We start from the raw sequence: 144,179 nt of genomic DNA, 5'->3' as shown, positions 1-144,179 counted from the left end.
ATAAGATTAAATTGATTGCATTAGCGTTTTGAGTTAGAATTTATACCCTAGAGATTGTAGGAGCAATCTCTTTGACAGTACTTATGGTCATAAAGCGGGTGTAGAGAATATATGATCTATATTGATGTACAAATCCTTCTATAATTATGTAAATTGAGATTAAATGAGTATAAATAATAAGTTGTGTAAATTTCTTATTAGTTATTAAGGAAATAGTTATATTTGACATAAGTTGTGCTAGCGTTAATCATGACTTAAGGATAAGTCAGAATTTAAATGAGATAATCTATACGACAATTTGTTAAGTAGATGATACAATCAATGAGGTGATCTGATATGAGATTTTTGTCGAAGCATAACAAATTAAAATGTTAATACTTAAAATTTGAGGGTGATAACTGAGATGTAATTGATAGTTATTGGGGGTATTGAGTTACTTGTGATAAGTTCGTTAATTGATAACGTGATAATCGTGAACATGAGGGATATTGTTCGAATATTAAGGTATTTAATAATACTTTTATTATATTTGATAGTTTGATGATGTTGTAATATGCATATGAGAAAATAGCTATTAATTGCACTTGATAATTTGTGAATGTGATAATATGAGTACGAGGTAACCGATTAGATAATTAAATAGTAAGTTGTTTAGATGGACTTGTGATAACAGAGTCCCAGTGAGTGAATAATTTGTGCTCCATTATGGAAATAAAAATATTTGTGAGTATGTGAATGAATTGAATAAGTAAGTCTTGGTTCGATGTAATTGAATGATTAAGTAATTGAGTCAAATCGTAACTTGTTTCAAATAAAATAAAATACATAAACAAATAAAAAATAACGTAAGTTTCTTGATATAATGGGTTTCCCATGAGCTTGTCCATGGTATTTTGTTGGCCCATGAGTGTTACGTGCCGTTTTAACCGACCAAACTAAATAACGAATGACAAATGTATGTATGAGTAGTTAAAGTATCACGTGCATCACCACGCGTGATAATGCTCCAACCAAATATCATAAATATAATAATTGTGAAAATGAATAGTTGGCGTGTTCATGGCGTCCCATGGATTTTTCACCCGACCAGACATTTAAAAAGGTAATAAAATAATAACCATAAAACACAATGAAAAAAAAATGTAACCGTTAACTGATTACGGTAAACACTTAAAAGGTAAAAACAAACCTTTGGAAATCCTAAACGAAATTCCCGTTAACGAAAACAATCAACAAAAATTTAAATGTGAATATATATCTTGGGAATGAGGCATTGCATCAGAGTTATAAATATATTTTGAGAATGAGACACGGTCTCATAGTAATAAAAATAATTTGAGAGTGAATCATAGCTTTGGTGCTGTGCGTGTGCATGACAAATAAGATAGACAATTAATTAAACAGTGAAATAAGTACCCAATCTAGCAAGTCAAATATGTAAGCTGTAAACAATCAAATAGAACAAATCAGGTAAACAAATAAGCACGTATGGGACTCCTAAGCATGTTACTAAGGCACCGCTAACGACCTATCTTAAACCTTCGGCTTTGATACCAATCTGTCACACCCCAACCTATGGCGAAAATGTCAGGGCGTGAACTGATTGTCACAGCTCACAAGGTTACTATCTTGAAACATTATAAGTTTCAATATCTATTTAATAATTTCAAATAAAACAATTACAGTTAAGTACACGAAATTACAACAATGATTAATTAAGTTTGTATCCTAAAAAACATCTCTACGTGATCTTCATCTTGCTAAACAACAAAGCTGATAACCTGCAAATGCGAATAAAATATATTTTTGTCAACAACACATGTTGAGTGAGTAAAACACCAGTTTAAGACAAAACAGTAATAGTATATAAAATATAAAGAAAGATGCAAATTGTTCCTGTGAGATAAACAGTTAAACCATAGCACATACACAAACAATTATGGGGGTTGTCTTATATTATTTGTTTATAATATTTATTTATTGTTTGAATTATATTTTTTTATCATATGAAAGTTAATATTATACTTATGGTTTGATGATAAATTGTTTCACAAATAAATGAGATGTTATAACCTGGTTTAATAGATATATGAGTTTGATGAGACCTAAGACCCGTTAATTTTTTTACTACAAAGTTGGTTTTTTAATTATAAATAATATATATCATTTTTTAAATAAATCATATATTAATTTTTAGTATATCCCTACTTTATAGGATTTTTATATCAAATAATTTGTGAGATTAGTTTTTAATTTAATGAGATATTATAACCCGTTTAAGAAATATCTGGGTTTGATGAGACCTATACCCGTGAATTCGGGTCAAATGCATGAGAAACCTCCATTTAAAAATCAAGCAAATCTGGAGACTCAAAAAAAAGGGGGAGCGACTACATCATGACACGTAGGATTTTTATGTTTTCGTTTATATATATTATAGATAAAGAAAGATACAAACTGTTCATGTGAGATAAACAGTTAAACCATAGCATATACACAAACAATCAACCATAAAGAAAGGGCTAAACCGCTGCCATACGAATGGGCACTGGTTACCAAAAATGAGGTGTCGGTGAAACCATTATCAATGCGTCGGACGCCGACCACTACGACGGTCGTATGATCATACTAGACTGAGAATATGTTGGACCTCTCCGAATGCGGTTCAAATAAAGCAAGTAAGCAAATAGCAAGTTAGGCATAAACTGATATACACACAAGGATTAAATAGTTGCGATTTTGAATACTAGATAATAGATAAATATGATACGATACGCATATGTCCCCAAAAAGGTTAAAAATAAGTAAAAAGGGGAGTGATTACTCACCTGATCGGATGAACAAATACAAATGAGGATGTGAGAAGGATGAACCCCCTTCGGGATTTACCGTCAAGGATTCCTAATTAAACAATATAATATTATGAGTTATTTATAAATAATAAAATACAAATAATGAATTTAGGATTTTGAGGTAATTTAAAATATGTTTGGAATTATAATATTTATTGGTTGGGTGAATAAAGTCGAGAAACATTACTTTTGTTATTCATAAAATACCATTAACTGAGCGTAATAATTATATGTTCGAATTTATAAATACTTAGTTTAATTAATTAAGTATGAGTCGAGATATATTAATAAATGTTTGCCTAATTTTAATATATGACATAAATTTGTTTAAATAAATATATTGCAAAATATATTTATAATTATTTAAAATAAATAGTTATATGTATCTAGACATAATATCATCAAATAATCTATTTTGAAACCTTTAACGACAATTGACGGTGTGAATGTATTTAGCCACTTTAAATATCTTTATATATATATGATAAATATACATTCAACGAGTGTGTAAAGACGTTCCAGGACCAAAAACGTGAATTAATGAGTGTCGGTTGAATATTTTATATTAGTTAAAATGAATTAATGGATCTTTAAACACCTAAATAAAAAAAAGAAACAAAACTGGGCTGGCCAGGGCTCGAACCTGCGCCCCTGGCCGGCTCAGTCCAGAAACACACACCATGCAACCATCTAGGCTAAGATGTTAGTTAGTTAACAACTGAGTACAAAAATTTATATAGACAAACAAGTTAAACCCAAACTGGTTATGAACCCTAACTCTGAAATTTCGTTAACTGGTTAAAGATTGGTTAAATTAACGTTAGGGTTAATGAATTAGAGAATGAAACGAACTTGTAGCATAACTCAATTACCAGATTCCGATACTTATTGAAGATGAACGACGAATAGTTGCCGACGGCCAGAAAACGCACGAGCAGCAAGGATAAGTTGAAAATTATAGGAATTAATGTTAAGGGTTTATTTCGCAAGGTCACGAGGAAGATGCCTCCAAGGTTAATTAAACTTTTATCATGTCTAAAAGGTATAGTATTCGTATAGTTTAGACGGGTTTTCGTAATGTGTTAAACCATATCAATTAGATCTGTTTTCCATAATCGTTTTGTCGGTAAAGCTGTTTATGGTAAGAAGAATCACATGCACGATTTTGATTTTGATTAATAACGAAAATTAAGGCTCAAGAAATCAGTTTTGGGTATATGGGTTGCGGTTACGGGTCAAATATGGGTTAATGGGTATGGGTTAATGAGTTATATGGGACATAATACACATAAATTGCAGATCAGTCCCTGAGGTTATAGAGTGGATATATAACGAGGTTAAAGTTTAGTTTAGAGTCGAAAATGTACAAAGATCAAAGTTAAAGGAATATAAATAATACATATAATTAAATAATATAATATATTAAATGATTGATTTACCTAAAACGACAACGGTTCGGGTGTTAGACATAATTAATTTAACATGAAAAGATCCGAGTTGTTACATATTCCTTACTGGAATATTATGAATGGATCCCGCTTTACCGATCCAGACGTTTGTGCGGCGTTCATTAACCACTGTGTTCCGCCGGCGGAGCGGATCCATCAGCGTGATCGCTCTCGTCATGAAATTCATATGGGTTATTCCTCATCCTTAGCTAATACTTTGGCTTGTGGACAGGAAATTTTGCACGAATGGCGAATGATGGGCGGGAAGTTGGGAGAAATGACCCTTTCCGCCGAGGAGGCTAAGAAAAAAGGTAATGAACATCGTGCAGTAGCCAATACAGCAAAATGGAAACTATCCGATGCTAAGATCGCTCTCAGAAATTAGAACGATCGGCACACAGCTGCTGCACGTCAATTGGAGGAAGCCTGTAAGAGGCAGAACTCCATTCTTCAAGCTGCTCGTGATGATACCCAAAGAAAAAAAGAGGACCTGGCTAAGGACTTGAGGCCAATTCAGCTTTAGAAAACCAAGTGACCCGCCAAGGTGCCAAAATCCAAGATATTGAAGAGGAATTGAAGCTGTAAAAGGAGCGAGCTGAACTTAAAGATAAGAGTGTTGCTGAGATGCAAGCTGCCTGTGACTCTCTTCTGCAAGCACGCGATGAAGCGGAAGCCCGTTCAGTTGAGTATCTCAATGATAAACAATAAATAGCTGACGGGTTCCATGAACTTCAAGAACGAGCGGAGCGAGCAGAAAGTGAACGACGATGGCTGCTGGGCAGGGTCTGAACACGGTACGTTATCCCAGTCCTCCGCTTGCCATATTGTTTTCTCTGTCGATTGTTTAATAGGTTTTTCTTTTTGTGACAGGTTATTAAACATATCAAGGAGAGGCCTGAACTGACGGATAGTCTTGCCTTTTTGCTTAACGCGTCTTCTCAATCCGGCCGCGTGACAAGATTTAATGAAGGGATGATGTATGCTCAATCTGGTCGTCCTGTTGAAGAACATCCACTTCACGGGCTTGACGCTGCTCAGGAATATGATATTGGTATCAATGAATACGATAATTTATCATTTCCTTTGAAAGAGAAGCTCCCGGAGTTTGCTGCGGCAGGTGATGACGTGCAATAGTTGAAGGAGTTTTTGGAGGAAGATTCAGAAGATACCCCGCCTACACCTCCGGAAGACGCTTCCGCTCAATAACCTTAGATTAGGCTTTAGGCTTTGTAATTTTATTCCATATTTTGTAATTATCTAGTCATTAATGAAATGAAATCTTTTGACTTTCTTTGAATCTTATGAAATCCATGTATGTTATCTCGTGAGATATTTTTGTTTTATCCATTTTTGAATTCTATGCAAGTGGTGTGAAAGCAATGACGTGGCGGAAAGAGAAACGTCGCAAGACAACTGATAGGACGTGTATGACATCCTTTGATAGTCTACTTTTGCTTTTTCGTCTTTCCCTCCTGTCGTGTCAGTCTTCAATTGGGTCGCTTTTTCTCTCTCCACTGGCATCCAATTGGTCGCATTAATTGAGATGTGTATAAATAGATTGGATCCCACCTCTATTCATTCTTATCTCTTATTTCTTCTCCTTTTTCTCTCTTCAATAGCAGATATGAGACTCCTCAATTCGACTTATAATCTACAGATCCAAGTTTTTTGGAAGGCTCAAGCATACTTCTCTTTCTAGATGGCGGGCGATAAGAAGAGTGCTCCTGCTATTCATGAAGTTGTTGTTAACCTCAAGGAGAAAGATTTCAACGACGTTGTAAATGTTTATGGCCTGGCCCCGGAGTGGGAACCTGAACGTCCAGCGAACGGTGCTATTGCCACTAGCCCGCCGGCCAAGAAAATGGCTATTTATGTCGATCACTTCACCACAGGGAACTTCCGGTTTCCTGTGACGAAGTTCATTAAATCGGTATTGACAACGTACGGAGTCCATCTATCCCATATCCATCCTTTTGGGATGTTAAGAGTTCGACACTTCGAACTCTGTTGTCAAGCTCGCATTCTGGATCCATCCGTCGGCATGTTCGCGGTTTTTTACAAGATGACCTACCGTGGCGGATAGTACAGTTGGGCCACAACCGGGAAAGCGGTTATTGGCACTGAATGGATCCGCAGTCTCCATGAATGGAAGCCAAAATTTTTCTGGATCCGAGAAGACGTCATCCCCTTTGCAATGACCTATCGCAAATCGGATGACGGGATGCCGGTGGTTGCCACCACAACACATGGGTGAATTTCCCTGGTTCACGACGTTGACCAGTACGCCTACTCCCATGCGCGCGATACATGAGAATGCGATGGTGGGTGCCAGGATGAGCCGTCTATGGTCATTTCCAAATTTGGAACCGTATTATGAGAAACCAAACAAGAGTAAGTTTGTTATTACTTTTCGTTTTTAAGATTCCTCTGGAGTTCTGACTTCTATTCTTATTTATGCAGGTGAGGGCTCCGTTTTCAGTACGTTTCTAGACCGCGATGAAGGTCTTATGGTACGTTGATATAATGCTAAATGTTTATGTTTCCCTTGTATATTTTAATTAATATTTTAATAGTTTTTATTCGTTTTTAGTCGAGATTTGTATACTACTAAACACTTTTATGTTTCGTAGGTTCCAGGAGTTGATTGTGATCAAAAAGGGCAAAAAAACGAGTCGAAACGGAGATCCGGAACGTGTCAGAAAGGAGTCAGAATAGGGAACCGGTCAGACTCCGGTCTGACCGGGCCCCTTGGTAGAGCACGCCGCGCCGCGCGACCGGGGAGGCCAAAGCCCGTCGCATGGCGTCTAGGGACTGCAGTTGGATTTTTTATTTCGTTTTTGCTACATGTTGGGCCTTGTTTTGGGTATTTAAACATCTTTAACTTAAACCTGAAGATAACCTGAAGCCACCAGACGAAATTGGGAGTTCTTGGAGCTATCTTTCGAGTTTAGTGGTGATTTTGAAGGCAAGGAGACAGCTGGTGAAGAGCTACACATTTACGTTTGAAGTTTTACGGGTTTTATCATCTTTGATTCTTCGTTCTTTAGATTTTCACCATGTTTTCAGTTTTAATTGTTTTGTTTGATTTAGACTATATGATGCTAGGCTAAATTCCATAAACTATCTAGGTTGAGATGAACCTTAGTTCGGTTTGATTTTGCTTGGATTTCGTTTCGTTATGGATTTTATGTTCTAAGTAAACGGTTGAGTTTGATTTAATTGATGTGTTTGATTTATTGGTTTTGTTTACTTGAATTTATTGTTTCACATTGTCCTTGTTGATTGTTTCATAGGATAGGGTTTTTTTAGGTCATTTACTGTGTGTTCTTGACTAGTTTGTGATTAATATCGATTAAAATCATAGAAACAATAAAATCAATTAAACAGATAAAAGTGAGCTTCTAGTCTAAAAAGTTGTAAGGTGATAGGCTATTGATAGATCTTTGCTTGTCGGGATTGCTAGATTTAGTTCTTCGTAAGGAGTCCGTCTATGTTTTATTGTCAGCTTAGTCTACTAAATTAGTTGAGTCTACTTTCCTATCTTTGAATTCCGCGATGTAAGGTAGGGTTTCATCATAAAATATACTTAGACATAAGCTATTAAATAACCGTAAGGAAGTTTAATTAATAAACTGGTGAGTCTTAAACCTTGTTAGAAATCCATAGGCGTCTTCTTGAAGTTCAAGGGCTCTGTTCGGATTTTCTGTCAATGGTCTATTTCATGATCCCAGTTCTATAACTTGAGTTTTCCATTTATTTAAAAACCGTAACTTTGGGGATTCTGGCCTGGGTAGTTATTTTTATCATCTGAATTAATCTAAGTTTTCTTAATTGTTTATTAGTTTAAAGTAATTGAGTTTAAGTTTAATTAATTAATTAATTAGTTTAAAGTAATGATTATGTTTTATTATTATTTTATTAATTAGGGTTTGTTTTAATTAGTTTAATAATTAGTTAATTAAAGTAATCGTTAGTCAATTTTTATTAAGTTTTAATTATTAGTATTAAATTCCCCCTCAAATATTATTAATAAATAGTCGTGTCTTGTAGTTAAGTCTTGTTTGCTAATTTCGTAATTAAAGAGTCGTTGGTTCGATATCCGGACTTACTTAGATGTACTAGAGTCGATCGATTCACTTGACAGTTAGTAGTTTAAGGGTCTAGAGTATCATCCAGGATTCTACGCCAGTCTGAATTACCGAAACTTGATTCTACGGAATGGACGGGTGATCAACGACTTTGACACAAATATCCTTAGCGAAGTGTTCAAAATTTGTTGAAGCCAACTTGCTAAGGGCATCCACTGACTTGTTCTCGCTCCTCTTGATGTGAATAACTTTGAAAGAGAAAAATTGAAGAGTCAAGTCCTTTGCTTGCGATAGGTATGAAGCCATGACGTCATTGTTTGCTTCATAAGTTCCATTAATCTGTCCCGCAAACAGCATAGAATCCACCCGTGCCTCAAAATGCTTCACCCCAAGCTTCTTGGCAATCCTCAAGCCTGCCAGAAAAGCTTCATATTTCGCCTTGTTGTTAGTACCTTTAAAATCTAACTTTATAGCGTATGTGAACACATGGCCCTCAGGATTGACTAGCTTGAGGCCTACGCGAGATCCCTCGCTGCTTGAAGCTCCATCCATAAACAATGACCAAATTTATACCTGTTCAGGAGGTGCTTGGTGTTGTTGCTTAATCAAACATTCTTTTTCTTTGTGCTGCGGAACTTCAGTGACGAAGTCCGCCAATACCTGCCCTTTTAATTACTGGTCTGGGTTTATATTCGATCGCGTGTTCACCCAGCTCGATGGCCCACTTTGCCAATCGTCCAGACAATTTTGGCTTGCTTAATACGTTCTTGAGCTTGTACCCAGTTAGCACATTGATGGGGTGACCTTGAAAATACCTGCGGAGACGTCGAGCGGCTTAAACTAGTGCCAAAACTAGTTTTTCAAGCATTGAATATCTGGTCTCCGGATCTGACAACGTCCTACTGATATAATAAATTGGTGTCTGCACGTTTTTTCTATCTGTCAATAGCACAGCCCCAATGGCAATATCAGACGCTGATAGGTATAATGTCAAAGGTTCTCCCGCATAAGGTGCTGTTAAAGTAGGTAACTCCATTAGGCATTTCTTGACCTCCAGGAATGCTTGTTCAGCTTCCGCAGTCCACTTGAATTGTGCCTTCTTGAGGCAATTTCTCAAAGTTGAAACAAATGGGTAAGATTTAGCTGCATGGTTCGCTGGAAACCGGTTTAGTGCAACTAATCTCCTGTTGAGTGTTTGAACCTCTTTGAGGGAAGAAGGAGAAGGCATGCGGGCTACTGCTTGAACCTTATCCGGATTAGCTTTAAAACCTGCGCCTGTGACGATTACGCCGAGAAATTTTCCTTCCACCATTCTAAAAGAACATTTAGCTGGATTCAGCTTCATGTTGATGCTTCTCAAAGTTTCAAAGGTTTCTTCAATGTCTCTCAACATCTGATCTTCTTCAATGTTTTTTATCACAGATCATCCATGTATACTTCAAGATTTCGACTAATCTGATTCTTGAAAGCCTGATCCATCAGTCGCTGATATGTGGCACCCGCGTTTTTCAGTCTAAAGAGCATCATTTTGGAGCAAAACGTCCCTTGGTCTGTGTGGAACGCTGTCTTGTCCTCATCACCCGCCGCCACGCGGATTTGGTGATAGCCTTTGTTGGCATTGAGAAAACACTTAAACTTGAATGGAGCCACAACGTATACTTTGAGGTCAATTTCTGGTAACGGATAACAGTCTTTTGGGCATGCTTTGTTCAGATCTTTAAAATCTATACACATCCGCCATGTTCCATTACTTTTCGGAACAATGACTGGATTAGCTACCCAAGTTTGGTATTTGATTTCACGAATAATTCCAGCATGAAGAAGATCTTGCACTTGTTCCTTCATAGCTTTCTTCTGTCCTGGGCCCATTTTTCGCTTCTTCTGAAAAATCGGTGTAAACATCGGGTTTACCCTTAATTTGTGTTCCGCAATACTCCGCAGTACACCGGTCATGTCCGTAGGTTGCCAAGCGAAGATGTCCATATTCTTGGTCAACAACTGGTTTAGAAAGTTCTCACTATCTCTGAAATAGCAGGTCCAATCACAACTGTCTGATTAGGGAAATTTTTGTTTAATACAAATTTTTCCGGCTCAGTCCTCTGAGTTTGCTTTGGGACTTTGCTGGGCTTTGAACTTTCCATTGTGAAGAAGTGTCAATTAACATGAATGATTGCTACACCAGTGCGGGTTGGGACCCCTACCGCACCGTGAGCTGTGAACGGGTGGGCACTAAAGTCACCGATTGCTTCCCGCCCCAAAATGATGTCATGTTTAGATGTTGTCGGTAGGACCAAAAACTCAACTTCTTCGGTTCTTGAATGCACTCCGCCGCTGAGAGTAACCGGAAAGGATATCACCCCTCGCGGGTGTATGACCTCCCCTCCAAATCCCGAAACAAGTGCATGAATTGGTTTTAACCTTTCCTTATCTTCCTCATCCAGATGCTCGAAGCACTGTTCGTACATAATGTCAGATGTACTACCAGTGTCAAAGAAAACATACTGGGATCGATAGTGACCAAAAAGGGCGGTGATAATTAAAGGGTTCTTGTTACACAGTCCGCCCTTGACTCGAGGAAAAATCAAAGTATCGTTCTTCCATTCCTCTTCCAGGAACTCTCTCCTCTTTCCTCCAACCCTATGCCCACCTTAAATCATGTGGACGTTCAAATATTTAACCTGGTTTTTGGACAGGACCTGGTTGTCACGTGTGGGAGCCTTACCAGTCCCTGGCTTTGTGCCCTTGACCAAATGTTCAAGTTTGCCAAACTTCACAGCTGCTTCAATTTCGTTTTTCAAGGCTACACACTCGTTCGTGTTGTGCCCAATGTCGTTGTGAAATGAGCAATGTTTTTTGGCATCAAGGAAAGATCTCCTTGTGAGTGGTTGGGGCTTTCTGAAGTTCACATTCTCAGTAGTGAGAATTTCTGAGGGAGTTTTCAATAATTGGGTCCAACTGTTGGAGGACCGCGCTGAAGAATTCTGCTTATTCTTATTGCCAATCAGAGATCTGACATCAAACTGTTTTGATGGTTCCGCCGACGGTTGGAGTCTTGACCAAATCGTTCCTTTCGCTTGTTTGTTTGGCCGTGGGGTCTGGAATTCAACCTTGAGGTCTTCTGAATCCTTGCGAACAGTTTTGCTGCGGTCATGATATCATTCCAAGACGTCGGCATTCCGTCTCTGCCCGCCAGAGTCCAAATTAACTCATCATTCTTCACATTTTTGCGGAAAGCTCCCCGCAACATTTCTGCGCTTACGCCACCGATATTGAGACTTTCATTGTTAAAGCAGGTAATGAAATCCTCAATGGATTCATTGTTTCGCCTAACTACATCTAATATCTCAGACGGATCACGAGTGTGGTTCCGCTGTTAACTGAAATGTTGGGAGAATTTAGCAACAAAGTCATCCCAACTTTTAATTTGTCCGTCCTGTATCAAACCATTCACGTGCTGCACCAGTGAATGTTAAAGCGAACATGTGGCACCAATATGGAAGAGTCCAACCACTGGCTCCCCCCACGGCCACAGAGTCTAACAAATGTTGGGATCTTTGCATTGACCGGAAACGGAGCTATTGCAATTCGTGCAATGAATTTTGACTTTTCAGCAAATGCAACTAGGCGGTAAGGCTTCGAGAAGTCTACCTCAGCATTACTGTGGTACTCCGCCTGACGGACTACCGCTCGCGGGTAACTCGCTCCTCCTCGTAGGTGGAGTCTGATGTCACCACTATAGTAACTGACGTCCCCTGGGTGGTACGTCGAATCATGACTTTCATATTCCTCCACATAAGCAGGTACACGCATAACCCTGCGAGGACGTTCCCGCATTTCCCAAACCTCCGCCGGGTCTATTTCTGTCTGAACACTCTTACGGATCTGGCTCCTCCTCGCTGTTGGGGGAGGAGACAGAGACCTCCTGGAGATTCATCATAAGTCAGAGTTAGAGCATAGAGTCGCTCTTCACGCACCTCGCGCTCGTACTCAGCTGCAATACTCTCTTGTTGAATAAGGAGCCACTCATCCGGAGATAAGAGTACCCTAGATCTGGAACTATGGCGATGAGTTCTCGCCGGTTCAGAATCACCAGAATCTTCATCCAGACCCAATTATGAGTTTATCTGTGCCCAAAATATAACCTACATGTTTAAAAGATCAGTTTCGAATTATGATTCCATTGTAAAATACTTTTTCAGGGACGAAAAAGGTTTAAGTGTGGGGATATTTGATGTGGTCTAAATTATATACAATTATTATATATATTCCCTACACTTTTTAATACTTTTGAGCTAGTTTTTCCTATAGTATTAGTCGCAAGTAAGTTGTATTTTAATATTAATGTTTTTAAGAGATAACGAGTTAAATTAGAGTACTTTTTCTAAACTTGAGACCAAACACGTAAACAACTTTTATGCATATTAATTTTCATTAATAGATAAACCATCTTTTACTAATTTGTGCACTAAATGTTGAAATTCAACGTTTACATGTTGATTCCCTCAAGTCCTCTTAAAGATTTAAAATATTACTAATTTAATTTCATTTTTTTGTTTGGGCAGCACCAGATGATCGATTTAGAGTGAATTGGGCCCTGCATATAATTCAAATCATCCCATTAGTGGGGTGGCCATTTTGTAAAACGAATAGCATGTGGGCTATAAAGAAATTGTATTGGCATGGGTAGGTGGGCAAATTTGAAGGCTCATATTATAAAAGGAACAAAAACCTACAAGTAAAGGGGTGTCGGCAGGAGGGAGACACAAGTCAGGGGACCACCCTTGTTGGTGGTTTCTCGAAATAAAACAAAAAGAAGAAAAAAAAATCAAGAAAGCAAGCTGCAAAGCTCGTCAACAAAGTCTCACGACCAAGAACTGAAAAAGGGATTTAATAAGCAAGCAGGTAGGCAGGTCAATTAATTTAAGCTCACAGGAGGTAATTAAGTTTCGTTTGTTTTGGTCTTTTGCAGGTTTGGGTAGTGATTGCACAGGAGTGAGTTACCCTAGATTCCTTTAGATTCTTACATATCCAAGTTATAACCGAATTCAATAAGAATACCCCTTTACGCCTTAGGGTATATTGTGATTAGAGAGACCGGGAGGTGATTTAGTCTTTGGGTACCTTAGAATAGTTAGGTTAGGTGAGACCGGGAGGTGATCCGAACCATTAAACCGTTGAGCTTTACATGATATTTAGGGTTCTTAGGTATTGTTGGTGAGACCGGGAGGTGATCTAGCGTACTTTAGTTATTCCTTAAGTTTCATATTTTTAGAAGCTGGTTACCAATCATAAATCTAATTCCGAGAGTTTACGAGTTGACTAGTAGAATTCCTTACCTAGGTAGTTATTTCCCATATTTGAGTTCTAAACCGATTTGTCAGTGTCTAGTTTTAGAGTAACTATTATTTAGTTTATATTTAATAATTAAAAAAGACAAAAATCAATTAAATCTATTTATTTAAGTTACTAGTTAGAGTCTAGTTTAAGCGTCGCTAGTGTCATGTGGGTTCGACATCCGGACTTCATTAGGCTTTACTACAGTCGATATGTACACTTGCCTGTCTAGTGGTCTAACATTAGGAGAGTCTAGATTTATAAATTTAAAACTAGAGTGTCTAGGTTAAGTTTTTTAATAGACCGTTTCGCACATAACGTGTTAAGCTATGATAGGACGGGTTAATTTCTGGCCATGTGCACGTTTATAACAACCTGGCTAGGTGTCTTTCCTTCATTGGTTAATGAGTCGCGTATTCTCCAAGTAATAATCGTGGTAGTTCTTCTAGAATGTAGTCGGTTAATTATAGCTGTCCTGATGGCATTGCCTCGGACCTGGTCTTTTCAACGGGTGAATGTGTCACCGTGCGGATGACGTCTGAGGGTGTCTGGATGCTTTCACGTAAGATATAAGGATATTCTTGCCATATAGAGTTATGCGGGTGATCCATGTGTCCCGCGGGTGTACCGTAGGAAGCTTCCTGTTGACCTGCGGATGATACTTAAGGGTATTTGGGTCTTTTTGGTACCTTGCCTCTATACCAATAAATGTGGGCTATACGACTCGTATAGACCTATACAAGCCATATAGAGTTGTTCAAACACCAAGGGGGTGGTGTTTAAATATAGCATCCTTTTTTTTTCTATAACTATTTTTTTCTTTTCACCTTGCGACTCATCTCTCAAGTGAGACTAGAATCCACAATCATTTGGTTGTAAGACATACATACACCTTTGTCACTAGACCAAGCTAGTGGTTGTTCAATACGTAGAACACAATTGTTGGACTATAAAATTCTATTTTTTTAAACTAAAACAAAGGTAAGTGTTAAAATACAAAGGATTGTAACAATGATAAAAATGAGAATTATTTGTGGTCTTTAGATAATGAGATAAAATACCCTTTAAAAAATAATAAAAAAATACCACTCAAAATATAATAAAAAACACTAAAAAAAGCTAAAGTGTATCCCCGTTGTCTTTGTTCAAAAAAACAACCCGAGAATTATCGATTTAGCTTTATAAGGTTTTTTTTATATCTGATGAAGTCATGTGAAATACTAATGATCAAATAACACAAATATTACACCATAAGATTAGATGAATTGTCACAAATTTTTCTCTCTAACTTTTATTTTTTTGACATTGAGGATAAGCTATTCTTGAAGTTAAATAAAAACCAATCTCCCTTCATTTATTTACATTAACATCTAACAACAACGAAAAAACCCAATATTATATTTTTTAAAAATAATAGGTTAATTGAAATTAGTTTGAATCTACACATGTTTAAAACTTGGTTAACCAAATTAGTCGGTCCATTTTTTTAATTCAAATATGTTATAACTAAAACTGACAAGTTATAAAAATGTAAATGTTGAAACACCGATTACAGGGGTTATAAGGTTAGTTTTTAATCATAACTAAACTTAGCCATGTTCACCCAACATGTATATTGAAGTCATTGTCCGTGTCACACCATTATAAGTTGGCACCATTATAAATTGGAAACTTGGAATTGATAAACATAAGGTTATATATTAAGTTTGTGATTTTGTGATATATTTATATGTTAAATGAGATCATGTGTATCTTTCTATGAAACATGAAATGTAATGTTTAAATACAAAGATAAGTTGTCGTTTAAAGAAAAAAAGTACAAAGATAAAAGAATAAATATGTTAGACAAAGAAGACACCAGTACGATTTAATTGCACTCTTAAAAGAAACCAATTATTCCAATCGAGTGTTGAAAGCTTGCCATGATTAATAAACTAGAAGAAACCGAAACCAAACCAAAACCTTAATCCTATCCACAACTATGTATGGAGTGAGAGGTTTTTCATTGTATATGAGAGTATTTATAGCACGCCAAAGACACCAAAACGTAAGATGAAGAGCATGCAAAACCTTTTTCTTGGATATGGTAGAGGCTGAGAAATGGACCGGAATGAGCGAGCCTCGAAGCCCAAAAAAGCATCTCGATTGTTGGAAGCTTACATCATTGATGCAGTCGGGATTAAAAAAAGGGAAAATTCCCAAAATAAGCTTTTATGAAAACGTTTTTCAGGTTTTAGGTGCCATTTGCAAGAAATTCCCAAAATAGGTATTATAATCTAGTCGTGACGAGTAGTTTGTATAACCAATTAAAACTTGACACGTGTCTTTAAACTAACCGTAACGAGCATATTTACTAACCATTTACTCGTCACGACTAAATAAGTTTTATGCCTCGTAATCAACTCCCACGAGTAATTCATAAGTTTTTTAGTCGCGACGAGTAGATTGTAAGGTTAAACTAGTCGCGGCGAGTTAATTACTAATAAACTACTCGTGTAGGGAATGTAAACCAGGTAAACTAGTCGTCGCGACTAAGAGCATTCTCATCCAACCCCTCATATTATGTGAGGGGGTGTTTTTATAATATAGAGAGTGATTTAAGGTGTTGTGAGTGAAAATTTTTTATATTTTAGAAAACGTAGTGATTTTTCTGTATATTTGAAAAGCTACTGTTCACCCCTATAATTTTTTAATATATTTTGAAAGCGGTTTGAGTGAAGGAAAGAGAAATGGTAATGATAAATGTATAAAAAAATATTATTTAATTGAAAAGGTGAGAGAAAATGTAGTGTGTTTTAGTGTAATTTTGGATTTAGGGATAGGGGGTTGGATGTGAATGCTCTAAAGGACTTATAAATTACTCGTGGGTGTTGATTACGAGGTATGAAACTTATTTAGTCGTAACGAGGAAATTATTAGTGAACCTGCTCGTTACAGTTAGTTTAAGGGCACGTGACAAGTTTTAACTAGTTCTACAAACTACTCGTGTGTAATCATAAACTACTCGTTACGACTAGTTTGTAATACCTATTTTGTGAATTTCTTGCAAATGACACATAAAACCTGAAAAAGGTTTTCATAAACGCTTATTTTGGGAATTTTCTCTAAAAAATAGGTAATTTTGCAATTTAGAAGAAGGTGATTACAACTTTCTTTGCACTGCCCATAAATCGAGCATAGTTCAAAGCAATGGGAAAAACTCTATCCAAAGGGACTTTAGATGGGATATTGTATGACAGAACACACCATGCAAAAAAGTATTTTTAGAGACATAGTTCCAAGTGAAAGTGGAGTCACAAGGAGCCGAGGAGGAATAGCGACATTTTCTATAGCTTGTTCAAAGAGGAAGAAGCAAAGTTGGCAGAATCGACTATAGCCGACTAAGGTTGAGCGAGAACAAATCCAAGTTATAACTTCAACGAAACATATGCTTTTATGCACCCGTGTAATACTAGAATGAAGTGGGTCACCTAAGTGTGACTATGAATAGTCGAAATAGCTTTATGAGGTTCATTTGGGTTGTGAATTTATCGCGTTGTTTGGGTTATGGATTTATCGGGTCGGGTTGGGTTATAACATCAATTTAATAATAAACCATTGTAATCTTGCGTATGATATTTTCTATCCGTTATCTAGGTTATAACATCAATTTAATTATAAACCATTGTAATATTTCGTATGATATTTTCTACCCGTTATTTAAATTAAAAAAAATGATATATCATTAATTGAAGGAATAATTACGGAATCAAAACGCTATTTTCTACTAACCAAAATGTTCAAGTAATGTTTCAAATGATATGATAGACAAATAAACACAAATAAAATCTCATTAAAAACTAGATTTTATTTTATATTTTTCTTTGTGAAATAATAATTATATGTTGGACCCACCAATTATTTATTGTATTTATTTTAAAATGCACAATTGCACACTGTATTAAGTTAATTGTGTTTATAATATATTATATAACTACTATACCGAGGTGTTTAAAATAATCCGAATTATTTAAATATCTGTGTTGAGTCCACGGGGAAATTCAACTTTTTGATATTATTATAAGTTTCAGAAAGGTGTGTAAAATTGTTAAAAAACACATACGAGCTTCATTAATTTGTTGATTCTAACAACCGACTATACTCATGTATATTTTTACTAGCTTTTGAACCCGTGTATTACACGAGATTTGTCAAATAATAAAAATAAAAATATCCATTATCTAAAAGAAATGAACAGAATTATAGGTCAAAAAAACGATAAAATATATAGTATAAACAATAAGAAGTCTAAAATCACAAATATACAAATTTGGTTTTTTTATATGCAACATTTGCGAAAATAATATTGACCAATTATCCGTGAATAACTATGATAGATGAGATGAGAGATTAGAAATTTAAGAGAGAAATTATAACCTATTTCTCAAAACTGTTTTTTCCATGACCCATGGTCTCATGGATATGTAGGATAAATAAGATGAAAAATTAGAGAATTGGAAATGAAGTTATATCTCATTTGCCAAAATTATTTTGGCTCATGACCAATGAGATGATAAATTAGGGAATTAGAAAGGAAATTATAACTCATTTGTCAATATGGTTTTGCTCCATAACCCATGGATAGCTAGGATGAATGAGAAGAAAGATTAGGCCTAGAATAAATGTGGGATTGTCACATCATCCTCACTATTTTCTTTTATTAGTATAGTTAGATTAGATAGTTAGAATGGATAATTACATTTTCCCGATCATAACCCCCTCAATAGCATAATTACTTGGCCAAAATTTCAATGTGATCCTTCTTAATTTAGGTGAATATGCAATTAAGAAGATTTGAAGGGATGGATATGTTATTGAATTTTTTGACTAGAAAAACATATATACTTAATTAATTTAATATATATATATATATATTAAATTACAACATTCTTATGGTGCTTTAGAGGTTGTAATCTTGGTTCCTTTTGCTGTACACTGTGCTTTCCTATTTGTACTCTTGGTTGTTTATGTTACTTGAGTACGTGTTTTGTGACGGCCCAGTCTGTTTATGGACGTGTTCTTTTCCACTTCTTCTTCATCTATGGCCGGCCACGTATCTCAGATGACTTGATGCTTTTGGCAATCATGAATATTTATTATTGGTCACGAGCAACCAGCGGCAGCGGTTATGTAAATTTAGGGTTTTCGTTTTTTACAGGCATGGCCACAGTATTTGAAGACGAGGATATCAACTAAATTTAGGTTATGTAATTGTTTGAACAGAGATTTGGTTTGGATTCCTATCTCTAAATCGAGGTAGGGTTTATAGAACATGAGCTCTTTGAATATAATTTCTTCCTTTCGTTGATTCAGTGTTTATTTAGATATTTCTTCATACATAATATACAATTTCAAACTTCGTATAACTATTTAATCTTACTAATTCCATGTTTGAAGGAGATTCAGGACTGCAATTGCTACATTTCACCTTTGGATTTCTTGCTTCTGAACCATTTTTTTCTTAATGGTTTGGTTTGTTGTTATAAATTCATGTTGTTGGCAAAAGAATAAGTCGGATACTTTGCACAACTTTTGCTGATTTTGCTAGAGGTGGGTGGCTCACCAGGAATTGTTATCCTCAAATTGAGTTTTTTTTCTCTATGGCGGCCTATCTTTGTTGTTAGATTTGAGGTTTGTTTTTGTCTTTGTAATAGTTACTTTCAAAAAAAAAATTATTATCCTTAAATTTGGTTGATTTTGGAGCTTAATTTGATTGAGAGTTTCTCTCTATGGTAGTTTAGTCATTAATTTCTACACTCTCTCTCTGCTGCATATGTTTCTGGTTGGATTTGAGGTTTTTTTTCCTGTATAGCAGCAGCAAAAATAGCCTTTTAATGGGGTCACATGTTTGCAGGACATCTTGAATTCATTAAAGATTCTAATAATAAACATGAAGACAACGTAGTTCTGCTCCTTTTGAAACGGAGACTTTCACTGAACTCGAGTTTGGTAACTTAACTCCAAATCATTTAAGATGGGCAAGAGGCTTGATTTATTGATGTCGAAGCTAATTTTATGACTATCAAGTGTTTACTGATAAAGAAAAAAAATGTCTTCAAAGAGTAATTGTGTTGACTTTGAGTTGCCACTTAATTTTTACGAGTTTAACTCAGCCGCACAGATGGTGGTTTTGCTTAAATCTAGACTGATTTTGTCCTTTGCAGCTGTCCATTTGATATAATCCTAGATGGTTTTCTCATTGTAACTATATGGTTATCTTTATAGGTTTATTCATTGTAAAATTCTTTTATTTTTGTTGATATGTAGGTTCTTGGCATGATGAATGGGTATTAAAGTGTGGTGGTAATTTATACAGTTAACACTTTATGTGGCAACTATATTGATATATAAAATTAGCACTTTGTGTGGCAAATATATGGATATACAAAGTTAGCACGTCAAAAACAGTTTTCAAACAACGCTAACTTTCGTTTACGGGAGTAATCGACGTTTGGTTTGGTTTCACTTATCGCCTACTAAAAGTAAGGTTTACTATTTTATTTATGGATTTTATTTCTTTTAATTTGTGTTTCTAATTATAGTTGTTGAAGCTTACTAATGCTATTATTTCTTTGTACATTATGATAACAGCTATGATGATTGGTTTAAGGGGACAACACTCATCAGATTGTCGCGTGGAAAGGTTCGAACAATTTCTTTCTTTCTCTTAGTCGTCGATGATGGTGGCCAACTACTTGGCATCTCAACTTTGGTTACAGCCATGACGCCGTTGGGACGTGCTCTGTTGGCGAGACGTGCTTCGTTGGCGATGGCAGTGATGAATTGTAGCCTTTTTGTTTCGCAATAACTATGACGATAAATCTCTCTGTTTTAGTTGAAGGTTTTAGTCAGCAGTGACGGTGGCTTGCTAGCATCTTTGGTTGCAGCAGTGTCAACACTGGCCTATGCTTCATCCTCAACGTGAATGAGGAATTGTGTATTTAAGGCCCTTTGTTTTGTAATTAATATTATATAATATGTAGATCTAATTAAGCCAATTGGTCTTTTTTTGTTATCTCATAGTTTTGTCAATATGGTTTTTTTTTCATAGTTTCGCCTGTCGTAACACTCGAGACTGAAACTTTTATTCACAAACCCGCGCAACGCGCGGGTTGTGAAACCTAGTTTTTAATTATTTACCAACGGTTCCTTTAAACCTTTACCAAAGGATATTCCCTTGAATTCCGTATGTATTCTTGAACCTTTACCAACAAAGACAAACGCTACTAGAAAACAAGTCATCTTTTCACAAAAATTCCCTACGACAAGTAATTCCAACAAAAAAATTAAGCTCCAACTTTGCTACAGTATTATCTAATAAAAATTATGTTAAGTCAAAATAGTTTTTGTAGGAAAGTTGTAGGAAGTTTACAACGACATGTTTTTGTAGCAATTTTGTAAGAAAATTTGTTGGAAAACGGTTGAAAACAATTTTCAAGCATGTGTTTTTCCAACTTAACTTTTCTAACTTTTTTGTTAGAAAACTGTTAGAAACTGAATTTTCTAACAAAATTCCTACGAATTCAGTTGTAGAAAAAATATCTTTTTCTAGTAGTGAAATATTCCTAACGTAATCTTAACCTCAGATTAGCGACATCAATCGACAAAGCTTCCCACAACAACGACCAAAGTCAGGCTTGACTCGTCAGTAATCTGTATGTTGTAGCTTTATCTGGGATACGATGTACATCGACAGTCAGTGACTACCGGTAGATTTTTAACAACTTTTTTTTTCTATATATTAGATATTTATAGGAACCCGATCATGTGGTATTTAGCAATGTATATCGTTAGTAACTAGTCATCCGTGAATTATATCTTTGTAGTGTCGCTCCAAAGTTAAAAGTTATTACCCGATCTAACAAAAAATATGACCTAGTCCTAGTCGGTGGATTTGGTTCTCCGCAAAGTGATGTAATACAATGTTTGAAAAAATCTTCTTTGAATATATCGTTATTAATCGCTCAATATTGTTATGTTTGTTCTCTTCTTATTTCTACTTTGATCTTTATCTTGTACATATGTATTATTACTTGATATTTCTTTTTTTGTTAGAAATATTTTTGATCGAGTCAATTAATAAGCTTTTGATTATTTAATAATCAACAGGTGAATAATTAAACTATATATACAAGACATGTCAAAGCAGGCCCTTTCAATCCATCACAACAACCCAAATCCTTTAAGACTTGACAAGCACCTACGTGTAACAAGTTGAATTATATTAATGCACTACATGTCACCCGGCTCGTTTCGTGACATGTCTTTTGCAACATGTATTTTCTTTTTGGCTGTTCGTATAAATAAAGTATTACATGTTCACCAAAGAACACAAGTACTTGTTTATTTAAGGGTCATTTCATGCCTGTCTACTTCAAGTTTAATGTTGTTGACTCCATAATTGCATATGCGAAACAATAGTCCAAGACTAAACCAAGATTCCTGTGGGATTTTTACCAATCACCGCTAACTACAAAGCATAAAGCTTTTATTGTGAGAAGATCAATAAAAAGTTCATGAGTTCCATAGGTAATTTGTCGGTTATACCTTTTCGGAAAACATAATGTGGGGTAATGCACTTAACGACACATATTTACCTAGGGATACCGTCGGGAGTTTGAATAATGAATTACCAACATGGATTAGTGGATGTTACCATGACAATATCAACAATGGAATGCTCACCGATAGATCACCGACGAAGTGTAGCGACTGATATATATATATATATATATATATATATATATATATATATAAACAAAATGTGGTAGTTTTTTCACCACTTACTACAAAACATAAAATCATCCGTTGTTGATACTTGCTTTCTAGTTTTCCCAGCAGGACTTAAAAAAAAAACATTTATCGGCTTCAAATGATGACCTCTTTGACCAAAACAAACATGCCGGCCGTCACTCCACTCATGTCCCATTTCTATCAAGAAACTATAAAGAAACACCATGTTTATCGACAAAACTATAAACCTCATAACTATTAATTATATACACCAATCAGTGAGTGCAAAAATGGTATCTATGGTGCATAAAAAGTTTCCCTCCAAAGACAAAACTGGCCAGCTCTTTAAGGGCCAAAAGAATATCAATGATCTTATTATTTAATAACCCCATAATTTCGAATCCTAAACTTAGAAAATTTAACGGAAGACTTTTGGGTTTTTGGCATATAGTTGTGTTGCGACTTGCGAGCCTCATGTAGTGTCCTCGGTTGTCTTAAAAGATAGTAAAATATATTTGTAATGTATAATTCTTCTTATTGTACTTCAATCATTTCCACTTCAAGACATACACATGAGTTTTAATTTGTTGTAAAAACGCTCATATTCTTATAACGTAGCGGCTTTATCCTCCCATGTTACACATGGCCGGCCTAGATATACGCTGGATAAGCGAAGAACCGAAACGGCTAAGCACAAACTGAATACATATGCTCGTCAAGCATTTAACTGGCATGTCATACTTTGCTAAATAAATAATTGTTATTAAATTTTCACACCATGAGGCAAAGTCTCTAAGATTTATTTAGTTTTAAGATATAAGTTATCTTTAAACGCTATAATAATTATTTTGATTAAATTTGGCCTAATTATAAAGTGTCTTACTTTTGTTTTCACTAAAAATTAATTGATATACAATAGAAGTATGCGGGTTTTTCCAAATTACAAACATTAAAGAATTCGAGTCTACAAAACTTAAAATAAGTAAAGAGTGGGTGCCATTTTTACGCGTCATATATACAATATTCATCAACCTATTTCCAGACAAACTGTACATGTTAATTAATAATTATAATATTCATAAACTGCCTGTCCGGGAATCTTAGCTTTGTTTATAAAAGGGTTTGTTTGGTTATTGGGCTTGTACGGAAAAACAAGAACTAGAACCAGGTCAACAAGAACACAACGTGCGGTTTTGGAATTCATTTGTTTTGTGGTGTCATGGGAAGACAACCTTGTTGTGATCGAGCTGGATTGAAAAGAGGGCCATGGACGATGGATGAAGACCGAAAGCTTATGAATTTTATCATCAACAATGGCATCCAGTGTTGGCGAATGGTTCCTAAGCTTGCAGGTTTTTTATTTTTGTTGTTAATGTTCTTTTTATAGTATAAAACAATGTATGACGCGAACCCAAATATGACATGAACCGGAAAATCATGTTAGACACGCAGACTTGACACAACGCGATTTTTACAGGTCGACAAGAACGTGACCATTTTAAAGTGTATTCGAAACTTGCAATTTGAAACAAAACTAAAATACAAATATATTATAAAATAACCGTGTTTAATTTCTAAAACCCAATATTCAATTATCTTCGTCATATTAGTTTTGGCATAAAAGTATATTGTCTAAAACTTAAAAACTTAAACAGGTCAACCCATGATCCCACCAAGTCGACCCAAACACGACTATTTAGCTAAACATGTTCACGACTGCTACACAAAACTCACCCTAACCCATTAAGACTAAATCATAACATTTGAATTTCGTGTTATTTTTGTGTCGTGTTTCGTTATTCCCACCCCTATAAGTTACATGGTTGGAAAGTGGGTCAAACCTTTTCGTTTTTGTATGAATTTTGGATTATGAATTTTCATTTTTCATGAAGGTTTGCTAAGATGCGGAAAAAGTTGTAGATTGAGATGGATAAATTATTTGAGGCCTGATCTCAAAAGAGGCACATTATCAGAAGCCGAAGAGGATCAGATTATTGAACTTCATGCTCGTCTTGGTAACAGGTAAGTGGCTAGCTAGCTAGTTGATTATATTTGTTTTTGTGGTGTTATCTTTGTATGAAATTAAACATTAGTTGATTTATTAACATGTAGATGGTCTAAGATAGCCTCATATTTTCCTGGGCGTACGGATAACGAAATCAAGAATCACTGGAATACTCGAATCAAGAAAAAGCTAAAGCTTCTTGGAGTAGACCCAAATACCAAAAACCATGTTATGGAAGAGAAGAAACATCTCGGAGTCAGTAATGAGCAATGCAGCAATACTGTGTCAACTAATGAAAGTGAAAATGCCAAAGTGGATTGTGCAAAGATAGATGAGCTCAAACTTGAAAATGAAATGAACACCAAGAAACATTACGATAGCGTGTGCAATATCTTCGACGTTGATTCGTGTACGAATAATAGCCAAGAAAAATCATCGCCGAATTCAAAAAGTGATTCTAATTCACTTTCTTTTGAACATTCAAGTTTAATCAACCCCAACTCTTCCCTTGGAGAATCCTCTTTTGTTGAAGAAAATTATTCTTTACAACAATGGGTAGATGGTGTAGATTCATTGTTGTTATGGGATTGTTTCAATCAACAAGATGACCTGTTTTTCATTTAAAAAACAATTAGTTGTAAATGTTACCTTTTTTCATCCCCTTATGTTGTGTGCTAGCTAGCTCATTATTATTCAAGATAACTTAATTGAAAGACAAAAGGATGGCGGTTAATACTTAATTGTGTTACCAACTAGGTATTCAAGTTTTGTAGCAAACAAGTAGAATGGAATTCTCTAATAGATTATAATCTCTTCTTATATATGGTGTATTTCTTTGTTACGTATCAAAGCTAAAATAACACATACAAATGCGTGTTTATTTTGTTTTCTCGGTTCTCGCTTATAATTGGTTGTCTATATTGAACGACGTCACTATATACATGAAGGGCCTACTTGGTCATGATTGTTTACTGTTTACTAGTACAAAAATTATATGTTATTTTATTTATCTATAAAAGCCGAGTGATAGGCATATTTCAAACAATGAATCCTATAAGAAAGTTAACTGACAATTTTGATTTAGTGGCAGCCATGTATTTCAACACAAGGTCTTCTGACCATTCTTTTTGTTAAGTTTATGTTAGTTGGTATAGCAGATAAATATATTTATTTAAAATGATGTTATTTAGTTGTATCGAAACGAATCAAATTAACTCATTCATTCATATTTTTATACAAAGTAAATTGCGATTTTAGTCTAATACTTTCAGTTTTTTTATTTTCGTCCATGTAGTTTCATTTAACTTGCAATTAAACCCAAGCTCACTAACTCCGTTAAGTCTGGTCATTAAATCCATAAACGTACCTCTTATGTGAGGGGCAATTTTGTCATTTTTCTCTCCAAATAAACCTCAACCTTAATATGCAAGCCCCCTTCACATGAGGGGCTGCGCGTTGGGGTGTATTTGGGGAAAAAAAGGCAAAACTGCCCCTCACGTGAAGAACGCGTTGATTGGTTTAACGACCAGACTTAATAGGCTTAGCGAGGTTGGGTTTAATTGAAAGTTAAATGGAACTACGTGAACGAAAATCACAAATTTAAAACTATTAGACTAAAACCGCGGATTTAAACAAACTATAGCGACAAAAACCTCAGTTCACTCATTTATATATAGAAAGAGATTAAATAATGGTTGTTTCGTTATTTTAATTGGTATGCATAAGAAAATATTATTGAAAGCTCTCGTACCTACATGACGTGACCTTTTTAGTCATTTAATTAAACCACCAAAATCACATAGTATCCAGAGTATCGCTCTCCTAAACGTAGTTTTAGGTACATTCCGGTAGAGGTGTACAAATCGGGTATTAAAAAAATCCGGGTTCGGATATAGAACGGGGTTCGGGTATGATCGGGTACTAGCAATACTTGGGTCGGGTTCGGGTCCGGGTATTGCCTCTAAAAACCATACCCTATGTATCGGTTTTGGGTTTAGAACCAGATATTCTAAAACCGGGTATTTGAATACCCTATTTCCGGTTATTGAAAAAACCATATTTTCGGGTATAGATTGGAATTTTTTAGGGGTTGCACTTTTGGGAGTATTTTTCGGGTAATTTCGGGTATAGATCAGGTATTTGAAAAACCAAGTTTCGGGTGTCGGAAAAACCCGGTTTCGGGTATGGAACCATTTCGGGTATTAATGGGTACAAATCGGGTCCGGTTCGGGTACGGGTTTTGGTACTAAAATGCATACCCTATCCGTACCCTACGGGTAGGGTCGGGTATAATAAAATCCGATTCCGGATTTTTTTTTCAGGTTCGGGTTTTTTGTGTGCCTCAGCATTCCGGCGTGAATGAAAAGTGCCTTCTCAAGTCAGTCCGGGGTGACCCATTAAAAACAAGCCCATGAATCTCATTCCATTCTCCACAAAAGTTGGCGGAATGAAGGACCTGGAAGAAATAAAAAACATGTATGGCGTATGGATATTGAGGGGAGCCAGACGAATCTTCAGCACAACAGCCGGAGGAGACTCTCCTCGACTGATCAGATTTGCTCTCCATCCTCCAAACCATGTATTATTAAATCACCTTCACTTGTATTTCTCTTCTTTTCTTATTTTATTCATTTCTCATTTCTTAATTAGGTTGAGGTTGAATTTGCAAATGGAAGCCTGTACAAGCTGCCGGCTGAATATCTGAGAGTCTTCAGCCCTGCTGTTGATAGTAAGATCAGATCAATTTCTGGTCAAAAGGTAACTGGTGTAGTTTTGACTTAAGAGACCTCCAACGCAACTCATTTCGCTCGAGCTTGGCTCGCTTATTATTTATTAATTAATTTCTATATACATTTTAAGAAAAATCTTAACAAGTCAAAGCGCGCCGCTGTACAATGTGAAGATAATATATAAAAGTCCAAAAGATGTAAACTTAAAATGCAGAAGGTTAGTTAAGGCTTGACGAGCCTAAATGAGCTTCCCACACAAGGCTCGAGTTTGGGGCTTGAAAACTAAACGAGCTTTATATGAGCTCAGCTTGTTTCGAGCTTTTTATCTATTGAGTAGCTCACGAGCGGTTGGGCTCGTATGCACCCCTCTCAACTTAATATTTTTAGGTTTACATTAGGTTCTGAAACAGGGTCGAATCTTTTTGAACCAGGTCATTTATGGACGCCGTTATGTAGTGATCATGTCTGCAGAACCCGTAGGAAATTACGGGGTAAGGTAGTTTATTTGTGGTTTAATGGTATTTTTATTGATAACTGCTACAATTGCTAGATTGAATGATTTTGTTTCTGGTGTGGTTAACTTAGGTTGCTTTTTGATGACTTGCATAAAACCGGGATATATACATGGGACTATTTCTATTACCTTGGAAGCAACAAATTCACGCTTATGAGAAGTTACATCGACACGTTGAGGAAGCATGGACTTAGTCGTGACCCTCGTGTCAGAAAATAAGGTGATTTTCTTTGCAGATTCTCGTGAACGATATGTTCATAGCACGATGGTTTCGACCCATTTATTTGTGAACAAGATGATTTTGTATCTTTAACGGGTCAATAAGCTAAATAAAACTAGTTTTGAGCTGCTCAAATTGTATTTTAATTTGTTTGACTGAAATGTGTTGTTATTTTGTAATTTGAAAGTTAATTTTTATTAACATAGAACAGTTAATGAAAACATCAGTTTTCATAATTAAGTGTAGGGTGACCCTAGTAAGGTCTGTGATGACAAAAGTACCAATTGTTAATGTTCAATGAATTGATCAAAATAGTCTGTCAATTAATCATGCACACCAAGTGTTTGCTTAAATGACTAAGTGATATTCTGGTTTATAAACGTCATTCTCATTGGTAATGAACTATGCAATTTGTTGATTTTTAGCATGACTGTTTTATCGCTTGGAAACTTCAGTCAATATTTATTGCTTCTAATCCATCGCTAATCATCGCCAAAGAATGAAAAAGATGCAGACAAACATAACATCTTCAAATCAGTTATGCCAAACATTCAAGTAGCATGTAAGATTCATCAATCAAGTACATCATGCCATCTTTAAAAAAACAAGAAAGAAAAGGCTCGAGTTCGGCAAACAGAAATTGTTTTTCCCAGCACACAACATAAGTCTTAACCATATTAAGTTATATATTAGATTAGACTAACTAATATGAAGGTAGAGGGGATGCCAGTTAACCTCAAGCCAAAAACCATCCTCCCCACTACCACAACCCCCACGCACCATTATGAAGCCCACCTTCTCCTTTACCTCAGCCAAAAACCAGCCTCCCCACCACCACACACACCATTCTGAAGCCCGCCTTCTCGCCAACCGGGTGGCGCTCAACATCACCAAAAAGGTGGGGCCTGCTCCCTTGTAACCAATTATCTTTTATTGTTTGTGTTTTTGTTTTTGTTTTTTTCTAATATATTGGTTGACTAACCCTCTCCGTAAAACCAGGGGCGTAGCCACTAACACCGCAGGGGTGTCCCCCGTCCCATGTGAAACTTTTTGTAGTGTTAATATGCCGAAAAATTCCCGACCGACCCCTGTAAAATTTTGGCACCGACCCCTATGAAACTTTGAAGCCGTACCCTGTATGATTTCGAGACTACCCCATGAGATTTTGAGACTAACTCTAACAAAAAATACAATGACAATTTTATAAATATAATTATATAAACGTTATATAAACAATTTTTTCTGTTAAATTTGAATTTAATATTAACAAGTCCATTAGTCTAATATCCAATCCAATTTTTAAACCCAAAACCTAATTCAAACCCTACTCAATTTTTAGTCCAAAACCCAAAATCTCATTCTAACTTCTAAAATTTATTTTTTTGACCGCCTCTACTGCCTCACTTCGTTCTTTCGATGGATGATGACTACATTAACATACTAACGCCAAGAAAAAAAACAAACATGAAAATCGCCAATATTATGAGTATGATTGCTTCAATGCGGTTCTAGATTTGCAAATCTAAGAGTTTGGGGATCGTTTTAACGAGGTAACATCCGATTTACTTGTTTCGTTGAGTTGTTTGACTCCTTGTGATAATTTTCGGGCATTCTCTATTCCAAAAATATTACTATTGGTCGAGTTGTACCCATATGATTTTGATGAAAGTGATAAAAAAGACTCCCGGTTGAACTCGCGACATACATCGATAATTTGAAAGGAGATAAACGATTTAAAAACTTGAATGGTTTAGCAAGTCTTGTTCAATTGATGGTTCAAACAAAGAAACACCATTCCTTTGCATTGGTGTATCGTTTATTAAAGCTGGCTCTCGTATTACCCGTCGCAACCTGTAAGGCCCCGTTACCGGTAGCCCTACTTTCGTGTTGGATTTACTCATAAACGCAGTTCTAAATATCAGAGTTAATTAAAACATTCGCGGAATATAAAAGCTTTCATAACAAAACACATCTTGTCTTAAAACATCATCTTGTCTTTCAAAATAACCGAAACATTAAACTTAAACGTCTTGAGTCTTCCGATGCCAGCCTCTTATTCAGTGCCACGTGTCTCCTCAAGCGAGCTGCCTCATCCTACTCACCTGCGTGCATACTAAAATTCAGCTACGCTGAGTGAGTTCTAGTTAATCATACATTATACAATATACACAAACTTATATTCTTTCATTCATACTTTCATACTTTCTTTTGTATTAACTTGCTTTCATATCTTACGTTATAAAGAGCATTACGCCCTACATTCCTCGAGTATTATTAGGGCTCGGTACCCTCCTTCCTCGAGTATTATTAGGGCTCGGTACCCTCCTTCCTCGAGTATTAGGGCTCGGTACCCTCCTTCCTCGAGTATTATTAGGGCTCGGTACCCTCCTTCCTCGAGTATTATTAGGGCTCGGTACCCTCTTTCCTCGAATATTAGTAGGGTTCGGTACCCTCTTTCCTCGAATATTAGTAGGGTTCGGTTCCATAGTTCTCGAATATTAGTAGGGTTCGATTCCCTCTTCGTTACCATACAACCATACATCATACCTCGAGTATTATTAGGGCCCGGTACCCTCTTCGTAACCATACAACCATCCTTTTCTTCTTTTATTAACTTTATCACATTCATACACATAAGCATACATATCATACTTACCTTATACGTAGCGTTACAACCTGAAAGTACGTGCAATATCCGAAGATCGTTCACGTACCATCAGACAATCATTCATACATTTCACATTATTCACATAAGGCATACACTTATCTCTTAGGATAAGCGTATTAACAAACATATTGAGTATGCACACATACCCGAAAACATAACACATAAATGGGGCTAGAAACTCACCTGAATCCTGTTACGCTCTCCGTTAATCGTTATTCCCTTCTTGAGCTGTGCACGGCTAACTGTATAATATTTACATGTATCAATTAACTACTACTACTCATGTTGTATTTCTATCTTTATATAACCCACAACGAACGGGGTCCGGGGGCAGCGCCCCTGGCAGCGGGGTCTAGGGGCGGCAGCCCCTAGCAGGGTCCAAGCGAACTTAGTGTTAAGCAAACTTAACATTAAGCGAAGTTAAGCATTGAGCGAACTTATCACCAGGCGAAGTTAAGGCTCGGCGAACTTAGCTTTAGGCGAAGTTACAGTTAGGCGAACTTGGCTTAGGCAAACTTGCTTGCAAGCGAAGTTAAGCTTGCAGGCGAAGTTAAGCTTGCAGGCGAAGTTAAGCTTTACAGGCGAAGTTAAGCTTTGCAGGCGAAGTTATTCAGTTCAGCTACGGGTTTGGTTTTTATCAAGCATTTTGGCGATTTTAATACCCTTGTTATGGTTCGACATCTACGGTTTATCTTAAACGAACCGTACATGTTTATGGGTTTATTAGGTTCGTCATAGCATCAAGTTCGCTACTTTACGCTTCGTTTAGATCCGATCTATTATCGTTTCAAGTTTCAAGGCTAAACGTTCAATAAAACGTAAACTTTAAAGGTCAAGAACATACCTTTTGTGCTCGTTCGATCTTGGTTAGCTTGTTTGGGAACTCTAGATCTCGTGTAATAAAGATCTAATACCAACTAACGTTTAATCTCTCTCGGATCTTGCTCGTTTCTCTCTCTCGGCCGCCGGCCGTATGTTGTGGTGTATGTGTGTGTGTTTTGAATGTATAGAGAATAAGATGGAAATGAATGATAGTTTAGGGTTTAAGGGTGCTTTAAGGAGGTATTTATACCCCTTAAGGCTCATGGACCTAAGGCCCATTACCCTTAATCCATTAATTAAATCCAAGTCCATGATCTTTTCCATATTAGACGTTAGTGAAAATTATTAAACGCACGACAATTTAACGCAACTTTCTTTATTTATTAGAATATTTAGGATGTTACACAACCGCAACCGTTGAAAGAGCATTTTCGGCGATGAAGTATGTGAAGTCCGATTTGCGTAATCGAATGTGTTATGAAAATTTAAGCGACAAATGTATTTGTTACATTGAGAAAGACTTGCTTGTCAATGTTAAAGTAGATGATGTAATGGTTAGATTTCAAAAAATGGAAACTCGTAGAGAACAACTTTAATATATTTGTTTTCTAATATTTTGTTTGGTAATCTCTTTTTTTATATATATGTCCCGATTCGACCCGACAGTTGTATTAGTGCCGACCATAAAAATTCCCGACCCCTGTGAGAAAATTTTCTGGATCCGCCACTGCGTAAAACTTGGTTTTTTTGGCTGGTTAGTTAGCGTCTCTCCGCGTATGTGGCAGTGAGTGATGCTTTAACTAATATTTCCACAACACTTCGTCTTAGAAGTCAAGTAAAAAGAACCTTAATTGTCTCGATAGCGTTGTTGCAGCGGTGATACTCAGTTGGTTATGGTGGGGTGGCGACCAGTGGCGACATGGCCTATAAGGCGATAAAGAGTGTGTGGCAGGGTAGGCAGCCGACGAATGTGTCTCGTCATCAATGGTGGAGCGACTGGTTGGTAGTGGTAGTAGTGTGTATTCTAATTCTTTTGTAACCCAAATTCATTATGCATTCATCTTTTGATAACTTAACTTGCGTAAAATTTCATATCAATATCATTTTAACAAAATTTAATTCCAAATTTAGTTGGTTCAAATCCCAATTCTATTTTACACTATTCAATTTCTTAAATTCGCAATTTTGTTTTCAAGAACCAAACAAATCTTTATTAGTAAATAGATCTTGGTTGACAAGGATATCCTATATCTCCTTTTTTGTTCTGATGGTTATGGTCACTTATGGAAGTTCTTTCTAATATGGTGGAGAAGGCAGTGAAGGAAGGTATTTTGGTGGGTTTCCGAACTCCGAATAAGTGGCCGATGGTGTCTCACCTTCTTTATGTGGATGATGCCATAATAATAGGAGAATGGTCTAAAAGGAATTTGAAAAACGTGAACATAATTCTAGGATGTTTTCATATGTGCTCAGGCCTAAAAATAAATTTTTAAAAAATTAAACCTTTATGGTAGTATTGGAGCGAAATTAGATGAGATGGTTGGGGTCCTTAGTTGCAAACCTGGGAGGATGCCTTTTGTTCACTTAGGCATTTGTGTGGGAGCCTACATGAATAAAATTCATAACTGGAACGGAATTCTGGATATTTTTGAAAAAGGCTTGTGGTTTGGAAAGGCCATTCCTTGTCTATATGAGGTAGGGTCGTTTTAATAAAAATATGTGTTAGAAAGTTTACCGGTATATTATTTGTCCATCTTTAAGGTGCCAGTTAAGGTGGTGGAGAACTTTGAAAAGATTATGAAGAGATTCTTATGGGAAGGATTTATGGGGAGGATCGAATGATGTTCGTAAAATTCATTGGGTGGCTTGGGAGAGGGTGACTCTCCCTAAAGATAAGGGTGGTTTAGGCATCTCAAGGCTCAAGGATGTTAATAATTATTTGTCGGCGAAGTGGGGTTGGAGATATAAAATGGAAGAGGGGGGACTATGGAAAATGGTTGTAGAATCTATACATAACCAAATAAAGGGCAAAGAAGTTGTCCCAAGGAACAAAGGGATATTTAGTGTTTGGTGTAATATTGCCAAAGCTACAAATAAGTTAAATTGGGAAGGTAACATGTTGTGGATTTGATTAAAGGGAGGTAAGGAGATGGTCAAAAGATGGGCTTTTGGACTGACAATTGGGTTGACAGTATGTGTCTAAAAGAGAGATGTCCAAATCTTTACAAGTTGTAAAAGGAAAAAAGATGTAAGGTGAAAGATAGATTTTGGAGATTGGGTGGTAGCTGTGGTTAGGCGTGGAACTAGTATCGAAGCCCAAATACTATACAAGAATTGACTGAGTGGGAGAAGTATTTTCATTTTATGAATGTTTCTATGTGGAATGAAGGGTCGGACTCATGGGTTTGGCTAGGTGATAAAGGGGGCAAGTTCTCAGTTTGTTCGGTTAAAGGTTTAATAACAATAAATAAAATTATGGGTAATAATTATGTTATGAAGTGGAGTAAATGGGTTCCGGAGAAGTGCAACATTCATGATTTACTAAGAGAGCGTTGGAACGAAGCAATTTTAAAGGTCTCCGACAATATTTGCGCTTTGTGTGAGGTGGAAGGTGAGTCGGCAGACCATATAACAACGGGTTGTGGCGATGCGGCGCTTGTTTGGGAACACATTAGTCGTTGGTGGAAAGTGCCCCCTATTTATGGTTTCTCGGTTAGAGACCTCTTAGAGCTTCACAAGTCCATCAAGTTTGGAGATGTAGAGAAACACGTGCTTCATGGGATCATCGTTATTGCTTGTTGGAGTATTTGGAAAGCGATAAATGATAAGGTGTTTGAAGGAATCGAAGTTATTGTGGAAGACATTATTGGAGACATAAAATCACTTGGCTTTTTTTGGTTCAAGAATATGTCTAAGTAGATCTATAAGTTGGTCGAATTGGTGCAATTTTGTTTTCATGTAATTGTGTTTTCTCTTTTTGGCAGCTTCCGGGTTGTGTAGGTAGCTTGGTGGTGGTGTTGTTAGTGTTTTGCTTGTTTATATAAGTTAGCTTTACTAACGAGGTTGTTCTACGCCTTGCATGAGAATTTGCAGCGCTGGAGAGTTTGGTATATTTCATAGAACATAAAATAATGTTTTTAATATGAAAACTAATCAAATAAAAGTTACAAACATAAAATTACAAGTTACCACTTTCAATACAAAAAGTTTGAAATAATAAAAAATGAATGTGTATTACAAAATCAAAAAGTTTGATTACACAAAAGTTGACTTGTGTATGCTTAAAAATAAAGTCGTGGCATATCTAAAATGACATCGACACGCATTTTAATTGCTTAATATTGGATAACATTACCGCTTTCAATACAAAAAGTTTGAAATAAAAAAAAATGAATGTGTATTACAAAATCAAAAAGTTTGATTACACAAAAGTTGACTTGTGTATGCTTAAAAATAAAGTCGTGGCATATCTAAAATGACATCGACAGCATTTTAATTGCTTAATATTGGATAACAACTGTCACACTCGGCCATAGGGGGACTGTTTCACCCGAGTGTACAACCACGAAGCATACTAGTCTTGCTACTTAGATTGACCGTAGTTTTACGTATGCCTAAAAACTGAGTCTCTTTACTAGCCATGTTATAGCCTTTCATCCGTAACACGTGTATAAACTTGGATCCAACTATAGGTGCACTTATGGCCTAAATGTTATGTCGTTAGATTACCTTTATGAATCAAATGTTTTGAAAACCATTCAAGCCATGAGTATGAGTTTTGATTTTTTTAAAATCATATGTAAAGTGCTTAACGCCTTCACGTTAGTTTTAGAGTCAATGTACACACTTTTTTATGATCAAAATGTCTTTACTGTTTTATGTTGTGCATGTTATCTCGAACATGTAGTTACGAGAATATCTTTGTATGAATATCTAGATCAACTGATCTAGCTTTAAACCTTTAGTCTAATTTGTAGCTTTAAACATTGATAAAACATTTCTTGTGATATAAAAGTCATTTTTATTTAAAAATGCTTACTTTAGTTCGCATGACGTTTGGTGGGGCATGTTTTGGCCTAATAAGTTCGAACACTCTCATCAAGCTCTCCAGGAAAGTAAACGGGTCCCGTGGTTGATTGGGATTTATATTGTAACATCCCGGCCTCTTGTACCGCCAATATTGTACGCTCTGCCCACGAAGAGCTCACGGATAACACCCCGGCCTCTCGTACCACCAATATTGTCCGCTCTGCCCACGAAGAGCTCACGGATTTGTTTTTGGTTGCCCAAAACGCGTTGGTGATGTTAAGAGGCAGGACATTACTTATGAACCAAGGATCTCTCTTGTCCACGGCCGTTGTGGGATAGCCTAAGAGTGGGACGATGTTGTGTTTGCCAAGGATGTTACAAACAACCCCCCTATGGACTCATCGTCCTCGATGAGGCGTGTCCCATCATCCCGAACGGCACAGGAGTGGCTCTGATACCACATGTAACACCCCGGCCTCTCGTACCACCAATATTGTCCGCTCTGCCAACGAAGAGCTCACGGATTTGTTTTTGGTTTCCCAAAACGCGTTGGTGATGTTAAGAGGCAGGACATTACTTATGAACCAAGGATCTCTCTTGTACACGGCCGATGTGGGATAGCCTAAGAGTGGGACGATGTTATGTTTGCCAAGGATGTTACATATATGACTTACTTTCCTTAGACAAGAAACTCGACTACCGGTACCACATTTGTATATAAATCAGAGTTACGGGTTATTAGCGGAAGACTTTATAAAACATGTGGATTAAAAGTTAAATATTTACATTACAAAAGACGAGACGAGAGTCTCGTTTGGATTTACTTGTTTATAAGATTAATAAAATCATCATATTTTAATATTCAACAAAATATCCGAGCCATCGGATTCTTGAGCCTTCGTCCTTCAAGCTCTATTCTTGGTTACCTGCAAAATGTTATAAAAGTACGTCAGCAAACATTTGCTGGTGAATATGCTGACGCAAAAATATTTTCTTTTACTTTGTTACCCCTCGAGGGTTACGCAAGCCTCGGCCCATCTTGGCTTAGGAAAAACAAAGTTAAAACAACATCATTATAAACTCGAGTCTCTACACTAGGTCACCCCAGCAAAACACCGCAGCGTTTCGACGTACTTAGGTACCATAAATATACACAAGGTCATTCTCACTCGAACATACTTTGGTTCGGCCCATCGTGGTTGGAGGTCGTGACCAGACGTGGTGCGATGTGCCCTCCGCATTTAACCACATATGTAAAGATCCAGACAAACGTATACTACAGCCTGAGGGCTAGGCTTTTACTCTTATTTATAATGTTTTTAGAGACACGTGGCCTCATGTAAAGTTTTACACATAACACGTTTATTTATTTGAAAACAAGTTTGTAAAAGTGGGGCGTATTCACCTTTGATCGGGATCGGTTTCCAACACCGTCCTTGCGTTCTCTTTCTTGCTATCTCGCACCTATAGTACGAGTATAACCATTTGTTAGTCGGATATACAATCCGGCTTAAGACCTTTAGTCTTTATTTTACCTCGATGAACCTTTAGTCTATTTCTCAATTACTTGAAAACCTTTAGTTTAAAAGTATTGTTATAAACCTTTAGTTTATTATAAAACCCGACGTTTCTTCTTCTCTAAGAAACGTATTCTTTTTCTTTTATTATTTAATAATACTCTTTATTACTTAAATAATATTCATAACAAAGAATTATATATTTACACACATGTATAAATATATTTATATCTCTTTTCTTTTATTTTCTTTGTTATATCATTTATTCTCGAGGTATAGTATGATTTCGACTTAGGGCATAAGCCTTTAATATAATATTATATTATATTCATTTGACATTACGCCTAACCTTGTTGGCGTTTTGAACTTCCTAAGGATTCGAGCAGCACTTCCACGCCACTTGATCAACCCTTCTTACGTCAACGATCTTTTGTCGGCACGCTTCTCGAGGCACAAACACTTCACGGTATGTACTCCAAAATGGTCGTCGGGACGTCGGTACGGGATCACCTTCTTGATATACACGTTGTCGGGAAATGGCATGCTTATCGAGGTAGGGTACGGAAAACGAGGATTTGGGCACGTTTATCGAGATGGATCGTAGGCACGATTTTTTGAGGTGTAGTGAGAGAGTAGAGATAAGATTTTATGTGAAATTTTGGTGTGAATTTGTGAAGACCCGAGGCTACTATTTATAGGCATTTTCTGGGATCTCATCGCGGTACGCGATGGGTCCCTGTGCTGGCCTATCGCGTAGCGCGATATAGGCCGTCTGTGTCCCACGTAGACCTGTCACGTGGTGACACGTGGCAGGCGTTACGCCGCGTGGCGACACATGGCGGACTTGTTGCCACGTGGCGGCAGATACTGCCACCGTGTGCCGCGTGGCACACGTGTCAGACCACGTCATCGCGGTACGCGATGACGTTGGTTCAACAGCGATCGCGTATCGCTGTTGACCCTTCTAGAAGCTTTGACCAAACCCCTTCGCGTATCGCGATGGGCTGATCTTGTCCCCATTGCTTGGCGCGATAGGACGAAAAAAAAGTTGACATTTTTTTGGCCCGAAATTTCCGTGATGTTACATCCTCCCCACCTTGAAATAAATCTCGTCCTCGAGATTGCTTCATGAGAATAAGTGGGGGTATTTCCTTCTCATTTCGGACGCGAGTTCCCAAGTATACTCGGGTCCTCGTCGGGAATCCCATTTTACTTTCACGATTTTCAAGGTTCGTCTTTTAAGTTTCTTAAATTTTGAATCTTCGATTTGGATTGGTCGTTCTACGAATTTTAAGTTTTCGTTGATCTCAACATCTTTGAATGGCATCGAGAGAGATTCATCGGCTAAACATTTACGCAGATTCGAGATACGGAATACATCGTGTATCTCTTGCATTTCCTCGGGCAGTCGCAATCGGTATGTGATGGTACCAATTCGTTCTAGTACCTCAAAGGGTCCAACGAATCGAGGAATTAACTTTCCTTTCTTGCCGAATCAGACTACACCTTTCAACGTGAGACTTTCAAAAGTACTTTGTCACCGACATTGAACTCTAACAGTTTACTACGGACATCGGCGTAACTCTTTTGACGATCACGTGCCATTTTAAGTCGTTCACGGATTTGAATAACTTTTTCGGTAGTTTCTTGAACTATCTCGGGTCCAGATAATTGATTATCTCCAGTTTCAGACCAACACACGGGCGTTCTACACTTTCGACCATATAACGCCTCAAATGGTGCGGCTTGAATACTTCCATGATAACTATTGTTATACAAAAATTCCATTAGGGGTAAGTGGTCGTCCCAACTTCCACCTAAGTTTATCACACAAGCTCGGAGCATATATTCCAACGTTTGAATTGTCCTTTCGCTTTGCCCATCAGTTTGTGGGTGATAGGCAGTGCTAAGGTTTAACTTTGTGCCGAGTGCTTGTTGGAAGCTATTCTAGAAATGAGACGTGAAACGACTGTCTCGATCGGAAATTATGGACAGTGGTACTCCATGTAAAGCCACAATGTTGTTAACATAGATACGAGCTAGTTTGTCCATTGAGTATGACTCAATGATGGGTATGAAGTGTGCAGACTTTGTCAATCGATCCACAATTACCCAGATTGCATTGTGTTGTCGAGTCGTTTTTGGGAGTTTGGAAATGAAATCCATAGTAATTAACTCCCACTTCCATACGGGAAGTTCGGGTTGCTGAAGCAATCCCGAAGGCTTTTGGTGTTCAGCCTTGACTTTCAAACACGTCAAACATTTCGCAACATGCGAGCGACATCCCTTTTCATACCATTCCACCAATAGTTTGCTTTAAGATTATGGTACTTTTTGTCGCTCCAGGGATGCATCATGTATTTCGACTTATGAGCTTCGTTCAAGATTTTCTCACGCAATCCTCCAACAATGTACCCAAATTCGGTTTCCCATTCTAAGAATACCATCATCACCTTTGACTAACGAGTAAATGGTGCCATTGCGTTTTTCATCAGAGATTTGGTTTTCGTTGATCGCTTGAGTTTGAGCGGATTTGATTGGTCAACAAGATCGATTTGAAGTTCTAGCCTTAACGCTCAGACTCTTTTGGCCTTTTCATGTTCTTTACGACTTAAGGCATAAGCCACAACGTTGGCTTTACCTTCATGATAAACTATTTCGCAGTCATAGTCGTTGAGAGTCTCCATCCAGCGTCGTTGGCGCATGTTGAGCTCCTTTTGATCAAAGATATGTTTTAAGCTCTTATGATCAGTGTACACGGTAAATCTTACTCCATAGAGATAGTGCCTCCAGATCTTAAGTGCAAAGATTATGGCGCCTAACTCTAGATCGTGAGTTGTGTAGTTCTTTTCGTGCACTTTAAGTTGACGAGAGGCGTAAGCGATTACCTTCTTTCGTTGCATTAATACACATCCCAAGCCGGAATGAGACGCATCGCAAAAGACAACGAAGTCTTCAATACCTTCTTGCAAGGCTAGTATAGGAGCTTGGGTAAGCTTTTGTTTAAGTATGTCGAACGCCTCCTGTTTCTTTGTTCCCCATTCAGATTTGATATTCTTTCGAGTTAAGGAAGTGAGGGGGACAGCGATTCGAGAAAATTTTTCGATAAACCTTCGATAGTAACCGGCCAATCCCTAGAAGCTTCGAATCTCGGTTGGCGACTTTGGGATCTCCCACTTAGAGATGGCTTCAATCTTAGCGGGGTCTACTTGAATACCATTGACGTTGATGGTATGACCAAGAAATTGCACCTCGTGCAACCAGAATTCGCATTTCGAGAACTTGGCGTACAATTTCTCGGTCCTAAGAATTTCAAGTAACGTTCGAAGGTGATTTTTCATGATCGGCCTTAGACTTAGAATAAATTAGTATGTCATCGATGAATACGATCACAAATTTATCTAAGTAAGGCTTACAAATACGATTCATCATGTCCATGAACGCAGCCGGCGTATTAGTAAGTTTGAATGGCATAACGGTGAACTCATAATGGTCGTACCTTGTTTGAAACGCGGTTTTAGGAATATCATCGGATTGAACCTTGAGTTGGTGATAGCCAGAACGAAGATCAATTTTGGAAAAGAAGCTAGCACCTTGCAGTTGGTCGAACAGATCATCAATTCGAGGAAGTGGATATCGGTTCTTGATTGTAACTTTGTTGAGAGCTCGGTAGTCAATGCACATTCGCATGGATCCATCCTTCTTCTTGACAAAAAGTATCGGCGCTCCCCATGGTGATGAACTTGGTCGTATAAAACCCTTCTCGAGGAGTTCGTCCAATTGTTTCTTCAGTTCTTTCATCTCGGTTGGCGCGAGTCGATACGGAGATTTGGCGATCGGAGTAGTTTCAGGAATAAGATCGATCCTAAATTCTACTTCACGATCGGGAGGAATGCCAGGAAGTTCATCGGGAAAGACATCAACAAAGTCGGAAACTACAGGAACGTCTTTGATTTCTTTGGGTTTTGATTCTTCGGTGACGTAGGCCATGAATGCTAAGCATCCTTGATTCAAACATTTGTTAGCCCTTATCATGGAGGTTAGGCTAACTTGGCCAGCGTCCTTATCCCCTTCGGTTCGTATGGTACGTTTATCCGGGGATTGGAGTTCAATGGTCTTGCTATTGCAAAGGATACGGGCATGATTGTCAGATAACCAATCCATACCCAACACAACATCAAAACTAGCAAGAGTCATAGGTAGCAATTGAATAGGTGAAACGTAACCGGCTAATAAGATTTTTCCGTTTTCTAGAGCTTTGGAGATTTTAATAATTTTGCCATTAGCGGTCTCGACACTTAGAGTTTTGTTAAGTTTGATTAAAGGTTCGTTTAGTTGACTACAAAATTTATAATCTATAAAACTTAAATTGGCTCCTGAATCAAACAAGACTCTAGCATAGGCATTGTTAACAAGGAACGTACCGGTAATGGTTTCTGGCATGTCGGCCGCTTTCTTAGTATCCAAGACGAAGACTCTTGTGTTGCCCTTCTTGGGCTCGTTCTTTTGACTGCTACTACCCGCACCACCAGTCGCGGGCTTATTTTTGGGGCATTCGAAGCTAAGATGTCCCATTTCCTTGCAATTGTAGCAAGTCATCTTCTTTTTCCAACAATCGGCCATGGCGTGGCCGGGTTTGTGACACGATTCACAAAGTCATGGAGTTAGGTGGCATCGACCCCTATGGTATTTCTTACAAACCTTGCATTGTGGGATGCCGGGGTTGAAGCCAGACCTTCGTTGGTCGACTCCTTTACCCTTGAAACGGGTATTTCCTTCCTTCTTCGGGTCTTGCGTTGTTGCGACCTTCTTGTCCTCTTCTTTATTGTGGATCATTCCGCCCATCAAGTACCCAGCCAACTCCATCGCGGAGTCAGCGGTTTGTGGTAAGTGTGACCTCACCATGTCACGAATCTCTCGTGGTAGTCCCCATATATAGCGTGTAACTTTGCTGGACTCCGAGGTAACCAGCTGGGGAACCAATCGGCAGAATTCGTGGAATTTTGTATTATACTCACGAAGGTTTGTTCCAATAACCTTGTGAGACAAGAACTTGGTTTGAATTTGGTCCGTTTCATGCATCGGACAGAATTTCAACATTAGCAACTCTTTGAATTCGCTCCACGTCATGCTATACATCACCTCCCTTCCTCTACTCAGGATCAACGTGTTCCACCACTCTAGGGCCTCACCTTTAAACATTAGGGCAGAGTATTGAATCTTTTCTTCTTCCGAACACTTGCTCGTAATCACGATTGTCTCCATTTCTTCAAGCCACCTCACGGTCGTGATGGCTCCCTTGTCACCATGGAATTCCTTTGGCCCATAGTACTTGAAGTCTTTGAACGAACATCCACCAATTTTGAGTCTCTTGAATTCTTGGCGAACCCCACCATCAGCGTTTGATTCATGTACACTTTCATCTATACGTGAAGGTCTAGAACGGGGTTTAGAAACAGATTTTCGGGAAGGATTAGCCGAGTGAGAATGTTTTGTTTGTCTAGATTGGGACCTAGCCATGGATTCTTCCCTAACTGCATCCTTAATCATCTTTTGAATTCGATCCATAAACTTTTCGGGGATTGGATCTTCTTGTTCGTTTTCGGGTCCCTTTCCTTTTTCTTTTTGTTTTTCGGCTTCCTTTCGGGAAGCCTCAAGGTTATTACTTTGTTGAGACATATTATCTTTGCTTTTTTATTCTTTTATATCTGAAATTTAACGAATGTTCTTTATTAAACACACATTTTATTTCAACATTTGTATATACCATACAAGGTATATACAAGGATTATTACAACACCATTTATATATACATTCATACTCGATGTATATATATTCTTATCCTTACATCACTTAACACATTACACACAAACTAGATTACACACATACACTTCATTTCTTGAAACACGCCATCACCACCATTATCTCAATCCTTCAAAAACTTCTTAACAACCCTCGTTAGTTTGTTGCATTTGTGAAGAAGCTTCTCTCCCATCTTCTTCTTTTTCTTCCCTTCTTCAACCACCTTCTTTCTCCAATCATCAGTCTTGTGTAAAGCACGATCCAGGTGTTCTTCGTATGACTGCGGGATAACGTCGGAGTATCCATATTGTGGAGGTGGGTCGCGGTAACCCAATGTCACCATCTCGTAGTGGTTCCTTGGTTCAGGATACGGGACCTCAGTCATATCGGATGCAAGGTAGAAGAAGGTCTTTGCAGCTTTGTTATGCTCACGTATCTCGTTGGCTTGTTCTTCAGTTGGAATTTCACCTTGGAATGGTGGGAAGCTTGACGAAGCTTGGTTCTTAATCTTCTCAAGATACTGAACATACGGATCGACGGAACCGTAGCTTGGGTTGTGGGAAGTGATTGATCCATCCATTGATATCTCGTTAGGATTGTCAGGGTGCTCTTCTTCCGGTTCGGACTCTTCCACAGGATCCTCCTCTTCTTCGGGGTCCTCCTCCTCTTCCTCCATAGGTTCTTCCTCCTCTTCCATATACTGGGTGGTCTTGTTGATCATTGAGGGCATTTTGAAACTCTCGTAAGGCATCATCACCGTCATTCTTGGTTTGCGGGATGACCCTTCGCCATTGTTGGGTCGCGAGTTGACTTCGAGAGCGGTAGAGCTTCCAGTATGCCACCTTCGTTGATCGGAGTGGCATTGCATCCAGTCGGAGGATGGGGATTTTGGTTCTTCCTTTATTGGTCGATTTGAAAGGAAGGCATAGGATGGGTGTGCATTTGGGAAATATCCGGTGGGAAAGTATTGCGAGATCTCCGATGGTTGGTAAGTAGGGATCTACGATGGGTGGTACGTCGGTATAGGCATTATTAGTGGATGGTAACTTGAGTGTCTTGGTGGTTCGATTCTTTGTAGTGGTGGACTATCGGGTAATTTAATTGGACAATTCTCAGTTCCAGGGAAGTATATTGGTTTGGGACGTTCGATGTATTGGTCTCGGCTGAAGAAAGCCTCAAAGTAATCTTCACTCATGACGTCTTTTGGGAATTTGTAGTATTTTCTTGCTCTTCTTGCTTCACGATCATAATACTCCTTTATTTCTCATAAGACATCTTTGGTGGGTGGTTCAGAATGTAGAGAGGGAAAGGGAGGGTTACCAACCAATCTTATCCCTATTCAAATAAATAAGTAAAATATTTTCCTATGCTTGGATCGAAGCTTGTGTATTGTTTTATGATACCCAATTCGCTAAGATTGATGGCTCTGATACCAACCTGTCACACCCCCATCTTAGTCCTAGGAGCGTGACTCGACATTTGGTACCACATTTGTATATAAATCAGAGTTACGGGTTATTAGCGGAAGACTTTATAAAACATGTGGATTAAAAGTTAAATATTTACATTACAAAAGACGAGACGAGAGTCTCGTTTGGATTTACTTGTTTATAAGATTAATAAAATCATCATATTTTAATATTCAACAAAATATCCGAGCCATTGGATTCTTGAGCCTTCGTCCTTCAAGCTCTATTCTTGGTTACCTGCAAAATGTTAGAAAAGTACGTCATCAAACATTTGCTGGTGAATATGCTGACGCAAAAATATTTTCTTTTACTTTGTTACCCCTCGAGGGTTACGCAAGCCTCGGCCCATCTTGGCTTAGGAAAAACAAAGTTAAAACAACATCATTATAAACTCGAGTCTCTGCACTAGGTCACCCCAGCAAAACACCGCAGCGTTTCGACGTACTTAGGTACCATAAATATACACAAGGTCATTCTCACTCGAACATACTTTGGTTCGGCCCATCGTGGCTGGAGGTCGTGACCAGGCGTGGTGCGATGTGCCCTCCGCATTTAACCACATATGTAAGGATCCAGACAAACGTATACTACAGCCTGAGGGATAGGCTTTTACTCTTATTTATAATGTTTTTAGAGACATGTGGCCTCATGTAAAGTTTTACACATAACACGTTTATTTATTTGAAAACAAGTTTGTAAAAGTGGGGCGTATTCACCTTTGATCGGGATCGGTTTCCAACACCGTCCTTGCGTTCTCTTTCTTGCTATCTCGCACCTATAGTACGAGTATAACCATTTGTTAGTCGGATATACAATCCGGCTTAAGACCTTTAGTCTTTATTTTACCTCGATTAACCTTTAGTCTATTTCTCAATTACTTGAAAACCTTTAGTTTAAAAGTATTGTTATAAACCTTTAGTTTATTATAAAACCCGACGTTTCTTCTTCTCTAAGAAACGTATTCTTTTTCTTTTATTATTTAAGAATACTCTTTATTACTTAAATAATATTCATAACAAAGAATTATATATTTAAACACATATATAAATATATTTATATCTCTTTTCTTTTATTTTCTTTGTTATATCATTTATTCTCGAGGTATAGTATGATTTCGACTTAGGGCATAAGCCTTTAATATAATATTATATTATATTCATTTGACATTACGCCTAACCTTGTTAGCGTTTCGAACTTCCTAAGGATTCGAGCAGCACTTCCACGCCACTTGATCAACCCTTCTTACGTCAACGATCTTTTGTCGGCACGCTTCTCGAGGCACCAACACTTCACGGTATGTACTCCAAAATGGTCGTCGGGACGTCGGTACGGGATCACCTTCTTGATATACACGTTGTCGGGAAATGGCACGCTTATCAAGGTAGGGCACGGAAAACGAGGATTTGGGCACGCTTATCGAGATGGATCGTAGGCACGATTTTTGAGGTGTAGTGAGAGAGTAGAGAGAAGATTGTATGTGAAATTTTGGTGTGAATTTGTGAAGACCCGAGGCTGCTATTTATATGCATTTTATGGGATCCCATCGCGGTACGCGATGGGTCCCTGGGCTGGCCTATCGCGTAGCGCGATATAGGCCGCCTGCGTCACCACGTAGACCTGCCATGTGGTGACACGTGGCAGGCGTTACGCCGCGTGGCGACACATGGGGGACGTGTTTCCACGTGGTGACACGTGGCGGCAGATACTGCCACCGTGTGCCGCGTGGCACACGTGTCACAACGTGTCAGGCCACGTCATCGCGGTACGCGATGACGTTGGTTCAACAGCGATCGCGTATCGCTGTTGACCCTTCCAGAAGCTTTGACCAAGCCCCTTCGCGTATCGCGATGGGCTGGTCTTTTGTCCCCATAGCGTAACGCGATAGGACGAAAAACAGATTTTTCACTTTTAACCATGGAGTTTGGAAATTGGCAGAATTGATCCCTATACTTTTGAAAGTTGACATTTTTTTGGCGTTTTGTTATTTTTTTTGGTTTATGTATGTTAATCTATTAGTTAATTATAATCCATATTATATATAAATTAAACCTTATTTTATAAAAACCCGTCACCAATTCTTGTCATTAAACATTTTTTTACAAACTTATTTTCTTTATTATATTTTATATATATATATATATGTGTGTGTGTGTGTGTGTGTTTTACTTTCAATCAAAAGTATAATAAACTTAGTATAACGGTGAATTATATTCTCACAGTTATTTGTCGTTAAAATATTCAAAATAAGTTTTTTATTTATATTATAACTTATTATTTACCATTAATTATCTTAAAGGATTATTTGTTTATTGGCAATATTTTATTTAAATATTATTATCTCATATATCATAATTCTTTAAACATTTATTGGATTATATTATTTAGTTAATACAATACATATTATACATATTTAGTTATGCATTATTATCATTAAGATTAATTATTTAAGTATTCAAATTATCATAATTATATCTCGATTATATCTAAATAAATTGTTTATAAACTCGATTATATGTTTATTGCTTTTAGTTTAAATGTGATTTTATAAAATAATAAAGGTAATGCCTCTTTTGATTAAATGATATACAGTAATAATTTTTTTTTTCAATAATGATAACATTAGAGATCAATCGTTCGATCCATAACGACCTGAATCCCAATCATAACTCAAATCACATCGGAATCTTAATTCATTAAAGTATGTTATATCATTTATAATTAATTTATATTAATATTATTTAAACTAGGAATCCTTGACGGTAAATCCCGAAGGAGGTTCATCCTTCTCACATCCTCATTTGTATTTGTTCATCCGATCAGGTGAGTAATCAATCCCCTTTTTACTTATTTTTAACCTTTTTGGGGACATAGGCGTATCGTATCATATTTATCTATTATCTAGTATTCAAAATCGCAACTGTTTAATCCTTGTGTGTATATCAGTTGATGCCTAACTTGCTATTTGCTTACTTGCTTTATTTGAACCGCATTCGGAGAGGTCCAACATATTCTCAGTCTAGTATGATCATACGACCGTCGTAGTGGTCGGCGTCCGACGCATTGACAATGGTTTCACCGACACCTCATTTTTGGTAACCAATGCCCATTCGCATGGCAATGGTTTAGCCCTTTCTTTATGTTTGATTGTATGTGCTATGGTTTAACTATTTATCTCACATGAACAATTTGCATCTTTCTTTATATATTATATATGCTATTACTGTTGTGTCTTAAACTGGTGTTTTACTCACTCAACATGTGTTGTTGACAAAAATATATTTTATACGCATTTGCAGGTTATCAGCTTGGTTGTTCAGCGAGATGAAGATCACGTAGAGATGCTTTTTAGGATACAAACTTAATTAATCATTGTTGTAATTTTGTTATACTTGATGTACTTAACTGTAATTGTTTTATTTGAAATTATTAAATAGATATTGAAACTTAAAATGTTGCATGATAGTAACCTTGAGAAATGTGACAATCAGTTCACGCCCCGGCATTTCCGCCGTAGGTTAGGGTGTGACATGTGACATGTATATTTTTCATGGTAATGAGTCATCGAACATGTGTCGATTCCATATATCTTTAGCTAAATGACTAACTGGTCCCTCAACTTCCTAAATTGACAAAATTGGCATGAAAATTTTAGGGATGTTACATCCTCCTCACCTTTGAATTAATCTCGTCCTCGAGATTGATCGAATAAGTGTGGGTATTTCTTTCGCATTTCTGACTCAAGTTCCCATGTATACTTTGGACCACGCCTAGAATTCCATCGAACTTTAACAAGTTTCAATCTTTTCAGCTTGAGTTGATTTGGCTATCCTCAATTTGGAATGGTTGTTCTACAAATTTAAGCTTTTCGTTTATTTATACATCTTTTAAAGTTATTTTAAGAAATTCATCGGCCAAACACTTATGTAGGTTTGACACGTGAAATACATTGTGTACTCCTTTCATCTTTTCTGGTAGTTCCACTCGATAGGATACTCATCCAATCTTTTTGAGAACCTTGAATGGTCCAACGACACGAGGACTCAGCTTTCCTTTCTTGCCAAATCGAACCACGACTTTCCAAGGTGATACCTTTAGTAAGACATTATCACCTTCCTGGAATTCTAATGGTCTCCGATGAACATCAGCGTAACTTTTCTGTCTATCTCTGGCTGCTTTTAAACGTTCTCGGATCTGTATCACTCTGTCAATTGTATCTTGAACTATTTCAGGACCTGACATTTGAATTTCTCCAATTTCTGACCAACACAGTGTTCTACATTTAGCCCGTATAATATCTAGAATTGTGCCACTTGGATACTTGTGTGATAACTATTGTGGTAGGGAAGTTCAATTATGGGTAAATGGGTATCCCAACTACCTCCAAAATCTATCATGCAAGCTCAAAGCTTGTCTTCCAATGTTTGAATTGTTGGTTCCCTTTCTGGATGATAAGTCGTGCTTAAGTTTAAGCGCGTACCCATCACCTTCTGGAAACTTTTCCAAAAATAGGATGTGAAACGACTATCTCTGTGAGAAAGAATGGATGGTGGCACTCCATGTAAAGATACTATGTTATCCACATATAATTGTGCTAATCTATCCTTGTTATATGATTCCTGAATTGGTATGAAATGGGTAGACTAGGTTATTCATTAAGTTACGAGCCCATTCGCTATGCATTGTATAGCAAATGGAGGCTTATTCCTTAAGGTATAAGCACATTCGTTATGGAGACATTACGAATGGTGTCTCATTCGTTTCTAAAATATAATGAATGAGACAACATTCTAAAGAATGGGGTTAATGAATGGGAGCTGATGCATATATATAGGCAGTTCCTATTCATAATTAAGTAGAGATCCGAGCTTAAATTATCCAAGTACCGTTATCATGCCGGATTCTCTCCAGCTTAACTCATCCACCATAATGTATTTCCACCATTAACGTAATGAATAGTATTTAACGTATTCGTCTCGTGTTGATGTATCGTGTTAGCGGCTAGATCTTGGCTCGTAACGTGTTTCAACACCTATCGGATTTTGATGTTCAGCTTTAACTTTAGAGCAAGTTAAACATTTAGCAACATATATGGCAATATGATGTATATAAAATTATACATCTTTTTAACATCAAATAGTCTCCAAAAATTGCAAATTTTATCAAATAATGTTGTTCGAAGTATTTTCAGGTAAACCCAAGCCTCAAACGAAGAAACGAATGAAAAGCCAAAAAAAATCAAAGAAAACACTGACACACGCCCCCATGCTTTTCTGTGCAAGAAAAGACAAAAATCTGCAAGAAAAGACAAAATACTGTACAGATGGGCACGGGGTCGTGCCTCTGAATACATGGGGCCGTGGTCACCTTTCAGAAAAGACAAAAAAAATATAACAGATACCCAAAAACACGAGGCCGTGCCTCATGGAGCACCCCCCCCCCCCGGTGGTGAGTCATCATGTACAATCTGACAAAGCATTAAATGCGAGAGGACATATGGACACGGGGGGCGTGCCTCATGGAGCACGGGGTCGTGCCTGGTAGCCCAGACAACCTATAAATAGTGGAGCATGTTGCACTCATTTGATGTGCTTGAAGAAAACTTCTATGCAGGTTTCTCTTATAAAAACACTCACTTTACACTCAAATTAAAGGTCTTGTGGAGAGTTTGAAGGCTTGGAGGTTATCATCACCATCATCCATCATCATCATCATCCATCATCCATCATCCATCACCATTGAAGAAGGAAGATTCATCCACATTTGGTTAGATTGTTCTAGTTTGATCATGTGTTTGTCATCTTCATCTCTTTTAATGTTCATAACCATGCTCATTATGAGCTAAACTCCATTTACCATCTAATTTCTATGAAGAAGCTTTGTTTTACTTGATGATTATGTTGAACATGTGATTTAGTTTGGTAAAGTACATGGTTATTTTGTAATTATCCTTTGATGAATAAATGTTTTATCACTTTAACACAATAAATTAAGGTTGATGGTTAACAATCATTCATGATTCACACATGTTCTTGGAGACTAAAAATGGTAAAAATAATACATTGATAACTTATTCAAGATAAACATGGATCCTTATATTGTACTTAGAAATGATGAGATATAAGCTATGATATATTTCTCTAGTTTTGATAATTTTGAAATAACATTGTTAAGACGATTGCTTAGGTTATCATGCTAGTTAAAGAAATCATATGTTAATGGAATGTGTAATTATAGCCTAATTAAATCAACCAAGGGGAGGTTGTGTGAGTTAACTACAATCACCCGAAGTTGTTAGAATTGGTATTTGAGAAATCGAAGTCAATCCTAATCTTTCTACTTTACTAATCTGCTTGCCTACTTAAATTGACATTCTCGTGGTAGTATGAGATTAAGCAAGAATGGACTTGAAAATACGCATGCTACTTTCTTTATGTCATAGAATATGTTTAGTTAGAAATGAGGGACTATTCTATCGGATATTATTAAGGCAAGTTTATCACATGTTTACTTATTAATCATCAAGGAAGAATGTAGTGAATTCTTGATCTTAGTCTCTTAGATGGTAACCTTCATATAACTGAATTACTGATTTAGAATTTCTCTTCTTGTCACCTACATATTATATAAGTATTTCTATTAAAATATAAAAATCAACCCCAAAAATGATTAAACTCTCCGGTTAAAGAAAAACGAATATTTATTATTAGAAGCATTTGTGTTCACGGATCGATACTTGGTTCTTACCAATACTATTCTATATATATGATAGGTACACTTGCCTATGTTGTGTGTGTTTAGTGTTAGTAGAAATCACTTTATAAATTTAAAACACGATCTTGTGCGAGAGCAAAAACTCCCATAGGTTGGGGTCATTTATAATTAAGGGGGAATTACATATATCCCCTTATTAAGCATCCTGTTTACATATATCCCCTTTCACTCCCTTTCTTATGTGTAGATGCGTTGTGTAGGTGCATATGTATGAGTGTAGGTACGTATGTTTGTATATGTGTATGTATGTTTGTATGTGTGTAGGTACATAGGTTTGAATGTGGCTCGGTACATTTATATGTTTGTAGGTTGGTTCGAATGTGCAATTAAGACATAAATACAACTAACCTACATATATGTATGTAACATTATATGAAAGGGAGTGAAATTAGGGATTAATGGAGTTATACATTCACTTCTCGCACTTCTCGCTGTAATATCACTTCTCGCAATATATATATATATATATATATATATATATATATATATATATATATATATATATATATATAGGATAGGGTTATTCTAAAAAGAAGTAGTTTCCTAGGAAGACTAGGAATAAATCATAACCATTGGATCAAGTTAATCAATGGTTGAGATTTAAAATAATCAAAAACTGACATAGTTTCCGAGAATTATTCTTTAACCATAGGTTGTAATGCCACATGTCAAAAATCAATTGGTTCTTACCATTCTTAGGAAACTCTTTATTTTTATTTGAACTCTTTTCTATTATATATATATATATATATATATATATATATATATATATATATATATGTCTTAAACGCATTAACAATAGTTTACCATTACCATAGATTTTTCGTTTGATCAATAACATTCTAATCCCAATCGAAACTTAAATCACATTGAAACCCTTATTCTTTTGTACTTGTTATATCATTTATAATTAACTCATAATATCATATTATTTAACAAGAAATCCTTGACGATAAATCCCAAAAGGTTTATCAGTTCATTTTATCACATCATCATCCATTGATCTTTTGTCCATCCGTTAAGGTGAGTAATCATTATATTTTACTTGTTTTCAAATCTTTTGCGGACTTATGCGTACCAACTATCTATTTACACATTTTATTTATATTATTAAATGCAAGCTGTTAATATTTGTGTTGTGTATCAATTGAATGACTACTTGCTATTTAATATTTATTTATGTGTTTATTTATCGCATTCGGAGAGGTCCATCATTATAATCACATCATGTCGTAATGGCCGGCGTCCGATCGCATGACAATAGTTTCACCGACAATTCAATTACTCTATCATGGTAACCAACGCCCGATTCGCATGGCAATGGTTTAGCCCACACATCATTGATTGTTTGCGATATTTACATGTTATGGTTTGATTGTTTATACTCACAAATAGGGGTGTTCAGTATTCGAATCGGACTCGAAAAACTCGAAATTCGATTCGACTAGCATACAAATTTGAAGGTTCGATTTCAATTTTCAATCATTCGAGTTCGATTCGGTTCGAACTCGATTTTCTAATCGATTTCGAATTCAAATTATATATTTTATTTTTATTAGTATATATATATATGTATATACTTATTTATTAAAAGATAAACTACATAACTCTTTTGAGTTATTGAGATTAAAAATTGAAAGTTCATCACTTTCGCTGATAATTAATGTAATTGGACATTATCCTTTTGAATATTTAGGATGTGATAACTTCAAATTTACATGATTTATTTATTTTATGGACTTGTATTTTTTTGTTAAAAAACTCAAAGTTGTAGTGGTTTTGAAATTGAAATAGATTTTTTTTAATTTAATTCGAATCGCTTCGAATTCGAACTTAATTCTCGTATCGAATTTCGAATTAGCTATTTTGAATTCGAATCGAATTTGGCGAGTGTATTTCGAATTCGAATCCAGCTTCAACATTTCAAAATTCGAATAATTCGATTCGAATATTCAAAATTCGATTCGTTGAACACCCCTACTCACAAATAACAGTTTTGCGGTTTTCTTATATATATATTATTGATAGTGTCAAAACTGGCGATTTGCTCACTAAACCTCGTGTTTACAAACCTTTTCTATTTTGTACGCATTTGCATGTTGGATTGTCTATCAAGGTGAAACACACTTAGTGGTGACTTTTAAGTTAAAATTTATACAAGATGGTTTAGAGTTGTTTTGTAATGTTCTATCAGTTGATGTACTTGTTTGTAAATTGTTTATTTAAATTAATTAATTAAATATTGTCACATATTAAATTGCATGATAGTACCTTGTGAGCTGCGAACAATTAGTTTGCGTCCCGACATTTCCGTCTTAGGTTGGGGTATAACAAAAATGTCATAGTTTGTCATGAAATACTGAATTGAACTAAATGGTTATTGTCAAACAACATTGAAAGTTGCATTATCATACTAATGTCAAACACTACATTGAACTACACGGTAATACATGATTAGGTTTAAAGATCACCAAAAATTGCATTACTAGACTAATGTCAAACATTACATTCAACTACCTGATACATATTCATTTCCCTAAACGTTAAATTGAACCGCAATGGAACTTGGCTAATACAATTTTATTCTGCAATTAACATCACAAAAATCCAAGCCATGTGACTATCAAATACAACTTGAATCTCTTAGCTTTAGCTTCATCCTGTCTTAAGGTTCTTCCGTTACATTCTTGGACCTAAAAAAAACCCATGGAAAATGATCCTTGCCCTTTCACACATCGGATAGTCAACCCAAAAAATGAACATCTTGATGACAAATACAAACCATAAGCAGATGAAGAAGGTATGATTCGACAAAATAATAAAACAAATCAGCATCATATTGAAATTACTTGGTAAGGATAACTGTAAAAGCGTCGCCCATAATTCCTGTCTGTCCAAGATGTTGTTAAAATAGCTTCCTGCCACACTTACAAAACATTTTAGAGCCCTAAATTTAAAGTGGCCAAATCCTGAAACCCTAATTTTGGAGCCCTAATTTTCCTTTCTTTATGCTATAAAAAGAAGTGTATGGAGGTGTAGCATGTCTGAGAGAGAAAGCGAGGGGAGGGGGTGGTTATTACGCCCATCGCACGTTATGCACATGGGTCAGACACCAAACATACTTATATATCATAATAATATGATAATAGTATTACATCCCTTATTACATATATTCCATATAACTTATATGGATACCGTTAAAATACAAAGCACAACAAAAATGAAAATGATGAGAATAAAACTAATTCATTGATCTTAGATTTGGATAGTGACGATTAATTTAAGGATAAAAATTGATGAAAAGGACATTAACGTGATAACTCACTTGTGATGATTTTCTCTCTCCACTTGCAAGACACATGTTAATGCTCCCATCATTTTTTAACGTTCATAACTTTTTCATACTACATTTAAAAAAAATCATCATAACAACAAGCGTTTTTTATCTTTAATATGAATATCATATTGATATATAAAAATAAAAAAAATAGTGTGTTTTTATATTGTTTTATTTGGTTGTTCATTGTGGTTTTTAATTGGGTTTTTCTATGCATTGTGTTATAGATTTTGGTCATTGTATTTTTCAATTGATACTCTTTTAAAAATAAAAATAAAACAAAGATTACGTCATTGTGTCTTTGAGCTCAACATTTATCTTTCTACTTATCATTTCGTTTTAGTAATTCTGTAATACGTTAATTGTATTTTGTTCGGAACTGACACATATCATTCACTTAATTTGAGAAAAATAGTATTATGTTCACTATGTATTAGTTCAAGTCATTGCGCAATATGTAGTTTCCATTGTATTTTATGTTTCTGTCCATTTTGTTATATGTATTCATCATTATGTCTTACGTTTCAGATAATTGTGTTATATGTATTCATTATTGTGTTTTATGTTTCAGGTTATTGTGTAATATGTATTCATCATTGTGTTTTATGTATTACATAATTTCTTGGTATTTTTCATTATATTTACATATTATTATTACACAATGGCGTTACTAGTATTTAAAAAAACACAATGATGAGTTGAAAGATACAATGACCAAAAAAACACCATGACAAACAGAAAGACACAATGGTAAGCATAAACACACAATGACATAATTTTTATTTTATATAACGAAATTATATTCATATTGAAAATAAAAAAAGTGCTTGTTATTATGATATTTTTTTAAATATCATATGAAAAAGTTATAGATGTTAAAATGCTGGGGGAATTAACATGTGATTTGAATGTGGAGAGAGAAAATGTGTAGTGTTACTTTTATACGCTTTTTTTGTCCCCACTTGACACATGTAAATTAATTATGACTTATAACACTTGTTATTTTTGTTGACTTTTGTAGAATAACTCAACTCTAACTTAGAGCATTTTCAACATATCCACAATCCTTATCTCTATAATTACTCTAAAAAAAACACTATATTTCGTTGCTTGCTCAATTAAATAATATTTTTATACATTTATCATTACAGTTTTCTTTCTCATTTACTCACAACTAATTCAACATATATTAAAAAATATAAAAAATTACAATTTTTGTCCTTTTAAATTATCTAAATTATGGAATGGGTCATTTTTGAAAATGAGTTTCAGTCTCTATCATTTATTTGCATGTTTGGCTCGGTTTTAGTCCTTTACACTAACGGCCATCCAAAAACTCAGTTGAGTCTTGCCATGTGCCGAACATGTGAGGGAAAATCATTGATTTCCAACCTTTATTAACATTATTGTTATAAAAAACTAAATACTATATTTTAGGTTACGGGCCCATCAATTTTCATCTTTTAATCTTATTATAATCAGACCATCTTCATCTTCATCCTCATCCTCACCCATCACAATAACCACCACTAGCTGATGTGGTTAACAACAAATGGCAGCCGGCACAACTCCTCAGCAGCCCACCCCATTAGATTTACGCCCCTTCATATCTAAACCACCAAAGCTTTGACCACCGTATCCCGACCATAGCCACCAATTCGTTGGACCCCTCAAAACTTAATATCGACCACAAACTTGTTTGAAAATCTTGTATAAAGTTGATGACATCATTTAAAAATCTGAAAATGAAGTGAGGGGGAGAAAGGAATTAACCAACAATGTTGTGGTGGTCGGAACTGTAAACTCCCCACCCCCTCTTTAATTTAGTGAGAAGCCCAAATTCAAGTTGCGACTCGTCAAATCCGCCGCACTACGGTGTCGTGGGATGGATGTAATTGATGAGGCAATGGAATAATTGGCCATGGAACATAAGTGGGAGATGGTGGAAGGGGGCGTTCTTAACATTGGGCTTATTGACAGAAGATTTGGGTATTTAGGGTTAGGGTTTACAAAAGGGGAGTGGTAGTGGTTGTGATGAGGTTGACGATGTTTGCGATTGAGATTGCGGTTGTTGTTCAGGTGAGGTGGTGAGAGGTAGAGCGGTGGTGGTAGTTCCGATGATGTGGCTGGTGATGAACTGATGACAGAGAAGATGATATGTTTTTTTATTTTTGTTATTGTTAATAAATTATTTTTAAATAATAGTTAAAATGACCAAAATGATCTTCTTTTTTAAAAGGGACTCATTTCATAATTTAGCTAAAAAATGTAATTTTTTCTAAAGAATAAATAGGGTCAACCTTTGTTTTCTCATATTTAAAAGAAATCACTACATTTTCTCTCTCTGCTCTATAAGTTACACCTACAACCACTCAAAACCCACCATATGATTTTCAAACGATGAGAATACGCTTATATATGATAATAATATTACATCCCTTGAACATATATTCCAAATTACATTTCAATTAGCTTACACTTACTTTTTTGTTTTTTTGTTAACAACATTTAATTTAGAATAATTTTTAATATAAAAAATAAATAAAAATTGTGAAAAAAGGGGGGTTTCTGCTGAAATTAAGTCAAAAGAGTCTTCACCAGTTTGACCCTTTCACCATCAACCTCTCCACACACACTGGTTGTTCTTCCTACAATCAACAAACCCACATTCATCCATTCATGGCTCATTCCTCAGGTGACGAAGGCATCCAACAGCAGTTCTTCAACGATCTCGAACGTTTCTTTCCACTACCACAACTTGATGATGCACTGCTAAGTACCACTTTACAAAATGCAGCAGCTCTCAAATCATCGGAAACCGCAGCCTGCAGTTCCTGGGTAATAATAATGACTGCTCCTCTTTTCTCAGAACCGGGACGTGCAAATTCGGGCCGGCTTGCAAGTACAACCACCCTGTTGTGACGGGTAGAATTTGGGGGTTTTCAGTTTTACTTAGTAGATAGGCGATTAATATTGTCACCTTTACTTAATTGGGTCAGCACAACTCTTCCTTATAATAATTATATCAAGTTAATAGTTTGTTAAAAACTTGAAATAAATTAATTAGAAAACTTCCAAAGGTGTAGTAGAATTGAATATATGATATTTCAGGTCGTGATTTAGTTATCGGGTTTCAGGTATGGACATCTGATCTGGGTTCTTTGTTCAAGTGATGTATCCAACTTTTTTATCCACGTTGTATCAAAGCTTCATAGAAAGTTAATAGAATCACTGTTTGGTTTGATCTAAATGAGAGGGTGGGTTTAAAGTCTTTAAATGGTAGGGCATTGACCTGCCACTTGGGTAACATGTAATATTTGGGCTGTCTAGTATCAGTTTGGCAAAGCGTGTTGCTTATTTTATATGGTGGCACAAAAAAAAAAAGGATTTTTTAGTACAAATTAATAAGGGCATATACCCGACATAATGATCCGGACATTTCAATCAGTGGATTTCAAGGAGATCAAAGGACTTCAATTCCTGGTGGTCAGTTTGTGGTCTTTTATATATATTGCACTTTTTAGTGATTATGATTTATGGGGTTTTGTGTCTTCTGTTTGTTGTACTTAGTTACTTACAGTTGGTTGTCATCTTAGTTGTGGTGTTTTTATTTTATTAATTATCTAAGTATTATTTGGCTAGGTTTGGGTTAACCTGTACGTGGGGCTCGTTTTCTGCCTACTATTGAATTGTTAGTACTTGCTCCTGTAAAGTGGAAAATGAGACGAGCAATCGAACAAAGTAAACATATATTTGGAGCAATCAGGGTGGCTTGATTGTATAAAAAGATAAGTTGAAGCTCGGGCCTATGATTTTTGGGTTTAGCTTAGTTTAATTTTTATGTTTTGACAATAAGATGTTAAGAACAAAAAAAATCAATATACTTGAAATGATTTTTTCATGAAATTTCACTCCAACTAATATACGCAATTGTATGTTTTTTTAGAAATCGCAAGCAAAAAATGTGTCTTATCACAACCCCAACTTTAAAATCCACTTCAGATTCATTCTAAAAAGATTAAAAGCAAACTATGCCTGATATCCAAAAAAATCACTCTGCAGTCCGTATTGGTCTCGTCCAATTTTCCGATTAACACGGAAATGAAGCCAAACTCTTGCAGAAATGTCCAACTGCATTTGAAAAAAAACTAGCTTGTTATATATAAATTAACTAATAGAAAGGAAAATAAATCAAATTTTCTACTGTTTGAATTCAAAGTCCAACATGATATAACAAATGCAAGTGAAGAACCACCTAAGCCACCTTCTCCACATTCTATTTGCACTACTCAACCCCACCAAACTTATTCGCTGCTCCCAACTTTGTCCCCTTGGACATCCATCTTCAAAAATCAATACAATTATCATACTAAATCTAGGGAAGCTTGACATGCTATTTCTGATTGTAACTTTCGTATCAAAGGTAGCACTTATGTAAGTATATTTTGTTTTGATATGGTTATTTGCTTTGAACACCTTTATAGTATATTTTTGTTTTGATATGGTCATAACCGTCCCATGGTTGATAAACTCATAAAAGTGATAGTTACATGGATAATTTTGATTATATTTGTAAAAAAAACTAGACTATTCAAGTTTCAATATTTTTCAATTTTTCATACAATTGTACAGAGGTCATACTATAGTATGAGTTCTCGGTCAAATTCGCACGGACTTCATAGTCAGATGTACGATGCCAAATGCTTTTGTACGGAAATTCCATACGATCCTCGTATGACACCTATACGATCATGTAATAGGTGCCTAAATTCTTGTAGAGAGTGTACTAATATCATCCCTAATTTTACAAATATTTAAATGTTGAATAATATGTTGATAAAGTAGGAGAAGAATGTAAAGTACATTGAGCATGTGTTAACTTGTATTTTATATTGTTATAAACCATCTATCTTTATATAAAACTTAAGAAAATTTAGATAAGCTCGTATTTAGTGAAAATAAAAGAAAATCAGTTATATTTCAAATTAGGCATGAAAGCACGGTCGCGATCATCGTAGCGGGTGTGAGAGCATTCGAATGATTTTCTCATCTTTTTACTGTTACTTAACTGACATTTGTTCTTATATCATCAATATTGTTCACTTTGCTCAAAGGAGGACACGAATTTGTTTTTTATTAGTTCAAAGGAGACCTTCCAAAAAAAGTTTGCTAAACTGATACTACTCCTACATAAACACGCAATCTTTTTCTTAATTTTATAATTGACACCTATTTCAAAAACCCGATGTGTACTCGCAAGCTAGTTAACATTATTAAACATTCCTATGGTAAAAAAAGGTAGAACTACGAGTGGATGGCATCACTTGATCAACTTAGGTCTAATGCTAAATAATTTTACAATACGTTCGTAATTGTGTTGCAGTAAACAGCATATAACAGTCAACTTTCTACATCATATTGATAGGTTTATTTTATAGTTTGCATAGTACTTTGATTCCATGAACAAAAAATGGGGTATACCATAGAAAATAACAGCCAGATAACAACAATTACACCAGAGTCCAGGAAAACGGATGTGTTGGGTCGAGTCAACAAGCGTGTTAAAACGGGTTCAGATCATAACAGGTCGTTTTAAAAAGTATTCGTGTCAAAACGAGTTTTGGTTGAACAAACCCCACGTTAGCAGACATCCCCAGGGAGAATCGAATGAATAAAAAGGGCCATTCAATCAAGTCAAGTCGCAGCATCTTCAATGTCAAACCAATGTCCCTAATTTTGAAATAAACAAAAATCTCATCCTAATCAACATGAATGTCATCCAATGTCAATCTATTAAAATCCTCACCATTCACCAGCATCCTAAGACCATCTTTTAACTCACCCACGCCTTCTTCCAAAACCGCACAAACCGGGAATATGTTCACACCACACACCCTTCTTCTTAACTCATCATACACCTCTTCGGCCCCAAATTCATCAATTTTATTAGCCACAATCAATGCAGGTCGACCCGACAAACCCTCATTATAAAACTCAAGCTCCAAAATCAAATTTCTCAATTGTTCCCATGGTGGGACCCCTTTTCTACCATCTAATGCAGCAGCCAAGTCCAAGACATAAGCAAGAACTCTAGTCCGTTCTATATGGCGAAGAAAAGCATGCCTGAGCCCACGGTTTTCGTGGGCCCCTTTTATAAGTCCGGGTATATCAGCAACCGTGACTGATACATCATCATAAGTTAAGTTACCTAAATTAGGCCTTAATGTTGTGAAAGCGTAATGACCTATTCTCGGTTGTGCTTTAGATAATGCTCCTAAAAGTGTACTTTTACCCGCGTTTGGCATTCCCACTAGACCTACGTCGACTATGCTTTTGAGTTCTAAGATGAGAACCGACTCTGAACCAGGAGAACCAGCTGTGAGTGAAGACGTGTCATCATTTTCGTCTTCTTGTACATCGGTGCCGTCAGCCTTTCTATGACAAGATTTTTTATTAGATGCTGAGAGAGAGACGCTACCTAAGTCACCTTCACCTCCGTGAGCCACAATTATCCTTTGACCCGGTTCAATCAACTCAGCAACATTATACTCAATACGCTCTTCTTCTTCTTGTTCGGATTCTTCCGTTTTGTCTGATTCAGACTCACCATTGGCAGTCACTTGAGCTTCACATGAACTTATTTTTTCTTCATTTGACAAGTCAAAGTGTTCCAAGTTAAGAACATGGTTGCTTTTTTTACTCGCATTTGAAGAAACTTTAGCTATGTTCATTTCCTTGTGATTATTCTCAGGGGTTGTAGGAATTTCCCACGGGTTCAAAGGCGCAGAGGATCCTTTCCCAACCATAGAAGGCATCTCACCCTCAACGAGATGAAGTACGGTACCAACAGGTACTAAAACAACCTAGTACCAAAAAGTCAGTGATCAATGATATTAACACTAGTTATGTCAAAATGTTTTTTTTGGACACTTTTTATACTGGAAAATAACCTTGTCATCTCCTCGGCTTCCTATCTTATTTTTTGAAGCTCCATGGCCGCCTCTCTTTGCATTCTGTAAAATACCACATTCATTACTTCAAACTACAGATAATTTGTGTAAAATCATGTTTTATTGAAGAAGAAAAAAAAAGAAGAGAACAGATAACAAACAATATGATGTTGCAAGCTGCTCAAATCCCAAATTGTCGGGGAACATTCCAGAATCACATCACCGCCTCTTCCTCCATTTCCGCCTATATACCACAGATTAAGAAATGTTTAGGTTTCATAAACATAAATTCAAACAAACTGCCTGATATTAATATAAAAACAGTCAATAATATAAGTATACAAAATAATTACTCACCGTCAGCTTTCCCATGACGTCAACTACGGCCGGAAGCTAAAGCAACCATTGCCACCATCTCCACCTTTAGCACACAGCCTACGCCGGTCTATCATTCTACGTTCCTTCAACAATAGAAAAAGGATTACTTTAATGCAACTGAAAACCTACTGCAGCTGTTTAAAAGGAAAATAGGAATAGAACTAAACCTGTAGGGGTGCAAGCTTCGGTTTTTTGAAAGGGGCGTCTGAAAATCGACAAGTTTGGAGAATCCATGGTGATTTTGAGTATCTTTGGAAAGCCTCTAAATAGATAACAGGGTTCTTACGACGTAACCACATCTTTCAATTACGAGTAACTGAAAATACAGAGGACTAAAAATGAGTGCTTGATGTTGAATTCAGGTCATTTACTGATTTAAAAGGTAAAATGAGCTAAAAAAGAAAGACTTATTCCATAGCAAATTGGAATCATTATATCATAGGTAATGAAGAGGTAGGTCCCAGCAGAGACCAGTTGGTCCCGCAAGACTCACCTTGAACAGGGACGTCTGCGCAAAGGCCATCTGCTCCCGCAGGACCCACCATGCTCATAGAATCTTACGCGCAGTACGCAAGCTGTACACGCAGGGAAAGCCTCCCAATGGTGAAGTACCCCGCCTGTTCCCGCAGTTGCGGATACAAGCCATCAGGGAAGGCTACCCGCAGACAGCAGGGCTACACGCACAAGACACTAGATACTTCAGTAGTCACATGAAGGAATGAGCAAGGCGGGAACAATCCCGCCTAAATGAGCCAGTCTGTATGATTCTGAAAGATCTTTTGTACTATACCTACCAAGGTATGGATAGGACAGACGATCTGACCAGAACAGCCCATGAGCCAATCACAGGGTGACAGCTCACCGACAACAGTGCGAGGAGGAGCACCCTCTAGTACTGTTTGTCACTATTAGCCGCTGCCTACTCACCAACCCTTACTGTGGGACATGCGCAGCCTACAGTTGGTGGAATAGTGTTACTGTTGGCCGTAACCTATTCACCAACCAGCATGGCCTGCGTACAATCCACAGTAGGTGGGACGTGCATAATCTACAGTTGGTGGAATAGTGCAGCCGACTTTGTCACTGTTGGCCGTAACCTACCCACCAACCAGTATGGCCTGTACATAGTCCACTGTTGGTAGAACAGGAATACTATTCAGCCGGCTGTACCTTCTAGGAAACCTACCTTCGGCTATAAATACTCCAACATCTTGGAATGGTAAGATCATCTGTTATCCAGTTATCTAGCAATCTCTTAATATACACTTATATTCAGAGCAATCTAGTCTGATTCTCACGCCGGAGGGTGGTCACAAGGAGGAACCCCCCCCCTTCTCGGTGACGAGCTTACGGTGTTTATTTTGCAGGTCTCCAGAAGAACAACCTTCTCAGCTAGATCTCATCCGTGGGAAACATTACTTAACCCCCAGATTATCTATAATCTGTCCAGGGTTCACTTAGTGTTTCTTCATTGGCGCCATCCGTGGGAGCGACTCCAAATTGTTTCTTCATTCACTTAGTGTTTCTTCCCGCGGGTACAGGAGCGACTCCAAATTGTTCCCCTCTGAAAGAAAAGAAACAGTTAGAAGACAAACTCATATCAGCAAGAAAGACAAGACATACCATAAGGAGTAGAGTTCAAACCGTATTCGAGAAGGATGGGAACCTGAGACGCCTCCTTCCATACCCGGCTCATCCCCAGCATCACCATCCCGGACTCCGCAAACCGGTAAACCGGAGATTGGACCCGGGATATCTTTGCAAACCATTCCGCCTCCTGGTAGTTGGTGGCGTGGTGGCTCGGAATTGCTTGGCCATTTTTAAACTTCATGGCAATGGGGATGGCGCGGGCAGAAATGTAGAAGAACTCCCGCTTCCACAATCGGAGACTGCGCTCGGTCGCGCAAATCTTCAAACCCTTGATCCGGGTTGTCAGGGTGTACCACCCCTGGATGCACCTCCAAGTATAGAAGGTCATCAGGCGGTCCACATAGGGCTCAATGCCCAGAATCCGGCACACCCACTCGAAATGGCGAATCTTGGCGATCGCCATGGGGTGCAACTCGGTCAGATGAACACCGTGCCTCTCAAGGACACGGTAAACAAACTTTGTCAATGGGAACCTAAGATTCCCATAGACAAAGAATGCTGCATAAACCCCGATCTTGCCTCGGGGGGCATCGTACACGGTCTGATGGGGTTCAGGAAACTCAGGCTCAAAAGGATCGAGCATGAACTTCCTAACAACATACCGGTACTGATCGCCGGGTAGAGCACACTGGCACTCACCAGCAGTACTCCTGTCATCGGTGGTAGACTCGATATCATGTGAAGACATCTTGCAGAAAGCGATTTCGGGAAAATGCTTGCCTGAAAAGGGGAGTATTTGCCGGAAATCGCTAAGAAGAAGAAGAGAAGGGTGAAGGTGTGAATTAAAAAGGACCCTCTCCCCCTTTATATACTAATCGCAATTAATGCGGTGAATTTAATGCGGAGGAGAGAGAAATCGAGGGTGCAATGAAACTATGACGCGTGGCAAAAAGCAAGCTGGCAACAGCTGTAAAAAGTACGCGTGCCAGAAATTTCGCGGCCACGCGCCCGAAAAATCGCGCCCACGCGCCTAAAAAAGCGTCTGGAATGACCATGTACTGTCACGTCACCATAACTTCCTGCACGTCCTGACACAGTCAGAAGAAACCGTCGCACGACGTTTCAGATGTTTGGACTGTCCTTATCCTTACCAACCTTTCGAATTTCAAAATTCAAAATTCAAAAAGATTCAAAAGTAAGCGGGAAAATACCCCTTACCTTGGCAACCAAGTAACCATAAGACGGATGCGGGTACAGTGTTAAGGCAAAACCCTTCACATACCTAGCACCCGCAGGGAATTGAAGCCAAGAATACCCCGGCAACAAAGTAACTATAAGACGGGTGCGGGTACAGTGTTAAGGCAAAACCCTTCACATACCTAGCACCCGCAGGGAATTGACGCCAGGGGTACCTTGAAAGTAAAGTAACCGTAAGACGAGCGCGGGTACAGTGTTAAGGCAAAACCCTTCACATACCTAGCGCTCCGCAGGGAATTGAAACCAAGAAGGATCTTCTGGGCAATGCTTGCGGAAACGGAAATAACATCCCCGCATAGCGGGAACGTCGAGAACTACATTGTTTGAGGCTCCAGGATGGAATTGGTGGTTTAAACATAATTGATCACTATGTTCAAAATCACTAAAACCTCAAGGAGAATCCACACAAGTGAGACTCAACGCTCCTGACTTGCGAGAAGGTTACATACCTACCCGCATCATACCCAAAGATCAAGCAAAAAAAATCGGGAATTTTTGCAAGTGACATTAGGAAACCCGCGGGAAGAATCCCCACGGAGAACCTTAAAACTAAAAACCCTTTTCAAAACCCCTTGCTTAAAGTCCAAAAGTTCACCTCACTTTATTAAACATTCATGAGAAGAACATTGTACTGGGGGGACTTGAAGAGGTAGGTCCCAGCAGAGACCAGTTGGTCCCGCAAGACTCACCTTGAACAGGGACGTCTGCGCAAAGGCCATCTGCTCCCGCAGGACCCACCATGCTCATAGAATCTTACGCGCAGTACGCAAGCTGTACACGCAGGGAAAGCCTCCCAATGGTGAAGTACCCCGCCTGTTCCCGCAGTTGCGGATACAAGCCATCAGGGAAGGCTACCCGCAGACAGCAGGGCTACACGCACAAGACACTAGATACTTCAGTAGTCACATGAAGGAATGAGCAAGGCGGGAACAATCCCGCCTAAATGAGCCAGTCTGTATGATTCTGAAAGATCTTTTGTACTATACCTACCAAGGTATGGATAGGACAGACGATCTGACCAGAACAGCCCATGAGCCAATCACAGGGTGACAGCTCACCGACAACAGTGCAAGGAGGAGCACCCTCTAGTACTGTTTGTCACTATTAGCCGCTGCCTACTCACCAACCCTTACTGTGGGACATGCGCAGCCTACAGTTGGTGGAATAGTGTTACTGTTGGCCGTAACCTATTCACCAACCAGCATGGCCTGCGTACAATCCACAGTAGGTGGGACGTGCATAATCTACAGTTGGTGGAATAGTGCAGCCGACTTTGTCACTGTTGGCCGTAACCTACCCACCAACCAGTATGGCCTGTACATAGTCCACTGTTGGTAGAACATGAATACTATTGAGCCGGCTGTACCTTCTAGGAAACCTACCTTCGGCTATAAATACTCCAACATCTTGGAATGGTAAGATCATCTGTTATCCAGTTATCTAGCAATCTCTTAATATACACTTATATTCAGAGCAATCTAGTCTGATTCTCACGCCGGAGGGTGGTCACAAGGAGGAACCCCCCCTTCTCAGTGACGAGCTTACGGTGTTTATTTTGCAGGTCTCCAGAAGAACAACCTTCTCAGCTAGATCTCATCCGTGGGAAACATTACTTAACCCCCAGATTATCTATAATCTGTCCAGGGTTCACTTAGTGTTTCTTCAGGTAACAATAACAAGTTTGCAGAATACGCAAAGGGTAAAAAAAGCATATAACCACATATATACAATTTCAATCAGACAAATTGTCGAACAGGTGGAGGGCACCCTGGTTCAGTATGAATCGGATAACTAGAATAAAACAGTCTCTTTCAAAAAGCAAACTACTTTCAATAATCATTTCGAATTGATTAAATAAATAAAATGAATCATACAATAAGCAAAAAAAAACACCTACAAGGAGCAGTGACTAGTGAGAGCAAAGGAGACCAGTCTGCAGCGACGGTGCGGTTGAGCGGCTGGGTTATTTGCACAAGTGAAGCGCCCAAGTTATTACTTCGCAAATTGCAACCAGAGAAAATTGGCCCAAACCGATTTCAGATTGGGTCAATTTTGATTAAAACCGGTTTTTGTTGGAACTGGTTTATATGAGAGTAAGGATATGTGACGTATCAAGAAATTTTTTCCCGGGGTCAGAAATTGGGGTCAGAAATTTTTCGTTATATAAATTTGTTGGTTTGGTACGACTGTTTGAGTTGGGTACAATCGAGTCGGGTTATATAGAAAAAAAGATAATCAAACAAGATATCATATAACTATAAAAAATACGTGAAACTTCATTAGAAATAAATAATTAAAATACAATATACTTAGAGCTGTTCTCTATGTTCTTCAGTTTTTAAATCTAAGGCAGTGTCTGTGATTCCTTTTGAAACCAAATTTTGCATTTTTTTTACCTTTGGAAAAAGTTATAAGGTGTTTGGTAGTGAAAAGTTAAGTGAGAAAAACAAGATTTTGGGAGTGAATGTTTCAAAAGTTCCAAAAGTCACAACCTTTGCTAAAAGTAAAAGGAGGCTTCAAAAAGGAATCTCAAACACCCCCTAAGAGCATTCCCAGCCCAACTTGGCTCAGCCCCATATACGTCGACGTATGGTAGTAGGCTTTGGGGCATTTGCTTGCAAGCCCACATATAATACACCAATGGACGTAAAATACGTCGGTTACATGTCGAGTTCCTCTTTTGAATATATATTTTTAAGATCTCTTAACCCATTGCTCACCCGACATATTACATGCGCCATCATAACCTTTTTCATAATTAGTTTAATTGTAGATCAGGTTGAGAGTTGGGGACCTGGGCTTAAAAATCAAGTATAAATTGATTGGGCATTTGGACTTAAATTGGTATTAAAAATGTTTCTATTAAACTTAAGTTTGATTGGATATATTAGTTATATATAATTATAATTGTAAATATGTAAATTTATTTCTATGAGGCTCGGTCTCGAAATTTCATGGGAGACGTTCTTGAAATTCCATTGGGGTCGTTCTTAAATTTTCGTAGGGATCGGTATAAAAAATTTACAGGGTTCGGTTAGGAATTTAACACATATATACCACTAATTTTTTTTTCACAGGGGTCGGTTGACAACCCCCCCCCCCCCCCCGATATAATATGTTTGCCAATAGTAAAAATTGGTTCATGGGTTTGAAACGGGGGTCGGTTTTGTCTCACCGATTTCAAGTCAGTGGTAGTATTATAGGTTTACAAACCGACTACAACATGCTAATTCGGATCAGTTCCTAACCATTTTGTGGGCTTCTATCATGAGGCTTCAGTAAGGTTGTAAACGAGCCGAATTCGAGCTTAACTCATTTTGACTTACAAGGAATCATACCGGGACTTCGAGCCCAACTTGTTTATATTCTATTAATTAGTTTTTGGGGTTTATAAATAATTAGATTTATTTCTTATAGTTGAATATGGATTGTAACTTATGGCAGTGGTGGATCCAGGATTTTTTTTCAGGTGGTGCACAGCTTTTAGAAGCTTTAATTTCCCGGAGTTGGATATAAAAAAGTTCGGGTCGATTCGACGGTTCGGGTTGTTTCGATACATAATAAAAATACGATAAAATAAAAAGACACCGTCATTGGAAATTAAAAAACACCTAATATAACAATGGTTTTTACAAATTAAAAAAAATATTCATAATTGTTCCCTACGAGTCTTACAAATCAACAATTACAAACTAACAAATTAAAAAACTAGCAAGCTAACAAATAAAAACTAACAAACTAACAAATTACAAATTGTGCACACATAGAATATGTTTAATTTGTTAATTATAAACAAAAATTTATGTTTAATTAGTTAATAATAACTATAAACTAAAATTTAACAAATAAGTGAATAACCTAACAATTAACAATATGAATTGAAGAACAATTAACAAATTAACATAAACTTACCGGAGGTTTGACGAAGAACCAGAGAAGAAACAGTTAGGGTTAGTCGGGACTCAGGTGGGAGGTGGCCGACGGGCTGGCGGGCGGCGGTGGCTGACTGGCCGGACTCCGAAGGGCGGAAGGGTGGTGAGGCAGAAACAAGCCGACGCTTGTTTGTGTTTGTGACTGGAGAGGTAAAACAAAAATAAAACCCTAATGAATGATAAGTTTTATAATTTTTAAAAGACTGTTTAGAAGAAAAAAAAAAGACAAAAACCGGAATCCGTAGATTTGGACCCGCGACCTTTAGTTTCACAAAGCAGACCTTTACCACTACACCAATCATCTAATTTGTGAATAGCATGGTCCCTTGTGGTTCACTCTGTTATTTTCTATATTCCTTTACACTATTATTTCGAAACTCGGGTGGTTATACCGTAGATCCGCCCCTGCCGGATGCCCGGATGGTGGGCTGATTTTGGGTGATTTGGACCGATTAGGTCTGTTTTGACCGACTAGCGGTTATATTTGCTGAAATCGCATCGGCTAGCCTTCTATTTCCAACTAATCGGTACCTAGAAATGATTTTTACAACACAGTCTTTTATAGATTCATCTGTTCATAAAAAAAATATATGTACATTTATTAAAACAATAAGGGCTTTCATAAAACTGATTTTCAACATGACATCAATATCATAACAATAAACTTTGAAATGAAGTTAAAGGATGAACTATTGAAATAAAGCTAACTTCATTATATGTATTTACATGTTGCTTATGTTTTCATACATGCTGCAGTTTTACCCTGCTGGTCTTTGCAAGTATGGAGAGGCATGTAAGTTTAAGCACACCAACACCGAGGCGGAATTACCTATAACATTCTTGGGTTACCTAAAAGATTGGTAATTTACTTCTCATCTTTTCTACCATGTCAATCAGTAATATGTTTAAACCATTATTGTCTGTAGTAAATTAAATTATCTTCTTGACCAGGGTAAGATGAATTGTGATTTCTACATTCGCACCGGTTTGTGTATCCTGTAGGTATAACCATCCTGATCCTGTCATGATTCTCTATCCTGAATCTGTGAACAAACGCAAAGAAATTGTTCAAGCAAGCCAGTCACGCTGCCTGTGATGAGAAGCAATCTTCCAATTGTGCATCAAAACTATGCAGTGACTGTATCTAGAACCAATCGTTTCAGTAACGTTTTGATTTCTGTTAATGGTATTTCAAATTCTTCATATGTTGGTAATTCATTGCAAAGTGTAAGTTGCTACGTTTTTTTCATTTCTGATGCTAGAAGTGCTTTATGATATAAATAGGCATCAGGCTGCAAAAAGAGGATTGAAATTGTTATCAATGTTACTCCAAAGAGAGAACCATGTGTTCTCAATGAGGTTGGCCTGCCAATAAGACCTGTAAGTATTTAAATGTTTTTACATGATTTGATGATAGCATATTGGTTATATGGTATCACATAAGTTTAAGTTTTGTGATATTCTTCACCTTATGTTTTAAAAAACAGGGAAAGAAGGTATGTTGGAATTATGAAAAAATAGGTCTATGTAAGTTGGGTCGTGCTTGTGCATATGACCATCCCGAGAAGCATTTGGGGTCCACATCGGCGTCTCCTCACTGTGTTAAGACTTAAGACACAGGAGACTGGCACACCACAGGAATAAGTTTCAGGAAATGATGTGATGATTTGCATAAGGTTCTTTTTACTTGACTTTATAATATAACTTAATCTTGTTAAGACTTAAGCCATGTCATGTTGTGTTGGAAAAACAATTTCTGTTTCCCGAATTGAACCTTTTTCTTTCGTCGGTTGCTTTATTTAACAGTACCATGATATGCTTGATCGGTGAACACTATAAGCTACTTAAATGTTTGGAATAACTGATTTGAAGATGTTGTTGCTATGTTTCTCTGGATCTTTATCATGGTGATGTTTCTTTGGTCATTATTAGCCGACAAATTATAAGCAACTAAGATCCTTAGGCCAAGCTAAGATAAAAATTGTACCCTCCCCCTAAAAGTCTCTAACCTTGACTTTTGACATTTAGGGGAGTGTACAGTTTCTGTCTTAGCTCCCCTTTGGGGCTTTGCTTCTAGATACATTAGGCTGTCTTTGCATGTTAGCTTCTTGCTTTTTTCGTGTCTTCTATAATGTTTTACATGCTACTCTGTGTTTTGTATTCTGAACCGGGGGTCTCACTGAAAGCAACATCTCTATCCTTTGTGATAGAGGCATGATTTTGCATATAGTAGATCAAAACGATACTTTTGTTGTGATAAAAACGATACATACAAGATGGAAGGTGAAATGAACCGGGACCTATTATTACGATAAATATGAGCAAAATAGGTACTAAATCATAGAAGATTTAACTGGTGTGTGAGAAGCTGATCGACTATGCTTAATGGTAAATACCAAGTAAAATTATCATAGTCAATCGTATTAAAGCACATGCCTAAAGCTAACGAAACTTTAGCTCTTAAGTATCGGAAAAGTAACTTGGTAGCTTAGTTAACTTACTCGCTAAGTGTTATCAGCAGTTAATTTTTAAAGATCACAATATACCGCATAGGTTTATATAGTAATAGTAAAATAACAATTTCTATAATCAAACGATAATAATAAAGCTGGAGTCTTATTGAAGTTTTGGGCACATAAACTTTGTAAGTATTTCGTTATAGCCTATAGGAAAGGTTGCATAGTATCATTGTGCCTTACAATATGGGATTTGGACATGCTTTCTTTTATTACTTTACATGTTGCTATAACAACATCCGAATCGGGTCTTGTAGTTGGGCTTTACAGTGTCTTGCATACTCAACACATTCCCAAGTCTAGATTTGTGTTGCAACATGTAGAAAACTCCTTAGAAGGTGACCCGAGGCTTAAGCTCTGGCAATACCTCTAACGGTCAAGTTACAAATCATAAGCATCAACGATACATATGTATGTATGCATATAAGGTAAGAGAGTGTGGAGAGATATTATAAAGAGAAAGCTAGGAGAGCATATCTTTGGTGAGAGCGTGAGAGAAGGGAGAAAAAGATTCATTCTTCTTGAAGGGTCATTTTCCCTATGTAAGAGGGTGATGGACCGATGGCGCGTTGACGTAAATATAATGATAACATTAGGCTACACTGATTTGGACCCAAGACTTGTCCTTGATGACTCTTGCTTTCAGTGGTTATTGTCCACAACAAAACTTTAGGTCCGAATGACCTCGGTCCAATGTATATGTCAATGGCCCTAAACAACGTAGATGTCTTCTTTATATGGTTCGAACTATCTTGGTTGACCATATATGTTATATAATAATGTATAGTGGAACACAAGAAATGGAACTCTTCTTATATAACAAGTTAAGGGGCAAATGATAAATGTTTTGCAATGCAATGATAATATTAGGGCGTTTAGTCAGTGGTGCCTAAGGTCATGGAGAGAAGGTTGCTCCACCAACTAATAATAATAATGACAAAAAGGCCATTAATAGTTAGATTCCATAGAGAGAGGGTAACTAACCAAAATGTAACGACAAACCATATCCGATGATATGCACCAAGTTTGAGTGGAGGCTTAAGACAGCACACCTTTGGCATGTGGCCACAATCTTGGAGCGAATTAGAGTTGTAGCTCAAGTGGTCATAAAGAGGAATGTAACTAAGTGTTACAGAGCAAAGTGGAGTTGTAGCTCAATTGACACTCTTTCCTAAGCCTCTGCACTTTCTAAAGTATTCTGCGAGTGTTGATACAAAGAAATTGGAATTGGTTATTGTAGTTGGGTTGAATCGTGTCTAGCATATTTGACACGCTCCCAAGTCTAGATCTATGCTACTGTTGGAATATATGGTTGGTTCGGGTCAAGTCAACGCGGACCGACCCGAATATGACCCGGTATGAGTTACACCGAGGGTAACGGACCTTTAGCTCACTTAAACGTTAACTGGGCCGACACAATTAATTAACAAGATTGGTTGGTGGACTAGGTTTTTAATTGGTGATTGGGCTCAAAGCCCATTGAGTTTAATATAGATTAAACCCTAATTATATATATATATATATATATATATATATATAGAATAATAATATTTATTTTTAATTGAATCATCATCATCACCATAATTCCCTAACCACTGCCGGCAGCCATTTTCCGGCCACCGGATCTCCGGCCGCCGCCTCCCTGCCACAGTCGTTGGTCCCTAGTCACCGGAACCATCATCGCCGCCCAACCACAGCCACCGGTGTTGCTCATCATCACCGCTAACCGCCGTATTCACAAAATTAAATTTCCACACGAATCCTAATCAAAATCCGTCTTTTTGCTTCTAATTTTTATCCAAAGAAAGAGTAAATTCACTAAAATCCGTCCTTTTGCTTCTATCTTAGGTCTTTTGTTTTATTTAGTTGGTTTATGTTTAATAAAAGATAAATGTAAGCGTGAAGTTTGTCAACCGAAGCTTTCGGTTCGGGTTACTTTGATTATGATCAATTGTTCTTGAGCCATTTGAGTAAAGCCGTGGATCCGGTATCATTAAATGGCTCTAAGGACAACTAATTATTGTCAAATAACCCAAACCGAATTATTCGGCTGGCAAGCTTCTCGTTTTCTTCTTTAAAACATAAATCAGCTGATTAAACAAGATACATAATAGCCCTATTTATACTAAACTAGATAAACTTGGAATTTGAAATTTAAACAAATAATAGAAGATAAATAAATATAAATATTAATTAAGATGCTCCCGTATCATACCCCCTCTTGAAAAGAAACTCGTCCTCTGAGTTTTTGCCTTCAGTCCAAAGCCACCTGGAGCGAAAGGAACATTAACCCAATTCTTATTTATTATTATTATCACACCACACCGAACTAATTCAACTTTACGGGTCGTCTCGTCCTCCCCTATACACATACCACCTGGATCGAATGGATAGCATCTCACCGGTTGAAAATTTGTTTTTGATTCTTTGCTGCAATTTAAATTTCTATAGCCACATGAATTATCCAATGTAAAACCTTCATACTCATGTGTATATCCCCCCATGCAAGTGATCACCATTTTCAATTAAAGTGTCCTCATCCACATCTATTATTTTACCTTCTTCCTCATTCATGACAACCATGTCATCTGTATTTTTGGATGTGTCCTTGTTTTGTGGACTTGACCCTTCAATTGGGCTTTATGAAATAAATGGTAAACCATGTGTAACATTAATATAATTACCTTGAAGATTATCCTTATCTTTGGCAACTCGAAACTTCTCCTCAAAACTCAAAGTCGCATGAAATTCCATGTTTTGCAAATCACCTAGTAATTTTCCCATGATTGTCGGCAATACCTCATCACCTTCATCTAACTCAAATTCAAACATTTGAATATCATTTATATCACATATTATTATGGGAATCAACATGCACGTCTTCCATGCTATACGAAAAATTGATTGGATCTTCCAAAATCGATTCCACAACACCAGTAACCACACGACTATGCAACTCCACTCCGCCATCAGCCTCTACGCCACAGACAACCATTGTCTTCTCTTCTTCATCTTCTTGATCTGTGACTCCATTAATAGCTCGTTGCACCCACAAATATTCATCTTCATCGTGGTGCATCGCATCGTCATCATACTTGGGTCCATCTTTCGATACACCCTTGGGATAGGTTGCTTCATAGAACCGGTTCGGATGACGGCTGCCACCATACTTGGGTCCAGTTCCAGTTCCACTCATTGCCACCTTTCAGCCATGAAATCCTTAACACACCCTTATTAACTTCTTAGGCAAATAAGGAAGGGAACTTTAACGCTGCAGATTCTAAAGGTTCATATTTGATCATTGTTGGTGAATATGTCAAATTGGGCAGTTCATGATGTTGTATTGAGTAGACCTGTTGCGTCTAAACATATTTTTTCCAATGGTAGCAATATATACAAAGAAGCAAATAATATAACAAATAAATTATGAAGCGGTTTCCGAGAAAATTGAAATTTTATTGTTATATTGACCCGTTTAATTAGGAAAACATCAAAGGGTTAATTTGGGCAATGTTTTAATTTGTACGGTTCAAATCGGTAAAATAGAAGAAAATAACTTACAGAGGTAACTGGTTTGAGCGGGCCAAAAGTTGCTCAAAGTGTATATTTACTATTTGCAGACCTCCTAAACTAGTTACTCTTTTTTAATTATGTAGTTTCTGTATATTGAAGTTAGTTATAAAATAAATAAGTAATTGATGGATGAAAAAGTATAGGTGGGTCAACCCAGCCCAACTCGAGTATCCAACTATGTACCAACTGACCCGCTAAAATCATTTTGCGATATTGTGCTATTTCATACCATATTATGCTTTGTTGAATTATATCATATTAGAATACTAGTTTTTATCCCCCGTATTACGGGGGCTGTTTTATAATACTCGTTTTTAATATTTATATACTTTATTGGGTTTAATTTTATTTATTGTAATGAAATTTATAATATACTTAAAGTTTGATAATAAAAATGTTTCATAAATAACTAAGATGTTATAATCCGGTTTAAAAGTTATTTGGGTTTGAAAGTTTGTTGATAAAAAGGTTTCACAAGACTCTCTTATTTTTTTTTTACTATAAAATTGTTTCTTAATTATAAATAATATTTAAAAAAAATCATATGATAATTTTTAGTATATCCTATTTTATAAGATTTTCACATCAATAATTTGATGAAAATAATTTTTAATTTAATAAGATGTTATAACCCGTTTAAGGAATATCTGGGTTTGGTAAGATCCATACCTGTGAATTCGGGTCAAATACATGAGAAGCCTTAATTTAAAAATGAAGCAAATCTGATGACTCCAAAAAAATGGGGAGCAAACAACACCCGCAAGGTTGTTTTTTATTGTTTGTTCTAATATTTATTTATTTTTTTAATTTATATTTTTTTTTATTGTATGAAAGTTAATAATATACTTATGGTTTGATGATAAATTGTTTCACAAATAAATGATATGTTATAACCCGGTTTAAAAGCTATATGGTTTTGATGAGACCCAAGACCCGTTTATTTTTTTTACTATGAAATTGGTTTTTTAATTATAAATAATATTTATGAAAATTAATAATATACTTATGGTTTGATGAGACTCAAGATCCGTTTATTTTTTTTACTATCAAATTGCTTTTTTAATTTAAATAATATATACATATTTTTAAAAATAAATAAGATATTATTTTTTATTATATCCTATTTTTTACATAAATAATTTGGTGAGAATATTTTTTAATTTAATGAGATGTTATAACCCGTTTAAGGAATATATGGGTTTGGTAAGACCCATACCCATGAATTCGGGTCAAATGCAGTGCCACCAGCAGCTTGTGTGCCAGCTATAATTCCTATTAAAAAACCAACAAGGAGAAATGATTCATGACTTGAACTAAAGGAAAAAATCAGACAATCAAAGCGCAATAAATACTTTGGCGCACCGCAGTCCGCGAATTAAACATCGCCATGAAGTCCATTTTCCCCCTTTTCGAGGGTAAAACAGGGGACTTCAAAACAACCTTCGGCGTAACCTCGGCACCTTGCTGCGCCTGAGGTTGAGCCACCAACGTTGCCGGCTCTACAAACATTTGAGTGAACAAAGCTTCATTAATGACTATCAGAATCACGCTCATAAAACCACAAAAAATAAAAAAAGTATACCTGTCGGAGAAGACGAAACAGCAGGCACAGCACCGCTCCCCTTGTCCGCCGCGCGCAGAGACGAGGGTGGCGGCACCATACCTCGTGTGGACGGGAGGACTGCCCACACATCGAGGCAAAGAAGACGAGGAAAACTGGGAAGTAAAACCCTTGGTTTTCTCAAGTCCCTTCGCCTGCGTAGGAGGAAGATTCTGGGCAACAGAGGCATCATCTTTTTTTCTGTTTTTTACTGGCCCCTGCGCCAGTTTTGCCTTTAGCCTTGCGCTTGAGTTTTTGCGCTTCAGCTTCTTCCTCCTCCACTTCCTCTTCCACAAGTTCCAACTCATAATTAGCGAGCGCATCTACAATACGCGCAACAGAAATGTTAAAACCAAATTTGGTACTCTAAGGGCCTAAGCACAAATACAAAGGCTTACCAGGCGCATCGCTGTAAAAACAAAATTCTAAATCGACAGGGATGAACATATCATCGAAGCGATCAGGGAAAGCAACTTCCCCAGCGCTCAGCGCGACAGAGCCACCTTCTGTATGCTCGTCATAGGCGGCGTGGATGTATTCCTTGCTTTCTGCATAAAACAAGACAAGTGATATCAGCAAAACGAATTATACTCGCTCAAAATTATTGCAATGAACAAACAACCCACCTAAGCCATCAACATGGATGACAGGCTCAGTCCCGCTGTCAATCCACCTCTTGCTCATGCCAACCCCCACCAACGCTTCCTCGCAAATTTTCCTGGCGGGGGATGGTTCAGCAGATAACTTCTTAACCCACGCGCCAGATGGATTCTTAAGAACGTCATCATCCGCGGGCGCCGAAGTAATCGCGCGCATAGTCATGCGGATGGGAATCGCACCAGCCTTGATATAAAAGAATTTTTCAGCCCAGTCATGAAGGCTTTTGAAGGAAACAGTACAACACTTAACCTTCTGACTGCGCGGTGTGAATGAGAACCAAGAATCTTGGATTTTCGGCTTATAAAAATATTGAAAGCGCCGAGGGGTGGGCTCCTCGCGCTGAGCTTTTCACATGAACTCAAAATGAGTCATGCGCACTAGTCCACAGGGATGAACCTGGGATATATGAATCCCGTAAAACTAAAGGAACGCACCTATAAACCTCGTCATTGGAAGACGAAGATTACAGTGGTGAAAAAATGAGAGTATAAAGAGATATAGCCGGCGGGAGGATCCGCCGCCGTTTGCCCGGTCGCCGGGAGCAGACAGCCATACTCAGGGAGAAAACCCTGAGAGGCGACGAGATTATCAAAGTCAGATTGTTTCAACTTGCAGGGAATCTCATCCCATCTCTTCACCGCCTTGTTCTTCCCTCCCTCCTCCGACGAGGCCTCAGCAACCCGTTTACCCTTGCCGGTCTTCTTCAAAGTAGACATAACCACTGATTTTACACGGCCTTTACTAGGGGAAATTGTGGTGTCTGGGTTATCAGACATACAATTGCGAATCGAACAATATGGTTACTTTAAGCACGGAAATCTGGAAGCAAAGATAAAGGCTCTTAATCGGAATGTAAATTGAAGAAGCAAAAGCTCTGAAAATGACAATGGAGATAAAGAAAAAACCGTTCAAAGGGTTTGGTTTTATAGGCCCAGGGGAGAGAGAGAAACAAGTAATAATCAGATCTACGCTCACGCGCCCCCACGCGCAGGCGTAGGCCAACATAAGCGCGACACGTGTTCCTGACACTGTATGAGGAGACGTGAAAGGAAACTGTAGCACCTCGAGCACGCGAAAGGTCTGCCACATAACGTCTCCATCTCTGATGCATGTCAGCATCAACCAACCACGTGCATTGACGATTCGTTTTAACCAAAGGGATAGAATTTCGCGCAACGTACATATGAGAAATGAAAAAGAAAAGACAAACCTTGTTAAAAGAGCAAACTATTAAGTCTAATATCTCTCTTACCTCGCTCGCGCGAGACAAGACACACATTAGACTGGGGGGGGCTTGAAGGGGTATGCACCCGCCTTAACATCGAGCGGGGCGGGTCAACCCACAAGATATAGACAAGAGGCTTGAAATCAGGATGTCATGAAGATACAAAGCCAAAACCTATGCGCGTGGCGCATATCACATATGCTCACGCATCACATATTCTCACGCATATCACATATGCTCACGCATCACATATGCTCACGCATATCACATCTGCGCGTGGCGCATATCACATATGCTTACGCATATTACATATGCTTACGCATATCACATGCTCACGGATATCACATCTGCGCGTGGCGCATATCACATATGCTCACGCATATTACATATGATTACGCATATCACATGCTCACGCATATCACATCTGCGCATGAAACATCTGCGCGTGAGAATAAAGAGAAGACCTTGCGCATCCCCGGGATAGGCGCATAAAGGACAACACAACAAATGAGACAATAGTCTAATCCAAATCAGGATAAGGACAACCATGATTATACTCATCAGACAACCTTCCAGAAGGTATCTTTTAAGGAATAAAGAATGTGCTGATGTTAACAGCTGCCAATGAAGGGTGGACAACTCAGCAAAACCCATGTGCCACCACGTGATGGCACATGGGTCAGGTAAAATACCTTGGTCAGAGAATAATCAATGAAAAAGCACCAGGTGTCCTAAGTACACGTGGCGCGAAGCAATAGGAGGAGGCCAAAAAGGCCTTAATTGGGTCTGAGCCCAATCATTGGAAACCCTAATACTATAAATACCACACCACCTCCACAGTTGGGGTCAAGCAAGAAATATATTTTGAATCCTTTACTCATTTTCACATTCTTATCTTCTCCTGCAATATCTTATTCTCACACCGGAGGGTTACCCCAAAGAGGACCCCTCTGTCCCTTTCTGAGGGGTAAGCTCACGGTGCTGCTCATTTTGTAGGTGGAAGAACTCGTATCTCGGAAAACCATCGGTAATATAGCACACTCGTACCCGAGGAACGTAGATCGAATACAAGTAAGTCGATCCACGCTTCTTCGTCACTCATTCTATATGGAAAATAATGTGTAGAAATAAGTTTTAGTATTTTCAAGTCCATTAACATGTGTGCCATCTTCACCTAAAAATGCGTGCCATCAACCAATCATAGGCAATGTCAAAATTTTATATACGAACTTCCAAATCAAAGTTTGACTTGAGTTGGAACTAGGAATTATAAGGATAAAATTTATATCATATTATTCATGGACCCAAAGGGTATGTGAATTTTCCGTGATTGACGCTGTACATGACAAGTCAGGTTTGTCGTCGACCAAACTTCTATACAACATTTGCATCTATACGAGTCATATAGAGCCATATGCCTTGTATGTTATTTAAATTATTAGGGCCATGCGCCCATGCCTAGATTCTCATCAGTCCCTGGGACAAAAATTATTTGATACGATACAATATTCTTACTGTTATTTGAAATGATATAAGAATCAGTAAATTATTTGAAACAAAACAAGATTCCACCACTAATTATTTGACACAATATAATATTCTATCGAAACAAATATATAAAACTGTATATTTGTTCCATTTTATTCATTCAACTACCATTTCCTCTAATACACTATACTAGTTATACCGACAAATTTAAATAGAAAAACAAATTAGAGATGTTTTCTTTGTGAAGAGATATGAACATGGACCTAGTTCATATCTTGGTCCATATAGCCATCTAGGAGCAAGAAAAACCAAAAATGTTAAAGAAAATTGTCAAATGGACAAACCCATAGGCGCACCGCACCCTCAATGGCCAGCTTGGATATGCCACTTGGATAAAGGGCACAAGCACGGACAACTGTGTAGAGGGGGAACAACTCAACAGGGAAACGCCACCCGTACAAGAGGTACGTGTGTGTATCACTATAACCGACCCAAGGGAGAAACAACCTCACTGCGCAATGGATCAAAACGACCTTTGAGATCTCCACTATGTTGGTCATATAGGGGACCAAAAGGATATTCCCATATTGATGTCTGGTCCAATAACATTCCACACCTTCAACTATAAATATGAGACATCTCAAAACGGTAAAAGGATTCACCTCTCTCTACTCTCACACATACATCACTCACCATACCAATTCTAATGCATGATGGTTGTTAGAGGAAGTCCCCTCTTTTTAACGAGTCTAACGATGTTGTTAGTTTGACATATTTAAATCGTTCATTCAGATTTCTATCTTTCAATTCACCCTACCCCTCCCTTAAAAATACTCATCTTGGTTCTGATTTACAATTGTGTTTCTTTATTAATAATGACTGGCAACAATTTGTTGATGAATCTTCGGACAATGTGTCAACGTGTAGTCGTATGGAAATGATCATACAAAGCGATCTACCGAAACCAATACTCATATGACTCACAAGGGCGGACTTACATGATAGTGAGGGGTAGCACCCGCTACCCCTCAACTTTTCCGGCGAAGTGAAAATTATTATCTATCTTTTACTTTTTATTTATGATGTTACCCCTGAAATTGTATTATGTTACCCCTAAAAAGTTTTTAAACCTTTCAACTTTACCTTTCAAAGTTAAAAAAATTTGCAATTAACTTGAATCCATGGAGTGTGATATCTTAGAAGAGAGAGAAACATGATTGGGGGAGATGAAATAGGAACGGGGGTTTCTTAAAAAAATAAATAAATTAGAAGCAAATTTATTATTAACCCCTTTTAGTTTAACACAATTACAAATAATACATTTTACTTTGATTTGAATTTAAATTATTTTATAGTTAAATATTTCACATTACTTGTTAATCAAATATTCTAGTTAAATTGAACTAATAAAATTAATATATTTAAATGATATGTTTTGTTGTTAGATTAGTTAACTGATTTAGAATATTTTTTATTTGTTATTTTTGGTTACAATTGTCTTTTATTTTCTTATTTAATTAAATATTGTGTTTATCAATATATTTGTTGAGTATATTCTAACACTACTCATTAACAATATGTGTTTGATTTGATCAAAAGATATCAATAAAGTCATTGTATTAATATGTTAATAAGTTTGAATAACTTTACAATATCAATGAGCAAACAAGTTTGGGTTATTTTGTGACGACCCATTATAAACCAACTTATTTTGATCCGCCATTGCAAACGGGTTAACCGGATGTCGGTATGCTTGTTTCATGAAGTCGGGCCTGGGACACGCCAAACGCGTAACCAGACACCAGAACAAGCGAAACCCTATATTAGGCTCTGCTACGCGCAAAACATGTAATTTGGCACCGGTAAACGTGAAACCGGTAAAAAAAGTCCTCAATGTACGGTTAAATTTTTTTTACGCTACCCCTAGAATTATTGTCTAGATCCGCCACTGATGACTCGTCTGAGTGAGATCGGACGTGTTGAGACTTTTTTGGACCGCGATTAGCGATACACCTTGGCCTATAAAGGACGGAGAATTCGAGCCAGACTGCAAAGCCTCAACCATCAGGACCCGATCCACAGGTTTGTATATGTATATGTTATTATATTATATTATATTATAATAATATTTTATTGTTTTTTTATAGGTACCTACACGGCTTATAGCTCACACCGTACAGGGTCGTCACGAGGGTTCAGATCACTGCAACCTCCGTGACATGTTTTATTTGCGATGCCTGCTTACGGGGAGACACTGCAACCTAGCTCGCGGTTTCGGCGACTACTTCGCCAATTACTCGCACAAGCAAGGCCACGGGAAATTGGTTGGTGGCTCGTTCGTTACGCGGATTGCGGTTTCTTTGGGCTGCGGGAACCGACTAGGGCTCCTACCCATTCAGCCGCTGCTTCCGCCGCGAGAGCTGGACCGTGGACGGGCACAGGGCATGCAAATTGTCAAGAAGATTAACCGCCGGTATCACCTGATCACTAATTTCGAATCTCCCCCATACGAAGAAGTCCCACTTGTTGAGCCTCCGCTAATCGAGGAGCCGGAGGTGGAAATTCAGGGCCCCGAGGTTGACGGTGTTTGGGTACGTTATATTTTATCGTTTAATTTTCTTTTTTGTATCTTCGTCTTATTAACGTTAACTTATCGTGTTCATAACAGCCACCGCATCAGTACCCGCAGCGCGTTCCGCATACACATCGCGCCGTGCGTTTGGATCCGGCCACTGACTCCCGGCTACGGATACTAGAGCGTCACGTGTCACAGATGCGCGGTCAGATCACCTGGATGGTTGGTTGTATGTCTGCCCAGCAGTATGGAGCCCAGTACATGGTACCAGCACCACATTTCGACGAGGGGGGGGGGGGGCGATGAGGACGCGGGTGGTGCCGCATTTTAGATTTGTTTTTTGTATGCTGTTACTTTTTCCCGAATTCGTTTGTTTTTTTTTTCGAACTTGTAATGTATTAATTATTATTATTTTATAAATCTGGTCATGCGTTATGCTTAAAATTGTTGTTTCTTTATTAGTTTAAAACCGACAAAAATTCTGTTACCACACCCGACATACAAAAAAAGAAAACAAACATAAGTCGTTATTATTATATAAATCTCGTTCCTTTTCACCCGACATACAAAATTGTTGTTTCGTTGTCACCTTCCAAAACCGATCAAGAAACGGTTACACCGGAGCCAAAAAAAAACAAACCAAATAAAACAAAAATAAGAGGTAAATAAAACAAAAGACAACAAAATAACAAAATCATAATAAAATATCAAAAATGACAGCTAAAGGACAAAAAAACACAACTTTCAAAAACACCCAAGCCATAAGCGACAAATCGACCAATCCATGACTTAATGGGTGGGTATTTCCAAAACACTCCATGGTATATCTAAAAAAACCCCAAAATAATACCCATTTTGTTTTATTGAAAAAAAAAAACAGAATTGGTTTTCGTGCTTTGGAGTTTCAAAGTCCCCATGGTAAGGAAACCGTATATATTCATTCATTCATTCATTCATTCATTCATTCATTCACTCTCGCTACAATCTTATCCCGCACGGTTTTCAACAAACTCCACGTGTCTCCACACAATTGGACTTCGCCTTACAGGTCCTGCCCACACCGGATCCCTACCTCCATCCATATTATATTCCACCATACGTGCGTCGTCAATCGACTATTATTATTAAACTTAAAGCAACCAACTATTTATTTTTAATTTTTAATTTTTAATTTTCATCTCCCACCGAATAAAATTAAAAGCCAAAAGTGTGTGTGAAGTGAAGCATGGGATCATCATGGAATTCAACGGTTATTTCAAACATATTCGGCTGGCTTGCGTTTTGCTCTTGGTCTATCAGCTTCTATTGAATTTCAAAAGGAAAAGGTAACCTTACTCTATACATTTAAATAACTATTCCTTTTAGGTTTAACTGAAAGTTAATTCATCATCTGATTAAGTTACTTTGTGTTGATTGATACCGGCCTGCAGTGTGGTAGGGCTGAATTTCGACTTCGTGGTGCTGAATTTGACGAAACATTCGTCGTATCTGATATACAACGCCTCTGTCTTCTTTAGCTCCGCTGTTCAGCGCCAGTATCACCAGAAATACGGATTCAATGAGGTAGTTATCTATACACAATGTTCAATTGGCAGCAACATCAATTTGTGCTTGTTCAAAATTCACTTCAAACTAGGTTTAGAGTAATTTCTGTATTAGGTAGGATGGGACCAGTTTTAAATAGGCCTGTGAATGAACCGAACGGCGGGAAGTTCGTTTATGTTGGTTTATTCAATAAACGAATGAACATGAACAAAAATTTGTGTTCATTTAACTAAACAAATGAACATGAACACTTGTTTCGTTTATTCATTTATGTTTGTGAACTTTCGTTTATGTTCGTTTACGTATTAATAAAAATAGTTAAATACTATTCATATTTACAAATTATATCACCCTAATATGTTTATATTTGTTTGTTTATGTTCATCTAAGTGTGTTCATTTATGTTCGTTTGTGTTCATTCATGTATGTTCATGGACCATTCGTTTAGATTTTAAATGAGCGAACATAAAGGAACACAAACTTGTTTATCTTTTAAACATGAACACTAATATTTGCCTGATTAAGTGTTCGTGCTTGTTTAAAGTTGAATGAAAGATGACAAATATGTCTTCGTTCGTGTTCATTCAGTTCGTTTATAGGCCTAATTTAAAATTGGCGCATTTTTAGAATCAATTTAAAGCCCTAAAATGCTGTGTTGTGCTGTGCATTACTTCAGATTAAGTTTTCAGTAATTTGTGTATCTTATGTATGTTCTCACTTACTTGCATATGCAGATGATACCTGTAGCAGCAAATGATGTTGCTTTCTCCATTCACGCGGTTGTGTTAACCGCGTTTACTTTATTTCAGATAGCTATCTATGATGTAAGTATCCATTGATTGTTCCTATATATCTCATACCAGATAATTAACAAGCATGATTGATATGAAGTGACTGTTGATGATTTCTCGATATCATGTATTCAAGCAGAGCTTGAACTAACCCTATTTCGTTTCTGACCGTTATAATCAATTTTGTAGCGTGGAAGTCAGAAGGTCTCCAAGACTAGTATCTCTATACTCTCGGTAGCCTGGTTAACTATTATTATCTGCGTGTTCATAGCCATACCTAATCATTCTTGGCTTTGGTTGGTTTCCTGCTTTAGGTGAGATCCATTTTGGATTATCTACCTCATTTCATTCTAGTTATCATCAATGAATTCAGTGCATATTTGAACAAAATTTGGTGGATTTCAAACTTATTTAAGTTGCCAATTGCAGCACATTACAGGTTGTTATGACAGTAATCAAGTACATACCCCAAGTAAGTATCTCTTTATGACTTTGGTTGATTCTTTTCATTTTATTAAAGATGGAGTTTAAGCTTTATTTTATCAGTTTTTATGATATTCAGGCTGTTATGAACTTCCAAAGGAAGAGCACAGTTGGATTTAGCATTGGCAACATATTGCTTGATCTGATTGGAGGATTAGCAAACTATGGGCAAATGGCTGTTCAATCTATAGATCAAAGTATGTCCTGTTTTTATGCAAATTCACATTTAAAAGCTGAGGTTTAACATATGCTTCATTTTTTACTTGTATTTCTCAGATTCATGGGTGAACTTCTATGGGAATATAGGCAAGACGTTGCTTTCTTTGGTACGACTTTCATCCTAAAAGTATATCAATATAGATTATGTTCTAAGTCTCCAATATATTATAGGAGTAAATTTCAAATGCTTACTAAAAGTGAAACAGGCCAAAGAAATTTTGTATAGTTTTTGCATTCATGTTTTAACATATATGTTGTATTTAGGTGTCTGTCTTCTTTGACCTCCTGTTCATCTTGCAACATTATGTGCTCTACCCTGAGCGGAAGGCGGTGAAATCACCAAGTCCAGACTTAGCAAGTCAGGAACCACTTGTTACCTCTTCTGAAGAGGCATGAATCCAACATTAGCATAACTTTAATTAAAAAACTGATACTATTCTGCTTACAAAAATATTATGAAACAATCAAATGCACATATGTCCAATGGTTCTTAGTTCTTACTATCACATGGTTGTAGTTTGCTCTTTCTTTTGAATTATTTCATGATTCTTTCTGGTGATATGGATATCTTGTTACACACAAATATTTGACACAAACATATGAGAAAATTGAATGAAAACTTATAAGTAGTGAGAAAAGATGTGACATGTGTCGACGTGTATCATCACTCATTGTGAATTGCGTTCACTCAATCATGTTTAACTGTAACACGATGATGGTATTTGAAGATGAGCATTTTTTTATGAACTCTGCTCCTCTCCATGGATATCATATTTTCCTAGGGTGTTACACAACATATGCCAATTTTGTAATTTTCCCGAAAACCATAACAGCATACCTAGCTCTACATTGCTGTTGTAGATCTGGGTAAAGGGGATGACTTCACGGGTACTCCACAACTGGTAATTAAGTAGGTCTTTTGGCAGTTGGTCGGTCTTGTCCATCGTAGCCATGATCTACTACTTCAGCCCTGGTTTCTTTCTTACTCCCCCCTAGTCTTTTCAAGCTTCAGTTTGTTAAAGTAAACTGGATTAAGTAACCGAATATGAAATTACTAGGGAGGGAACTAACGGGACCTGCAAGCTATTACGGGTCATGATTTCCATGTTTATTTCAGTTGTTTTAGTTCTATATCATTAGACGTTGAGTGGTGACCTTATACCTGATTTCCTAACCGTAATGGTGAGCTATTGCATATAGCTTATGGTTTGAGATAGCAGCCCTACGGTTTTGTTTGGTGGTGTTTCTGTATCTAAAGTGGTGGTGCTAGAATCATTCTACAGCATATACCGTCTAACAAAAAGAAACTTAAGTTAAATTGCTATTTGTCGTACACAAAAGAGATTACTTAAAAACTAAAATCAATTAAATAAGCTGTTATGACTTTAATAAAATAGACCCACAATTGAAGTTAGGCTGTCATCTTGGCCAATAAGCACACTTTAACAAAATTAAAAAATTAAAAAATAAACTATCTTATCTTGCGTGTCAACTTCACAAATCGTCTTCAATAGTCTAACCTCTTTCGTCCATCACATTCCTTATTACAAATCTATACATACACACACATTTTCACCATTCCTTTACACAAAACACACTTCTGAAATTACGATATGAAACGAGAGGGTCGTCAACATGGTGTCGTTAGCTGTTATCGTTTGCATCCAGCTTCGCTATCTCGACAAAGATTTGTAAAGATGGTAGATTCTGCTTCTACGATGGGCTTGTTCGCCAAGGTGCCCACAAAGCCAACAAATCGCTCAAAATTCACTGGGAAATGTCGAAAGCCACGCTGCAATGGCTGTCATCTTCACCCGGTTTGCAAGTCAAAGGCCAAGACAAAAGGTGCCATGAAGCTTAGATCAATTGATCATGAGAATCAGTTGACCAAATATTCGTTTGGGATTTCGGCCACAGGGGTTTTAGCTTATTTGGCCGACGATGGTAATGATTATGATCATGATTATGATTACGAGGATAGAGTAGAAGAAACTTATAGTTATAGTTATGATTATGATTATGATTATAACGATGAAAGTAGTCATGACATTGACTATGATGTCGATGTCAGTAACACGGATGACGATGATGAGACCATGAGCTTTTGTGATGTGGGATTATGTTGGGGACATGAAGATGGAGATGATAATGATGATGGATGGTACTTGGTGGGTGGACAAATGTTGTAAATTCTAATTCTTTTAGTTAAATCCAAAAGATCATCATCATATTCTAATTATTCATGATGAATGTGGGTTTGATTCAAATTATTGTTATTGCTTGTTAATCATGATGTATATCTTCTTGTTTGTGTGCTATTTGAATAAAGTTGTGTCAATTCTTGTTGTGCACTTATTTCCCTCTTCAAACTTACCTCCAACACGTTAATATTTGTTAAGTTTGTGCAACATGCTTCAATACTTAATACAAAAAGGGACCCACCCATTTCAATTTCGGTCCCTCAAGATTAGATGATAACTAACTAGTACTTTAATTAAATTGGCCACCTTTTACACGTTACAATTTCTTATTTGTTGGTCTACGTGTTAAAGTATAGATTATAACTTCCTTCATATAATCTATTCTTTAGCATGTGTTGATTTGATTTACAACAAATTTGTATTCAATCAAATCATATTGCAGGTTAATTTGATACGAATCCAAAGGCTACTATAATAAAACCTGTGAACTTAAAATGAGACCCAATTGAAGCATTATCGCCACCAATCCACCACCATCATCGCTACAACATCAATTGCACCGTTAGCATGACACCACCGTAAAGAAATAAAGAATTTAAAGAGAACAGTGTATATAATTCCTTTTTGTAACTTTTTAACTAAAGCGACTCGTTTCAACTTCAAACCGATTTGGTCAAAACCGATTTGTAACTTTTCGACGAAACCCCTGTTGATCAGAATCCATTTTGATCTGATCCAAACTGATATACCTTTCTAAAACAGCTCATTCCGATTTGAAACTGAATCTCAACTAGAAGTCGAATCGCAATAGTTGGCCTATAGATCAATTCTGAATATTTGGAGAAATATTCTCATGGTTTATCCTTCTTGCTAATGAAGCTAGAGGATGATTATTTGGGTTTTGATCATTAGTTTTCCAAAGTCTTCTAGATGATTTCTTGACCGAAGAAATCGAAGATGGCTGTGAGATTGTCGTGGGAAGTTTTTGTGCAGGCGTTAGCGACCTTAAGTTTGCTTTTGGAGTCTGCAAAATGTACACGAACCGACCCATTAAATATATACTTGTGTAAATAATTGGACAAAAGGTGATTTGGGCCAACCTGACCCGACTCGTTACATACCTTCTTAATTGGGCTTTTTGGCTCGTTATAGAAGCTAGGTAGCGGTCGAGCCTTAAAGCAAAAGCTTTGTCGCAGTCTTCTGAATTCAGTCTCTGCTTTCTCCTGCAACATAAATTGCATTAGATGAAATAATAAAATATATAAAGTGGAAATAAGAAATGGGAACTAGAAGTTATTATAACCTTCAACGTCGTTTGCAGCTGCACTTTCTGTGCTTCTTTTTCATTAAATTTCTCTTCTAGTTTCTGAAAATGATCAGATGTATATAATACAAATTAACAAACAGGACCGGCAGTTTCATTAAAAGAAAAATGCAATTTTTTGCCTGTTTTCTTCGTGCGGCTCGTTCCTCTGTTCGCAAGGTGAACGGGGATGACACAGTTGGCGACTGTAGCTTGTTTCTATACGCACTCAAGGACTTTGAACTATAGGTACACAAATAAGCAAAAAAATTACAAAAATTAGATACTTTGATAGCCCATATGAGGCAAGAACTGAAGGATGATTATTGAATAATATAACAACTTACACAGCTGATAAAAAGGGCCATTTTTGACCAGGTGTTTTGCTTCCAGCAGCTGATGGATGAACAGGTGTTTCCATCCTTCAAAACGTATAAAAACCAAAAAGGTTAACTTTTATAAAAACAATGAATTTCACAATATGATTTGAATCATTTACCTTTGTTTTACAGAAGGTGTTGCTAATTGTTGCTTATTCACAACATTTGTAACCTGCAACCCAAGATTAATTAACATAAGTTTTTAGCTAAATAAAGAAATCATAACAATATTATTCAGGATTAATACTAATACCTTAGATGGCGTTTTCATAGGCGTTGCAGAGCGTTTGGGCGTGGAATGAACACTTGGACCAAGTTTTGTGCTTTCAGTCTTTCGAACCACTGGGGTGTTTAACTTGCAAGGTTCTTTAACTGAACCGGATTTCATCAACGTGTACAAAGATCTTGGGGCTGATTTCTTTTGATCAATGGACTCGATTGTGTTTGAGTTTTTGGTTCTTGGAGTGACCATGTTTTCCTTCCTGGAATGCATAGAAGCTGCATATTTTGCTAGTGACTGTTTTTTGCCAACTGATGTTGACCTAAATGAAGGCACGACGGGTTTCCTTCTGATCTTCGGCTGCAAAACTTCTTGGTCTGTGTTTAATTTTGACTGCAGCAGAATCAAACACATGAGTTTACTAATTGTTTCATAAAGAATCAAATTATGTGTGTTATGATTATGTGTGTTATGAAAATGAGTATAACCTTCAACAATGGTCTTCCCATTTGAGATGTTCTACTATCCTCTGAAACAAAAACCGAAGGAGAAACATCATCTTCAAGATTCTGAGTATTATTTAACAATTCCTTGTTCTTCACATCAGCAGCAACTACAGTCTTCTCGATTAGGGGTTCAACCAAATTGACAGTTGAACTATAATCAGCAGCATCTTGAGTTATGATCTGCTGTTCCTCAATTGCTTGTGAATCATGGGCATCATGATTTGAATCACAAACTCTTTCTTCAATCTGGGATTTGGCTTTCTCTTGTTCAGCAGCAGCAGCAGCCACTGCTTCTGCAGCCGCCTTTTGAGCAGCAACTTTCTTGTAATGAGCTTCAAAGAAAGCCTTCTTCTGGGCAACAGATCCAGGTTGGGCATAGCTCTTGGCTTCTTCAACGTATCGCTTATGCGGAAAAGCTGACCATTTATCCCAAGCTAATGACTCAGATGCGAACCTCCCAAAGGACACAGAATCCCCAAGATCATGCACATGGTTTCCCTGCAAAATTAGACCCAAATAACACCAGAAAATGCAACAATTAACTCAGAAACACACAAATACTCAAACAGAAACAACCCATTGGAGCATTTCAACAAACAGTTAGTGGGCAATAATAAAAACCCATAATTTGTCTACACTTACATGGTTATTAGATTCACTGGGCATGCCTGAAGGAAAGGATATAGAATGCATAAGACATGTCGATTCTCCCATGTCGAAACGCAGATGAAAAAACAACCCTGAAAGTAAAATAGACGTGGGTAATTTTCCCGTTAGAAAAATGTCTACTCGCAACAGCTCATTACTTAAAATTTGAAATTCAAATGAAAAGGGGCGTACGTTATTAAAAAAGTCGTCTGCAAATACACTTCTTTTTGAGCTTGCAGTTGAGTTGGGCCCTACTTGAGTGTTTTTTTTAATAAAATTGTATCATATTTCATAGAAACATCCAAACGATTTACAATGAAGTGGCAGGTAAGTGGGCAACAAGCTGCGCCGCAACCCCCTTTTGGATAGCAAACTCAATCCGACTAAAAACAAAGTTTTGATTCTTATGGGCTGATACGTTACTATACACAACTTTCTGAACCCTATTCAAAAGGTCCACGGCATCCGGAGCTAAGAAACCAAAAGTGTCAAAGGCAAAGGGGATAAACACGTGTTGATTCTCCAAACAAGCTCTCTCGTGTTTAGCAACCTTGCCCGATGCCGCCTTCAATGCTGCCTGGCCTGCTACAAATCCAGTGTCCCTAATCCCAACAAGATGGGACACTCCTGTGAGGTCGACACAAACGTGTTTTCCCCCTACCCACCCAAAAACAAGTATATCGCCCGGTCGTAATGTAGATCTTCCTTCTTGAGGATCCGTAAGAAAGTTTAAGGGGGCTTCCTTTTTAGCCGAAATTCCGGCTCGTTTAAGAACATCGCATAGAACATCCCTCACCAAATCATGCATGTACTTAAACCCATGCAACTCTTTTCAGTGAACCGCATGCTCGCCAAAAGAATCCAAACAAACCTTACAGCAAACCGGGCACGGCTCATCTACCGGAAACAAAGGGATCATTAACCGATACTTCAGGATGGCCCGGTACTCAAAAGACGACATATGTTGGCCCAATCCTTCAATAGGGAGAACACTTAAGAAATCTTGAGCCCGAGGAGCCCGAAGACACTCAAACACCGCTTTCTGACGAGGGGATAAATCAAACTTCATTTCCAAACTCTTGATGATTCCACTATAAAGGGCACTCGCCAAAGCATGTTGGGCTTTAGGGGGGGGGGGCGGTGTCTTTATTAGAGAAACCGCTAATGTCAAAATCGGGAAGTGAAATGTGCAACCGATCTATCGCACTCCCATAATCGGAGTCAAACCCATCAATACCACAACCTCGAAGAATGTGGTCTTGTAATTCCCAAGATTGCGCCCTCGAGGCCACAAACGCATAAGTAGAAATGTCTGAAGCTGAACATAAACCCAAACCTCCAAAATGAGTCGGAAGTGATGCCAACCTCCATTGAAAATCTCCAAAGAAGGGACCACCACAAACCACGATGTCCTCAATCGCCCCCCGAAGGCCATTGTCAAACACAGAAACTGCTTCCCCTACATACACAGGTTGGCATGTTCTGAGACTAAACAACAACTTTCCAACTCCCATACATGAGCGGAATAAAAGGAGCTCGCATTGAGGGTCCCGCAAATGCGGGAGATAGCTCATCAACTCCACAGCTCGCGATCCCTTTTCATAGCAAGTTCACTGATGAACCCAGCATCCCGGCTAACGGCTCCCCTGAGGAGTTTCACACCTAGCACCGGTCTTCCAATCTCACAGGGGAAACACCCCCTCCTGCACCTTAACCCCATTGCACGATGGACAAAATACTTCGGTTTTCTTAATATTAAGTTCAAGGCCCAGGCGGGGACCCTCCGACCTGATAATATCTAAAGCTTTGGCAACCTCTTTAGAGTCCCCAATAATTGTACCATCATCTAGGTACTAAGCATGAAAGAGAAGCTTACAGGAACTCTGGACTAGATGAATAAGTGGGTGCAGAACTAAGGCGAAAAGAAGAGGTCCCAAAGGGTCCCCCTGCTGAACCCCAGTGGTGGACCAAATGTGGTCATCCCCCACATATAGCCTGGCCGGTTGCCCATATAAAAAGTTCACCCATAAGGAAATAGATGGACATTGGGCCCGAACCTCATTCAGAAGGGCAGTCCTATCCACCAAGTTGAAGGCATTACAAAAATCAATAGTAAGCATAGCCAATGACCCATCATAATGGAACTTACTTAAAAACCTGTTCGCGCTATGAAGAATGGCCTCTGCACCACTAGGGACTCCCACCCCAAACTGAAAGTCGCACAGGTATTTAGTAATGTCTTTCCCAACACCCCTCATAGCCACCTTAGAAATCAATCTTCTCCAAATGGCACCTACGGCAATGGGTCTAATCCCATTGTCCGGTTTGAGCAACGGTGTGAGAGGAGCCGACGCAATGAACTCTGCCAAAACCCTTGGGCATCTCTCCCCCAAACATAAATTAACCATCGCAGTAGTAGCCTTTAGTAACCCAACAGCGATCGGCGACCCCTCTCCACAAAATGCATCCAAAATATGTTGTGCCCTCAATCCATCTTGTCTGCATGACGTCCCTTTAGGGAAGGATTTAATGCATCCAAGCACACAATCCTCATCAACAACAAGAGGAGGCTCAGAAAGCAATGAAGCAGGCATAACCGGCGGGGGCAAATTGGGATGCTTAGCCACTAACGCTTTCAAAGTGTCATTGCCGAAAGGTGCAACCCCTGAAGAGCATAATACTTTAATGGCGGCAGTAAAATGCCCGTCCGCCACTTTTCGTAAACATTGTTTCACATTGGCGCATACCGCAACATCATCGTGCTTAGCGAGAGGCTCCCCATGACTCGAGTTCACCCCTATAGGTGTGGCAAAAAAGGATAAAATAAGCGCATCAAAACTATCCTTAGCACCCCAACTTGCTAGTGCTTGTTGAATACTCTGACATTGCAAAGACTTTCTATTACCGGACCTGCGCTTCTGACGTTTAGAAGGTCTGAAAACACGTAGCATGCACCGCGGTAACAAGAAAAGTTTCACCCATGCCTCAACAGAGTCTGGCATAGCAACCACCTTACCCAGAGCCGCAATTAACGCTTGAGCAAATGCCATACGGCAACTATGAGGGATGCTCTTAACAGTTGTGATAGGAAGAGAGAAGACGCGGTCAAGGAGAACCTCATCCACCACTATCCCTCCCAAGGGAGCAAAATCCCTCATAACATGTGGTTTATCAATCCCCACAATAGTATTTAACTGCAAAAGCCTCGCAAACACCAAAGCTCTTTAATTTTCAATTCCTTACTTCACATTCCAATATCCTTTTTTAGATATATGTATTTGTAAAAACAATTTTTTTTTTAAAAAAGGAAAACTACTAAAATGTCTATATTACTAACTCAAGTCAAAACTTTGTTCATTTAACCAAATATTTTCTAAAATGTCCATTGTATCCTTTAAATCAAGTCAGACGTCGGTTTTCTCTTTTAAAATGATGGCCGACGATATAAAAGTAAGTCCGGTATAAAAGTGTTGCCGAAGGAATAAAAAGTACGGTTGACGGTATAAAAAGGTGGACCAATTCCAATAAAACTAATTGAATTAAATTAAGTTTTATTTTAATATTATGAAATAAAATCTTATTAAATTTTCTTTTATAACTTTTAATACATAAGGTTTTAATTTTCATATTTACTGTTGTGAACCACTTACTTTTATTTATGCGTGGGCGCAAGGGCGGATCTAGGTACTTTAGACGGGTTTACGGAAACCCACTGAGTTTCAAAATCCATATAGAATACCTATACAGATTATGAAAGTGAACCCACATATATTTTGAGAGTGAACCAATACACAACTAGGAACTTTAGTTTAGTGGTGAACACCTTTCTTTTAATCTAGTAGACTTAGCAAACCCGGGTTCGAATCCCTGTTGCAGCTTACTGTATTAATTTAATTTCTTTTTTGGTTCGAAACTTCTTTCCAACTTCTTTTTTTAGTTTTGTTCCTTTATTTTTTTGGGATTTTCTAACATATGCCTTAAGGGCACATGTAAGAATCATTTATTTGTGGAATATATATATATTTTTGAACGACCAACTAAGTAACGCCGGGTACTCCGTACGCGACCCCCATTGGCTAAAGGTAGCTCGAGTCGGCCACGAGTCTGGACGGACGGAGCCTCTAGCAGTCCACCTATTGAAGGATTCCCCGGATAAAACCCGACCTCCACGCCCGCCAAACGGCACAGCAGCGAGGAGCAGGTAAAACCGGGTGAGATCAGGACTCGAATCCTGGCAAGCCAGGGTCATCCCTCATATCCCCCATATAAATTGGTGATAGTGAGGTTTAAACCTCATACCTCTCTATCTATTAAAGTGAGTGCTCTACCATTGAGGCACATCCAATTTATAATTTTTTTAATAACTAACATATTTAAGAAACATTTATTTTTCCGTGTTAGTTTTGTTCCTTCTCTTTCTCTCTTTTTTTAATCTTTGATTCTTTTTTACCAGTTTAGTATTCCTTAATTTTATTCTTTTTACTAGCTTTCATTTTTCTTCCTTTAACCTTAGTTCTTTACCCATCGCTAACACCAGAACATAACCCAACCATTCTGGCATTCTCCACTCTCGTGCGCCTCCATCCTTGTTTTCAAATTTCTTCACTTTAGTCTTCACAATATGGTAATTATTTTGATGTTTTGCTTCAAGTATTTTTTTATTTTTTTAAATTAGAATTAGAATGAATGATTATGTCGAAATTTGTTAAATGAATTATATAATTAGGGATGTTTAAATTTGAATGGTAGGCATTATGAATATTAAGAGATATATGTTGACCAGTTCTTCATGTAAATAATAGAAAATATGATAAATATTAAACCTATGAACCTGTTATAGTATGGAGAGTAGTAACCGTAGCAAGGCATGATGTAGTCGACATGCTTGTCATCTTGATCGAGTTCCCCTTTAGGATGTATAGTTAAGGATGATTAGGGTTCTTGAGAGGAACCCGGTTTAGAAGAGAGAGGAGACACATGATTTTCTTATGTGTGTGAGATTAGGTTATGATGTTAATTTATTCTCTCTATATATACACCCAAGGGGAAACCCTTTATTAGCTATTAAGAGTAATATGGTCCATCAACAATTACTAAGCTAATATATAATAAGGTATAATTAACTATTTTGATCTATTATTATATAAATGATAATGATGGCCATATAAATAAATATATAAAATATATTTATTCTTACATTCTCCCACTTGGCCGAATAATCATTTATTATGAGTATTAGATAAGCCTGATAAGGAGTTAACACTCATTTTAGTTTTAAACTGAAACTAGAGCAGAGAAATACAATCATTGAATTGAACATCAGCTCAAGACCCCCATTAATCATACTACAGTCCTTATTTAAAACCTAAGTAGTTATGATCAAAATTTTCAAGTAAGCCCTTTCAGAACGTTTGATTTGTATATTTAATTCGTCTATATGTCATTATGCATGCAGAACATATTAAGAGACGTACAAAATCAAAACTGATGAGGAAATTTAATAGTTAATCATTCATAGTACGATATGCAGTTGTACGTGATCATTAATAAACCCCTCATGATTATAAGCGCTTTCATAATACTTATGGGTAATAGAACTTTAGTTATAGGATCCTTCAGCATATCATGAATGTATTCGATATGAAAATTTAGATTCCTCAATTCGTTCATAAACGAATAATTAATTTCATATCAAAATTTAATGCAACACCTATCAAACTGTTACTGTTTGAGAAAACATGGTAGCTGACGTTATCACACTTAGTCTTCAATATATAAGTTATTTGGAGTTTAATAAAACTTATGAGTCCACTAATAAATATTCAACAACATTTATTGACAACAACGTTGTAATTAATCAACATATTATGTTGTTATGACTTAGGTTGTTATCAGTTCATTATGACTCCTCTATGAGATAGATTTATCTACTGACATAAGAATATATCCCGAAAATTACATTTTTTTATTTCTGAATATGACAAAGTTTAGAGTAATATACCGGTTTGAATTCTCACTTCTTCTTTTAAATTATAGTCTTTTGTTTCTTTTAAAGATATTTTAATACTCTTTTAGATGTTTTACATTAATCTAGGCATATCTAGTGTGTTACAATTTTGAGTAATATCTAAACGAGTATAGACTTGAACCTACATAAGGCTTCTACTTAATGAAACATAAGGTAATAATCTCAATGATCCTATTATCCTCTAAATAGAGCAATATTGTTTGTTACACGTGTAAGGACCCATTTAAGATAAAACTTATAGAACAAAACTAATGTCCCTTAGGGTCTATCTCAGAATGTTATGATATCTATTATGTAAGGGATATCTTTGAGATATTTCATATCAAAGCGTGTGAATAATGCTTTAACTTATGTAACATATACTTGTCAGAAGAATGCCATCTATATAAGGACAGGTTTGTTTTTAGTTGCTCCCACTCATCTTGAGGTAGGTACATTAATCCACTTGGTTTTTGATGAAAATAATTGTATAAATATTTCATCAAATTTTGATGTTTGCACTAACCCATATTAGGATTTTATTGACTTATAGACTAAATGTTCATTAACCTTCAATTTATAACATTTAGGTTGTTTTATGAGCATGTAGATATGTAAGTCAGTTATTAGGGAAAGTTGTTTTAATGTTCTTCTAACGTAGCTCTTTAACTATTATAAGCTACTTGAACAGTGATAATCCTCAAAGAAATGTTTTATAATACAGGTTATAAGATTCTGTGATGATTTATTCCCTTTTGAATCTAACATTTAATAATCAATTATGCTTCTTAGTGTCTTAACGTTTGTGTTAGGATTTAGTTTAGTTATGAACACCTCTAGGTGATTCAACCAAATCTCAAAACGTTAGCGACTTATGGAGTCAATTATGATTGATAATAATGGTTTAATTATAAGGGGTATGATCATTAAACTTTCCAACATCCAATTCAACTTTAGTTAGGGAGGTTACATAAGCATCAAATTTAGTAGGTTTTAAAACCTAGATGGCCTCCTAAGTTGATTATTGGGTAATTTTAAAAGTCTCAGTTTTATGGATTAGCTCTTAGTTAGGTTGCTATCATTTTCAGGATTCTAAGTGTGTAAGATTTGGCGCAATATGGTGTACAAGAGGTGTAATTGGAGTAAAATTTAATATCTCTCTTCCCCCCGCCTCTTGTACTTCTAACAAGTCATTATAAAGACTTTTACTGCTCCCACTGACCTTAGAAACCTTTAGGAAATTAGCATACTCAGTGTCAGTATTTAAAGACATGGTCTATTCTAACCGAGAAACAAGTTAATAATATAAGTTGTTGCAGTTTCTCTTGGTGAGGATTAATTTAGTAAGAAATCTGAATTTGTTCACGTTTAAGCAACAATGAAACTTTTGTAAGAGTAGTAGTAAATTCTAAAGAGATAAGTTTTGATGGAATAGTGTTATGATGGAGCAGTGTCTTGTACAAGAGGTGTATTTGAGATAATATCAAGTTTTCACTCCCCCTCCTCTTGCAAATCTTGTAAGTTATGATTGAGACGCTTAAGGCTCCCACTGATCATTAATATCTCTAGGAAAAATACAAGAGAAGTTTCAATGATGTACATGACGTGGAAATCTGTCATATATATGTTAGACTTGATTTGATTCCATTAACATCCAGATGTTATAATAAACTTAAAGGACATATTTAGAAGAAATCGTATTAAGTATATGTGAACGGATCTCTTTAAGACCGCGTACCATAGAATGCTGATTAGATAAAAGTAAATAGCATTTTAAATGATAAAAGAATTATGTCTGAATATTCCGTTTGAATAAGTTTCACGAATGTCAGTGAAATATAACTTATGGTGGACCCATACTTATTCCTTAAGCCAAGTAATGTTTAGGGCATTTAAGACATGATTTAAAATCACTAAGAATGAGATTATATGAAAAATCACCCTCATCAACCATGTCATGATTTCTCATGAAATTTTGTTTTAATAGATAAATATTATAGGTCTCATTTGTCTTTCGTTAAATTTTTATTTGCATTATAACCAAAGTTGTGAAAGTATACATTATCATCTAGTTCTATTTTATAAATGTTTCAATCGAGATATTGATAACAAATAGTATAAGAGTTTAAGGTAAGAGTGACTTTATGTTGGCTATGAAACCTTATAACTGTCATAATGTAACTTAAGTATTGATACTAAATTCTGATTAATCTTCAGAATATTTAAGGTATCATAAAGTGTAATTAAAAGACAGTTTATCATGGTTCTAATAACCTTAACATTTAAATTTGTCACTAACACTCATGTTAATTATTTGTTGATTTCGGGTAAACATATAGAACTAGACTCAACAAATCATGTGTTAATGGGAATATTAGGATTAGCAGACTTATATATCATTATTATACAACTATCAATTTTAGCCAGTTGTTCTTTTGAATTATGGATAGTCTTGTAATGTCTATGCCTAATCTAATGGCATATTTTTTGCAATGGGACTTCTCCTTAAGAAACCTAAATCTGGAATTGAATCAGAAGACATGGACTAAAACTTGATAAACCCTAATTTTTTAGGTTTCTTTTTTTTTCATGTTCTATTAGGAAAACAATACATAAAACTGTTTAAAATCGCTAAAATTCATATTTAGTAAACTCTAATGTTTTCGAAATCTGTTAATTTCATGTTTAAAGATTTCGATTCCAAGTTTTTTTTATGTTTAATTGTTAAAATTTTCGATGATGTTCTTCGTGTTCATCATTATTATCGAAAATTATACATATGTTGGTTCAAAATCTAGATTAAAATTTGTTAATGATTATTTAGGGAAATATTTTTTCAATCTTGGATAACTTAGAAGTTTTAATATTTTCTTAAAAGATTTGAATCCCATTAAAATAGGAAACAAATATAATTGTTAATCATTAAAAAGATTTGAACCAAATCTTATCATTATTAATTTAGTTAATAAAGATCATGGGTTAAGGGCTTAAACCAGTTTACGGGTTCACGGACTATTTAAAAATCATGTATTATGGGCTTAAAATAACTTATAGAACAAAACTAATGTCCCTTAGGGTCTATCTCAGAATGTTATGATACCACATGTTAACCAGTTCTTCATGTAAATAATAGAAAACATGATAAATATTAAACCTATGAACCTGTTACAGCATGGAGAGTAGTAACCGCAGCAGGGTATGATGTAGTCGACATGCTCGTCATCTTGATCGAGTTCCCCTTTAGGATGTATAGTTAAGGATGGTTAGGGTTCTTGAGAGGAACCGGTTTAGAAGAGAGAGGAGACACATGATTTTCTTATGTGTGTGAGATTATGTTATGATGTTAATTTATTCTCTCTATATATACACCCAAGGGAAACCCTTTATTAGCTATTAAGAGTAATATGACTCATCAACAATTACCAAGCTAATATATAATAAGGTATAATTATTTATTTTGATCTATTATTATATAAATGATAATGATGGCCATATAAATAAATATATAAAATATATTTATTCTTACAACATGTCCAAAGTTAACTGTCAAAAATGCAACCATCATCTTCAATTAGAGAACAACTTTAAGTTGTTCTTTTTTTTTAACTTAAAGACAATCATATCTATTTTATTTATGTTTTCGTTTCTATGACGATGTTTGTCTTTTTGTTAATTTATCGTATTTTTATAATGTAATGAGCCTTATACGAACTGAACCGTTAAACCGGCCCAAACCCTCGAACCGACCCGAAAAATTTTATATTCAGTCGTAAAAACTAAAGCATTTAAAAACAGTGAACCCATTGGAAAAAATTTCTGAATCCGCCATTGCGTGGGTGTAAATCTTACTCAAAATCGACTCGTGTCAAATTTAAATCAGACGTTTAGACATAATTTTGACCCTATTCAACTTTGAGTAAAGTTTATGCCGCCACATAGTTAAAAATAAACGCTTCACAAAGACATAAAATTGATTAAAATGGTTGTGACACATATTCGAAAGTTATTAAAATGGTATAATTAAACATTTATAAAATAAACTCAAAATATAAGATTTATATATATTAATAAACGAAAATACGTCGAAAAGTGGACTAACGGAAGGAAATAAATGATTTGTTTGGAAATAAATATTAAATAAAAAAATAAAATAAAAAGTATGTATTTGAGTGGTAATATATTAAGTTTTTGCATGAAACTATGTATGAATATATATATATATATATATATATATTTATATATGGATCAACTGACCCAAACACCAACAAAACTTAGATGTGTAGATGGCCATTTACTGGACATGTGTCATAACATAGATGGTTGTAAAAATTAAAATAGTAACCGACTTTAAATGTATAGAGAGAGGGTATATTATTTGTGAAGATGATGATGTATTATATAATACATGACATCTTCTTATTTGATTAAAAAAACCAGTGTTATACTATTAAATACGGTATGATCCAACTTTATTTAAATAGACATTATTAGAACTTTTTAAGTAGACGAATATTTTCTTGACATCAAATGGTAAATGTAACATTTCCAAATTTTCCAAACATTTGATGGAAAATATAAAATAAAAAAATGAAAAAATACCCCACTTTTAATAAGTGAAAAGATGGGTTCATCCCATACTGGAAGATGGAAAAAATATGAAATTTCTCACATGAGTATAAACATGGAAGGGAATTTGATCTCACATGGAAATTTGAAATAAAATGGAAGTTCTTTATAAGAATGAGTTACCATAATAATATTCTTATATGATAGGTCACTCTCAAGTGGTCCTAGCAGAGGGTGCGTAAGCACCCGACGCGCACGGGGTTCGGGAGAAGTGCGATGGGCGATGGGCGCAATGTGGCGCTTTGATGGCGCACTTTGCACTTCGCACGTTCGCGTCGCCGCTATAGGGCCGCCTTAGTATTTTTGTGGAAAATTTAAAATCCACCCATCGCGATAAGCGACATGTTTAGTTAGCCTCATCGCGTTACGCTGTGACATTCTCAAATTCGAGTTTCGATTTTCTTTCGCGTTTTACTTTAATAAATTATACTTCGAACCCGTATTGTATTGTAAACTCAACCCGGTAATTTTATAAATCATTTAAGTCGATCTTTAAATCTTCCACGTACTTAGTTCATCAAATCCGTCATGTAGGCGTGTACTAATCGTAGTTCATTTAACATAAAATTAGTTTATAAATTGTAAGGGGTAATTCTTGCCATTTTTGAATCTATATTAACATTTCTAAAGCTTAATACCCTTTTTGTAAAATATTTAGAACTTGAGGGCCTTTTCTGTAAATATATAACATACATACATACATATATATATATATATATATATATATATATATATATATAGAAAAGAGTTCAAATAAAAAAACAATTGTTTTGTGAGAAGTGTGAGAAGAGCTTTAAAATAAAACAAACCACCTAAATAGGACACTATACCATGTAAATATGAAACAATAAAATTATTTAGAAACTGCCAATCTCAACCACTAGATCATAGATCCAATGGTTTAGATCTATTCTTATTCTTCTCAGAAAAATATTGTTTTTTACATTAACCCTACCCTATATATATATATATATATATATATATATATATATATATATGTGGTTTGTTTTATTTTAAAGCTCTTCTCACACTTCTCACAAAACAATTGTTTTTTTATTGAACTCTTTTCTATATATATATATATATATATATATATAGATATATAGATATATATATATATTATATATTTACAGAAAAGGCCCTCCAAGTTCTAAATATTTTACAAAAAGGGTATTAAGCTTTAGAAATGTTAATATAGATTCAAAAATGGCAAGAATTACCCCTTACAATTTATAAACTAATTTTATGTTAAATGAACTACGATTAGTACACGCCTACATGACGGATTTGATGAACTAAGTACGTGGAAGATACCCTAACCCTAACATAATTATCCCACCCGCCCCCTTTCTTCCTCTCGGCCTTCTGGCGCCGTTTTCCAGCAACCGGCGACGCCGGCCACCCTACTCTTCTCGATCTCCGGTCGTACTCTCTCTCCCACTCTGGTCCATAACCCCGATGCAACCACCTCTCCTCCTCTCCCTCTGTTTTCGTTTTCCCGGCGAGACCCTACCTCCGACAACTCTCTCCCTCTCGAGTTTTATTTCCGGCCACCGGAAAGCCGGCCGCCTTGCACCGTCTTTCTTTCTCTCTCGCCGTGCTCTCTCTCTCCCTCTCCGTCTCACTCTCTCTCTCTCCGCCTCGTTTTTTCCGGCGCGCCTCCGGCGGCCGGAATCGTCTCCGGCGGCTTCTGTTTCTTCGTCTTCGGCAGTTTCGGCTCGGTTTCTTCCCGGTGTAGAGTCACAAGCGTATGCACATCTAATAGGTAAATTAATTTGGGCTTTAGTGCTATCAGTTTTCGAATATCGATTATCAGATCTAAATCGTTAATAATCGGTTATATTGTTGGTTACATACTTTGAAACGGGTTGGATGGGTATGGAGTTGTTTTGAATTGGAGAAAATATGAACGATCTGGTAATCAACCTATTATTGCCTTATGGGCTTAATTAACAATTGTTATCTTGGTTCGGTTGGGTTGTACGTTAGTTGTTAAACTAGAGGTCTCGGGTTCGCGTCTCGTCCTAGACCGGTTTTGGTGTTATTTTTATACTTAACAAATTTTTATGCAGGTTTGACTTTATTTTGAAAAACTTTATTTTATGAAATGTTACAGGTTTGACTTTTGTTGACTCGAGGACTTGACGAAAAACGTTACCAAGACCATTAGGATATTAGTAAAACGAACAACATAAATGTTACTTGTATTCAATTTGTTTGTGTGAACAAGATGTGTTGATTATTGATTTATGAAATAAAACGAGTTGAATAAATATTGTCACTTTAAATAGTGTCTTGTGTTTTTGGGCAATCGGTTGCACCCCGACATGTTCCGCCGCCTTTGGTCGGGGTGTGACAGATTGGTATCAAAGCCACGAGACTATAAGATAGGTGGTTAGACGTAACGACCTAGTATAGTCTTTATTTTAGGGTCCTTATACGTGTTGCCTATACGTGTTTACCCTACTTGATTGTTCAATACACTTGTTTATTTATATACTTATTTATGTCATCAAATCGTATATATATACACAAATACTCGAAACATACTAAGGTATCCTTACCTTACTTTTGTTTAATTTTATATTTACACATGCATGCATGTTCATAATAATGTAAGGTATCCTTATCTTACGGCGAAAACATTTGTTTTATTGTGTTTTATGGATCACGAGTGTTTGACTTTGATCCCGTTGTTTCAAATCTTCGTAAAGATTGTTTCATATGAGATCACCACTTTAAGTAGTCGAATGCGAGCGTTCCGCTCGCCATCCTATTTTTCGGTGTTGAAAACAATAGAACCGCGGTGGTTCGTGGACTAGTGTTTTGATAGGACGTTGTATTCCTATTTATTATTTTTGTTACAATTGTTATTCGAGTCGAAAACATGAAAAAGACACGGTGGTACGTGCACATGCTTAGACCCCAACAAGGTATTTTTGTAAAAAGGTTTTAGTGTCGGAATATCAAGTCATGGTGGTTCATGCACGACTTTTCCACCTTTAAATCTTAAGACATTTATAAGGCCCCGTTACCGGTGACTCACATTTGGACGTTGGATTTACTCATAAACACAGTTCATAATATCAGAGTTAATAAAAACATTCGCGGAATCTTAAAACATTCAAACCGTCATATTACAAAACCATACTTTGTTGTCTTAACGGGCATTCAAATCATTTAAAACATAAAACATTGTCTTTAGAATAACATAACATTTCTTGAAATGCCAGCTTCTTCAAGTCCATGCCATGTGCTTCCTCTTATGCAAGCTGCCTCAATATACTCACCTGCGTGCATACTAAAAGTCAGCTACGCTGAGTGAGTTCTAGTTAATCATACAACATACAATCTGTTCTCATACTTGCACACGTGCCCGAAGGGGTGTACATTATTCATACTTACTTTTCATACATAACTATCCGTTTTATTTAAAGAGCCTTCCGCTCTATAACCTCACAGATATTATTAGGGTCTGGTCCCTACCATCACATATATTATTAGGGTCTGGTCCCTACCATCACAGTCTTGCAATGAGTTGACGTTATTCTTTTGCTTAAAATTGTTCATGCAATTATCTTACTAAAGACAATATTCGTTAATAATTACTTTTTCTTTAAGTTTATTTTAATTTCGGGATGAAATTTCCAAAAAGTTAGGGATACTGTGACATTCTTCAAATTCGAGTGAATTCGGGTCTGGTAAGACCCATACCAGTGAATTCGGGTCAAATGCATGAGAAACCATCATTTATAAATCAAGCAATTTGGTGGCTTGAGAAAAAATATGAAGGTTTTGTTCATATATTTTTAAGATTAATATATATATATATATATATATATATATATATATATATATATATATATTTTATTTTAATTTTATGTATTGTAAGGAAGTTAATAATTATATACTTATGATTTGATGATGGATATTATTTCACAAATAAATTAGATGTTATAACCCGGTTTAAAAGTTATATTAGTTTGGTAAAACCCATTGGTTCATATATGAGACTTTATATATTTGAAAACATCGTATGGCTCGTTAGGAAATTAGCTCTGTATTATTATTTTACATAAATAAAATTTGTCACCTTTATTGTTGGTTTATGCCCATAAGAGAACAATATGCAAATATGTTATATTGTGTACGTTACATACATATGTTAGTTGTCACAATAAAGGTATTTTAACTTTTAATTTAATTATTAGTCATATATTTAAAAAAAATTAAAAAATTAATTTTTAATATATCCCTACTTTATAGGATTTTTACATTCAATATTTGGTGAGATTAGTTTTTAATTTAATGAGATGTTATAACCCGTTTAAGGAATATCTGGGTTTGGTAAGACCCATACCCATGAATTCGGGTCAAATGCATGAGAAGCCTTCATTTAAAAACCAAGCAAATCTGATGACTCCAAAAAAAGGGGGAGCGACCACATCGTGACACGTAGGATTTTTGTGTCTTCGTTTAGATATATTATAGATAGATATTATATAGCTTTAAGAAATTTAATATTTTTTGAGGAAATTTAAATGCTATATTATTTTAAATAATTACAAGGGTTAGAATTTATTATATAATTTTGAAATTTGATACAAAATATAGTGCATGATAGCAAATAAGCTATTTTCCGGCTACAATTGGGATGAGTAAAAATACATCCATTTTCGAATTTTAAGTAAGCACACGAGCGTAGCGAATTTCTTATATGGAGAGACTTAAACCTAAGACCTTCCAACTAGAGGTGCACAAAAAAACCGGTTCCGGAACCTAACTGGTGGAACCGAACCGGAACCGGTTCCAGTTCCAACCCGGTTGGAACAATACCCGGTTTGGGTATTTTTGTACCCGAAAATCGTACCCGGTTCTCATATTTATATGTCAGTACCAGTTCCAACCCGGTTCCTACCCGGTTCTTAATTGGAACCGGTTTGGTTCGTACCCGGAATAACCGGTTCCGACGGGTTTTTTTGAAGAGTCAAACAAAAGTCAAACTAGCCGTTGGAACCGGTTCCAACGGTAATATAGCCGTTGGAACCGGTTTTTTTAGACACCAATTAGCCGTTGGAACCGATTCCAACGGTAATATAGCCGTTGGAACCGGTTTTTAAGACAATAGATCCGTTGGAACCGGTTCCAACGGTAATATAGCCGTTGGAACCGGTTTTTGGGCCAAACCTATATATAACTTGTTTCCATTACTTGTTTCACCACCAAACTCAAAAACAAACTATTTATAGAAAGAAGATAACCTATTTATAGTTAAAAAACCGGTTCCAACGGTCAAAAACGGCTATATAGCCGTTGGAACCGGTTCCTAACGGCTATAATGTTTAAATTTCAAAAAAAACCGGTGGAACCGGTTTTTACGTAAAAACCGGTTCCGGTTCCTAAAAGTTTGCATTTCTGGGCATCGGTTCGGGTCGGGAACCGAACCGGTTCCTGACTGGAACCGGTTTCATTTTCTACCCGGTGTGAAAAAAACCGGTTCCGAACCGGTTCGGGTTTTCAAGGTGAACCCGATTTGTGCACCTCTACTTCCAACCCCTTTTTGTTTTAAAGGCTTTGCCTTTCAATGAGCCACGAACGCCACTGAGACTATTCAACTTTTCTGATTAAAAACCAAAATGAAAACATCACTACAAGTCTATAAGTAAAGTATCGTATTCACCATCCAGCAATATGCTTACAATTACAGAATATTACAAAATACAAAAACAAAAACAAAAAGAATCTTGAATATTCATTCATAAAGTTACACACAGATTAACAACCTAATTATACAATATCCACATCTCTTGCATCTTCTTGCCAACCACCATTATGATTATCACCTGTACTCGATTTAAATTTAAACGATCTTTGCACGCTAAATAACCGACCAAACGTGCTTTTCGATCTGGGAACAGTTTGCGGTCCTCTGTAACTACCACCGTCTCTCTTGTCAAGTTCTTCAGATATCACCTTCATAATATTCTCAAATTTTCTTCTGTATGTTGGATACCTTGATATAGACTTTGTTATCCCTTGCAACCTTCATAACAAACCAGCCACCAAGATTTAGTTTATTATTCTAATAAAGATTATATATAATATGTTGACAAGTCAACCCAACCCGATGAACTTACCTTCTAGCTATGGCTTCAAGTTCAGCCCGTCTAAGCTCAGACGCGGGTGGCGGGCCTATGTCGGCATTTTTCAACTTTTGCGGATTACCAATCAGTAAAACTAACTTGCCCAAATAGACTTCTTCAGGTTCTGAGAGATTTGATGCTTTGATTTGGTCTTTAATGACCAAAAGCGGGTTCAAGAACCAATCATAAAACGTGTCTTTCGGTCTGTTTGCCAAAGTTATCTCAGTACCGTTTTCCGCTGATGTGAAAACAAGCAAAATATATACATAAAAAACAGAATCTTTTTTTGTTATAAAAGCAAATTTAAATACAAAGAGAATGAAGTTTTGTGTACTTACACATTATTATACCAGGACTGCCGGTTTTTGCGGAGCGTAAGAGTGATTGGTAGAGACAATAAGCAGGTAGAATAACGGATTGTGGATCTTCGATCTCTTTTACGGTCATTAATCCATTCAAAACCAAGAATTCACCTTGCCGACGGCATTCTTGGAAAAAGCTATCAAGCAACTACACAAGTAGTACAACAAGTGAGTTATTTAAGAAAAGAAAAGAGTCTGGGGGTGTTTGGAATATGAGCAAACCTCCAATGGCTTCAATTCAATCATGGGGTTTCGCACTGATCCGGACCGTGAAGGTGTTTTTTTTAATGAGCCCGCCCTTGAAAAAGAGCTTGAAGCAGATAATCCAGGGTTACGTCTATATTTAGGACTGTTAAAATGGAAAGTATTAGGAAATTTACTTTATAAGTTAATGCAAAACTAAATAAATATGAGTGTGTGTATATATGCATACATATATATAGGTGTGTGTACTCTTGAATGAAAAATGTAAAATTGAAATACGAATGTATATGCATCTCTCTCCATTCTATCATTGATTTCATCTCGTCTCTTTTGAATTTCTTTTTATAGATAAAAAAAAGTGCACATATGCATATTAATGTGCACATGGTGCATACATGCATTTAGATAAAATACCATCAGGTTTGTATTTTTAAAAAAAAATCTTAAATATATTGAAATCTATTTTAGTCAATTTATATACTGTAAATAATAGTATAAGAGTTGACATGGTTCAAGCAGTTCTCAATATATTATTGGTTCTTAAATGAACACTCTCCTATAATACACACAAACACACACACACACACATGTATACATAAAGATATAGATGTTATTACTTGGGAAAGCAAGATCCTTCAGGCATGTCAAGAACATCATTGCTATATTCATCAAAAATTGACAATGCAGCTACAATATAGCGAAGTCCCATAAAGAAAGAATATTCCTGTTTCCACAAACGCAAGCTTAGAATTTACCTCAAGTTCTTTATCAATCAAAGGCATGGCAAAATTCATGAATGGCCATTATGCTTTATTTCTGATAGGTCAAATGGATAATACAAAGAACTTACCTAAAAAGGAAATGGGTCAAATACTCAAGCGTCACCAAAAATGTATTTTTAATTTATGAAACATCCGAAACTGTTTTATTCACTAAAATACATTGTTTCTGTAATAATATAGATTTTTTGGATCATATTTAACACATATAATATTTTTATTACAACAGTTGGACAGAGAGTATTTTTGAGCCTACCCGACCCATAAAATGTGGCTACTCTACAAGAAAATAAAAAAGATGTAACTTTGACTTTTGAGGTCAAACTTGATATGAGGTTTAGTAATAATAACCTGATAGACGATGATGGCAGCATACAAACCGAGGGCGATACCAGAGAGCATGGAGGCTAACAAGGCTCCGGCTACAGCCAATGGCCATAGCAAGATGGCTAGACCCGCAAACGGAACACAAATAGTCTCCAAGAACGGGCCTTCTCGGCCAATACAATCTTGAAACAGACGACGCCATCCTTTTAACAACATGTATGGACTTTTCAATGCAGCTATTATCGTGATCAATGGAAAGTCAACAATGAGTCCAAGTACCCCGAGCATAATCGCCATTGGAAGATAAACCACCCTGTAAAAACATACTATTCTGTTAATCGTCAACAAACTACTATTTTAGAAAACATTATGTTTCAAGAGTGAAATAATATCAAACCTAATCTCAATTTTACCCTCTGGCCGGCCTTCTTTGAGTTCACGCATCAATGAAAAGTATGAATATAAGCATACATCTTTCAAATCCCTGATAAACGTGAAGCTCCATTGGAAAGTGTCCCAAGTTCCATCCTTAAAAAAACAATTGAACAAAACCTTAATCAAACAAACAAACAACAAGAAATAAACAACATGTGTAACTAATTGTAGTTTTCTTAGACGGTTACTATAATACAATGTTTAAACTGATCGGTTTTCCCTTCACCGACGGCTTTAAAAGTCCCAAACATCGGCCCGAGGAAACCGTAAGCTAAGCCGCCAAGAATGCTACCAACAACAACTGCAACAGGCCAAGAAGCTAAGACGGGAGTAAACAACACGACCATAACCACTTTCATCACCGGCCCTAATCGTTTGGCACTGCAATTAAAGGAATATGGTACAAAAACTTAATAAACACAAACAGGTATTTCAAGTTTTCAAGAATTAGAGAGGTTAAAGAATTAAGAATGTGTACCTCAATATGCAAAAGTAAGTCCATACAACATGTGCTGGCCAAAGGCCAATTACAACAGCAGAGTTTCCAATTGTCATGATAATACATATTATTGGAGCTAAAATGATCCCTGAAATCAAAGATTCAATTTTTACAACATACCCATATAATTTAGCTTTCAAGAAACAATTTTTACAAGATACCCACAAATTTTGGCAATCAAGAAATGTAATTTGAGTTAGTTTAGTTGTAATTTCAAATGGGTTTTGATATAAAACCCCAAATAACCCCTCACATCAGTTCAAATTAGCACTTAATTCTTGCAAATTACAAAACAAAAGGTTTAAAGATTGAACCTTTAATGAAGCCAAGACCCAGAAGACCAACGAAGTAAGGCAAGAAGAGGATGAATTGGCCTAAAGATTTCCAAACACCTTTTGGAGGTTCCATTGAAGAAGTTGCAGATGTGTTTTCTTCCTCAACTCACTTCGAATCTCAAGAAACCCACATCAAAATCCTACCCGAATCTTGCAAGCTCAAACACAACCACAGAATTATTTTAAAAAACCACACTAATTGTGTCTGGATTACACACAGATCTTCCTGTCAAGTAAAAAAAAAAGATATTTAATAGTTGAAAATGAAATGTTTGAGCATACAATACGCTTTCATTTAATATTTTGATGTATTTTATTAAATAAACAAGATATTAATAATACACCCCATAATAGTCGGACAACCAAGTGGGTTATTCGAACATGTGTTAATGGATTTCAAATAATAGAGAATCTGGTTTTTCTGTGGTTAAAAAAATATGGGAAGAGATTAGATGAGATATGAGTATGAGGTTTCTTGTAGACTGAATTCAGATGAATATTTGGGAGAAAGACAGCGGTGGCTTTATTTAATTTAAGAAGCAACGAATAAGACATATTGACAACTAGCCTTATTCCTTGAACCGTTCCTCATTTAAAAAGTGGTGTTTTATTGTTAATGCTTCTTACTCGTTAATTAGTTCTTGGGTGGAGTTAAAAGTCAATATTCATTTTAAGTTTTCATTTATTTTTATATAATCAATCAGATAAAATTTTTTATTGTTGTTTCTTTAAACGTGATTATTTCAATACCATATGGTCAAAAGTTACCGCTATATTCAACTTAAGACAAATGATATTGAAGAGACTACATCAGATTCAGTTCAGACAAATCCCAAAAAGATAAGCCCAGCCCAATGGTATTCAATGCACTTCAGACAAGAGTCTAGGTCAACTACCGATTTGTCCATATTAGCCTGGACACTAGACAGAACTGAGGCTTACGTATTCCTGGAGTGAGGGAAGTGTCCAGCAGATAATAGCGAGGGAAATATGTGTTGGTAGCAGACAAGGCCAAGTACCTGGCCAAGACACCCAACCCATTCAAGTAGGCGTATAAACCCAACCCCAAAGCTATTGCAACTACCACAAAAGTCATGGCCATACCACCGATAATTGTGTCCAGCTAAAGAAATTATAGGAGGCAACCCTGAAGTCCGGGCAGCTGCCTCTTCCGGCCAGGGGGTCCCCGTCAAATGTTAAAGAGGAAGACGAGGACAAACACTTTGTGGACATTATACGAAGAAGAGACAATGACGAAGGGGATCCTAGAAGGGCTTTTTAAGGTTGGGAGAGTGGGTCCCTTACTCGCGAGCACCGCGTGGATGAAGTTAAAGGTATCTTTCCCGGGCCTAACAGAGGAGGAGGCCAGGGAGATGCCTTTGAACATACCGGCAAGTAGGGGTGTTCAAAAGTATCCGAATCCGCATCCGAATTATCCGATTATCCGTATCCAAACTATCCGAAAATTCGGATATCTGAATCCCGGATATCCGAAAATTCGGATTCGGATATCAATTTTCAGATTTTTTGGATAGTTCGGATATCCGAACTATCCGATATATTAGTTTTAATATTTTTTAATTTTATTTTATATAACTAATATAAACAAGAAACCTCCATCTGATTAAAATACATCCCTCTTTTCTTCTCCAACCTCAAACCCTAGCCTCCACTCTCCTATACAGATCTAGCCTCCAATCTCCCTCCACCAATGTCGGCATCGACCACCGGTGTCAGCCACTTGTCCGCCTCCACCCCCACTCCTCCACGACACTGTGAGTCACAAGTCCGGCACCCCTCCACTCGTCAACGAGTACAAACCTGAACCATCTTCGTCGTCGTTCAACTCACAACTCTCTTCGGTCTCCATTGTATTTCAGGATTACAGATCTGCAGCCATCGTCATCTTTCTTTTGTTATTGAAATGTAAATCTGGAATTTTAATATGATTTTGAATTTCCTTGTATTTTTAACCTATTGAATGAAATCTATGAAAGGGCTGATTTGATGATGATCTGGTGATTGATACAATAGCTAGAATTTTCAAGTTTTTTTTATTTTGTTTTAGATTTCGGATATCCGGTTTGATATCCGAATGGATATCCGAATTTTTGGATATCCGAAAGTCGGATATTCGAAATTTCGGATACGGATTCGGATAGTGATTTTCACTATCCGAAAGGTTCGGATATCCAGTTTCGGATATCCGAAAGGTTCGGATATCCGGTTTCGGATATCCGAAATTTCGGATATCCGGTTTTGAACAGCTCTATCAGCAAGTGTAGCAGGACACCGGGTCGCACGTGTCCACGTTTATAGAGGAAGTGGGGTGGAAGTGATGTATGAGCACTGTTTTGTGAGGCTGCGAAGAGAGATCTGAAGCAGACTAGTGGAAGACATATGTCCGTTAATAGGGTTCTCAGGGGAGGTAGTAGAACTGTTGGGGTCTCTCACCCTCCCATTCACTCTATGAGACGGGGAGAAAACCCAAACGATCTACCTTTGCTTCTCCGTAGTTCGGGCTCCCTCAAAATACAACATCATATTGGGCAGACCCGGAATGAAAGCACTCCGGGCGGTCCCGTCCACTGTACACGGATACATGAGATTCCCCACTCCTAAGGGGATAGCAATTGTCTGGTCGTCCACAGAGATAGTAGCCAGCATTGGCATGGGAACCAAAACAAAGAAAGGGGTGGAATAATAGGTTCCCAATGGAGAGCACCCGGATCAAACGGTAAGAATCGGATCACAACTATCCGACAAGGGGAAGGCTGGGCTAAAGGAAGTACTGCTCCGTAACGCCGACGTGTTCACTTGGAAACACAAGGACATGACGGGGTCCCGCGAAGCCTGGTACAACACAGTCTCAACGAGTTCCATTGGATGGAACCGGTCAAACAAAAAAAGAGGAGCCTATTCCCCTAGAAAATTCGAGCAGTGCGGGAAGAGACGACCAAACTGGTGCAAGCAGGGATCGTTAGAGAAGTCAAATATCCATAATGGATATCTAACCCGGTCATGATCGCGAAGTCGAATAGCAGCTGGCGCATGTGTATCGACTTCTAGGATTTAAATAAGGCATGCCCGAAGGACTCATACCCCATCCCGGAAGTTGAAAAGAAAATAGAATCCCTCTCCTGGTACCTCCTCAGATGTTTCCTGGATGTGTATAAGGGGTATCACCATATCCAAATGAACCCCAAAGATGAGGAAAAAACTGCGCTCTACACCAATGAGGGGACGTTTTGCTATACTAAGACGCCTTTCGGTTTGAAGAACGCGGAGGCAACATACCAACGTTTCATGGACCAGCTTTTCGATCAACAAAGGGAGAGAAACGTAGAAATCTACGTAGATGACCTGGTCATCAAAAGCACAAATGAAGACAAGATGCTAGATGAAATAAGAGAGACTTTCAGCACCCTTAGGGGAGCCAACATGAAACTTAACCCTGGCAAGTGGTCATTCGGGGTTGAAGAGGGAAAGTTCATGGGAGTCCTAGTCACTAAGGAAGGTTTCAAAGTGAACCCCGAAAAGGTAGAAGCGTTAATCCAGATGGACCCCCCCACCCCCGAAGAAATATCAAGAGGTACAAAGGATTAATGGGAGGCTGGTCTCCCTCAATCGTTTCCTTTCCAAAATAGCATAAAGAACACTCCCATTTATGGTTGTTCTAAGAAGCAGCATGAAGAAGAACAAATTCTGTTGGGATACAGAGCCAATAAGGCTTTCCAAGAGCTAAATGCCCATCTATGTGAGCTTCCCACGATCATGGCTCCACAGCCGGGAGAGGTCCTAATCCGTTACCTCTCACACACCGACAAGACGATCAGTTCCGTGCTCATGGTCGAAAGATAGGAGGTCTAAATACCCATATACTTCGCCAGCCGCACCTTGAAAGGCTCAGAAGAAAGATATTCTCCCATAGAGAAGTTAGTATTATCCCTAATATACACGGCAAGAAAGTTGTGGCGGTATTTTCAAGCCCACGTAATCTGGGTCCTGACCGATAAACCCCTTCAGCGAATACTAATGAAGCCAGAGGTCTCGAGCAGACTAGCCAAATGGGCAATAGAGCTGGGGGGTCTTACAAATGAATACAAGCCCCCGGCGGATTTCAAGGGATAATTAATAGCCGACTTCCTCACGGAAGCTCCAACACTCGAGAATGAAGAGCCCATGTCCCTGGAGGACAACCGAGAAGATGTTGAAGTCAACGCTCCAAAGGGCCCGGAAGAGCCTCTTTGGAACCTGTACACAGATGGGGCCTCGAATGAAGAGGGGAGTGGGGCAAGACTCATTCTCATCAGCCCCGAAGGGATAGAATTAACATATGTCGTATGATTGAACTTTCCCAGCACCAATAACGAGGCTGAGTACGAGGCCCTGCTAGCAGGGCTAAGGATGCAAAAAGAATCCCAGTCCAGCGTATCAGGGCTCACATGGACTCGCTGCTCGTAGCCAACCAGGTAAAGGGAGACTACGAGGCCAAGGATAACAAAATGATAGAATACTTGAAGAAGACAAAAGAGTTGTTACAAAGTTTCAAAGAGGCCGAAGTCGTCCATATTTCCCGAAGTTTAAACAAAAAAGCCGACGTTTTAAGTAAACTAGCATCCGTGGCTTTTGACCACTTGGCAAAAGATGTTAAGGTGGAGACTATCAAGCAACCATCGATAATGGAAGAAATGGTAGCCAGCGTGGAAACACCCGGGCCATGCTGGATGACCCCGATCCTACGATACTTGCGAGAAGGGATAGTGCCCGAAGACAAGCAAGGAGCTCGCAGGTTGAGGATCCGGGCCCTCCAGTACGAGATTATAGATGGGGCTCTATAACGGAGGTCCTACCTGAGACCTTCACTCAAGTGCATCGATTATGGAGAAGCTGAATATGTCATACGGGAAATCCACAAAAGCATATGTGGGATGCATGTGGGAGCAAAAAATGGCGGCTGCCCGAGCCATGAGAGCAGGATATTACTGGCCTACCATGCTCATGAGCGCCATCAGGGAAATACGGAAGTGCGACAGTTGCCAAATCTACACCCCGGTGACCCGAAAACCCAAACTTAACCTGGTCCCAGTCAGTTCTTCTTGGCCATTTCAAAAATGGGGCATCGATATACTGGGTTCCTTTCCTGAAGGGTCAGGGAAAGCCAAGTTGTTGGTGGTAGCCATCGATTACTTCACTAAGTGGATAGAAGCCAAGCCTCTAGCCACGATCACGGGCAACAGGTGAAGAGGTTTGTGTGGGAAAACATTGTTTGTCGTTTTAGGCTGCCCTATACCATCATAAGTGACAATGGGAAGCAGTTTGTAGAGGGAGTCTTTCGGGAATGGTGTGAACAGTTAAAGATCAAACAGGTCTTCACATCAGTCGCCCATCCCCAAGCAAACAGGCAGGTGGAAAGAGCAAACCGAAGCATTGTGGAAGGAATAACTGGCTGTTTGGGCAAACAACAAAGCTCATGGGTGGAGGAGCTACCACACGTTCTATGGGCTCATCGAACCATGCCAAAGGTCAGCCACGGGGAGACGCCTTTCATCCTAACCTACGACATGGAAGCCATGATACCCGTAGAGATCGGCTCACCTACCAATAGAACCCAGTTGATTGAGACCGAAAATGAAAACGATCTCAAGCTGAATCTGAACTTCGCCGAGGAAAGAAGAGAGGCGGCAGCCAGGCGAGAGATCGAATACAAGAAAAAGATAGAAAAGTATTACAACTCAAGAGTAAGGGAGGTCAAGTTCAAGGTTGGAGATTTAGTCCTACGAGAAAATGAAGCAAGTAGGAAAGAAAGGCAAGGGAAGCTAGGGCCTCGATGGGAGGGCCCCTATCAGGTCATTTGGGCCGGAGACAAATGTGCCTACAAACTGCTGTACCACACGGGGGAGGATGTACCTCGTACGTGGAACGCAATGCAACTAAGGAAATATTACGCCTGAGCCCCTTAGGGAGGGAAAGCAAAGAGGCAACACACGATAGGCGATTTATAAACATTTTGTGACAACAAGCCACGTGTTTCCAAGAAAGACCTCTAGACCCACAATAACCTCTCCGGGAGGGAACCCACGAAACGGGTCATTGCTCATGTTCTTTTTGTAATCCATTTGTGTAGTATGACCCAGATTTAATGACATGAAGTTTGTTTTGTAATGTTTGTAAAAAAACCTCTCTGAGAGGTAGCTCATGTGTCATTCATAATCTAAGAAACGCTAAAAATTGAGTCACAAACATCAAAAAATATGATTTCCTAGGAAAAACATTTAAACAAGCTCACATCAAGTGACAATTCCCTACCTCCTATCATAAAAGATGAGGGGAATGCCTCGTCGATAGGCTACATGGTTAACCAAAACAATCAAACGAAATCAGGGGATTTCCAAGCCATTCGCATGCATACACAGTCAATACATAGAACAATTAAAACACAAACACCATTGAGTGATTCAAACATTCAGTTCAGCCCCCTGAGGGAATGCAATAACATACGAACCTAGACCCTTAAGGGGTTAATAGTGCAATTATCCAGACAAAACATACAAATTTCAAAGGAAAATCTTAAAACATACAAATTTCAAAGGAAAATCTTAAAAGGGTAGTAACTACCCATAAAACTCCAACGATCACCATCACGGCAGAGGAGTTAGGGGATCAACCACAAAAGACAAAGCCTGAATCTCACACACGGACACATCAGGGGTGGTGGAAAGCTGATTCAAGATCGGAGGCTCGTAAGTGTTGTAGGCAACAAAGGCCTTTTCGGCTTCCGCCTTGGCAGTTTCTGTGAAAGTTGGGACCTCGAAAATAGGAACCCCCTTGGCCTGATAACCGTAACCCGCCTGCAGGCCGTGTTGAAACCCTGATGCGAAAACCGCCCTGTTCAAAACATCCCGGACCTGACAAGTTACACGACAAGACTTGCTCTCTCATGCACCTTCTTAGAACCATCCACCACCATCCAAGCACGATCGGCTTTGAGGTTATCACGCTTTTGCTTCAATTCCTCGCACTCCTTGCAAAGACCTTCAATCACCTGATCCTTCTGAACCTGGATCCCAACCACCTCACGTCTCAAGAACTCATGCTTCTCATGCTCTCACTTGAAATTGGTTTCCAACTGCCAGTAAAACCATAAACAATCAAGCTAACTACAAAGGCAAGAAAAGAGTAAAAAGAAAAACACTTACCTCTTGAAACTTCTCGTGGCTCGCCTGGGCCTCAGCATATTGAGCTTCCAAAATGGTGACTCGCTTCTGGGATGCCGAGAGATCCGCCGTCAACTGGACAATCTGATCCTGGGACTTCTTCATATTAGCTGCCAAACCAGACGTCTCTAAAGCTTTCTCTTCGGCCAGTACAATCTGCTGCCTCAGACCTTGGATCTTCTGTATGCCCTTCTTAATCGTCTGCTCCAACGTGTCAATCTCTTCCTGATTCTTTTGCAATATCTGGTCTGCATCGATCACGGCTTGATGGGTGGCGGCTCCCAAAGCTAAGGTCCGATAGAGATGTGTCCCGAACTCACTCACAAGATTAGTCACACTCATGGCCCGAATATGTGCGAAGTCCACAGGGGGATAATCTTGAAAAGAAAGCTGTGAGCTTGCAGGGGAGTAAGCACAGACGGACCAGCATCCAAGTCCCATTAGGGGATAAACACCTTGTATCCAGCGGATTTCTCAGCTTCAGAAGAAGGAAGATCTTTGGGAAGCAACACGTGATCTTCGGGGTGTTTACCCTTGGGATCAGCCTGATTAGAACGGGAACCAACACCGTGATTTCCTTCGGCAGAAGTGACCACCGGGAATGCAAACTCATTGTCCAAATCAACAACCTCAGCAGGAGTTCGAGCTGCAGGACGAGAGAAAGACGACTGGCCCAAGTAAGGGCGCTTGGAACTTCTCGGACGATTCTTCATAGAAGCATCAAACACATCAGACAACGGGTTCTTGCGTTTAGGGGTATCCTCCACATCAAGAAATGAATCCAGGTTGGATCAATCCAAGGAAACCGATTTGGTCTCTGAACTGGTCACTGACGCAACAGGAAGGCGGACAAACTTAGCAGTCTTCAAAGACCCTTTTTGCAAAACCTCCTTCAAGCTCATCTCTACACCAAGAAAAAAAATATTAGCAGCTTTAAAACTAAAAACGACACGACAAAAAAAGAGAGTAAACAAGAGGCTAAAGACCTCGGTCTCCCTCGAACATGGTGGGCCGGGTAGAAGGATCCGACCATATCCGGCTCAACCCGGCCATATACAATAGTGGTTCAGGGTAGGTCATAGCCTCTGTAGGGTTGGTAACGAGCAAGTTGTACAGATCATCTTCGTTCGTGGGAGGACGGGGAGCTACATCACGGATAATGGAGTCTGTGCGACGACGACTATGAAGACCAGGAGCAAAATTAGGGGAAACAAAGAAAAAACTGTTCTTCCACTATTTGGGATAGAATCCGGTAGGCATCTTCGAATAGCCTGGGGGGCTGCTTCTCCATGGGACGACGCTTAAAGGTAAACCAATCGCCATCAACTTTAAGCCGATAGAACCGACGAAATAAAGGTACTGTAGCGAAGCCCCCCATGGCCTGGCAAGCAACTTCAAAATGGGTAACCCGTAGGAAACCCAACGGGTGAACTTGTGAAAACCCTAACTTATGGAACTTCAACAAGGCAATTTGAAAATCAGTCAGAGGGTAACGGATGTTAGCACACTCTAGGTTTTTGGTGTATAAGGTAATGAGATTAGGATGACTAACATCCGTCTCATGAGGTTCAGGTAAGATCGGAGATAACAACAATGGAATATGGTACCGGGAGCATAATGTGAGCATCTTCTCCTGAGTAAGAACGAAGGTAATCGAAGACAAACCCTCATGACTCATGATAGAAGAAAAAAAGATGAAAAACAAAGGTTTAATGAGCACTAACCTGATCGGGAAATAGGGAGATGAAGGGTCAGCCGGAGAAACGAGAATCGCCAGGAGTTATGAATGATGAGAGAAAAAGAGAAGGGATAAGTGAAATGTTTATGGCGATGGGATGTTTAACCCAGGCTAAAATTACAGTTTGGAAAAGCGTGCGGTTCAATCTAAGCCACATATTTTGCCTCCTTTAATATAAACCAAGATGGGCTGGAGAATGTTTTTGGGGTTTAGAAAAAGCGAAGATGGGCCTCATCTGTGGAGTAGGCCCAAACGCCATTGATCCGGAACGAGAGAACACGGGCCATAAAGTGAAAGGTGGGTTTAGACTAAGTCTATTACTTTTGTCATAAATAACAAAAATAATAGACTGGGGGACTTGAAGAGACTACATCAGATTCAGCCCAGACAAAGCCCAAAAAGAGAAGCCCAGCCCAATGGTATCTAGTGCATTTCAGATAAGAGCCTAGGTCAACGACCGACCTGTCCCTATTAGCCTGGACACTGGACATAAAAGAGGCTTGCGTATTCCTGGGGTGAGGGAAGTGTCCAGAGGATAATAGCGAGCTCTTTGCCGAAGTCAGGATGGAGAGAAAAAACCGTTGGATAATAGATGAAACCTTAGGAGTAACGGTCCGGGGAAAGATTCCTCCGGGACCCTATATATGTATACATTCTCTTTGTAATAGGGCATGCACAAATCAATAAGAACATTCTTTACTCTCATTCTCACGGTCGTCTTATACTAAAACGAACCAAGAACACCTCACAGACACACTCACCTATTTGATTCTATAGTGATTTCGTTTGGGGTTTCTACAGATATCTTATTATAATTTGAATCATAGATGCATATTCACTGACAACAAGCTTGAAATACAGTTGCCACGCTTCATATAAAAGTATACATGTATATACGAGCGTACAAATGAATACTTGGGCATGCATCTGAAGTATGGCAATTGCCTACCACTGCTCTGAAAGTTTTACACCAATTTGCGGTCATGATTTAAGCCATTGGAACCGAGGATCATATGGTTCGTATTGTTGCAAAGAAGCTTATGTATCTTTTGTCACTTCGCATAAACTAATTACCTCATTTTTCAACCAATGGGGCTTCATTTTCATTATGCCACTAACCCTTGTGAACGAAACACCTTAGAAGACACCTTTTGAGCATTCTCACCTAAATCAATTCTATATAAAGTGTGATAAATCGTGATCTTCTCGAAGATCTTGATTCTTGAGGGGGGTTCATCTCCAAGAAACACTATGAGGTTATTTCTTTCTAAAAATAAGATATTTTCACATGTTTCTTCTTAAAAAAAATATATGTATTCTTATTAACATTTGAACTCAATTACACAATTCATTTAAGCCATTTTTATATATAAAAAAATGTTGTGCGAACTAAATCATAACCCAATTAGCTCATTTAAAAATGCAATTATTTAAACCTAATGGAAAAAATCCATTTTACTCAAGGCCTAATTTTTTTTCTTGCTTTCGGCCCAAAATTTTATTGATTCTCGGGGACACCCTCGTTTTGTTGATTCTTGATGAGGTTGTGATTGAGTTCATCATCATATCTTCATGATCTTGATCACTTAAGGCTTTTCATCTTAATTTTTCATGGAACCAACTTTGTTTTAAGATGTGAATGAAGCTCGAATCAGGAAATTTTAATGTTTTAAGATTTGATGGCATATATGTAGCATGTCACTCATGGACTATATTCTCATTTAAGCTCATTTAAGGTGATATAATTAGCACAATAATTTAATTGTTTGTTCAGAACGTATGACTGTCAATAATTTTTAATAAATTACAATAATCTAGTTATTAAAAGGAAATAACATTATTGTATGCACTTTTTAAAATGCATATTAGCACGTTATCAATTACATTACCCATCCATATATGCCAAACCAAGCCTCTATTTTAAAGTGCCTTTTTGGTTCTTTACTTCTTTAAACCATACACTCACGGATCACAATTGAGTACCTTTTTATAATTCCGAATACTTTAAAATATACTTTCTATGAAATTCATGCATACAAAACTCGATTTCATATCAGACCTACTGAATCAAAATCTTGCAGCTACCTGAGAGGGAATAAATTTCCAATAACTAAAATACCTTGCATATGACATAAATTAATATTGGTGATATTGGACCGTACGATAGCATTTAGAACCGCATATAAAACGTCTCATTTGAGCCTTTGAACCGATCAGGCTATTATACAAGTATGATACATATAAAAAGGTTTGTAATTATGCAAGTTATAAAAGTATATGTAATTGTCACGTTGAAGAGGTAGGTCCCAGCAGAGCCCGGTTGGACCCGCAAGACTCACCTTGAAGAGGGACGTCTGCGCAAGGACCAACTGGTTCCGCAGGACCCACCATGCTCAGAGATGAAGACCTTACGCGCAGTACGCCAGCTGTTCCCGCAGGGAAAGCCTCCCAATGGTGAAGTACCCCGCCTGTCCCCGCAGCTGCGGATACAAGCCATCAGGGAAGGCTACCCGCACTAATAGCAAGGCTACACGCACAAGGCACTAACTCAATAATTCAGTGTCACCTGAAGGAATGAGCAAGGCGGGAATACTCCCGCCCAAATGAGCCAGTCCGTATGCTTCTGGAAGATCTTTTGTACTATACCTGCCAAGGTATGGACAAAATAGACAAGATCTGACCAAAGCAGCCCATGAACCAATCACAGGGTGACAGCTCACCGACAACAGTACGAGGAGGAGCATGCTCTAGTACTGTTTGTCACTATTAGCCGCTGCCTTCTCACCAACCCTTGTCGTGGCACGCACATAGTCTGCAGTTGGTGGAAAGGGAACGGTACACAGCCGGCCTTGTCACTATCAGCCGCTGCCTACCCACCAACCAGCATGGCACGTGCGTAGCCCATAGTTGGTAGAACAGGAATATTATACAGCTGGCTGTACCTGCTTGGAAACCTACCTTCGGCTATAAATACTCCAACACCTTGGAACGGTATCATCATCTTGTATCTTACCTTCACTAGCTATTTCTCACAATATACACTTATATTCAGAGCAATCTAGTCTGATTCTCACGCCGGAGGGTGGTCACAAGGAGGAACCCCCCCTTCTCAGTGACGAGCTCACGGTGTCTGTTTTGCAGGTCATCTGAAGAACATCCTTCTTTGCCGGACCTAACCCTCGTGGGAAACATTACTTAACCCCCAGATTATCCATAATCTACTCGGGTCACCTAGTGTTTTTTTCATTGGCGCCATCCGTGCATAAAAGCTAGAACTACTTATTCAGTTTTTTCAAAACCTCTGAAAAGATGGTTAACGTTACTCCGGTCCCAAGGCCAGTGAGTGACCAAGAAACCCCGGTAATCACAACCCCAACTACTGGGGGGAACACCGGCGGTCACACAAATTTTACGAACACTACCCCGGTTACCCAAGCCGGGGCAAGTGCAGTAAACAATCTTTCACTGGGATTCACCGATGCCCAGTTGGAGAAACAGACGAGGCTCCCCCGTCAAACACTCGATCAAGTTAAAGCGTGGGCCGAAGCACGTCAAAAGGAATTCCAAGCAGAGTTGGATGAACGCTTGCGTTCACTCCAGCAGGCTGACGAATTCGGAAGCACTCGACAACAGCTCAACATGAACAGTGAGTGCGAATACTCGGATGATGATCGGGAGGAATCCGACACCGACGCGAACCCTCGCCATAGGGCGAAAGGGAAGCGTAAGGAAACGGACTTCCAACCAAGAAGGAATTTCGGAGAAACCTTCAAACCAAGGAACGCGGGGGGAAACCCACGCGACTTCTCCAAAACCTTTAGACCAACTGCTGCAAATGCGGGAACATCCAAGTTTTCAAGGGACATTGCGGAAGCAATCGCTCCGAGAAGTGCCAAACAGATGTCCAACATCGGCACTTATGATGGTCTATCCGACCCAGATGATCACTTGAACAGATTCATAGCGGGGGCAACCGTTAGTAACTGGACGGAACCCACGTGGTGTTATATGTTCCAGATGACGCTGGTTGGAGCGGCCAGGGCGTGGTTTGATCGTTTACCGGTCCACAACATATATGATTGGACGGACTTTCAACACAAGTTCAGCCAACACTTCAGTCAACAGAGGAAATATACTGAAAAGCAGTGGACGATCCTCAACTGCGTGAGAGAGGAAGATGAATCTTTACTAGACTTCATCACTCGCTTCAACTCCAAAAAGCTGAGTCTGGGCAACATAAGTGAAGATCTAGTTCGCGCCGCTTTCATCCAGGGCGCCGAATACCCAGAGCTTATCCGCACGTTGACGGGTAAGGACGGCATGCCATCCACATGGGATGCCATCATGACGGCGGCCAAGCGCTTTGCCGAGACGGAGAAGCAACTGGGTAGGGATCTTCCCCAGAGTACACACCTCTACACGCAGAGGACCAGAGAAAACAATGTTCGGATCGCCCGGCAGAACAAAAAGAGGAAGCTAGGTATTTGGCAGTCAAGGGTAAACTTTGACACCTCATCCAGCTCTCGCCCTCTTGTTGGCGGAAAGGATAACACGCACCCTTCAAGCCGAAAACACCGGTGGACGCCACTCACCAAAAGCGTCACGGAGATATTTGCCACCGAAAAACTCCCATGGCCAAAAGCTCTAATGATCCGTCAGCGACCTAATGCGGATCAGAGCAAATCCTGTGACTTCCACGGGACAAAGGGTCACAATACAAAGGAGTGTACATCCTTGAAGGATATTGTTGAAACATTCATCAAGGATGGAAGACTTGCACACCTTGTGGCATCAATCAAGAATGGAGGAAGGAATGATAACCGGTATAAAGGCAACGGACGAAAGCCCGTTGACATCAGCATCCACATGGTTCATGGCAACATCAGAGAAAGAAAAAGACGAACGACAGAACCATGCGAATGGAAGGAAGCTGAGGTGCGCTTCCCGCGAGTGCCAGGAGGACCCAGCAAGGAAGGCCCTATCGTCATCAAAAGCCAGCTGGGGCATTACATAACTTCCCGCACTCTTGCTGACAACGGCGCCTCGTCAACGGTTATGTACAGGCAGTTCTTCGACAAGCTAGACGACGAAGACAAAGAACGCCTGGAAACGGTTTACGCCTCAATGGAAGGGTTCGACGGCAGCACAAACACCCCCCTGGGTATCCTCTCTTTCCCCGTCATTCTCACGGACAGGAAATACTCCCGCACAGAAGACGTGGACTTCGTCGTGATGAGGAAGCCACACCACACATACGACATTCTCTTCGGGAGAGACGGGATGGCAAGATTCAACACCGTGGTATCTTCAGTCCACGGCATGATGGGATGGCCAACTGCTGAGGGTGTAGCGATGATCACCGGTATCCCCCAGGTATGCATCGCATCTGTCTCATCTAAACCCAAACCAAAGATGGCTAAATCAACCATCACCGAACCAGAAAAATGGGCCCTCAATGGCAAATACCCTGACCAGGCTGTTACCATTGGCCCAACAATCACTGATCCTACGCGCACCTTACTCAAACGCTTACTACAGAGAAACGCTGACATCTTCGTGTGGACACCAGCTGACATGACTGATGTATCTCGAAGTAAAGCAGAGCATAAGCTTAAGTGTGACCCGGCTTTTACGCCAGTCATACAAAAGCGCAGAGTAATGGGGGCAGAACAGGCTAACGCGTGTAGAACCCAAGTCAAGGAACTCCTTGACGCGGGCATCGTACGCGTTAGTAGATATCAAACATGGGTTGCAAATCCCGTTATGGTACCGAAGGCTAACAAACAATGGCGCATGTGCATAGATTTCAAAGATTTAAACAAAGCATGCCCCAAATATTGTTACCCGTTACCCGAAATTGACCTCAAAGTGGATTCATTAGCACCGTTTCACCTTAAATACTTCCTTGACGCATATAAGGGGTACCATCAAATCCACATGGCTGTAGATGATCAGGACAAAACCGCATTTAGGACGCCCGATGGCACATTTTGTTATCAAATGATGCCATTCGGACTTAAGAATGCAGGGTCCACATACCAACGTCAGATGGACAAAGAGTTTCATGCCCAAATTGGGAGAAACTTGGAAGTCTACATGGATGATTTGGTCATCAAAAGCCCCGAGCCAGAAGCGATGTTGAAAGACATCGAAGAAACTTTCAACACGCTCAGAAAGATAAACATGAAGCTCAACCCGAGCAAGTGTTCCTTTGGGATGGAAGAAGGGAAGTTCTTGGGAGTCATTGTTACTAAAGATGGCTTCAGAGCGAACCCTGAAAAGGTCGAAGCCATTATCAAAATGGAATCACCTACTACCATCAAGCAAGCCCAGACACTGAATGGACGCCTAGTCGCACTTAACCGCTTTTTGTCAAACCATGCGGATAGGTCGGTCCCATTCGTGTCAACATTGAGAAACTGTTTAAAGAAAACGCACTTCCGCTGGACACCAGAAGCGGAAGCAGCTTTTCAGGAAATTCGGTCACGCTTGATCGAACTCCCAACGCTCACAGCACCAGAAGCGGGGGAGAAATTAATCATATATCTTTCTGCCACAGATAGAGCAACCGGGGCAGTCCTGCTAGTAGAGCGAACAGGTATCCAGATGCCTATTTACTATGTTAGCCGTGTCCTAACAGACGTAGAAACCCGGTACTCCACCCTGGAAAAACTAGTCTTAGCACTTGTACAGGCTTCACGCAGGCTAAGACGATATTTCCAAGGTCACCCAATCACCATTCTCACCAACTTCAAACTTGCAAACGTTCTAGGCAAACCCGAGTTATCGGGACGTCTAGCCAAATGGGCAATTGAGTTGGGGGAATATGCGATAAAGTACAAGCCAAGACCAGCTATAAAAGGCCAGGTCCTGGCCGACTTTATTGCAGAAGTCCTCGCTTCGCGGGAGAAAGAGTGCCAGGAGGAGGCTCAACCCTCCCCAGCACAGGACATCAATGATGTCTGGCGACTCTACACTGATGAAGCAGCCAGCAACGAGGGTTCAGGCGCAAGATTGAAAATAACCAACCCAGCAGGCCAAGAATACAATTACGCTATTCGACTGGATTTTCCAAGTACGAATAACGAAGCCGAGTATGAAGCATTCTTGGCCGGGCTGAGAATTGCGCGTAAAATGGGAGTGAAAAACTTGGAAGCCCACGTGGATTCCATGTTAGTAGCCAACCAAATAAACGGAACGTACACGGCCGTGAACGACACAATGGCCCTGTACCTCGCACAAGCAAAAACCCTTATGCGCTATTTTAATGATTGTAAAGTCATACACGTCAAGCGTAGCGAAAACAAATCTGCGGATGCGTTAAGCAAGCTTGCATCATTAGCCTTCACCCATTTGGGAAAGGACATCCGCATTGAACTCCTTGAAGCACCATCAGTCCTGCACAAGGAAATTTGTGTCATCCAAACCGGCACAGAAACGTGGATGACACCGATAATAAATTACCTTGCAGCGGGTATACTACCAGAGTCAAAAACACAGGCAAGAAAAATACGTTGTAAAGCATTAAACAATCAACTCATCGATGACATCCTTTACAGACGTAACTTTCTTGGCCCACTCTTAAGATGCGTGGACAACCAAGATGCTGACTACCTCCTAAGGGAAGTACACGAAGGCATCTGTGGAGTACACGCAGGTCCACGCGCTGTTGTAGCTAAGTTAAACAACGGGGGATACTTTTGGCCGGGGATGCATACGGATGCGTTGGCATACATCAGAAAGTGTAGGTCTTGCCAGCTCTACGCACCCAACACGCATCACCCGAAGAATGAACTTGTTCCAGTCACCTCTTCATGGCCATTTCAGAAGTGGGCCATCGATGTGACAGGCCCATTTCCTACAGCAGCAAGAAACGTTCAGTTCCTAGTGGTAGCCATCGACTACTTCACCAAGTAGATAGAAGCAAAACCCTTAGCCCAAACAACCGCAAAACATATTAAAGAATTTATTTGGGAATTCATTATTTGTCGTTTTGGACTTCCACAGACTTTGGTGAGTGACAACGGCCAACTTTGCTGACAAGAAGCTACAAAAGTGGCTGGAAGAACCTCAAATCACCCACACCTTTACCTCAGTGGCACACCCGCAAGGTAACGGTGAGGTGGAAAGAGCAAATAAAAGCATCGTCGAAGGCATAAAGAAAAGACTCCTGGAACACAGATCCGGCTGGGTAGACGAAGTTCCACACGTCCTTTGGGCAAACAGAACGCTGAAAAAGGCCAGTACGGGAGAAACCCCGTTCAGCCTCACTTATGGCACTGAAGCCATGGTCCCAGTCGAAAATGGTTTGCCCTCACCAAGGGTCTTGATTCAGCCAGAAGACAATGATGCGGAAAGACGGTTAGACCTTATGCTAACCGAGGAACGCAGAGACTTAGCCGCAGCGCGTGAAGAAAACTACAAGCGACAAATGCAAAAGTACTACAACACGCGGGTGAAACTCTGCAACTTCAATGTAGGAGACTACATATTGCGTAACGACGAGGCTTCAAACCAAGAGCGCCCAGGAAAACTGGCACCGGTCTGGGAAGGACCGTACATTATCAAAGAAGTTTTGGGAAAAGGCGCATACCGGCTCGAAAGGCTCGATGGCACTCCTATCCCAAGAACATGGAACGGAGCTCAATTACGCAAATGCTACATGTAGATCAATTCCAAACTTGTAAAGAAAAGGCCCAGAGCCACTTCTAATGGAAATGATTCTCCTTTATCACATTGTGTTGATAGCCTTACCTTTATACTTATTAACTTCCCACACTGATATGCCGGTATTCACCGCATAAATATGGGAAGAAGTAAGTCGTTGCGAGTGGAAGGCGGCAAAACCCGCATAAACACATAAAACGGTAAAAATTTCTAAGGAAAACCTTCACGCAGGTCAGCTATAGGTGAAGTTTGGTCATCCCAATAAATGAAAGTGACGGTCCTACCCGCACAATCATGATAGAGGAAACTGAACATTGGCCTATTGGCAACCGTGCGTCGAAAGGTTAACTTATTCAAAACACTTAGAAAATTTCAAAGGAAAAGATGAGGAAAACTTCCACGCAGGTCAGATATAGGTAAAGTTTTGCCATCCTACTAAGTGAAAGTGACTGTCTTATCCGCACAATCACGAAAGAGGAAGCAAAACTTTAACTTATTATCTGCCACGTTGAAAAGTTAACTTATCTAAGTACTCAAGAAATTGCTAAGTTAAAACAAAATATGCGCGAAATAAACAAAGCAAGGCATTAACAAATAATCTTTATTCCATCAACATTCAAACATTACAAGAATTGCTGGGTACATACCCGCATACAAGATTAGAAGTCTACAAACATAAAAATCTACTCTAATGGTGGAAAGGGATCTAAAGTATCAAGCTTCAGGACCACTCCCACTTGGACCCGCACCATCAGTAGAGTGTGACGGTTCAAGGAAAGCTTTGAGGATAGCTAGCCCATCATCAGCAGCAGCAATCTCGTTTACCTTCTCCACCACCGGATGCGGGAAGGCGGCATACTGATTCACTGCTTGGTCATACGCAGCTTCAGTATCCACATTGTAAAGAGGGAAGTTGGAAGGCGGAGTGCCTGGTTCAACAAACCCTAGACCAAGCAGGAAGCCAGCCTTTTCCCCATCCTCATGAGAAGCGTTGAGGGCTGCGCTCATCGCATCGTCATATGATGTGTTCGTGAACACCCGATGCACAACCTAAAAAACAGAAGTATATCAAAAACTCTTCTAAGGAAAATCGTAAAGAAATTGTGAAACTGCGCATACCTGAGACAACGCTTCTCGGAGAAGCCATTCCTTGGTAACCAGAGCCTCCTGGAGGGCAGCTTGAGCTTCATTACGGGCGCGTTCGGCTTCGTTCTTTGTAAGGTTGGCAAGCAACACATCTTTGGCTGCAGCCTCTTCGACGCCCTTTAGCTTACGCTCAGTGTGGTAAAGCACCCCCCTCTGGTCCAAGATCTCTTGGAGCTTCTTGGCATCTTCCATGGCCAAGGCATCATGAGCCTGCTGGAGCCTCTCTAATTTGGCTTTAAGTTCCTCATTCTCGATGCGTAGAGGCTCAGCAGCAGCTTCAGCCTTGGTGGCCCTCTCGGTTGCGTTCCGTGCAGTTTCCTTAGCCAACCGAAGCTGTTCATTAACAGCTTGGGCGGGCTTGGAACGGGCCTCAAGACGAGCCTAAACTTCAACCTCAAGGGCCTTGAAGGCCTTCTCCTTCTCCGCAGCAACGGCGGAGAGCCTCCTGTTCTCCTCCCGGACAGCCCGCGCCTGAGCTACTTCTTGGATACGAGCTGCCTTTAACTTGTCGTTTTCACGACAAAGCAGCTCGACGCGCGGCTGCATCCAGGCTACGAGAATGCGGAGCTCATTTGTCAACCTACCCTCCTGGTAGCTTGACATTGCTTCCCCCAGCGCCCCACTTGGGGCGGCGTGGTGCGCCCACTCGACGCATTCTACAGGCGTCCGAAGGGTTGTTCCTCGGCGGATGTTCCATCGTAGAACATACACTTCATTGGAATCCGACACTGCAAAAAGCAAAAAGCAGTTAGGAAAAGATGATAAAAAAATATAAAATAAAATAATAAATGGCCAAAATAACCCTACGCACCTGTAGGGTCGACGACAGGCCTGTAGCCGCCAAACCCATCACCCGAACCTAACGGATATCCATCCAAGAGGTCAGGCAGATGGGAAGGAGGCAGAGATTGGCTTGACGCCCCAACACCAGACATACCTGAAGGACCGGCCGTAGTCGCCGGCGCCGGAGGAGGCATAGCGGAGGCCGCCGTGGTAGAAACCAACGGAGGTGAACTCACCGGAGGTGAACTCACAACCGCGGCCGCGGCTGTGGAAGAATCCACAGAAACACTCACCGCCGGCTCAGTGAAGGAATCAGTGAATATGGCACTGACAGCCGGCAGGGACGTCGTCACAGTTGGAACAGTTGGCTCAACCGGGTGAGCAACTGAACCAACAACTGAAGCAGGCGCAGTCGCCTGGGTCATCGCCTCAGGTAGGTTGACCAAACCTACCGTCATGGGTCCGGAGGTGCTCCTTCCCGCTCCACCCTGGAATGCGGTAGCATCCACGCCTGCACAAAGAAGATATATAAGTATAATGGCGGAAAGTTATGCAGTTAAGATAAAGGAAGTATACTTACGGGTCCTTTTGAGCTTGAAGGTGCGAACGGGCGGGGACGAACCCGATGGAGCCGGCCTCTTCGTACCGGTCACCGTCGTTGTCCTGGGTTGCTCGGCGGTGACAGCCGTTTCAACCTCCAGAGCAGTGGTCTTAACACCACCCGGGTTCCCCGCCGCCTCTTCACTCTCGGTCTCCGACTCAGACCGGTTCACCTGGTCGGCAGTGGAGGCTACCTTCGCCTTGCCCTTCCCGCCAGCAGCCTTCTTCTTCCGCGCAAGAAAAGGACCATCTGTGGATTCCTCATCAGAAGATGACAAGATTAGAGGAATTCCAGCAGAGGTTTCAGCATTCAGAGGGCGAGGGTTAAATAGTCTTTTACCTGGCCGCGTGGCGCTCAGTATTTCGTGGCCTGGCGGGTAGGCCTCCACAAACCGATCCGCAGTCTGCGCAAGGATGGGCAACTCGTTCTCGTCAAGAGCACGAGTACCAAACCGAGCAGGACTGTCAGCTTCCCGCGGATGCAGGAGGGACTGCAAGTCATTTCCCTCTGAAATAAAAAGAAAAACAGTTAGAAAAAACCTTAAATCAACAAAGAAGACGGAGCATACCGTAAGGCATAAAGTTCAAACCGTATTCAAGTACGATGGGAATCTGTGGCGCATCCGCCCCAGCATCCTTCCACACCCTGCTCATACCGAGCATCACCATCCCGGACTCAGGAAAGAGGTAAACCGGAGTCTGGATCCGGGAAATCTTGGAGAACCATTCCGCCTCCTGGTAGTTGGAGGCGTGAAGGCTGGGGAGAGCTCTCCCGTTCTTAAATGTCATCGCTATAGGGACGACACGGGCAGAGATGTAAAAGAACTCCCGCTTCCAAGACCGAAGACTGCGCTCGGTAGCGCAGATCTTCAAACCCTTGATCCGGGTGACCAGGGTGTACCAGCCTTGGATGCACCTCCAGGAGTAGAAGGTTATCAGGCGGTCGACGTGGGGATCCACGCCAAGAATGAGGCACACCCACTCAAAATGGCGGATCTTGGCGATCGCCATTGGGTGTACCTCCGTCAGGTGCACACCGTATCTATCCAGAACACGGTATACAAACTTGTCAACGGGAACCTAAGATTCCCATAGACGAAGAAGGCGGCATATACCCCTATTTTGCCCTTGGGGGCATCATACACCGTCTGGTGTGGCTCCGGAAACTCAGGCTCGAACGGCTCGAGCATGAACTTCCGGACGATGTACCGGTAAAGCTCGATGGGAAGAGCACAATGGCATTCGCCAGCAGTGCTCTTATCGTCCTTATCGGACGTAGACGTCGGGTTCTCGACATACAAGTCAGACTCCCCGACGGTAGCTTCTGGATCATGAGTAGACGACATGTTTTGGAGGTAAAGAACGATTTCAGGAGAATGCTCGACAGAAAGTTAGAGTATTCGCCGGAAATCGCTTAGAAGAAGAAGAAAGAAGTGAAAGTGGGATTACCGTGAACCCTCTCCCCCTTTATATACTCATCGCAATGAATGCGATGAATTTAATGCGGAGGAGAGAGAAAAGAGCTGGTGCAATGAAACTATGACACGTGGAAAAAGCAAGCTGGCAACAGCTGTTGACGGGACCCGTGCCGTAAAATCTGCCCCACGCGCCCGAAAAATCGCGCCCACGCGCCTGAAAAAGCGTCTGGAATGACCATATACTGTCACGTCGCCATAACTTCCTGCACGTCCTGACACTGTCAGAAGAAACCGTCGGACGACGTTTCAACAGTTTGGACTGTTCTTATCCTTTCACCAACTCTTCGAATTTCAAAAAGATTCAAAAAGATTCAAAAGTAAGCGGGACTATACCCCTTACCTTGGCAACCAAGTAACTATAAGACAGGTGCGAGTACAGTGTCAAGGCAAAACCCTTCACATACTTAGCACCCGCAGGGAATGGACACCAAGAATACCTTGGAAGTAAGATAACTATAAGACGAGTGCGGGTACAGTGTCAAGGCGAAACCCTTCACATACTTAGCACTCGCAGGGAATTGAAACCAAGAAGAATCTTCTGGGCCATGCTTGCGGAAAAAGAAATAACATCCCCGCATAGCGGGAACGTTGAGAACTAGATTGTTTGAAGCTCCAGGATGGAATTGGTTCTTTAACATAATTGATCACTATGTTTAAAACTACAAAAACCTCGTGGAGAATCTACACAAGTGAAACTCAACGCTCCTGACTTGCGAGGAGGTTACACACCTACCCGCATCATACCCAAAGATCAAGCAGAAAAGTCGGGAATTTCTGCACGTGACATAAGGGAAACCGCGGGAAGAATCCCCACGGACAACCTTAAAACTAAATCCTTTTCAAAACCCCTTGCTTAAGTCCAAAGTTCACCTCACTTATTAACAATTCATGAGAAGAACATTGGACTGGGGGGACTTGAAGAGGTAGGTCCCAGCAGAGTCCAGTTGGACCCGCAAGACTCACCTTGAAGATGGACGTCTGCGCAAGGACCAACTGGTTCCGCAGGACCCACCATGCTCAGAGATGAAGACCTTACGCGCAGTACGCCAGCTGTTCCCGCAGGGAAAGCCTCCCAATGGTGAAGTACCCCGCCTGTCCCCGCAGCTGCGGATACAAGCCATCAGGGAAGGCTACCCGCACTAATAGCAAGGCTACACGCACAAGGCACTAACTCAATAATTCAGTGTCACCTGAAGGAATGAGCAAGGCGGGAATACTCCCGCCCAAATGAGCCAGTCCGTATGCTTCTGGAAGATCTTTTGTACTATACCTGCCAAGGTATGGACAAAATAGACAAGATCTGACCAAAGCAGCCCATGAACCAATCACAGGGTGACAGCTCACCGACAACAGTACGAGGAGGAGCATGCTCTAGTACTGTTTGTCACTATTAGCCGCTGCCTACTCACCAACCCTTGTCGTGGCACGCACATAGCCTGCAGTTGGTGGAAAGGGAACGGTACACAGCCGGCCTTGTCACTATCAGCCGCTGCCTACCCACCAACCAGCATGGCACGTGCGTAGCCCATAGTTGGTAGAACAGGAATATTATACAGCTGGCTGTACCTGCTTGGAAACCTACCTTCGGCTATAAATACTCCAACACCTTGGAACGGTATCATCATCTTGTATCTTACCTTCACTAGCTATTTCTCACAATATACACTTATATTCAGAGCAATCTAGTCTGATTCTCACGCCGGAGGGTGGTCACAAGGAGGAACCCCCCCTTCTCAGTGACGAGCTCACGGTGTCTGTTTTGCATGTCATCTGAAGAACATCCTTCTTTGCCGGACCTAACCCTCGTGGGAAACATTACTTAACCCCCAGATTATCCATAATCTACTCGGGGTCGCCTAGTGTTTCTTCACACGTGAATATTATATAGAGAAAATAAATGTTTGTGTTCATGTGGTTTCAAGACGGAGTCACTATAAGACCCCGAAAATGAAATCTGAACTGGTTGAGTCCTTGTGGATTTAGAAACGGACAATTTTAGTCCATGTAGTTAACTGAAAATGTGGAATTACTAGTTTACCCTTTTTTATGATCCGTATAAGTCCTTTTGGTTAATTGATTACTCAGTTTTAGTCCCCCTTTAAAAAAAACCTTCAAGTTAAAGAATTAACCACCAAACTATAACCAATCAAGTCAATCAACCAACCAAACCATAATCAACCAAAAATAAATGAACCGAACTGTTTTTAACAAAAAATACACGAATCGAACTAATATTTTTTAACAAAAATAAATGAATCAAACTGTTTTTAACAAAAAAATACAAACCAAACTATTTTTTTATCAAAAATAAATGAACCGAAACTACTCTTAAACAAAAGTAAACGAACCCGATTACTTTTTTAACAAAAGTAAACTAACTGAATTGCCTTTTTAACAAAAATAAACGAACCGAGCTACATTTTTACTAAACTAAACAAATGTAGCTACTTCTAAAATAAGTAATTGACTCAAACTCCACCTTAGCGCAAGCTATGAGGATATTATTGCTAAAAATAAGTTCAGTTAGCTAATTTTTGTTTAAAAAAAGTTTCGCACATTTATTTTTGTTAAAAAAAGTAGTTCGATTCGTTTTTTTTAAATAAGTTTGGTTCGTTTAGTTAAGTAAAAAAAAAGTAGTTCGAATAGTTTATTTTTGTTAAAATATATATATTTGTTTTGTTTAGTTTTGTTAAAAAATAAGTTCGGTTCATTTATTTTTGGTAGAAAGGTAGTTTAATTCATTTATTTTTGTTAAAGAAATAAGTTTGGTTCATTTATTTTATTTAAAAAAAGTAGTTCAATTTGTTTATTTTTTAAACGAAATAAACTACTTGTTAAATATTTTTGTTTATGATAAAAAAAAATAGTTTGGTCTGTATATTTTTGTTAAAAGTAGTTTGGTTTGTTACTTTTTGTTGAAAAGGTGGTTCAGTTTGTTTATTTTTGTTAAAAAAAATAGTCTAGTTCATCTATTTTTGGTAAAAAGGGAAGGGGACTCAAGGTGACCAATTATGAAAGTTTAAGGACTCAAAATGACAATGTATATATATAGAAGTGAAATGTCGAATCTACCCTTAAAGTTAACACAGTTAAATAATGACATGGGCTCAAATGGTTCATTTTTGAAACCACATGTACTCAACCAGTTCAAAAAAAGTTTCAGGAACTCATTGTGCCTCTGCCTTGAAACCACAGGGACGCAAACAATAATTTTCTCTATTATCTAATATATGTATAAATAATAGAATTGGCCCGGATAATTCATGTATCCCGGCCGAACCATAAAAAATATGTTCTTTAAGCCTTAGCGACAAAATAATGAAACTATTTTTTTTAACCAACGATTAAAATTATAGTAATAAAACATAACAATTAGCAAATTCATCATATTAACATGAGTTTATGGCATACCAAATAGACTATAAAGTGTTTGTGTATTTATAAAATAGTGGACTTATAAAAGTTCATATATCATATATATATATATATATATATATATATATATATGTCACACCCCGACCAAAGGCGAAACATGTCGGGGCATAACGTATTGATTGGACAGTAGCTCAAAAGACACTAATTAAACTGACAATAATTATTTAATTCATTAATATCAAAACAAGTACACAATTATAATAATCAAATCAATACATCATACTTCGTGGGTTTTGAATAAATATCCTTAGGTCAAACTAACTATCTTCGATCTTGATCAATGTAAATTACTTATACCTGTAGCATGTATAAAAATAGAGTTTGTCAACACGAATGTTGGTGAGAATACATAAGTGTTAGCTGATATAAATATATAGATAAAAACCACAATTCGTATGTTAATGTTGAGCATCACAATTCCTATGAAAATGTAAACAACTAAATAGATGTGGACTCGTTCCTACTTATACAAATCAATATACTTGGGCAAATGTAGGATCATACTATATGAGAATAGATAAGGATGAGATACCAACCACCAAACATAAAAATAAACACTTAAGCACATAAAGCATAGTCATAGATCATGCAATCATCACACATAACATAAATTGAATTGTGTTTGAATAGATGCGGTAAAAAAACATAAGTAGTGTAAATAAGGTATACATGCTACCCCCAAAACATAAAAGATAGAAAAAGGGATATGTAAACTCACCTTAACGAGTGGATTAACGAAGATGAGGTGGCGATAAATAGTTAAGATAGAAAATGCTCGAGCTCCTCGGGACACGTCGACAAAAGTTCCTAACTTTTAACGTATAAACAAAATAAATCTCTTAACGAAAATAAACAAACTAGACACGATAAGACGGGGTTATTAGGGATTTGGGATCGAATAAGCGTTAAATATACATTATAATAACTTTATAATAGTTGAGTTAAAACGTATCCATTTATATATTATTACACAATTATATATCGATTTTATTAAATTAATAGATCGTCAATTTAATATTGCATATATTTATACATTAAACGAATATCTAGTTTTAAAAGTTTAGTGATGATTGGTTTAGTTAGACGAGTAAACCAACTTAGTTTATTTATGTATTTAAGAAAAGAATATACATTTATAATTAATATATATATATATATATATCAAAAAGTTTAACGACAATTTGTTTTGAGATATATGTAGTGTTGGTTCATTTAATGGTTAAAATAATATACGTTATATACATATATAATAATAGTAAAAATTATAAAATAATAAAAAAAACAAAATAAACAAAAATGTGTACAAAAATTTATAAAATAAAATAATACAAAGCTAGGCCCGGGGGGACTCAAACTTGTGCCCAGGCCAGTTCAAGCTTACACTATATGCATCAGCCAACTGAACCAACTATTGATATGTTTAAAGTATGAAACGAATATTATTAAGCACCCAAATCGATCCCAACCCTCATGAACCCTAGAATTTGATTGAAGCCATTTCACTCTCTGTTACTACAAATTCACTTAGGGGTATTAAAGACGACTCAAAATCGACATAAGAACATGTAACAATTACCTGTTAATAGCTAAGATTGAACGAGAACAGCAGAATATATTTGCGGCTTGAACGACGGATCAAATAATGGACACCGACTGCTTCTAGGTTAAAATTGATATAGGGGTTTGTGTCGTGACGATGTAAGGATGGTGTGGTTTAATTTAATTGCACTATAGACAAGTAATTATAGGGTTTCAGGATCAAATGGGTCGCGGTTAGTAGTGGTGATAAATCAGTGTCTACAGGCTGTAATATAACATAATTAGAGTATGCTTGAACGCGTAATTTAACGATTGACGTGCGGATATGACCAAATCTCGTGATTTACGCCTTAATCCATGGATCATGAAGCGGGGGGGGGGGGGGGGGTATACGGTGTTCAACGTGGAGGGAACGAAAAGAAAAAAAAAATATTTTTAAAGCTTAGCAATTTAATCCTTGAAGTTAGGTAAGTTAATCATGTTAGAACCGAACATATATAGGGGGAGGATTTTGCATATTCTTCAAAGTTGTAACTAGTTTAACTTACACGAATTCTAGCGACGCGTAACTGGATATCGTAAATAAAACATACTAGGATGATCGTCATATTATGTTAATACGGAGATAACATTAATAATATTAATAGCTAGAATAATGAAATAGGAAAAAAATTAAATGGGCCGGGTTTTTATCGGTCCGAACATTTACTAATGTTACAATATATGTATCGTGTCAGAGTTTTTATTTAAATTTTCGTTCCCCCGAAAAACAAGTGCCTAGGCCGGGCGCTCACATTGCCCACCTACAGGGCCTCCTCTGATATTTGGTGTTGCAAAGCCTTTGCGACAATGTTTTAAAAACCGGTACGCACCGCCTGGTTGAACCAAGTATACCGGATTTTGGTAAGGTAAATTTAGAGCCCGATATTTTTGGGTGGTTTGCTAGAACATCGTACCGCTAATTTTTTCAAAAATACCAGTTTAGACCTGCAAACTGGTTTTAAACCCAAGAGATTTTTGATATTCTTTTGCGGCCCGTATTAAAAAAATGACTTTGAACCTAGTAGATAAAATTGAAATGAGTAAACACAGTTTACGTCAATTCGCTAATCAGCCAATTTTGTATCCCCTGCAAATCCAATGTTGGTTTCTTTACATTTTTTTCAATTGATTAAGTTCGTATACAAAGTACAAACTTCTTATTTGAATCAGTCATTGTTAATGTGTAATGTTTGATTCATATATGATATTTGATTCATGTGTGACGTTTATTAATGTGCTTTTTGGTTATCCTTTAAGTAGAAGTTATATTTATATGGAATTACAGGGTAAACTATTCAACCTGGTTGAACCTTCCGGTACATCCCGGTTGATTGTACCATTTTTAAACCAAATCCGGTATGAGTAAATTACCATTTTTTAAAACATTGCTTTGCGGTACCTTATTGGTCCACGAATTATTATTATTATTATTTGTTTAGTTCTAGTATCATAATGAATGTGACAAAACCGACTGAATATGCGAAGACTCACCGCCTCAACGTGTAAGGCCCCGCACCCGGTAGCCCTACTTTAACGTCGGATTTACTCATAAACGCAGTTCTTACAAATCAGAGTTCATTAAAACTTTTGCGGAAACGTTAACTTCAGATATTCGTTGCAAAACATTTAATCTTTTCTTTAAAAACCATATCACAAAACATCATTGTTAAAACACCACTTCCTTCGTCTTCAGATGTCAGCCGTTCAATCCATGCCATGTGTCATACTCATACTAGCTCTTTAGTCTGATCACCTGCGTGCATACTAAAAGTCAGCTACGCTGAATGAGTTCTAGTTAATCAAGCAACTTGTCATACAACCACTACATACATTATATACGTATCCGAAGACACATAGTCCACTGTCTAACCTGTTACTGCGCAATCACTTAATTACCCCTACAGCTTAGCCACTTATGCCATTTTATGCCACTTTAATAACGAATAACGTTATGCCACTTTGACACTTTAATAACGAATCACGTTATGCCACTTTAATAACGAATAACGTTATGCCACTTTAATAACGAAGTCACGCATAGGCTTACCCTACCACGTACTATCGTCATGCCACTAACACCCTTACTAGACCCTTGCTACTTCTATCACGCCCTACCTCTACTTGTCTACAACACACTTTATATCATTACATCATTTACATAATAACCAAGTCACATCACAACATTTACACACACTAATAACCACTTGGGGATCTTTCCCGAATGACAGTACGCGCAATATCCGAAGATCGTTTGCACACCGATTAACATTGCCTTCCCTGTCTACACGTGCAATATCCGAAGATTGTTCACGCACTAACAGACATCCATTCATAACATATATATATATATATATATATATATATATATATATATATCACATCAACATTAAAGCACACACTTACCACTTAAGGTAAGTGTATTCACACTTCACATCGAGTATGCACACAGCCCCGTAAACATAACAGGAAGTGGGGCTAGAAACTCACCTGAACTCGGTTACTTCTTCCGTTAATGGTTACTCCTTCTTTTGGCTGTGCACGGCTAACTGTATAACAATTACGCGCATTGATTACTATCACTCTCTATATCGCGTTTCTAGTTTAATTATTACCCTCAACGAACGGGGGTCCGGGGGCAGCGCCCCTTGCAGCGGGGTCTAGGGGCGGCAGCCCCTAGCAGGGTCTAAGGGGCAGAGCCCCTTGCTGGGGTCGAGGTGCCAGGTCAGCTTGGAAAATTTTTATTTCTATTAACTGTCTTAACACATTTTCCATTAAAATTTTAAATTATTATTTTATTCACCATCACATTTTCTATAATGAATTAAGCCTAATTCGTTATCAGATCACAGTCTAATTCGTTATCAGATCACAGTCTAATTCGTTATCTTTCCTTAGCTGATTCGTTATACTAGTTCGTCACCTTTCATAATAAATTGAACCTTTATAACGAACTGGTCCTTTAACGAACTGAACCCATAACGAACTGAAGCCTTAACGAACTGGGGGGTTCATTCGTCAGTTCTTCCTTAACGAACTATTTAACGAATTGGAGTTAGTTCGTCATCTTTCTCCTTAACGAATTGGAGACGAACTAAGGCTAGTTCGTTAAGCTTCCGTTAGCGAATCACCTTGACGAATTACTTTTAATTCGTTAACTCTCCGTTAACGAATTAACTCTAGTTCGTTAACTTACCTTTAACGAATTAGGGTTCGGTCAGAATGTCAGACTATTCTGACATCCTCTTACAAACATTCTCCGGTGCCGCCTTTCCGGCGCCGCCGTTGCCGAAATAACAGGATCTCGCCGGAAAAGCGAGATCTCGCTTGTTTCACCACCGTTTTCACTGTTTTTCGTCCCGTTCGATCCAGATCTGAGCTAGGGTGATCCCTACACTCATATTAGGTTCGGTTTATGCCTGATTCCACCCGGATCTCGTGACTTCAACGGTTTAACGGTGTCGGCTCGTCGTTTCGTGACTAAATCTAACGGGTTTGGATCTCTACAATATCATACTATCATTACCTCGGGTCGGGTTCGATTCTTCTTCTTGGTTTCAGCTAGAGAGAGAAAGTAGGATAAGAGAGAGCTAAGTGTGTGTTTTGGTGGTGTATGGAATATGTGTAAAATGAATGAAAAATGGGAATTTAAGGTTTATGTAATTATGGATCATGGGCTTAAACCCATGGTCTCTTCCTTCTTTCCCAAATTCATAACCCATATCCATTACCCAACGCTAGCCTGACCCATCCTAACTCCTACTATATTTAATTATTTCCCCGCTAACCCAAGTAAACTTCCTCACTGACAATAAATAATATAATCAATATTATTTTAGAAATTTCGGGATGTTACACAACGCTCGGGATCGACAACGCTATAGCTTTACCAATGCCCGAGTTTTGCCAATCGACACCACCCTATTGGTCCACCTTAATATATATATATATATATATATATATATATATATATATATATATATATATATATATATAGGGGAGGGATATTTTGATAACCATGTTGAGTTTTAAGAACTTAAGAACTCAATTCTAGACCACACATTTAATTAAATGGATTGAAATATGTGGTTGAGATTAAATCTGACAAAAAAGTTAAAGTAGGAGAGAGAATAAATATGTAAGTGGTTACACTAACTTTTACGTCCGTTACACATGTGTAAAAAGTCGACTCGGTGCATAAAAAATTCTGTAATTTTTTTACGTGTATGTAACTTACATATATTACGCATGTGTAAAAAAAAATTCGAAAAAAAATCGTTACATTGAGTTCTTTCGAGTTCTTAAAACTCAAAGGGGTTCTTAAATGAAATCTCCCCTATATATATATATATATATATATATATATATATATATATATATATAGGGTGGGGTTAAAATAAAAAGTGGAGTGTGTCGAAGAAGTGTAAGAAGTAATCCTGTGCGTTAGATATGTTGATCTAACGGTAGATATGAAAAGTGTGTTTATTGTGCGGTGTGTTTTAACACACTTTCTACACTTTTTAGGAAAAATCTACTTCTTATTATAACCTTGCTCTCTCTCTCTCTCTCTCTATATATATATATATATATGGAGGGGTTATTGTAAAAAGAAGAGTGTGTCCAAAAAGTGTAAGAAGAAATCTGGGTGGTTAAGATGGAATAAATTGAGGTGTGTTTAATTTTATGGAGTTAATTAGGTGTGTTAAAGGGTAGTTTAGTCATATTAGGTATTATAACATGCAGATTATCAACTTAATAATTGTGGAAACCCCTATTTTTATGCAATCAGTTTATGGATCTTTCAAAATACACTCAACAATAAAATCTTCTTTTATTATTCAAACCCATAAACACATTATAACCACTTGTCAAATGATTCTCTCTCCACCGTCGTGATTACAAAAGCAGACGAATGTTAGAATTATTTTTTCTACATTAAATTCTAGTGTGGTGTGTGTTTGTGTCATCATCCGTGGATTTTATTTTGCCATTCAATTCCGATTTTAATTGTGTGTGTTTAATTGACGATGCAGTTGAACAATAATGGAGAAGAAGAACACTCCATTGAAGGCACGAGCCGTTATAACGAAGAATCCAAGTGTGTTTTTCGTTATTTAAATTTTTTTGGTTGAAACCCCCGATTTCTAGGGTTTCAGAATATTATCGGTTTTATTGTTTAATGATTTTAGTAGTGTTTTTTCTTCTCCACGTTCTTCGACGACATAGTGTTATATTTGTTTTATTTTTTGAATGTTTGGTTTTAAAGTTTAAACGTATTTTGGTTTTTGGTTAGTTGTGTGTGAATACATAGTTGATTATTAAAGTGTTTTTGATTTTTTTTCTAGTTCCACATTCAGCTATGACAGTGAGTTTTGTGTTGGTGATTGAGAAATGTGTTTTTTATTTAGTTGTGTTGTGATGTAGAAAACGGGTTACAAAGGTTTGTGTGTTTTGTGTTGCTAGATAACTTATAAGAGGCGTTATAGTTTTTGCCAGATAATTTTGGGGTGGTACTTAAGTGGTTGGATGATATTATTGAGTATTTGCAGAATAATAATTTGGTTGATAAACAATTTGCAGCAACTAGTATGAAACTGATTTGTTTTATTGCAATTAACATGAAACTAATTATTTAACCCCTGAATAATCAGATATCAAGAAGCAGAATATGTGATTTGAATGCTAAAATCTGACCACTAAGACTTTATAACCGGCCAACATTTTCAGAAGACCATTATTATGTGTGTATTATGTATACATGTTAAAACTAGTTTAAACTCAAAACTAAGTGTGTGCATATTAACTTTGCAGGGTTTTGAGAATCATATCCAAAAATCATATAGGACACGAGATATGGGATCAAGGATGATAGAGAAACCTCATCTGATTCACAATATTTTGATAACAAAAGATTGTGGTTTTTTTAGATAACAGATGTTATGAGGGTAGTCTTTCAACGGGTCATGCACCTTTGTTAATTATCTTAAAGTCCTATTTGTAGCCACGAATAGAGCCCTCTCACATCGGAGCCTCATGGCTACTCGGGTTACCTTAAGTGCAATCACATGCCAACGAGATGATTCTAGAGCTACATCCACTGGTTAGTAGGGTATTGATAGAATTTTTTAAATTTCTGGTTGTAAGTAACATTTTGATTATGATGAGTGTGTTTTGAGAAGATTAATTTATTTGAAAATTGCAGTTGGACCAATAGAATGGTGAGAACCAATAGATTTTTGACAAGTGACATTATAATATATGGTGAAAGAACAATTCTAAGAAACTATGTCGGTTATAGTGGTGAAAGAGTAATTATAGGAAACTATGTCGGTTTTTGGTAATTTTAAATCTTAACCATTGATTAACATGATCCAATGGTTATGATTTATTCCTAGTCTTCCTAGAAAACTACTTCTTTTTAGTATAACTCTCCCCTATATATAAATATATATATACATTACGATAATAGCTTAACGTACGAGAGACGCTCAAAGGCAAAAAAAACAAGGCAAAAATACTAAAATGCTAAAAAAAACGCTCACCCAAACCCTAAACGCTCAGACAAAAACCTAAAACGCTCAAAAACGGTTTTCGTGAAAAAAATGAAAAATTGATCGATTAATCATCCAAAACTGTTTTTTTTCGGTGAACCAATGATTAATTGGACATGTATTGACGATTCCGAGATGCTGGGATGTAGGGCTGTCACTTTTACCCGAAACCCGAAACCCAACCCGGAAAAACACGTACCCGAACCGAAAAACCCGAACCCGAGAAAAGACTAACCCGAACCCGAACCGAAGTAATTCGGGTTGCTTTTCGGGTTTGATTTATAAGTTTTGGGTCAACCTGAATAAACTATTAGTTTTGAAATTAAATATATTTTTAGGTATAATATGATTAGTCTTAGCCACTAAAGTTATCAGTTGCTGACCCTAATCGATTGTTGTCATTCCAACTATTATGGATCGATTGTTTATTGCTAATTTATGTTTTTCGTTTATCACTAATAGCAACCATAATCGAACAACCAAATCATGTCCGATTGATGAAGATTATGTTTCGAGTTAGTTACTAAGTTTTATTATTCTTTTGAATTGTTTATCAGGTTATGTTGGTTTATTATTTGATTATTTGCGTTACGAGCAAAGAAGAATATGTTGTTTTAATTTTAGCATTGAAGTTTTTTTATTATTTTTTGTTTTTTGTTTTGTTTTCTAGGATACTCAAAACCCGATTAACCCAACCCGAATTACCCGAACCCGAAAACATCATAAGAGATTTGGGTTGGGTTTCGGGTTAAAATTTAAAACTTTTAAACCCGAAGAACCCGACTCAAAAAACCCGAAACCCGAAAAACGACCGCGAAGAACACCCCTACTAGGATGTGATTTCATGGATCG

At 38.1% G+C, this 144,179-nt stretch overlaps 8 protein-coding genes, 1 long non-coding RNA gene and 2 pseudogenes across 12 annotated transcripts; 6 read left to right on the top strand and 5 right to left on the bottom strand.

Annotated features, from left to right (window-relative positions):
• Nucleotides 1-8,511: 8,511 nt before the first annotated feature.
• LOC143568485 (uncharacterized) lies at nucleotides 8,512-8,940 on the bottom strand. The gene has a single exon (XM_077054639.1). The coding sequence runs from the start codon at nucleotides 8,938-8,940 to the stop codon at nucleotides 8,512-8,514; it is 429 nt and encodes a 142-aa protein (XP_076910754.1).
• Nucleotides 8,941-23,542: 14,602 nt separating this feature from the next.
• Nucleotides 23,543-25,123, top strand: LOC143568471 (myb-related protein 315-like). Its single transcript, XM_077054625.1, has 3 exons — nucleotides 23,543-23,846; nucleotides 24,387-24,516; nucleotides 24,607-25,123. The coding sequence occupies exons 1-3, from the start codon at nucleotides 23,714-23,716 to the stop codon at nucleotides 25,121-25,123; spliced, it is 780 nt and encodes a 259-aa protein (XP_076910740.1). The 5' UTR covers nucleotides 23,543-23,713.
• A 1,844-nt stretch (nucleotides 25,124-26,967) lies between these two features.
• On the top strand, nucleotides 26,968-28,107 carry LOC143568470 (uncharacterized). Of its 2 annotated transcripts, none has more exons than XM_077054624.1 (4): nucleotides 26,968-27,077; nucleotides 27,149-27,256; nucleotides 27,660-27,719; nucleotides 27,814-28,107. In XM_077054624.1, the coding sequence occupies exons 1-4, from the start codon at nucleotides 26,973-26,975 to the stop codon at nucleotides 27,823-27,825; spliced, it is 285 nt and encodes a 94-aa protein (XP_076910739.1). In that variant the 5' UTR covers nucleotides 26,968-26,972; the 3' UTR covers nucleotides 27,826-28,107. The 2 variants fall into 2 exon arrangements, with proteins under 2 accessions (XP_076910739.1, XP_076910738.1); XM_077054623.1 differs by having other exon boundaries at nucleotides 27,660-27,724.
• Nucleotides 28,108-33,927: 5,820 nt separating this feature from the next.
• LOC143568484 (uncharacterized) lies at nucleotides 33,928-34,371 on the top strand. The gene has a single exon (XM_077054638.1). It carries the CDS (start codon nucleotides 33,928-33,930, stop codon nucleotides 34,369-34,371), a length of 444 nt encoding a protein of 147 aa, XP_076910753.1.
• Nucleotides 34,372-59,709: 25,338 nt separating this feature from the next.
• On the bottom strand, nucleotides 59,710-62,012 carry LOC143568479 (putative GTP-binding protein OBGM, mitochondrial; annotated as a pseudogene). Its single transcript, XR_013141581.1, has 5 exons — nucleotides 61,873-62,012; nucleotides 61,685-61,788; nucleotides 61,489-61,571; nucleotides 61,328-61,390; nucleotides 59,710-61,240 (listed from the first exon to the last, which is right to left on the bottom strand). The product of XR_013141581.1 is annotated as a putative GTP-binding protein OBGM, mitochondrial (transcript).
• A 7,918-nt stretch (nucleotides 62,013-69,930) lies between these two features.
• Nucleotides 69,931-70,469, bottom strand: LOC143568469 (uncharacterized). Its single transcript, XR_013141579.1, has 3 exons — nucleotides 70,317-70,469; nucleotides 70,118-70,240; nucleotides 69,931-70,077 (listed from the first exon to the last, which is right to left on the bottom strand). It is a non-coding gene; the product is annotated as an uncharacterized LOC143568469 (long non-coding RNA).
• Nucleotides 70,470-83,346: 12,877 nt separating this feature from the next.
• Nucleotides 83,347-86,244, top strand: LOC143568478 (cystinosin homolog; annotated as a pseudogene). Its single transcript, XR_013141580.1, has 8 exons — nucleotides 83,347-83,446; nucleotides 83,552-83,684; nucleotides 84,401-84,490; nucleotides 84,647-84,771; nucleotides 84,887-84,929; nucleotides 85,020-85,137; nucleotides 85,217-85,266; nucleotides 85,424-86,244. The product of XR_013141580.1 is annotated as a cystinosin homolog (transcript).
• Nucleotides 86,245-86,856: 612 nt separating this feature from the next.
• On the top strand, nucleotides 86,857-87,348 carry LOC143568483 (uncharacterized). The gene has a single exon (XM_077054637.1). The coding sequence runs from the start codon at nucleotides 86,857-86,859 to the stop codon at nucleotides 87,346-87,348; it is 492 nt and encodes a 163-aa protein (XP_076910752.1).
• Nucleotides 87,349-88,141: 793 nt separating this feature from the next.
• On the bottom strand, nucleotides 88,142-90,501 carry LOC143568468 (uncharacterized). Its single transcript, XM_077054622.1, has 9 exons — nucleotides 90,412-90,501; nucleotides 89,752-90,267; nucleotides 89,297-89,656; nucleotides 89,163-89,215; nucleotides 89,011-89,085; nucleotides 88,807-88,906; nucleotides 88,664-88,726; nucleotides 88,482-88,583; nucleotides 88,142-88,384 (listed from the first exon to the last, which is right to left on the bottom strand). Exons 1-9 carry the CDS (start codon nucleotides 90,481-90,483, stop codon nucleotides 88,184-88,186), a joined length of 1,542 nt encoding a protein of 513 aa, XP_076910737.1. The 5' UTR covers nucleotides 90,484-90,501; the 3' UTR covers nucleotides 88,142-88,183.
• Nucleotides 90,502-106,687: 16,186 nt separating this feature from the next.
• On the bottom strand, nucleotides 106,688-110,396 carry LOC143568477 (putative membrane protein At3g27390). Its single transcript, XM_077054633.1, has 10 exons — nucleotides 110,114-110,396; nucleotides 109,779-109,887; nucleotides 109,489-109,681; nucleotides 109,263-109,393; nucleotides 108,890-109,178; nucleotides 108,377-108,483; nucleotides 107,778-107,904; nucleotides 107,532-107,703; nucleotides 107,188-107,431; nucleotides 106,688-107,093 (listed from the first exon to the last, which is right to left on the bottom strand). The coding sequence occupies exons 1-10, from the start codon at nucleotides 110,205-110,207 to the stop codon at nucleotides 106,838-106,840; spliced, it is 1,722 nt and encodes a 573-aa protein (XP_076910748.1). The 5' UTR covers nucleotides 110,208-110,396; the 3' UTR covers nucleotides 106,688-106,837.
• A 4,183-nt stretch (nucleotides 110,397-114,579) lies between these two features.
• Nucleotides 114,580-114,975, top strand: LOC143568482 (uncharacterized). Its single transcript, XM_077054635.1, has one exon. It carries the CDS (start codon nucleotides 114,580-114,582, stop codon nucleotides 114,973-114,975), a length of 396 nt encoding a protein of 131 aa, XP_076910750.1.
• Nucleotides 114,976-144,179: the final 29,204 nt, after the last annotated feature.

This window comes from Bidens hawaiensis, unplaced genomic scaffold (assembly GCF_021521415.1).
Source record: "Bidens hawaiensis isolate Kalapana, Puna unplaced genomic scaffold, B.hawaiensis_p1.1 tig00023994_1, whole genome shotgun sequence".
NCBI lineage: Eukaryota > Viridiplantae > Streptophyta > Magnoliopsida > Asterales > Asteraceae > Bidens > Bidens hawaiensis.
This window is presented reverse-complemented; position numbering and strand designations above follow the sequence as displayed.

Bases quoted from the DNA above. Each gene is read 5' to 3' on its own strand.
- LOC143568485 (XM_077054639.1), bottom strand. From the start codon at position 8,940: ATGGATGGAGCTTCAAGCAGCGAGGGATCTCGCGTAGGCCTCAAGCTA.
- LOC143568471 (XM_077054625.1), top strand. From the start codon at position 23,714: ATGGGAAGACAACCTTGTTGTGATCGAGCTGGATTGAAAAGAGGGCCA. The intron at 23,847-24,386 runs GTTTTTTATTTT...TTTTTCATGAAG, and splicing joins AATGGTTCCTAAGCTTGCAG to GTTTGCTAAGATGCGGAAAA. The intron at 24,517-24,606 runs GTAAGTGGCTAG...ATTAACATGTAG, and splicing joins CATGCTCGTCTTGGTAACAG to ATGGTCTAAGATAGCCTCAT.
- LOC143568470 (XM_077054623.1), top strand. From the start codon at position 26,973: ATGTATGGCGTATGGATATTGAGGGGAGCCAGACGAATCTTCAGCACA. The intron at 27,078-27,148 runs GTATTATTAAAT...TTTCTTAATTAG, and splicing joins CTCTCCATCCTCCAAACCAT to GTTGAGGTTGAATTTGCAAA. The intron at 27,725-27,813 runs GTAGTTTATTTG...TGGTTAACTTAG, and splicing joins GTAGGAAATTACGGGGTAAG to GTTGCTTTTTGATGACTTGC.
- LOC143568484 (XM_077054638.1), top strand. From the start codon at position 33,928: ATGGGTAATAATTATGTTATGAAGTGGAGTAAATGGGTTCCGGAGAAG.
- LOC143568483 (XM_077054637.1), top strand. From the start codon at position 86,857: ATGGTAGATTCTGCTTCTACGATGGGCTTGTTCGCCAAGGTGCCCACA.
- LOC143568468 (XM_077054622.1), bottom strand. From the start codon at position 90,483: ATGGGAGAATCGACATGTCTTATGCATTCTATATCCTTTCCTTCAGGC. The intron at 88,907-89,010 runs GTAAGTTGTTAT...GTGTACCTATAG, and splicing joins TGGCCCTTTTTATCAGCTGT to TTCAAAGTCCTTGAGTGCGT. The intron at 88,584-88,663 runs GTTATAATAACT...TTTATGTTGCAG, and splicing joins AGCTGCAAACGACGTTGAAG to GAGAAAGCAGAGACTGAATT.
- LOC143568477 (XM_077054633.1), bottom strand. From the start codon at position 110,207: ATGGAACCTCCAAAAGGTGTTTGGAAATCTTTAGGCCAATTCATCCTC. The intron at 109,682-109,778 runs GTACACATTCTT...CTTTAATTGCAG, and splicing joins ACTTACTTTTGCATATTGAG to TGCCAAACGATTAGGGCCGG. The intron at 107,704-107,777 runs GTTTGCTCATAT...CTACTTGTGTAG, and splicing joins TTGAATTGAAGCCATTGGAG to TTGCTTGATAGCTTTTTCCA.
- LOC143568482 (XM_077054635.1), top strand. From the start codon at position 114,580: ATGGACTCGCTGCTCGTAGCCAACCAGGTAAAGGGAGACTACGAGGCC.